This window comes from Xyrauchen texanus, chromosome 15 (assembly GCF_025860055.1).
Source record: "Xyrauchen texanus isolate HMW12.3.18 chromosome 15, RBS_HiC_50CHRs, whole genome shotgun sequence".
NCBI classification, from domain to species: Eukaryota; Metazoa; Chordata; class Actinopteri; order Cypriniformes; family Catostomidae; genus Xyrauchen; species Xyrauchen texanus.
The window spans coordinates 24,822,227-24,965,430 of NC_068290.1; the positions used below are offsets into that span (position 1 = coordinate 24,822,227).

Below are 143,204 nucleotides of genomic sequence, written 5' to 3' on the forward strand. Positions count from 1 at the left end.
TGCCCCTGGATCTTCACCTGCAGTGAGAACACATAGACAGCAGCCCATAGACTCTACAACTGATCTGTGTACAATAGATGACTGTAAAGTGTGTGTGTGCATGTCTCTCTAACCTGGGCAATGCCTGTGACAGAGATAGGTACTCCATGTCTGGTGTAAACCTTTTCACTCTTTACATTTAGAGTCAGAGTACTGAGAGATATTCTGAAACAAAAAGAAAAGAATGAAAAATAAATAGTATGTGAGTGTGTGTGTGTGTGTGTGTGAGAGAGAGAGAGAGAGAGAGAGAGAGACTTCCCATCTCTGCCATTGTCTTAATAATAGTTGTATTTGCACATTAAGCTGGGATAGGAGAATGTATAAAAGCTGAGGGTGAAATTTTATTCGATAGGGATGCACCAATGTAAAGGCTGTTGATATTAACCGGACAATTATTGACCAAATTAAAACAATCAACATATCAGTTATAAGCAAATAAAAGATTATATGAAAAACCAATGGATGATTTATAATTAATTAATCATACACTTTGCAAAAACTCTTTGAATTTAAATGAACAAGCCATAAATATTAATTGCCACAATAATTACAAGGGTTGACACTCCTAAGAACATATCATATTTAATTTCTATTCTTTCTCGTTCTTATGTTAATACAGAAAAAATACCATAAACGGACATGACAGCTGTGAAAACGTACCTATAGTACATACATGAGGGAAACAATCCAAAATGCTTTGAAACCAGCAGACTTTGACTTATTAAACATTGGTTTGATGTCCATTAATGCTGCATGATTGATTAAATTAAGATTGATATCTCAATTTGGCCTTGTGCGATTAACTATTCCTTAAAAGGCTGGGTTTCAGAATTCAGTGCTTCAGTCAGCACTGTGTGAGCAAGTGGCGTCCTCTAGCGGTGTGTGTGGCATTATCCATTGTCCATTATACCACTATAATACAGAATACAGAAGGGGTTTTTGTCCTTTTGGTTTAAACTTTTTATGTTTTCATAATGTGGTTGACATTTCCATGGAATTGCCCAACATATGTATATACGCTGGCGGCAAACAATTTGGAATCATGTACAGATTTTGCTCTAATGGAAAGAAATTGGTACTTTTATTCACCAAAGTGGCATTCAACTGATCACAATGTATAGTCAGGACATTAATAACATGAAAAATTACTATTAAAATTTGAAAAAACAGAACTTCAGAACAACTACTTCAAAGAGTTCTCATCAAAAAATCCTCCACATGCAGCAATGACAGCTTTGCAGATCCTTGGCATTCTAGCTGACAGTTTGTCAGGTGACATTTCACCCCACACTTCCTGTAGCACTTGCCATAGATGTGGCTGACTTGTTGCACTTCTCACACACCCTATAGTCTAGCTGATCCCACAAAAGCTCAATGGGGTGAAGACCCAAAACACCACTTTCCAATCATCTGTTGTTCAATTTCTGAGTTTCTTTGCCTACTCTTACCTTTTCTTTTTGATTTTCTGTTTCAAAAGGAATTTCTTTGAAATTCTTCCCATAAGGCCTGCACCCCTGAGTCTTCTCTTTACTGTTGTACATTAAACTGGTGTTGAGTGTGTAGAATTAAATGAAGCTGTCAGCTGAGGACATGTGAGGCATCTATTTCTCAAAATAGAAAATCTAAATGTTTTCCAAACTTTTGGCCACAAAACTTTTTTGGCATAATGCTTTATCATGTTGCACTTGGTTAGGCTGAGCATGAGAGCATTAACAGTCTATACACATAACGTCATGGTTACTGTTGTAACCTCCGTTCCCCGATGGAAGGAACGAGACGTTGTGCCGTTGCTGAGAGCCTCGCATACCTCTGAACTTGAACTTGAGAAAAGGCCAATGTCAAGTTGCCAGACAGAATTTGAATGCCCCGCCCCCGGACATATGGGTATAAAGGGGAGCGAATATCAGACAGGTTTTCACTGAGGAGCTGAGAATATGGTTATGGCGCATTACAGTGGTAGGGATAGTGACGTGGCAAGGGGAAAACAACGTCTCATTCCTTCCATCGGGGAACAGAGGTTACAACAGTAACCATGACGTTCCCCTTCTGTCACTCACTCAATGTTGTGTCCCACTTCAAAACGCCATGCACTACCCTTGTTACGTGACTGCCGAGCCAGGTGCAAGCAGGCTGCTGCGTGCTAGAAGCATCTGGTTCGGCTACACGTAGCCCTCCCCAATGCCCCCAATGCAGGTGTCATATACCACTCCAAGGTTCTCAGTACCCGTACGGGAACAGGCGACATGAATTTTATGGGAGCCAGCCACAGCCTTTTCTCTCTCTATGTTCCTCGTCATAGAGTTAAACAGCGACTGGGGCTATCTTAACGCTATAGATGCATCAGGGAAGGCATCCTTTTCCGTTCCTATTCTTTCAGGGGAAACAGGCCCTGCGGAGACCATGACCTGCCCAGACTGGGGGGAGGTAACTTGTGGCGAATATGCATGGGGGTTGTCAAGCCACCCGTGGACATGGTGTGGGGGTAGATCCTGCCTGACAAGGGAGGAGTTGCTACAGACATGGCAAATGGGGGGCAGCGAGGACTGACCAAGGGAGATGCGGGTCCTGCCAGCGGGGGGACCGTACCGCAGAAAATACGTCACAGGGAGTTGCCTGAAGCGGGAACTATGTCTGTGTAGCCCAAGCCCAGCACGGAGCACTCGACTCATGGTGGGTCTGGCGGCGAATTCCTCTGCTGAATCTGCGGCCAGAGGGCTAGGGAGGAAGAGCATCCAGGAAGCGAGAGCTTACTGGCTAACCTGGGAGAGAAGGTGCACTGGATCAGCTTGGTGAAGGGCGCACCCGTTCGGCTGTTCCATATTACAGAGTTCTACCGGCTCAGACCTGATAAAACATGGGACAAGACTGACTCAACCCTGAGGTGGTAGAATCTAGCAAAGGTGTTGGGTGTCGCTGACTGAAAACACTTGCAGGTCCCCAACCCTCTGGTTGGAAGCGAGCACGATCAGGAAGGCCGTCTTCAAGGAGATGGCTTTGAGCTCGACTGACTCAAGCGGCTCGAAGGGGGGGTCTCTGAAGGACTGAGAGGACAACTGAGAGATCCCATGATGTGTGAGATGGCCTCTGTCGGTTTCCTCACCAGCGAAAACTGCTGGGCAAAGTCGTCGACGGTGTCACCGAACTGGGAGACGGGCGGGATTGAGAAAGCGGCTTTGTCAACGTCAAGCATCTCGACCAAGTTCAGCCACAAGTGCTGTTCCTGGACCACGAGGGTGGCCATCGCCTGCCCGAGTGATTGCGCTGTGACCTTCACATCTCTGAGAGCGAGGTCGGTAGCAGAGCACAGTTCTTGTAGCATGTCGGGATCGGGACTACCCAGGTGCAGATCTTTGAGTGCCTTGGCTTGGTGTACCTGCAGGAGAGCCAAGGCATGCAAGGCAGAGGCGGCCTGTCCAGTGGCACTGTAGGCTTTTGCAGTCTGCGACGACGTTGTCCTACAGGCCATGGAGGGGAGTACAGGGCGGTCCCACCAGGTGGCGGCGTTCTCGGGACACAGGTGGATCGCGACCACCCTGTCCACCTGAGGGACCTCCGTTTACCTGTGGACCGCCCCGCCATCCAAGGTAGCGAGAGCGGATGAGCGAGGAGGTCGGTTTCGGGCAGTAAAAGGTGCCCTCCACGAACTCGTCAGCTCGTCATGCACTTCCGGGAAAAAAGGTGCGTGGCGGAGAGCGGCGCCCGGAGCTGAGGTACCAATCATCAAGCCGCGAGGGTTGGGGGAGGACAAAGGGTTCCAGTCCAACCCCACGCTCACAACGGCCCGGAAAAGCATGTCGGCCAACTGCGCATCAGACTCTGACTGGGCGGGCTGGCCCGAGGACGGGAGTCCGGTCAGGTCTTCAGTGTCAGATGCCTGAACACTCTCCGATGCAGCGCAATGTCATCATCCAGACCTGGCTCCAGGGATGAGGCAAACTGGCTGTGAAGCAAGCCGCCGTCGTCCGAGCGCAGATGGAAGCAAACGAGCATGTCGGGGGGCGGGTGGTTCATGGGGCTGTGCACTGCGAAAACGAGCCCGCTGCCATCCCCAAATCGCCTCAATTGCCAGCTGGGTTGTCCTCAATGCTGTGGGAAGAAGGAGTGACACGGGGGGCGGCTGGAATGGCATTCGTTTTGAGAAACGAAAGAACACGAACCATCCACAAATGCTGCCTCGATGTGATCACTACCCAGACACACGAGGCAGCCTCTATGACCGTCAGATCTGGAGAGATACCGGCCACATCCAGGAACTACACAGTGGCGGAAGGGCATCTTTACAAAGACTTTCAATGCCCTCTTGTGTATGTTGCTCTTTTACCAGAAAACAAACTCTTTTAGAGGAAAATAAAACTCTTTCAGAGAAGTCAACGTGCTATCGAAGCGTCCAGGGGGAAGAGTCTGCACAGTGTGCAGAGATGAGAAAGCTGCTGGAATGCACCGTAAGATCCAACAGATGCTCTATTGCAGAGGTGGGTGAAGCAGCCGTGACACACAGCTCGCTGATCTCACAACCGCTAGCCTCCGAAGAAAAAATCTGTCTGACATTCGCTCCCCTGCTCCCCTTTATACCCGTATGTCCGTGGGCGGGGCATGCTAATTCTATCTGCCAACTTGACATTGGCCTTTTCTCAAGTTTAAGTTCAGAGGTATGCAAGGCTCTCAGAAGAGACCCCTTGTGTCACTACAATCGACACAACGTCGAGTGAGTGACAGAAGGGGAAATAACACTCAACACACACACCTAAATTACTGACCCCAAAATTCTGGTGTGTTCCCAGGCCCAGAACCTGAAGTGTACAGCATTGTAACGAACAGGTCTTGACCTCTCAGATTTTCATGTTGACATAATGTAAGCAGATTGTGGGTGTAGTGCTGTATATAGGGAATGTCACAGCTGTTGCTCATTACAGACAGAATTAGTAAAGCACATATAAATTCATTTGTGCCTCCACAACAACCAACAAATGGGACAAAGGTATTCTTCAAGGACTTATTGATTTATTTATCTTTACCATGCATACATAGAGAGAGATGTAAACAAAACTGGAGTCTCCACTGCCAGCCGTCTTCTGTTCTTCTTATAATTTACATGGCCTGTGACTCCCAGTTAATTATTGAGTTACAATAGAAAGCCACACTGCTACACCTGGGTAAACAAAATGTTCCCTTTGCATGTGTGCTCTAGCACTAACATGTTCTAATAATCCATCTTCCATTGTAGTTCAATACATACCGCTGGATTTTCTGAATGCAGGGAAGAACAAACACTCTTCCTCCAGGAATTAATAGTGGAGGGGATCGGCCACAACCTGAAAGAGACACAAAAGTCATTTTTTATTATTTTTATTTTAAAGTGGCAATTCATTACTAAATATTTACCTATTATGAATTAATCTATCTTTCAAAGGTAATTCACACAAAAGTGTATAAGTTGAAAGCTGTACTATTCTTATACCATACAATATTTGTAGGAAGGAAAAGTATGTGCTCACAGACTAATTAAGACAATAATCAACAAGAAAGAAAGAAATACCTAAAGTCCGCTCACTAAAAAAGCATTATAGTGCTTTTAATATTGCTGCTTTCAACACAATAATAGAACTAAATGTAAATAATTGTAGTCAAAAAATTGTTTTGTGGTGAGAGCGCAACCCTAACCACAGTGTGAGACAACTGACCTGGTTACTTATTTTCTTCCCCTCTGCACAAATTTGACTACATTAACCTTGTTGTAGTAAACGTGAACCCGTCTGAGTTTTTCCCTGAACATTCACATAATCTTAACATGTAACCACTAACATTAATAAGCACAAAACATCACAGCCATTACAGTGAACTTTGTGTCTTTTATGACATGTGAATAGAAGTTACATGACTGGCTCAAACATGCTCTGCACTTCAATACAGCTGCATTGTTAAAAGCAGCAACTAAACAAACATGCAGAAGTATTGCTTAAGAGAGAAAGAATGCAGTTTTATACATTATTAGTGATCCATACAAACATTGCAGATCACTTGCTTCTCACTACTGGTCTGATGGATGTCAAATCCCATGTCACAATACACAAGTCATGTGGTTCAATGAAAAGCTCCAGTGTACTACAGTGTTGGTGGTTTGAAAATACAGTACAGTAAAAATTAGAAATCAAATTATCTGTAATGGAATAATGTTTTATTCTTAAAATATTCTTATTTTATATATATTTTTTTATTTTCAAGTACGATTATCAATTAAAATACATTTATTTATGTATGGCGTAACTATGTAATAAATCAGAACAGCTGCAGCATACCGGAGACCACCATTGCCTCATTGGGACCACAGGTGTAGAACATCTTAAATTAGATCTGGGGAAAGAAAGCAGCAGTATTTAAATGGCATCAGTCACTAGATCAACACATGTTGAGCATATATAGCATCAGGCATCTAAATAAATAATTTAATCTTACGAGTTCAGTGGATTCTGATGTGCTAGTTAAAAGGGATAGTTCACCCAAAAATTCAAATGATCTCATCTTTTACTCACCCTCATGCAATTTCTAAATGTGTGACATTGTTTCTTCTGCAGAACACAAAGATTAAGAAGAATATCTCATCTCTGTACATTATACAATGTAAGTGAATGGTGACCAGAACTCCAATACCTCCAAAAAGGAGATAAAGTCATCATAAAAGTAATATTACAGTGGATAAATCAATGTCTTCTGAAGCGTTCCAGTGTGTTTTGAGTGAGAACAGACCAAATTGATTGAAAAAGGAGTCACATTTTGGTCTGCTCTCACACAAAACCAACTGGATTGCTTCAGAAGACATTGATGTAACCACTGCAATCTTATGGATTACTTTTATGCTGATTGTATCTCCTTTTTGGAGGTACTGGAGATCTGGTCACCATTCACTTGCATTGTATGGACATACAGAGCTGAGATATTCTTCTAAAATCTTAATTTGTGTTCAGCAGAAGAAAGAAAGTCATTCACATCTGGGATGTCATGAGAGTGTGTAAATGATGAGAGCATTTTCAATTTTGGGTGAACGTTTTCTTTAATCTGATTTTAGTAAGTCTATTCTTCTCACTCTGTAGAAAGCACTATAATATAAGCCATTAAACATTAACTTTATTCAAATCAAGTGCAGGAACTGGTTTGAGTGGCTACACAAAAAGTTGAAGTAAAGCAGTTTCAGTGTAGCAGATCTGCATAATAATACTATGCAACAGGTTAGTTTACAGCCCACACAAAACATAGCCAACATTAAAACTGAGAAATGCAATGAACCATTAGGCTGTTGTGAACCATTTAACTGAAAACAGATCAAACCTTACTATCCAGATTTTCTTATATAGTACATTCACCTATAAATACCAGTATCTAGAGTAAATAAAAATCCAACAAGGTAAAAGGCGAAAGTACTTCAGTCTAAAATTAGATACCATCTCGTGCCATCATAAGCACCGGGTTTAACTGAAAATTAAACATTGATAAGTCAGCTAAACTTTCTCACCTCATAATAAAACCTAAAACATATGTGAATTTTTAAAATATAACTTAAACAACTTATGTACATGTTTAGAAAATCAAACTAATGCATTTAGCAACCGAACAGGAAATCCTTGTCTATTCACTAACAGCGATCCACAAAAAAGTACAGATTCACAACGAAAGTTGACCTCGGTGTTGATACTCACAAGTTCAGATACTCCGCAATAATTGTATAAAACTCAAATACTCTTACCGATTGCTGATGTTTTGTTAAAAATAAAGTAAATGTGGATCGAAAACTCTCACTCCCAACCGTGTAAATGGCAGGAAGAGCTCTAGTAATCACACAACCTCGGCCACTCCCATTCAAAACACAGGCAATGTCTCAAAACTTAGTCGGCTTCCTACCTTCAGGGTCGTAACTAGAGTTGGGAAGACAAACCAATAACCGATTAATCAGCCGATAGTTTTTACAATTGATACTGAATGAAAAAAAAAAACAACAACAACAACAACATTTAAATTAGGGATGCACAGAAACCTCTTTTTCTCTTCCGATTCCGATACTGGAAATCTCAGTATCTGCCAATACTGATTCCAATCTGATACCAATGTTGTATTTTGCATAATCAGTTTAGAATATCTTTACATTATTGTGTGGAACTAATTGGGAGTACTCTTTAGTATGTAAAGAAACACAAACCTCTTAACTACACATTATTTAAATGCATAGCTTATTAAGAAACACTTTATTGTTAACTAGTATACTGGATAATGTAGCAGCAAAATTAACAGTAATTCCAGTCTTCAAGTCTTCAGTAGAAAATAAACCAGTGTTTTATTTTAGATTTTTCTTTCTTTCTTTTTTCCCCCCAAAAATGTTTCAACTTACATCTGGACTTGAGATTTAGATCTCTTTTTTGTTCAATTTAGTTGTAAGACATCAGTCCACTTTTCATTCACACAGTTAATTTTTGGAACCCATTCAACGTAAATATTATTATAAATTGTAAACAAATACTGATGATGGCAATAATAATAATAAATTGTTATTAATATTATTATTATTGACTTCTAATTTTAAATACAACAGTAATATATTTATGTCGTGCCCTTTTTAAATCCTCACGCTTTTATTTTGACATTCTGAACTCTCCAGAAAGTCCTGTATGTGTCTGTTTGTAGGCAAGTTCACAGAAGTTTAATTCGCTTCTTATTCAAATTCTGGTCAAATGCTTATCTGGTGCTGTTCTAAATGCATATTATAATATATATATATAAATATAGTATATATCATGTACTGTATACATACCTTTTAGTTGTTGTTGTTTTAAATCTGCATTGTTCAGCTCCCTGCAGGGTTCCGCTGCATTCAACGCGCAGTCTCACGTGTATAAACAACCACATGCATCATCAGTGATAGTTTTTATTTCGCTTCTAGAAGCAGCTCTTATAATGTATAACGACAGTGCTCCCTTCCCAGCCACTCCAGCACAGGACACAAAGGGGGAAAATTATCGGTGTGGATTTTTGCCGATAACCGATAATTTCAGAAATCGTTATCATGCCAATTAATCGAATGACAGAGTGAGCCCTGCATCCATTTGCTCTTAAAGAAATGTACGAATTTCAGGTATGGGGCAGTTCACTGGGTCTTTGCCATTTGAAAAGCACCAATTTGTGAACACATTCCATTGCAGTGCGTAAAGGATCGTGGATGGTGCTCTGGCCTGTAAAATGGTGTTCATAAACTAACTGAGCTAATTCTGTCTCGATTCACGATGTCGGAATGAAAAGCTCTCAAAGCTAGAAAGAAAGACAGTAGTTCTATATGCCAGGCACCTGTCCAGCTGTCAAAAGTCAGGCGTCCATCACACGTCGTGCCCAAATCTGTGTTGGATGCATCTGTGGTCAGCACTTTCCTTCTGAATTTTTGACCCAGCATAACACCCTGTTGGTAGAAGGCCGGCACTGTCCATGGTGCTTGAACAGACAGTCAGTGGCGAGTCACTGAGATGCATATATGCATGAGGCACCAGGCAAAATGTGGAACATCGCTTGAGTCAGTACTGGAGAGGTCTCTTGTGTAACAGACTTAACGGTATGATGGCGGATGCTGTCGCCATAAAACCCAGCATTCTCTAAAATAACTTTTTCTAGTTTGAACTGAGACAGACACTGAAGAATGGTCTGTATGTGCTCATTCGTGAGGTGAGCATGCATGCTCGAGACAAACTCCTAAAAAGGAGATTTACTGGCTGGGGAAAGTGTGCTTTTCGCCCAGCTGACATTTGACCAGATTTTCCATATGGCAAAGCAGCGAATCTCTGTGTTTGCTTAGTAGTGCCTCTGATTGGCTAGTAACCAATATCCAATCGCTGAGGTAATTCAAAACACGCACACATTCATTCACATATTCACACATTTACATATATTTCATTAAAATGTGGGGAGCCAGAGACAGACTGAAATTAAGGACTTTATATTGATCCGCAGTTCCCTCAAACACCAATCTAAAAAGCCACCTGTAACCTGGTGCAATTGGTACATGAAGTCCTCGTCCTTAAGATCTATTGACGCAAACCAGTCCTGTGGACAGATGTGTGATAAGATCTGTTTCTGAGTTCATATTGAATGGGCGAGACGCGAGTGCGCGATTCAAGTGTCTCAGAACTAGAATGGGCTGAAATCCTGCTGTGTGTATTGCTGTCTGGGTCAGTCTCTATCACGTTTTTTGCGAGGAGACTCTTTATCTGTCAATTACAATAAATAAATCAGCCACAATGCAGAAAAAAAACAGACAGCAATTACAGTACAGTGTGAGACTCTAAAACATCCTCAGTGCAAAAAATACACACACACACACATGTTGGACTATGAGGACTCTCCATAGACATAATGATTTTTATACTGTACTAACAATCTATTCTATCCTCTAAACCTAACCCTCACAGAAAACTTGTTGCATTTTTAAATAAATAAAAAACATTGTTTAGTATGTTTTTTAAAGCCGTTTGTATTAAGGGGACGCCTCATAAACCACTTTATAACATAATACCCCCATAACTACTAGTGTATAACCTAAATAACCTAAATTTCCTCTTAAACCACCAAAACCTAAACACACACTTATACACACAAGAATGAACTGTTGAAACTTTAACACAAACCTTTTTTATTTACATTTGTCAAATAAAGAGGAAGGAATGATGAATTCACACTCAAAAATGGGCTAAATCTCACATCAATTTATGTATAATTATAAAATATAATTTTTTTTGTAGATTGTAATGTTTTTTTAGATTGAAATGTTATGAAGTTCATAAATTAAAGTTTTCTTGATATACAGAACTGTTTAAACCAGTTACATGCTTAAATATTAGAATGTTTACAGTAAAGGATTGTACTGCTTATCAGACAAACAGGTCTGTGGATGATGCAGTCAACATGGGATTGCATCATATCCTGCAACATCTGCAGACTAGGGACATATGCAAGGATCCTTTTTGTGGACTTCAGTTTGGCTTTCAACACCATCATCCCAGCTATTCTCCAGACTAAATTAAACCAACTCCCTGTTCCCACCTCTATCTGTCAGTGGATCACCAGCTTTCACCAGAAATTCACTTCCAGCACATTCACCCATTTAGCACTGGGTGTTAATTTTTTACTTTACTTTAAAGTAAAAAAAGCTACTTTATTTTCTATTCACTTTTTATTTGTATTCAATTTTTATATTATTGTTATCTCTGTCTTGTTGTTGTATTGTTTGTGCCCATAGGCGATGTTGTTGCCGTTGATATCTGATAAGGACCTGCTTTACAGCATGCTTACAAGCCCTCAATCCAGCCTCTCTCAGACTATTTCGGACAGTCTGAGCGCTGATGGAGGGATTGTGTGTTCCTGGTGTTACTTGGGCAGTTGTTGTTGCCATCCTGTACCTGTCCCGCAGTTGTGATTTTTGGATGTACCGATCCTGTGCATGTGTTGTTACATGTGGTCTGCCACTGCGAGGATGATCAGCTGTACTTCCTGTCTCCCTGTAGCGCTGTCTTAGGCGTCTCACAGTACAGACATTGCAATTTATTGCCCTGGCCACATCTGCAGTCCTGATGCCTCCATGCAGCATGCCAAAGGCACATTCACGCAGATGAGCAGGGACCCTGGGCATCTTTCTTTAGGTTTTTAGTAGAGTCAGTAGAAAGGTTTCTTTAGTGTCCTAAGTTTTTATAACTTTGACCTTAATTGCCTATCTTCTGTAAGCAGTTAGTGTCTTAACGACTGTTCCACAGGTGCATGTTCGTTAATTGTTTATGGTTAAAGATCTGAAAGTTATTTGGATTATTACAAAATTATCTTTAAAATATAGTGTTCTGAAAAAGGGACGTTTCTTTTATTTCTTTGGGTATTACAAGATAAATTACTACTATGTTCATACAAATAAATACTATCATGTTGATTTTCTGTGCAACAATGTTGAATTATCTGTTTCCCATAAGCATGTACACATACTGTACATAATAAACATGATTTTTCTTACTCAAAATGGTGTTGTTCCAGTGACTGACTTAATTTACATTTCGGCTATTTAATGAAGAAACATTGGGCGTGTCACAATCAACTCCCTAGTTCAGTAGTCAGGGCACTGATCAGGGAATCTGCCATTTTAACGGCTGTATATATCGTAAAATCATTCTAGTACAATGAAATGTTCCCTCCCTAAAAATCACAATGTTGCTCACAATGTTCCTTTACCGGAAACATCTTCATGTCTTCTGAAGTCTTTCAAGTCATCGCCCATGATAACCATGAAAGGGAAACAATCTTTTAAATACAGTTGTTAAAAGTAGGTTTAAAATACACTCCTTAATATTTGTATTTCTTTATTTGTATTTCTATATGAAATTATTGAAATTTTATATATATATTCCCAGCTTTAAAAGCGTCACCTCTCTTAGGAATTGTTTTTAAACTGTTAAGTAAATTATTCAAGCATAGATTTAACTATCAAATTTACCAATGTCGTTTTATTCAGTTCTAAAAGTGTTTTTAACAAAATATACATCCAATAATTCGTTTACTCAATGAATGTTTGTACTATTAATATTGTAAATTTAGCTCGTCTGCTAAAAACAACCAATAATAGACCAATAAATCACAAGACCGAAAGACTTGCAGTCGTTAAATATATGGAATGCAAAATGAGACCAATTGTGGGGAACAAAAATCCTGACAAGACAATATTTATATACATTTCCCAAGCTCAACACAACAAGAACAAGTTGGATCAAATGGTCCAATTGCAGATTTAGAAATGACAATAAATAAATAAACAACAAACACCTTAACACATTTCTCTTATTATCATTGCCATATAAAATATGACTCCATTTTTTACACTTAAGAGTGAACACACAACAAAGTCACAGAATAGGCCAAATTTAAGCTAGCAAATAGATGAAGACACATCACAGCACACACATAAATTGTTTTATATGTGACGTAACTGGAATTTAAATGACAATAAATAAATAAACAACAAACACCTTTACACATTTCTCTTATTAACATTAAATCCCCTTTTTTTCATAAAAAAAAAATTAAAAACTATCGGCAACAGATTTTTCCCGCTAACCGATAGTTCCAAAAAGCAACTAAATCCGATATATCGGTCTACCTCTACACTGGATAGTATTTTTGAATAAAAAATGATAACTGCAAGGATTCTGTGAATGGAAATCTGCCTCAGCATTATCTATAAAACCGTTTTCAAAAATCCATTTCAAAAGTCATTGGCCCATCCGATTATGACAGACTCATAAAGACAGGAAGAGGTTAATATTGTAGCTTGATCTATAGGGTTATAATTAAATTAAATAACATTTATAATCAGTAACTACAAATAGAATTTATTCTATTATAATATAATTTATTCTATCACCCTCTAACCCTATTAAAATAACTTAAATGGCTACAACTCCTTTCAAACTGGGACAGCGTCAAGGTCGCATATAAACATTAAAAGATGATGAGTTTAAAATTGTTTATGAAAACTCTGATTCACAATATTATTTTGATCAAAATATATCACAATCACAAACTGCCCATCTTTATAATCTTAACTTAAAATGGCTCGGAAGACTTTGTTAATTTTACTTAACACAGTTTTTCCCAACATTGTTATAATGAAAGTGAATGGGGCCAATCTCTAAATGTTAAAATACACACAGTGTCAAAACTCAAAAGTATCACCACAAGATGTAAACAAAATCGTGTTAAGTAACATGATTGTAGTGTGATATAATTCCTTACTAACATTTTCTGTGTAAAATTACAACAATTAAACAACTTTACACTTCAAATAATACACAAGTTTTAACAGAAGAATTAATGTAAGTGCTTTTATAAAATTATAGGCTTCCCATTTCTGCCTATAATTCCTTAAAATTGTCCCCATGCACTTACATTTTAAGTGCCTCACTATAACCTCGATTTTTGCTTTTTGCTTTTCCAAGAAATGGAGGGAAGAGTTTATTATGAATAGATGAATTAGAATATTTTTGTGGTAATCAACAAAATTGAGCTTAACTTCTGTTGAACCTGGAGATTTCACTTTACCTGTATTAAGGCTATATAAATAGGCTAAATAAATTTGTTACTATACACATTTTATTATAGGCCAGGCCTAAAATAGAAAATGTAAATGAGGAGGATGATTTGTTGTTAACAGATCAGCTTAAAAGCACCATAAAGTAGCTAGTATGATAGCATGAATGATCGTCAGTATTGCATTGAAAAGCAGTGCAAAAGAATCAAATGTGTGTTGTAAAATGATGATGCACAGTTTATGATCAAAACTACTGGGTGACCAAATCCTTGACAAACATTTATAAATGACCAGCTTTCACAACCTCTGATACAAAGATACAAAGTAAAAAACAGATTTTACAATCATGTTTGGAGGGACCTGAATGATTCTGGAGATGACCCCATTATTCGTTGCAGAGGAGTTTGGTTCAACAACACTATCAAGAGGGTGGATGACCATGTCTACATACTTACCAGCGAGGACAAACTGGGTCTCAGTGACAGAGTGTGTCCTTCCCCAGAGACAGAGCACAATGAATGTTTCCACATTAAGTTTTTGTTTTAGTGGAAAGATGTTCCTATACTGAATGATGTTTTTTCAAAGATAGACAAACTGTTTAAATGGTGTGATGCATATGACCGATAAAATAAAATTAAGGTCAGGCTGTTTGAACCCGTAAAGTGTGGGAGAGTTCGCAGGAGTGACCGTGTAACACCGCCCACCTTCTATAGACCTTAAAAGCTTGTGGTGACTGACCGCATTTCAAACCAACATTCAAACCATCATGTCTCAAGACTTTACTACAGACCTTCCTGGGCCCGTCGCATCACCCGATGACACGGCTACTTCAGCAAGGGGTGACCCACCTGTAGGGACTCCTGACATCGGCCATTGGCTCGATAAGTTTTGCATGGAGCTTGGCTACAGCAATCTAACGTTCATTTCATCCCGCAGATCAGGATAACCCGCTTCCGGATATATCGACTCTTAAGGGAGATGACGACACAGATGGCATTATTGGTGTGAAGGGGTTCAATTTCATAAAAGCAGTCATAGTGGTCATTCTGGATTATCTCCTCGACATAAAGTTAAAAGAGTTGTGCTACGGTTGTGAAGTGGATCACCCCAGTCAGATCCAGCACACGTGTTTGTTTGATCCTAACAAGTATTTCTTTTACACACATTTTGAAGAAATTTCCTGTAAACTGTTTAAACCTATGTTCATTGTCATTGGCCAGGCTTTAAAACCATTTGGGTTGACACCGCATCCTTAGAGAATCCATGACGTTTTCGAAGGCGTGTTGTGTGAACTAACAGAGGAGCCGTACATTCTACAGAGACTGCGTGAAATCCGTGAGAAGCAGGTGAATGATAGCTGTGAACAGGCTGTATATGATGCTGTGGACGGGTGGAAAGTCTGTTCGACTGGTTCCAAATTTTGACGCTAACAATGGGTAACTACTGAGGAGCTACTGGCCTGATTAAAGTTATTCTGTGACATCGACTTCAATGTTAAATAACCAACATGCTGTATAAGATCATTAATGATGAGCGTTTTGGACAAAACAAGATTGTAAATGAACCCTACCAAGTGAAAACCTCCTTTTTTTGTGAACTAGGAGGGTAGGATAAGAGTCCGGGGGGCTGGTGGCCCAAGAACGTGGACTCAAAGCCCCCTGAGGCCGTGCATCAGGCCGGCCGCTTACGTTTAGAATCGGAGGGGGGTTTCTTGACTGCAGCAGAGGATGGGTTACTCTGCTGAGGAGGTGGCTTATTGCGTGGCTTTGCCTTACCAGGGTGCTGGAAAGGACGCCCCGAGGCAGGGGGGTTGGGTGGTCGTGCGGGGGGCGCCTGCCGCGGTGCCGCTTTCCTAGGAAGGCATAATTTGAGCGCTTCGTCCTCCTTTTTCTTATCGTCGCAACGCTGTTGCATTAAAGCAACGGCAGGGCCAAAGAGAGCCTGGCCAGGCTCTACAGGGGCACCCGCAATGCGCCGCTTCTCACTATCAGGGAGGCCCGACAGATTAAGCCAAAGCGCACGTTCTCCGGCCACTGAGAAAGCCAGAGCGCCCGCAGGCTTGGACGGCCTGATGGACATTATGGAGAACAAGGTCATTGACTGTGACAATCTCCTGCCACAGAGAGGGTGTGGGGGTTCCTTTCTCTAGTTGCTGCCTCATGTCAACCAGGAGTTCAGCCTGGTATGCAGAGAGAAGGGAGGAGACGTTGAGGGCCCTGACAGCCAAGGCCGAGGCTTTGAAAGAGGCCTGGTGTATGGAGGCAGAAAATCGGTCCATTTTGTTGGGGAGAACAGGCTTGGGGCGGGGGGGGGCAAGTAGGCCACCTACAGAGGGATTAAGGTGTCTGGCGATAGAGGGCTCGATGCCGGGGGGGGGGGAGTCACCCATGCCAATGGCTGTCATATCCTTCACTTCGAGGCCTGCTAGACCGCGTTTGTGGTTGAGCGGGTCCCCCCAAAAATACCTCATATGCTTAGCGCATGCAGGGAGGACGGGGAGAAGTTGTTTTCTCAGGCCGGGAGGGGTCTCAGGAGTTTTCCGTCGTACACGTCCCTCTCTTGGTCAATGGCACTTTTTAGGGCTGGCCATTTGATATTGAGGCGAGTGACCGCTCGCTCACAAACCTCGATGAGGACGGACTGGGGGATGGCCGCGGGGGCATTAGCCTGGGGAGTCATGGAAGATGGGATGGCCTCCTCCTCCGAACCCTTGAGAAGGCCAGAACCAGCCGGCTCATTGGCGAACGAGGGGCCAGGCAGGCACTTATCCCGGAGGAAGCCGTAGGTTTGGAAAATGCCATATTAGGGAGAAACTCTGTAAAATCCTTTGCAGGGGAAGTGGTGAGAGAGAAAGGCGGGCAGCCTTGTGTTAGTTTAAGTGAGCGTGGGCGGCTTGCAATAAACAAGAAACAGCTAACCTGGCTGAAACAAGACAGTCACGTCTGGCGGAGTGTCCTCCTGTAGACAAATAAGTGAAAGTCAAAATCCAACCGAGCTGAGAGAAAAAACAGAGGTCATGAGAAGCGAATGTCAACTGAGGAGCAGCAGCGTGTGCAGGTCGTTATTTGCTCTTAGGTAAGGGGGTGGGTCCTTACCGAGCATAGGTCACGTGATTCTGTCTGTCTAGCCAGACTTGGTGCAATTGGATGCTTCTGCAGAGGTCAGGTATGGATGCCCTTCCCATAGGTGGATCTCGAACACGAGATGATGAAAGAGAACACAGTTTCCACAAATCCTTTCACTCGATTGGAATGTTCTCTGCTATTCTGGACAGCAAGGGAAGTGACTGTAATATTTTGACGCTCCTGTTCTACCCTCTCCGTACGGGACTCGAACCGACGTCTTTAGCACGGGAGGCTGGTGCTAACAAGGAGGCTAAAACAACATAGTGTTCAACACACCACCCTTTCCGTTTTAATAAACGCTGTCGGGGCTGAATGTACCCCTTTTCTAGATTTGTTGCATTACCTATCTGATATATGAAAAAATAAAACACCAAAATACATTTTTATTTTATTACTTTCTAATTGTCTTGAACATATTTAGAAATGTTTACACTGTCTGGGCATTTTGTCGATCATTTGTTATAGATATTTGTGTGTTCATTCTGATGGGTAAGTCAAGCTGACAGGATGTGCTACCCCTGTTTTTACATAATTTATTAAGGCGGTAGTTCATTCTGATGGGTATGTCAAGCTGTCAGGATCTGCTACACCTGTTTTTACATAATTTATTAAGGCGGTAGTTCATTCTGATGGGTATGTCAAGCTGTCAGGATCTGCTACACCTGTTTTTACAACATTTATTTTTTTCCTTCTCTTTTATTCATGCCAAACGTCTTACATGAAATTGTACCAACAAATACAGAACAAGAACAGTAAAAAAAAAGTTTTTACATAATTTATTAAGGCGGTGGTTCATTCTGATTGGTATGTCAAGCTATAAGGATCTGCTACCCCAGTTTTTACATAATTTATTAACGTGGTTTTTAATAGTAGCTCATTCTGAGAAAGAAGCACATTTTGTCAGACAATATGACAGCTTGAACTACCGGTAGCACATCCTGAGCAGGTTGGACAGATTGTCAGAACACAGACACTGACGTGCACATTACGGAAGCAGCAGGGACCCTGTAGCATTCGCGATCGCCTCGCGCTCGTACTTTCTCATTGCGCCTTCGCACCATGTAGGCTACCACGTTAACACGGTAATGCCATAGTACTGAATGATTGATCTTGTTCATATTTCATGATACTGTCATGGTACTCAAATGTACTTTAAAAACACCATGCTTTTACTATGACACATGTCATAAACATGGGGTTGTCACAGACAATAAAATAAACAAGTGTATTACCATGGTGCTTTTTGTGAGAAATATAACAGAATAGGTTATTATTTGTGATAAAGGAAAAACTGAAAAAATTGTGCGCTGTATATATATATATATATATATATATATATATATATATATATATACACACACACACACACACACACACACACACACACAAGAAAATGGTTAAATACTCAAAAAGCAAAGAAATTTGTTAAGTATTTATAATTACTACTCATTAAAAACAAAAACAAAATCAGTGCCCGTTTCTAACCATCCACTCCTGTCCCTGCTAAGGTCTGTGCACGTCACAGTATGTCGGGTCTCTAAAGACCCGCGCATATGTACAATTGTTTGGTGAAATTCCCATGCATTTAAGGGTTACATAAGTTTATATTGTCCAGTCTGTCTATAAATGCATTTTTAAATGCAAAATAATTTGATTTCGCGAATAACACGTGGAATGTGTATCACAACTTCATACATCTAGCAGACTTCTCTCTACACACAATCCATGTTTGCACTTATACTGCATATGTCATGTCCCCGCTCCAGTCTCCACCAGTGAAATGTGAGAACCAATCAGGTTTCTCAACATGCAGCAGCGCGTGCAAACCACGCCCATTACAATTCCATTCTCTTTCTGGAGACAGCCCAGGAATATAAAGCCTTTGTCCGGCTTTTCCAAATAATTGCTGAAGCCACGCCGTCACTTTGCACATTTATTTGAGAACTTCTCGCACGATTTTTAACAATGAGGGAGATTGTTCATATCCAGGCCGGTCAGTGCGGAAACCAAATTGGTGCCAAGGTAAGTTTTTCAGAGTATGAAGTGAGTCATTTGTATTTGGCATCTAATGCAACAATGGAGCTATTGTATGTTGAGGATGCCAGTGCATTGACAAGACTAAAGCTCGGCTTTTACTTTTACAAAAATATAAAAATTAGGTGTTCATTTTGTGCCGAATTTCTCAAATAATTAGTAATTTATTTAAACATGCACAATTAATAATGCATTACATGATTACATGACTGTGCAACATGTTGTACAGTTTTATAATCCCCTTTCCATTAATTCTCTATTTACTGGAATCTTTTTTATTAGTCTGTTGTAACACTGTTCCCATTTTGCCTCATCTGTTCGCCTTTATTTACGTCCCAAATTCGGGGAGTCTCTTTTTCTGTTTCTTAATAGAAAATTGCTATTTGTTTTAGAATGAATGAGCTAAAATTCCGCATAGTCAAAAATCTCTTTGTGTAGATATCAGAGTACGGTGGGTGTAGTGATTGAATGAACAGAGGGGGGTTTGTCTTCTTTCTTTCTCCCATTCTTTGCAATGCACCGGGTGTGGTGGGTCTGATCTGAGCAGCCGCGAGCTCAGTAATTATTACCCTTCCCACCCGTTATCACTGTCACGAGCCCTTTAAAACAGCTGTCAGGACGATCAGTGACATCATTGACGTGAACTATGATACGTGGCACTAATATAACTTCGTGAACAGCCATATAATACGTGAACAGCCACATTATTGGTTGGATTTATTTATTTATTTATTTATTTTCAAAGTATTTGTACCTTTTTAATTATTTTAAACGCTTGGCGATGTGCAGATATGGAGCCCTGTGATGGACTGGCCAAGCTGAGGATGGGAAGGGTGGGGTGATGGAGAACGACAAAGAAAAATAGTTTTTCGGGAAAAGTATCAGAAAATATTTATTAAAGTATGTTATCATGTCTTTGTGAAGCCTTCTTTTAATCAGTTAAATTACCTTGTGTTAGTTCAAACCAATGACCCAAATAAAGAAACACATTTTTAAATATTGCTCATGTTGCATGTCTTCTGTGCCATCAGTAATTGTTAAATCGTGCTTTATAAGACTTTGACATGGCTTTAAAATTATAGATCTTTTGTGACTTCTACACAGCTGAGGCGGTGATGTGGAGGCTCTGACAAAATGAACTTAATGGATCTAACAGCTGTTGTCCATCACCTGCTTATTATTCATATTTAATTTATACTTTTATATAAATTAAATATGAATAATTGATGAGTAAATTACAAATTCATAATATAAAATTGATTCGGAAGATTAATTAATTGGTGGAATTAAACTCATTCAGGAGTGATGGGATAGTCATCTTATTGTTTAAAAGGTCAAAAGGGCGAAACCGAATGATTTTATGTGTCAACATGGTAATTTATACCGATATTGTGTGATGACACAGCAGAAATGTAGGTTGGCATGAGTTACAATTTTGATTGGCAGCATGAGTGTCAGAACAGGGTCACAGCAAGGCTTTGTCAGTCAGCGCCTTCTAGTAAATTGGTTTCATTCTTTCAAAACAATTATTTTTAATATATACCAAGAACAATCTTTTATTTCTTCGTTCACTTTTGCTTCTTCCCTTGTTATGTCCCTCCCCCCCTTCTCTCTCAGATTAAGGTCACAAGGACAGTAACATTGAATTTATGATTTAAACATCCACATAAGGGGAGGCTTTTTGCTTCAGATTAAAGCCTCCCTCTGAGCTAAAACTCAGTCTAAACTCATGCTGATCATCCAGATTACAGACTAGTCATAAATTATTTTACAACTCTTTTTAAAATGTTTTACAAAAAGCATTTACTGAATAGGATTTAAGTGTTATATCTGCATGTACTGGCTAAATGTCTTAATTGCTTTGTGTTGTTTGCAGTTCTGGGAGGTGATTAGTGATGAGCATGGGATAGACCCAACAGGAACCTACCATGGAGACAGTGACCTACAGCTGGACAGAATCAGCGTCTACTACAATGAAGCAACAGGTACTTGATTTATCAAAGCCCTAAACCTGCATGCACCTAGTGAAGATGTTCACTTGTATTTTAACTCATATGTCTAATTTCTTATGCTTGAGCTAATTTGCTTCTTTCTTTCTTTCTCCCTCTCTCTCTCTCTCTCTCTCTCTCTCACACACACATGGAGGAGGTAAATATGTGCCAAGAGCTATTCTAGTGGATCTAGAGCCTGGCACCATGGACTCTGTGCGGTCAGGACCCTTTGGACAGATCTTCAGACCAGACAACTTTGTGTTTGGTGAGTGACTGTTGAAAGGAAATTTAGAGTTGGAATATGGCTTTATGGAGTCAGAAGTTTAAGGGTTAGTTCACCCAAAAAATAAAAAGATGTTGTAATATAGTCACCCTCATGTATTTCCAAGCCCATTTTTTCTTCCATGGAGCACCAAAGGAGGTTTTTAGCAAAATAGCCGCATTTAAACTGTCGGGCCAAATGAGGACGTGCCAATTACCCTTGAGCTAAAGAAGGCCAACTGGGGATTGAGGCGGGGTCAATGTCAAAGGCAGAGTTTAGCTGAGTCAGATAAAAGGTTTCAGCACCAGGTACTGTCAGTAGATGAAATCAGGTCTCTTCTGAATATCTGGGCTAATGAAAATGTGCAAAGTCAGATTGATGGCGTCTACCAAAACAAAGATGTGATTAAGTATATTGTCACCAAACTTGCCAAGTTGTGTATCCAGCGCACAATATTACAGGTTCGTGGGGGGGTTGGGGTTTGTGGGGACAGTACAAATCCTTGTTCATTTTGAAGGCTTGCTAGTCTCCAGAGTCTGATACCTCAGTTTGAGTTTCCCTCTTGCTTGTGAAATGGGTGTGGTGCGTCATCTTGGCACCTTGATGGCGTATTAAGGATGGGTTTTAGGGCAATACAGCAGGGCTATTGGCCCGATGGTGGGAATGCAGATCGATTTTGGTTTCGTGGCTCGAGGTCTGAGAACATTGGCTGACCAGTTGATAGCCCTGGCTCGCACTGGCCCGATGGTAGAAAAATGGCTAATGTTAGCATCAGTCACCATTCACTTTCATTATATGAAAAAAATATGCAATGAAAGTAAATGGTGACTGAGGCTAACACTCTGCCTAACAACTCTATTTATGTTCCATGGAAAAAAGAAAATCCTACTGGTATCCTTTTAAGAAAATATTGAATAAAATCAAATAAAATAGAATAAACATAAGCAAATGCATATAGATAACAAATGTGAAATCACTAATCTTCCACTGTACAGTCCAAGTTCTGTGCTTCCTTCCTGTCACCCTACAGGACAGAGTGGAGCTGGTAATAACTGGGCCAAGGGCCACTACACAGAGGGCGCGGAGCTTGTGGATTCAGTTCTGGATGTGGTTCGTAAGGAGTCTGAGAGCTGTGACTGCCTGCAGGGCTTCCAGCTCACTCACTCCCTAGGTGGGGGCACCGGGTCAGGTATGGGCACCCTCCTCATCAGCAAAATCCGTGAAGAGTACCCAGACCGCATCATGAACACTTTCAGCGTGGTGCCTTCGCCAAAAGTCTCTGACACTGTTGTGGAACCTTACAATGCCACACTGTCAGTCCATCAGCTGGTTGAGAACACAGATGAGACCTACTGCATAGACAATGAAGCCTTATATGATATCTGCTTCCGCACCCTCAAACTTACCACACCCACATATGGCGACCTTAACCATTTGGTCTCTGCCACCATGAGTGGTGTTACCACCTGCTTGCGCTTCCCCGGCCAGCTAAATGCTGACTTGCGCAAATTAGCTGTTAACATGGTGCCCTTCCCCCGTCTGCACTTTTTCATGCCCGGCTTTGCCCCTCTAACCAGCAGAGGCAGCCAGCAGTACCGCGCCCTCACCGTGCCTGAGCTCACACAGCAAGTGTTCGATGCCAAGAACATGATGGCTGCCTGCGATCCAAGACATGGTCGCTACCTGACTGTTGCCGCTGTTTTCCGTGGCCGCATGTCCATGAAGGAGGTAGACGAGCAGATGCTGAATGTCCAGAACAAGAACAGCAGCTACTTTGTGGAATGGATCCCCAACAACGTCAAAACCGCTGTCTGCGACATTCCACCTAGGGGTCTGAAAATGGCCGTCACCTTTATTGGGAACAGCACGGCCATCCAGGAGCTGTTCAAGCGCATCTCTGAGCAGTTCACAGCTATGTTCAGGCGTAAGGCTTTCCTGCATTGGTACACAGGAGAGGGCATGGATGAGATGGAGTTCACTGAGGCAGAGAGCAACATGAATGACCTGGTGTCTGAGTACCAGCAGTACCAGGACGCCACCGCTGAGGAAGAGGGGGAGTTTGAGGAAGATGCAGAGGATGATCCTTAAGAAGGAAATGAGGGTGGTTGAGAGAGTGGTGTTTGGGGCAGAGGTAGTGTTTTCAAGTTTGGATAAATGTAGCAAAACATATATAGAAGCAGCAGTTAGTGGCTCAGTCAGATGGGATAAAAAATAGTACTAGACATATGAGGCCCAAAAGAACCAGAGGAATGCAGAAAGAATGTTTTTAACATTGAATGTGTGGATAACGCACAAGTGTTTATGATTACAATTCATTTTACAACACAATTTATTAGAATTTTATACCATTCTAATGACCTCAGTTCCTCTCTGTACACAATAGGGAAGAATAAAGTGTCAACATCCAGTTATTGAAAAAGGCAGAATGATATCTGCAGTTTTGTGTTTGAACGGGTCAGGCAGAATTCAGATAAGGACACCAAAGGTAATTTAGAGGAAAACTGTCATTTGAGTGAGATTCATTGATGTAAACCAGAAAGGTTGTGGGGTCAGGGAGGAAGACTACATCTAATTTTTCTTTCATTTTAATATTTACTTCTTCATGTCTGCAATGAACTCAAGTCCAAATTATTATTATTATAGTGTTTGTGTTTTGTTTTTTCTACTATTGCACTAAAACAGATGGCACTTCTTCTTGGTTGTGATTGGAATATTTTGAGAAAACTTTCAAAGAGAAATGTATGATTTGTGGAAGATGAAAGAAAGAAAAAGAAAAGGACTAAAAGAAAGACAAGGTTCAGACAAACAGTGTTATTGAATCTTAACCTCCCCTGGGCGCCAGCCAACGTCTATGGAGGTAATAAATTGATGAATGACAAGGACAACATGGTAAAGTATTTTTTCTTATGAAGATGGACAGACAAGTAATTGTTGGATTTAGCATGTTGAAATGATTGTTAGAGCAAAAATTATATTCATGGACATACTTTCAAGTGTTACTGCAATTATATATATATATATATATATATATATATATATATATATATATATATATATATATATATATATATATATATATATTTTTTTTTAATGTTTTGATGTCCCATGCATATTCTTTGATTTCCTGTTGGAAAAAACTGAGCCTCTGGAGTAAACCAAAATAAAACATTTGGTTAAAAATCAAGCCTTTTACTTAGTTTTTTGGTGTGTTTAAAATGAAACTGTTTATCAACTAAGTTATATAGCACATATGAAAAATTTGCCCTAGTAAATTAAATACATTTAACATGCTTTATAGAACAATGCATTACAGCACAATATGTAATGGTGCACTAGCACAATATACATGCAAAGTGGACCATAGCAAGAAAGAAAGATTAAATGAAAAATATAGACTATTGTGTAAATACACATAAAATCTACAGTGGGGTTCAAAAGTCTTAATTCATATTGAACATCTGGGATTCAAAATGTAATTTAAACCTTTGAATTTTGAAAAAAATCTACACAAAAGAAATAACATTGAACGAATACGACATTTCAAGTTTCTGCAATATTTCTAGCTAATCTAACTAATCAAATATGGTCCTGCTCAGACGAGCATGTTAGCATGCCAGCTCTAATACATGCTATCATACAAAATACTAATACATTTTTACTCAAATAGTCACGCTGATTATATAATTTGCAATGACATTTAAAAAAAAAAAAAAAAAACAAACTTTTTTAGCATGTAAAAAAGACCCGAAACATTTTCTCAAGTGGACTTTTGAACCTTACTGTGTAATACAGCATGGAGAGTAGTAAATAATTACTAGACTTAAACGTAAAGCAACGTATTAAATGCATGAATAATCTATATTATTGCGTGACAAACATTTCTAATGGAGGACCAGGACCACAAATCTTGCTAAAAGAAAAGCAGCGAGATAGACGCCATACGATCCCTAGAGCGGCGGAAACCTTTGAAAGATGACCAATTAGATCGCAATGACGAATTTGTAGCCAATCAATGTGGGTTTAGCCTCTAACAGACAGCTTGACTAGCAAATAGGTAGTGTTTGTAAAGGCGGGCTTAAGTTTTCAGGAAATTGTTTCCAAGTGTTCTGCATGGTAAGGCAGCGAATATTTTTCATTAAATGCAATGATCATGAACTGTATACCTATACAGATGTAAATACTGCTCATAACTTGCTTTTTGTACGTCTTTGCGTGATGAAGGGAAACATTACTAATTTCTAAATGTTCCTGATAACGTATATTGCAATACATTCACCTCTTAAGCACTTCTGAAAACGTAATCGATAAAAAATGTTTTGAGAAGTTACTGTAACGTCCTGTGACCTTTCAGCCAAGGTGCGTTTGTCACTTATATGCATCAATACTGATCAGATCAATGAAAATACTATTTATTTATGTTATGTGTATATGCTACACACGTTAACTGTTTTATGAACCATAGCTAAGATATTGTTATTTACCTTGCAAACGGATTGTCATATGTGTCCATGGTAACGATCATCTCGCCTGAACTTTTAGCCAGAGTGGAGGATGGATGCGACTCAGCAGATTGAGGATTCATACTCTGAAGAAGAAGAGGAGGAGTTGAAGAAAGGGGGAACAAAAAGACAACAGGTGGCAACATTGAATGTTTTTAAAAACGACCACATCCCAGAGACAGGTGAGACCAAAACCCTCAGTTTGTTATGGTAAATGGTCTGCACTTATATAGCACCTTTTTTAACCTTAGAGGTTCCAAAGCGCTTTACACTGTTTCTCATTCACCCATACACACACACACACACACACACACACACCAATGATGGCAGAGCTGCCATGCAAGGCACTAGCCTGCCATTGGGAGCAACTTGGGGTTCAACGTCTTGCCCAAGGACACTCCGAGTCATGTGGGCCAGGAATCAAACCCTGCGATTAGTGGCCAACCTGCTCTACCACCTGAGCCTCAGCCTCCCCGTTACATACCAGGGTCACACATTAAAAAGGAGTTTGAGGCAAAAATGTTCTGAAATGATTTCATTAGTGTTTTGTATTGCCTGGCCAAAAAAAAAAAAATTCATACTCAAATATTGGACTGCCTTTTGCTTTGAATACAGTGCATATTCGTTGTGGCATTGTTTCGACAACTTTATGCAACGTCACAACATTTATTTTCGTCCAGAGTTGCATTAATTTTTGACCGAGATCTTGTATTGATGACGGGAGAGTCGAACCACTCTGTATTGTCTTCTCCAGCACATCCCAAAGACTTTCAATGGGGTTAGGGTCAGGAATCTGTTGTGGCAAATTCATGTGTGAAAATTATTCCTCATGCTTGCTGAAACACTCTTTCACAATTTTCACCCGATGAATCTTGGCATTGTCGTCCTGGAATATTAGAAAAGATAAAATCCATTGATGGGATAACCTGGTCATTCAGTACATTCAGGTAGTCAGCTGACTTCATTTTATTGGCGCATAACATTGCTGAGCCTAGACCTGACCAATTGAAGCAACCCCAGATCATAACACTATCTCCAGAGGTTTGTACAGTGGGCACTATTCATGACGGGTGCATCGCTTATGTGCTTCCCTTCTTACCCTGACACGTTCATTGCTTTTGGGATAGGGTAAATCTGGACTCATCAGAACATATGACCTTTTCATTGCTCCACAGTCCAATCTTTATGCTTCCTAGTTGTTTTTTCAGATTAGCCTCACTAACAAGTGGCTTTCTTGTGGCCACACAGCTGTTTAGTCCAATCCTGTAAGTTCTCTTTGCATTGTGTGAGTGGAAATGCTCTAAATTTCTCTATTAAACATAGCCATGAGTTCTACTGATTCTAGCGTTTTAGTGATCTCTGAACACGATCATTCCAGATTTTTTTCTGACCACATTTCTTCAGCGACGCTGACGGTTCACCACTGTCCTTCCAGGTTTTAATAATGCGACAGATCTTAACCCAGTTCCAGTGATTTCAGCAATCTCTTCTTAATGCAATAGTAGTGGACAGTGCCTCACCTTAAAGCTCATAAAAGTAGTCCATGAGACTCATGGACTATTTTTAATCCAAGTCTTAATCCAAGTATTCTGAAGACATACAATAGGTTTTGGTGAGAAACAAGCTGAAATTTAAGTCTTTTTTTTTTTAGGGAAAATCTTGACACCAGTTGTGCATTTATGAGAGCTGTGAGAGAACCTCGTTCACATGCTTTTCTCATGTACTTCTGAACACTTCATGGATGTAAAGGTTTTTACTGAATAATTTCTTAAATTTTGGTTGGTTTTCACCAAAACCTATTGTATGGCTCCAGATGAAGCATAATTCACATGGACTACCTTAATGACACTTTAGGATCCTTTTTTAAGTTTAAAAGTGAGGTGCTGTCCACAACCATTTTATGAAGATGATGGAGCATGAAATTCATTAAAACATCTCCTTTTGTGTTCTACAAAAGAAAGAAATTCATGGGTATTTGGAAATTTTGGAGGGCTCTCGGGTGGGGCGTAGAGTGAGTAGTGTATTATAGTTTTAAGTTAGTATGATTTTATATATATATATTTACTTATTTGTGACCACATGGTTGTTTTTTGGGGATTGTGGGGTTTAAATGTTGATTTGTGTGTGTGTGTGTGTGTGTGTGTGTGTGTGTGTGTGTGTGTGTGTGTATATATATATATATATATATATATATTTATTTATTGTTTTGCTTTTCTCTGTAAGATTTTATAAAAAATAAGATTTAATAAAAATAAAAAAATACTTTATTGAATAAAATATATATTTTTTATTTCTTAAACCTTTTTTCCTTGTATGCATTTTATTTATTATCCCCCACCCTTTATTTCCTAATAATTGTTGGCCTGTGGTCATGTTTGTTTTGTTAAGGTTAAAAAAATGTAATAAAAAAATTAATCAAACACACATACACACTAAAGTGGAAATGTTTTGTATAAATATTAGCATTAAATTATTTTCTAATAAAAAAAAAAGAAAGAAATCCATGTGGGTTTGAAACAATATGAGGGTCAATTAAAAGAGTCAAGTATGACAGGATTTGAATTTTTTGGTGAACTATTACTATTACTAATAATATCTAAACATCACTGAAATTAAAACATTCTTTTCCTTTCTCTTTTTCTTTCTTGACAAACAAAAAGAATTCCCTCTCTACCTCGGAGAGAATGTCTTGGGTCGGGATCCTGCTGCCTGTTCTGTTTTGCTTCCGGCCCGATCTGTGTCCAGTCGACATGCTGTCATCTCCATCGCTGCATTCCGCTCTAGTAACAGTCTTTCCGATGACACTGATGCCATAGAGGCACTGTTGTGGGACATGGGCAGTTTGAATGGAACCAGAAAATGCAGATTCAAGCTGACGCCTCATGTACGATACGCTTTGGCTGAGGGAGACAGTGTAGTACTTGCTGACATACCATGCCAATATATCAGCTTAAACACTTCAAAGAGAGATTCACACATAGTTCCAGAGGGTGTAGGAGCATCCAAGCAAGAAAAAAAGGGAAGCCCAGAACTGCCCAGCAGTGACTCAATGTCAAATTTGAGTGAAGGAGTGCGGAATAGGTTGAATGAGAAAGGGACGAATGTCTTGCCTCCTGTGCCTTTATGGAGTGTTGATGATAAACAACTCAAGACTGCAGCCAGTATGCATTCACCGGAGCCAACTCTGAAACAGCCTGAGATTACCCTGGTACCTGAATCTGACTCCGGCTCAGATGGAGAAAGTGAAACAGATGTGAAAAAGGATTTGGGTGTGTGAAGCAAGACATAAAATTAATTACTGTAAGATATAAAATACTATATTCATGAGTTCTTTCTTTCTGTTGTTTCAGATTCCACATCCTCCTCTCATCTGTGTAGTCCCACAAATTCAACATTCCTGACTCCTGCAAGAAGTGTAATTCCAGAGAGGTATGGAGGGTTTTACTTTAATTAAGGCATAATTCACCAAAAAAAAAGAAGAAAATTGTCATAATTTACAAACCCTCATGATTTTCCAAACACGTGCAACTTTATTTAATCTGTGAATGAACCTTAGGGGACAAGTCTTGTGGACAATAGTCTTAGTCACCGTTTACCTTCATTGCATCTTTTTCCATACAGTGAAAGTGAATGGTGTCATTAGTTCATACATCTCCTGTTGTGTTTGGAATGACATAATGGTGACAAGAGAATCATATTTTAAATGTAAACTTCCCTGAACTATTTTAAAATTATAAAAAAGAAAAAAAATATTTAATCCACAAATTGACTCTCCCTCATGTCATTCAAACCCTTATGACTTTCTTTTCAATATAATAGCAGTTGAGAGCGACTTATTTAAAGATTAAAAAAGGCCTAAATGTATCATAAAAGTAGTCCACATGACTCCTGTGCCATATTCCATGTATATGGTCATAAGGTAGACGGTCATTTTCCAGTGAAAATCTTGAAGTGTGTTGCACATTCATGACAGAATGAGTGCATGAGAGAAGCTCGTTGACAGTGGCACATGAGAACTTAGGTTGTTTTATGCGCAAGTTCTTCCATGAACATGCGAGCCACTGTGAACAAGCTTCTCTCGTAGCGCTCACGAACATGCAACAAACGTCAATATTTTGACTGATTTTTTTCAATTCTGAGTTGGTTCTCACTCAAACCTATCGTATGCCTTCAGAAGATTTGGAATATGACGCACAAGTCACATTAACTACTTTTATGATAATTTTAGGTCCCTATGTAAACTGTAATGTGTGTAAATATCAACAGCCACTGTATTTAAAAAATGAGGGGGATTCTCATAAAAACATTTCCTTTAGTTTCAGTTGAAGAACGTCACACAGGTTTGGAACAAATTGAGGGTGAATAATTTATGACAGAATTAAAATTTTTGGGTGAACTATTCCTTTAAAATGTTACCATGTAAGGAGTATACACTGCTGTTCAAATGTTTGGGGTCACTTGACTGAAATGTTTCTCGTGATCTTAAAAATCTTTTGATCTGAAGGTGTATGCTTAAATTATGCCACCATATTAATTTATTTCATTACAAAACTAAAATTGTATTTAAAAAAAAAAAAATTAAAAAATAAGGTTTTTTGAAATGTATGACTTGGACCAAATAATAAAGAAAAGAATCCAATTAGTGCCCAACATATATGGGAACTCCTTCAATACTGTTTAAAAAGCATCCCAGGGTGATACCTCAAGAAGTTGGTTAAGAAAACGTCGAGTACATTTCTGCAAAAGGTGACTACTTTGAAGATGCTAAAATACAACACAGTTTTGATTTATTTTGGACTTTTATAGTCGCAACATAATTTCCATTTCTGTTATCACATAGTTTCGATGACTTTTAATATTATTCTAAAATGTGAAAAATAAATAAATAAAGAATAATTAAGTGACCCTAAACATTTGTCCGGTAGTGTAACTGTATCAAAATAATTATTTTTTTCATGCTATTAGCCTAATACTATAAGTGCAAATCTGTGTTGTAAACCATCATCCCATCCCCTTGCCAATATATTGTACAAATACCATTAGTTTTGTCATATATATACTCTACTTACAATAAGTTTTTTTTACAATAAATGCTGTTCCTTGTTTTTCCTCTCAGTGAGGATGAAAGTTCCATTACGCCATCTTCGGCTGCAATGGACCGATTCAGAATGATAGAAAGATCCAGTGAACCCTGTTCAAGCTCATCTATGCCTGGCCTAATAGCCTTAAACTTGAACAGTGATACTGATGTTGAGGAAAAAAGAGAAACTAAACCAGAGGCTCAGATTGAAGTTGTTCCAAAAGTGAAACCAGTATCTTCAGCTGACCTTCATATGGACCTTGATACTGGTGTTGAGGAAGAGGAGAAAGAGAAAAGCACAACAAATGTGGAACCAGTATCATCAGCTGGTCTTCATATGGACAGTGATACTGATGTTGAGGAAGAAGAGAAAGAAAAAAGCAAGACTGAATCTGAAGCTAAGAATGATGTAGCTTTAAATGTGGAATCAGTAACTTCAACTGATCTTCACATGGACAGTGATACTGATGTTGAGGAAGAGGAGACAGAGAAAAATAAGGCTGAACCAAATCTTCAAATGGAAGTATCTTCAAAGGTGGAACCTTTAACTGATCTTCACATGGACAGTGATACTGATGTTGAGGAAGAAGAGAAAGAGAAAAGCAAGACTGAACATGAAGATCAGAATGATGGAACGTCAAAGGTTGAATCTGTAACTTCAACTGATCTTCACATGGACAGTGATACTGATGTTGAGGAAGAGGAGACAGAGAAAAATAAGGCTGAACCAAATCTTCAAATGGAAGTATCTTCAAAGGTGGAACCTTCAACTGATCTTCACATGGACAGTGATACTGATGTTGAGGAAGAAGAGAAAGAGAAAAGCAAGACTGAACATGAAGATCAGAATGATGGAACGTCAAAGGTTGAATCTGTAACTTCAACTGATCTTCACATGGACAGTGATACTGATGTTGAGGAAGAGGAGACAGAGAAAAGTAAGGCTGAACATGAAGATCAGAATGATGGAACGTCAAAGGTTGAATCTGTAACTTCAACTGATCTTCATTTGGACAGTGATACTGATGTTGAGGATGATGTGACTCCCATAGCTAAAAATGTTCATGAAAAGAAGTCAGAAACTCCCAGAGATTTAGCAGTTCCAGAAAGTCCTCCATCAGCCCCCACTCATGCAGAAATCCACTTGGACAGTGACACTGATGTAGAAGATGACAATCTCATGGACGTTCCCATAGTAACAAAGGGTTCACATCTGGTCAGTGAGGAAAGTGACATTAGACCTTCAACAGCTCCAGGAACAAAGTTCATGGACAGTGACACAGGCATAGAGGAAGAAGCTGAGGACAATGAAAAGAGAGAGGCCAGACACCTTCTGTCAAACAGAGAAACAGATGATGAGGATCCTTTTAAACCTTTACCAGTCAAAACTCTGGAGGTTACAGAGAGTCAGAATGCTTCTATGTGTAAGAAAGTGGAGCAATCAGAAGAGAGCACCCATAAAAAACAAAACCTTCCTTCCCAAGCACAGAGTAGATTTGAGGAACCCACCCAATCCTTTGAGCACTCCGAAGAAGACTGGGATCTACAGCCCACACAGGCATACGGTAACATCCTACTCACTTCCTGCCTAATAATCTTATAGGTTTTTTCATTGTAGATTTCATATTCAGTTCTGAGCAAAAGTGAATAGTAGAGGTGCACCAATACCAATTTTTATAGGGCGATTCAAGTACCAAATACCTAGTCTAAGAGTACTGGCCAATACCACGTGCCTATACAAAAAGTACCGACATTAAACGCTAAAGTAATTCGAGGAGGAAATCCTGAACCAGCAGTGAGGACATGCATTTTATTTGTATCAAATGTCTTTAAAAACGTAATCTTTTATGGGTTCTCTTAACACGTAAATGATATTGCTGCATCTTTACCTTGTATTCCGTTTAAAAAAACTTTAAGATCTAACATGGATTGTCTTCATAATGTATTCCATATTGCTGCATTTTTGGCTTTGCATTTAATCTTACGTGAGTTCTCTTCCCAATAAAATATACTGTATATTGGGGCATCTTTGTCTTCAATTTTTTTTAAAGTGGATCTTAAAGGAATAGTGAAAATGATCTCATAATTTACTCTCATGCCATCCCAGATGTGTATGACTTACTTTCTTGTGCTGAAAACAAATGAAGATTTTAAAATAATGTCTCAGCTCTGTTGGTCCATACAATGCAAGTGAATGGCTACCAAAACTTTGAAGCTCCAAAAGCAACAAAATAAACAACACACACTTCATCACTGCTGCAGCTTGTAGAGGAATGTGTTTTAGTAGTTTGATCGGCTCGCTGTGTTTTGGGCAGTAAACATTTTATTTATCAAATACTTAATAAAAAGTGAAGTTAAAAAAACAAAAAAACAAAAAAAAAAAACAATATATGGTGTGATCATACTTTGCCTTTAAACAGCACCAATCTTCCTAGATACACTTGCACACAGTTTTTCAAGGTTTTTGGCAGGTAGGTTGTATCCAAGCAACTTGGATAACTTGCCACGGTTCTTTTATGGATTTAGGCTGTCTCAAATGTATTCCCAGACTTACTCGTTGATGTTAAGATCAGGGTTCTGTGGGGGCAATGCCATCTGTTGCAGGACTCCTTGTTCTTCTTCTATTTTGTTTTGTTTGCTAAAGGAATGTTTGGATATCTAAACTGATATTATCTTCAACAATTATTACAGTATATAAGACATATATGATATATATTAAGACAGATGTTTTTGTGAAACTAATGCACCTAATATTTTGCACAGTACAATTCTAAAGATTTTATATTTGCAATCCCTTTTGAAACATGCCTAAAAGTTAATATTACCTATTAATTCTGAAGGTGTGCATATAGGTTTTGGCTTAATATCTTGGAGACTGTCATTATTTAAATTTAAAATTGAAAGATTATTGTATTTGATGTCTTTAATGTCATATTCAGGAGTTACTGGAGCCTGTGCTGGGGTCAGGCCAAAACAACTTGATCTTGAGGCCACACAGGCATACGAAACGGAAATAGACAGAGAAAAAGAGGAGGAGGATCCTCTGAGTCATACCCAACCCTACTCCAACCTTTCCACCGCCGAAACACAGCTCATCTCTATAGCAAAGGGTGAGAATGATGATGAAGATGAAGAGATGTTTGATGACTCTCACCTATCCAGAGCAGATACTCTGATCATCGCCAGCACCCCTAGACGAGAGGAGCAGACGCAGCCTTTTGCAATTTTCAGTGCCCCAACACAACTCATCTGGGAGGGAGAGGAGAAAGAGGCAGATCAGAGTGAGCCCACCCAGCTTGTGGAGTCCAATACTTCCAATGAAACGCAGTCTGCACAAGACTGTGAGGAGGAGGGGAACAAGAAATGGGGTAGAAGGAAACCCCATATTAGAGGAAAAAAGCAGAAAGAAAAAAATGACTCCAGCTCCCATCTTTTCATTGCAGAAACCCAGCCTATGTGTGAGGAAGAAGAGGCACCTTCTGAAAATGAATCTATACACCTTATGGAAAAACCCTCCAGCTCCCATGTCACTATTGCTGAAACCCAGCCTATGAGTAAGGAAGAAGAGGTACCTTATGAAAATGAATCTATACACCTTATGGAAAAACCCTCCATCTCCCATGTCACTATAGCTGAAACACAGCCTATCAGTAAGGAAGAAGAGGTACCTTATGAAAATGAATCTATACACCTTATGGAAAAACCCTCCAGCTCCCATGTCACTATTGCTGAAACACAGCCTATGAGTAAGGAAGAAGAGGTACCTTATGAAAATGAATCTATACACCTTATGGAAAAACCCTCCAGCTCCCATGTCACTATTGCTGAAACACAGCCTGTGTTTGAGGAAGAAGAGTTTCTAGATGAAGGTCTAGACAATGTGGTCAGCAAAATTAAACATATAGGTGAAAATGAATGCATAAAGCATACTGAAAATCCCACCAGCTCCAGTTTTACTATCGCTGAAACACAACCTATGTGTGAGGAACAAGAAGAACTTGGTGGCAGAGCACAACAGGCGGAGGAATATAAATCCACAGAGGTTGCTGATAAAGACTCGCAGAACGCAGAACGCAAAGAAATGCAGCCAAAATATGAATATGAAGAGGCACCAACAGAAGATCTGAACAATGATATCAGCAGTAGGCAGATAGATGAAGACAAATCCAAACAACTCCAAAAAACCTCCAGCTCTCATGTCATCATAGCGGAAACACAGCCAATGCATGACGAAGATGAGAGACAGGAGAAAGGGCTCAGTAACAAGATGTTGTCTATAAGATCATGCAGAGGAAGACCAAAAAAGGAGGATGGCATCCCTCATCATATAACAGAAACCCAGGCAGTTTGTGAGGAAGAAAAAGGAAGGGATGAAGATCTCAACATTGGATTCAAAACCAGGAGATCATGTAGGGGAAGACCAATAAAAGAGGACGAGTTCACACAGCCTGCTGAATCTGCAGTCAAATCCCTTCCCACTATCACAGAAACACAACCTCTATGTGAGGGAGAAAATTTTCTGAACAGTGGAGCCAAGAGATCCCGCAGGGGAAGACAAAAAAATGAAGGTGAACCTGCACAGTCTGTCGGACCAAACTCTGATCACAACATTACTGAAACACAGCCCATGTGTGAGGAAAATGCCCAAGAAGAACCTGCAAACACTGACAGCTCATATCAGAGAAGACAGACTAGTGGTCGAAGACAGAGGAAAGAAAAGGCAGAGGAGGATTGTGAGACTGTAGCATCTAGTAAAGGCAGAGGAAAAGGTAGAAAAGGCCAGGAAGGAAAAAGGAAGAGAGAAAAATTATTGTCTGAGGAAGATGAAGTGAGTGAGGAGGAAAAAGCAACAACGAGGAGGGCAGCAAGAAGGACTGGTTTGAAAAACAAATGTAGTGAAAAGGAAGAAGGGGAAGGATTTGAGGAAAATGTAGAGCAGAATGCCCAAAAAGAGAGAGAGTTGCAAGAACAGGAGAGAGCAAGGTTAGAAAGAGAAGAAAAGGAGAGACTGGAGTGTGAGAGAAAGGAAAAAGAAGAACGGGAAGACCAAGAAAGAGCTGAAAAAGAAATGAGACAAAAGGAAGTAGAGGAGCTGGAGTGGTTAAAACGGGAAGGAGAGAAAAAAATCAGAGAGGAAATCGAGAGAAAAGAGGGGGTAAAGAGGGAAAAAGAGGATAAAGAACTGTTCGAAAGAGAGTTGAAGGAAAAATTGGAGAGGGACAGGAGAGAATCAGAAGGGGAAGAAAGACAAAAGCTTAAAAAGGAAGAGGAGGAAAAACTTGAGAGGAGTGAGAAGGAACAAAATGATAAGATGGAAAAGGAGTGTTTACGAAGTTTAGAGGTGGAGAGAGAACAATTGGAAAAAGAGAGACAAGAAAATGAGAAGCTTAAGATGGAAACAAAAACACAGCAGAAGAGAAAACAAAATAAGACAGATAAGAACCATTCAGAGATTGAACAATTGGACGAAAATACAGAACTAGAGGTACCCAGTGTTGAAGCTCAAAGTAGATGGACACGTAGCCATTCAAGCTCCTCGATGAACTCAGAGCAGTCTGTATCCTCGCAACAGGAGCAGTCCAGTCAGAGGGGCAGAGGGAGGGGCAGGGGGGCGGGGCAGAGGAAGACAGATAGATAAAGAGCAGCCAATCAGCGGCAGACAGTCTGGCAGGAGAAAAACCATCGCAGGTGCTGCAAGTGAAGATAAGGTCTCCAATTCCGTATCTCAGTCCCGATCTCGTTCCAGTTCAGGAAATTCAGAAAGATCCTCTAATAGCTTGGGAACTCAAAACCAAGGAATGAGGGGAAGAGGAAGAGGTAGGAAAAGTGTGAAATTACCAGAACCAGTGGAGGAAGCTTCCCTAGCCAAAACTTCAGGAAAAGTAAGGGGGAAAGGAAACAGGCCTTCTGGTGCAGAGAATATCACTATAGGCCTTAGCAAAGAGTGTTTACAAGATGCAGAGGCAGTAGAGGAAGAGCCTGCTGTACAAAAAACCAACAGCAGAGGTCGTAAGAGAGCAGCCAACACCAGCACATCCACAGAAGAGACGCCTCCACCTACACCCAAGACACCACGACGCTCTGTAGCCAGTCAGATGCACAAGGTCACACACACTTAGACACAAACATTCAAAAGCCCAGCTTATCAGTGTTGAATACACCAATGACACACTTTTTCCTTTTAGGTGTCATTTACTGGATTGACTGATGAGGAAGGAGAAAAAGTAGTAGCCCGGTTGGGGGGGAGTCTGGCGAAGGGGGTGAACGATATGACTCACCTGGTGACTGATAAGGCAAGGCGCACTGTTAAGTTTTTGTGTGCTGTTGCCAGAGGAGTGCCTATTGTGACTCCTGAGTGGCTAAAGAAGGTGAGTGAGTGTTTATTAAAGGCCGCTGATTGGTGCTATAGAGCGCAACAATCTGGTTCCAGAAGTAAAAACCTATGAATTTTTTCCATAGGTGAACTGATTATTAACGATATCTTACATTCCTATATGGACAGACCTACCGTGAGCTCCGAGGCTGTTAATCGTTGGTATATGCTTCTCCTGAAGTCAACTGTCCATAATATTTCAAACCTTCATTTGAAAACAATTGCATTTAATAGTGACACTTGTGGAGAATAACTAGGTTACCGATGATCCAGAGGGGGAAAGATCCACCAATCAGAGAATCACGGCAAACAAGCCGTGGCTCTGCGATTGACGCAACTTTACAGATGGTTTCCCTACACTCTCAAACTACAGTACTTGTATATTTGTATTAGAGCTGTCAGAATTAATGCGTTACTATGTGCGATTTAATTTATAAGTTTAACACGTTCATTTTTCTCAATCGCGATTAATGCATTACCGTTAATACCGCATAAACCAGCATAAACACTTGTTGGAAATACAGAACCTTTGTAATGTGTCCGTCCAGAGTCATTATACTGACGGACACAACACCCACAACAGTGCTTCCGTGTCAGTGATAAAATGATGGTGAAAGGACCACTTTACTAGAACTAGGGACTTTTAATAGAAATCAAGTATATCTCAACCTATGTATGGCGCATTTGAAGCAAGTCAAGTCTTAACTATCATCAAAACACAGAATAAGATATTTTGTCTGCAAGCGCTTTTCATGTGGAGTTCAAAGTGGAGCTTGGCTCTGACTCCCTGACGTGACTCATGAACGTGGATGGTTTAATTCCCATTGCGATGAAAGTGCAACCTATTGGTAGACTAGTTCTTTCAATTAGTCTGTCTCCCACTTAGACTTTCGGAAATGTTTAATGTTACTTGAATTGGTACTATTTTAGTGCATTTCTATCTTTGTTCTGTGAAAGGCTTTGTTTGTAAAATGTTAAAACATTATATTGTTACATATTGCTTTTTTTTCTTTCCTAAGATGGAAATAAATTAATTTTGACAGAAAAAGAAGTGTGTATATATAGTGTAAAATTTCAGCACTTCAAAATCTGTGATTAGTCGCGAAAATATCCTGATTAAAAAATGTCATCGACTGACAGCGCTAATTTGTATACAGTATATCTGAATATTGTGCAGTATACTTTAAACATATTGATTCTATACTTACAACTTTAAATTTGATTATATAATTTAGATTTCTTCATGGGATTGTAGTTCATTCCCTTGTTTAAAACATTAAAAAGTATTTTACATTGTAATTTTGTCAGATTTTCAAATACTTTTTTGCTTCAAATCAAGGTTTGTAATGTTGTAATTTACCTTAGAGCTGGTTTGTTCATAGCTTATAACTATTTTATGAAGGATTTTATGAAACACCTATGGAACAAAGTTTATGGGAAAAATGGACGGGAACTGTTGCGCTCTATAGCCATGGATTGCCCAGTAGGGATTTTTATTTCCTTTTACGTTTATTCATTTGGTAGATGCTTATTTATCCAAAGCAAATTATGGTGCATTAAAGGTGTATATTTGTCAATATGTATGTTCCCTGGAAATCTATGACCTTGGCATTACTAGTGGCATGTTCTACCAGTTGAGCTACAGAAACCATGATAAGATCATACTTTAAAATAACTTGAATTGAAATTGTTTGGAAGCCATTTAGGGAGATCTAACAAAGATATAAACTGATGACTGTGTAATTATGATCTCTAACTAGTACATTATAGAGACTCCCTCTCTTTATTCTTCAGTGTGGCAAAGCCGGCCAATTCATCTCCGCTAATGAATATTTATTGAAGGATGTCGAGCAGGAGAAGAAGTTTAGTTTTAGCCTACAGAAGGCACTCAAAACAGCTCAATGCCAGCCTCTTTTAAAGGTATGGCTCTTTGTGCTATGCTCTATCAAATGTTGGTTCTTGAGTATTTAAATAAGTCCATTAAAATCATGTATATTCTCCTCTAACCTTGCTTTTATAGGGTTATGAGATTCATGTGACACCATCTGTAATGCCAGAACCATCACAAATGAAAGAAATTATCACCTGTTGTGGAGCACGTTTCCTTCCCAAAATGCCCTCTGGTCATAAGGTAACCAAAAACATATGCACACTTTTCTCCTGCACTACTTTTAATTCACATATACACTACTCAATGTCCAAAAGTATGTGGACACCCTCTGAAATTCTAGAGAATGTAGCCTTTACACACTTCTGCATTAGTGAAGCGGAAGTCATCATAGTAGTGTAAACTATGGTAGCAATTGGGAAGAGCAGTAATAGCCAGTGCCACCACAGTGTTCCTATTTGCACAAATTCTAAAAGAAAACATCTGGATTTGTGTTTTCATGAATTTCCAAAAGATGCTGAACTTTGTACAAGCTCGGTGGGTTCAGGCAATTAAATTTGAAGAAGATAAGTTCATTAATAAACAAGGAAACACTTTCGTCTGTGGATGGTATTTTCAAGATGAGAACTTAAAGCAGTTGCTCACTGGTGGAACTGTGAAATGCTTTGAAATCTGAACTGTACATCATGGTTTCATTGGAATGATTAAACATCATAACTGACGAGAGTGTGTGTTTGATAGGGTGAGTCGGATGGAGCTGGACATGGGTCTATCCACTCCTTCCCATCCTGCGTCGCCCCCATCAGGTTTTACTTTCACCAAGTACAACTCACAGATTTGTTAACTGAGCCCAGTTTAGTGAGGACTGTTTTTTGTTCCAGCGTGACAATGGCCCTGTGCACAAAGCGGGGTCCATAAAGAAATGGTTTACAAATTCTGGTGTGGAAGAACTTGACTGGCCTGCAAAAAAAGCCCTGACCTGATCCCCTTTGAGCACCTTTGGTATAAATTGTAATGCTGACTCCAAGCCAGACCCCATCGCCAAAGCTTTCCTAAAAGAGTGTAAGCTGTTAGAGAGGACCAATCCCCGGTTATTGCCCTTGGGTTGGAAATGAATGGCCTAAGGAGCACATAAGGGTGTGGTGTTTGGGTGTCCACACACCTTTGGCAATATCTTTCTGTCAACCTTTAATGCTAATTAACATCCTTCTCTTTCTATTTCCCTCTGTTTTTTCAGGAACACACTGTGGTGGTGTCATGCGAGCAGGATATGGTGCTTTGTGAAAAGGCAGTGAGTGTGTCATTGCCCGTGGTCAGCACAGAGTTTCTGTTGACTGGCATTCTGCAGCAGAGAGTTGACCTGCAGGTCTATTCTCTCACTTCCTCTCTCAGGACCCCCAATCAGCCTACAGCCCCCAAAGCTCCTGCCAGGGGTCGGAGGAAGTAGTGACAATGACAAGACTTTCCATGTATTAAATTTGTGCTAGTCTTGTACAGTATCTGATTCATTAGACTGCTTAAGAAGATGAATAAAATGCCAGTTTTAAAAGGACAGTAATTAATTTGATTAGATGTGAAATGCTGCTACAGTTGTAACCATACACCCACTGATTCCTGTGAATGTGAGAGCTCAAGAAAAGAGTGTGAGAGGTGGTCATCAAGGAATATGTGTGTGTCAGTAAAGGAAGAATGAGATATCCTGATTTTATTATATTACATCAATAAACTCTTTCTGAGACAGAATAAAGAGCAGTGCGTCTTTGACCTTTTCATTTGAATGCACAAAATATATTTGAGTGTATATGTGACTTAAAAGACTAGACAGTTGAAGATAACAAATTGCCCATGTGCAATTTATTTGCACCTACAAATTGATCTAGTGCCAATTTTATTCATAAGGGCGTTGGTCTAGGTGATGGATCGATCTGAAGAACATATTAAAAGACCTTCACATCGGTTGTGTGATGGTTGGCTGAGTGTTCGAAAACCCTGACACGCCCATAAGAGGCTGAAGCGCCGGCATTTACCGACTGCACTCGAGACGCTGCGAGATTCCGGACAGATTCTTACGGTGCATCTTGGTGCTCAAGTGATTCTCTCCAGAGTGGAAAAGTAGAAGAAAGGGGGGAAAGAAGAGCTTGGTGGAGCAAAATAACGGAATTTCCTCTTATTACCCGGTCTTGCAGTACACCAGTTTGGAAGATATTGGAAGTGAACGGTGAGCACGGTAAGAGGAGAATGTCAATTTTGCGGCAGAGCTGTCATAAACGGGCTGCTGGGTTTGGGTTGCAGTAACTGAAGGGTTAAATTCTGCAGTTTCGGGCTCGTCTGGTACTTTTCCGGCTAGTTGAAGTTGCTTATTGTTGTTGGAAAATAAAGTATATGATGTAGCTGTTAGTATTTAGGGTTTAGAAGAGAAGTATTTATGTTTGATGAAGACATTTGCGCCCAGAATGCATAGCATTACGTAACATGCTCCGTGAACGCGCGACACCGGTCAGAATTTTGTTCTATAAAATATGCATAAGGATTAAATGATGGGGAAATTAAAGGCGAGATGAGCGTCCATAAATTAATAAAAAATATTTATCACGAAGAATATGAGAACACGAAAAATGTCCGCTTTATAAAGATATGAGTGATTTAGATTATTTGTGTTATTCTTATCCTTTAATGTATTGTTGCTGGTCTACAGCACTGCGGCTCCATGAGCCTCTTTCGTTTCGATGTCCATGCACCATAATAACCCGAACATGTGTAGGCGATCTTTGTCGTCGTGTGACTGAGAGAAAATGTGTTTGACTAGCAAATAGTTTTATGATTGGGAGGTAAAAGTACCCGTATCAGAAGATTTTCGTAAGCAATAGAGAGATTGCGGGCTTGCGCGCGCTCCTGAGTAAGTCAAAGATGCCGCCGCCCCCGCCGCTCATATCACATATGGGCCATGTCTCAAAACCTACTGAGATGTGCATTACAGGGGCCGTCCACTCCGAACGCGTCCTTGCGTTAAAAAGCTAAACGCAGTGCCACGAGTAGAACAGAACGCAAGTGTCTCGAGACGCGTTTTTAACTGGACACGGCGCAACGGCAAAAGACGTCCGTCTGCCGCATGCTTACGTCGAAAAACGCAAAACAGCGCATTTCTAGCCTGCTGACCTAAGAAATAGTGTCTATAGTGAGCTGCCTGCATAGCGTTTAAGACACAGCCGTGATCTCATCGCCTTTAATGTCATATAGGCTAACAGACCGGTCGATTTACCCTTTTAAACTACAATCCCCGCCCCCTTTTTTTTTTTTTTTTTTTTGCAGATCGTCTGGTTCAAGACTATAAAATAGATTATGATTAGACGGTAAAGGCAGTGAAGAAGAAAAAAACTAAACAAGAAATGCCCAGTCCTGTTCTCTTTGGAAATGACCTGCTTCTGACAAATATAGCAACTTATGATTTTGTTATCAGTTAGTAAGTATGCAGCACCTTTCAAAAGTTTTAGGTTGATTTCCCCAAGCTTCTATTAATCTTTTTCTATGTTGCTGGTTTACATGGAATGGCCTGCTTCTGACATAAATTATTAAATATAAAATTATTACCTGTTAATACCTGCTGTAGGTCGAAGTTGATATTCCAGAGCTCATCTTTTGTATTGCTGTCAGGAGGAAACTACATGATTGTGCACCTTGTTGCCCAGTCTGTGGTCCTGCACTCCAAACATTTATTTTAAGATTTCCAAATGTTTATTTCATAACAAAAAAATAATAGAGTCTTAAAAAAAATATATATATATATATATAGGGTTGGGAGGGTTACTTTCGAAATATATTCCACTACAGATTACTGTTTATATGCTGTAAAATGTAATTTTTAATGTATTCTGTTAGATTACTCAATGTCAGTAACGTATTCTAAATACTTTGGATTACTTCTTCACCACTGGTAGATTTTTTCACTACTAAAAAATATTTTTTTACTACTTCAGAGACTGCCAGTACAGAAAGACAAAATACACATGTTAAAAATACATTCTATGCAAAACCTAAATATCATATGCAGTGTTGTTTCTAAAACAAGATAAACGATCTTGTTTTATTTTATACAGGAAAACAATATAAAAATTATTATCAAGAATATGATTTTTGCCCTAATATCAAAAGTCTTACTAGAAAAAAGAAATAGAGGTAGTGAAATGTGTGCATGAGGGGGGGTGTTTTTTCCCCATCTTTGCAACTTACCATAACATTTTCATAAGAAATTGCTGAGAGTCAGGAAATAATCCTGTTATAACTCACTGATGCTGTGAGAGACAATGGCCCAAATGCATGTCTGCTGTCCTTGATGCCTGCCTTTCTGCCTAATGTTGGTCCAGGCAAATGTTTTCACAGTTTTTTCTGGGAATACTTCTATGTCATTATGAAGGCTTGGCCTCTTAGGTTGTGAATGTGTTTGTCCTGATATTGCCTCACTGCAGATCATTATAAATCATACCTATATCATTTCACATTTGTTTACAGTGCTGGGCAAATTACTTCTGCATTGTAATCAGGAACAAATTACAAATTACATGACAAAAATTGCAATCAGTAACTTAATCAAATATTTTTACTTTTGGATTACTTTCAACCTAACTCTTTTATTTTGCTTAAACATCATTATTGTGTGGTAAGAGATCAGATCAGTTATATTTGGGAATCAACATCACAAAACAGCCTCAAAGTTATTGCTAAATAAAAGTGCATTTTGAAGCCATGCACAAAAGCAATTCACGAAACTAAAACTATTTTTATGCCACTAATGCAATTGGATTAAATTGTGAATATGAACTGATGTGTGATTTTTATGCATTTGATAGAAAAAACCCTTCCAAACACAAAGACGCATGGGTATATTACACAGAGAGTGTTAATTCAAATAATTATTCAAATGTGTTTGTCAGGAGTTAAGAAAACATCCAAACATATTGCATAAACATGCAAAGAAATGCTTCTTCAAATTTGACGTTGAATCCCTTGCGGTTGAAATGATATTAACCAGAAGGCAGAGTTTACATTGCACAGCGATGTTTTTCCCCGTGTTGCCATAAAATTTAATTATCTGTACATCCGGTCAAACGCTGATTTAGACCGCTCCATCTTCACCTTGCTAATGACAAGTATCAGATCTGTGTGCAATTTGACAACCCTCACCCTTTCTTCTGAGAACACTCAAATATTTACTAAACATATTTCGTAGTTAGACAGAGTGAAAAATGTTAAAGATTTAAAAAAGAGAAAAAAATCAGTGTTTTGTGCATTTTTTAAATGAGAAATCATTAAAGAGTTTTGAAAGATTCTGTTAATTAAAATTTTTAGATATTGAAGTGCAATAAACAAAGCAAGATGCTGTTCAGGGAATATACAGACTTAATGTGGGTGCATCCAAGACAGATGAGCATTCATGCCAGTGAATTATAACAGCTAAAACAGTAAATAACAAATGATAAATAATAATAACAAATAAATAGGAAGATATTATTACATTTAATATTTAATATAAGACAATAAGTATTTACATGGCAGTGAAGAGAACTAATTTCAAGCTCAGATCATTCTGACATCCATGTTTATGAATGGGAATATGGATGGCCTTTACCTACTGGGTCGTATACGCAGAAGTTTTGCGTTCTTTTATTATCAGACAAATGTGAAGGCTATGTGTAAATGCTGATTTTAAATTCACTGGTCGAGCTTCTGAGAGATGTGTTTTTATGAACCTCCTTTAGCATAATTTCCATGATGAGCAAGTCACTCACACCTAAGCTCCCAGAGCAGTGTAAAGTTAGTTTTAGGTTCAATATTTTTTGGATATTCAGTTTCTCATGTCCGCGCTTTCTGCCAGCGGCAATTTTGCCCACTTGGCTTTATGTTATGGTATATAAATGGTATATAACTATAATATACAGACATAAAACACTACACTCAGAACTGTCAGTTGGTGTGGCTGCAGAATTATGACTAAAATTGCACTTTCATTACTGAGAGTACTTAAGGCACCAGCTGAAAATTCCACTCACTATTAAACACAGGTGGTGTCCAATCACTCATGTTGACATGTAAGTTAAACATAAAACATGACAAGTATACTTTCACATTCCAAAGGTTGTATAAAGTTCCCAGTGGATAGACTGACATACTACAGATGAGATGTTTACAGTTAGTCCAATAATGAGTACAGTATTAGATAATTTTTTAGATAAAAAAATCTCAAATTCTCCAAAATGTTATTTCACATTCCAAAGTTTGCAGTAAATTCCCAGTAGATAGACGGACTAACTGTAAAACTCTCATCTTTATTAAGACAGTCTAACTACTGGGAACGTACTACAACCTTTGGAATGTGAAAATAAAATTTTGGAGAATTTTAGTTAATTCATTTTTAAAATAATCTAATGCTACTCATATTATTGGACATACTGTAAAAACTGGGAACTTACTACAACCTTTGGAATGTGAAAAATATGTTTTTGTTCATTTTAGTGATCCCCGTCCTTTTCTGTATATCGGCGCAGTTTTGCGACCCGTTTGGCATAACACGGTGGCACGTTTCAGCTTATCGCCACCTGTTCGGCCCAGTTTCTTGGCTGGCCCACCAGGGATGGAGCAGCGGGAGGCAGGAGCACAACTGATGGCACTGGCAAGACATCCACCAATCAGAACGCTCATTTCAGACATGACGTATTTGCTAACCAATCATATTTTCCATTTCAGTAAGGGACGGGACATTTCCAGCATCTAATGCTGATGCACAAGCAACCCTGGTTAAGTAACCATAATTTGTGCTGTAAATGTATTTCCCTGCTAAACGTAAATATACACACTGGGGGCCATCAGTTGGAATAATGTACAGATTTTGCGGTTTCAGAAGGAAATTGGTACTTTAATAAGTGGCCTTCAACTGATCACAAAAAACAGCATCATCACTATTTGAAAAAAGTCATTTTTGATAAATAGACTGGCCGATTTTCAGCAGCCATCACTCCAACACCTTCTCCTTGAGTAATCATGCTAAATTGCTAATTTGATACTAGAAAATCCATCCATCCATCCATCCATCCATCCATCCATCCATCCATCGATCCATCGTCAACCGCTTATCCTGTGTACAGGGTCGCGGGTACTAGAAAATCAAAAAATTTAATTAAATGAAGCTTAACATTTTCTTAGTGTTTGTTTTTGAGTTGCCACAGTATGCAATAGACTGGCATGTCTTAAGGTCAATATTAGGTCAAAAATGTAAAAAAAAAAACTGCCAAAAAACTGAAGATTTCATACAAAGCTGTACACTAAAGTCTTCAAAGACAATGGACTAGGTTCTAACAAGGACAGAAAGAGATGTGGACAGCCCAGATGTACAACTAAACAAGAGGACAAGTACATCAGAGTCTCTAGTTTGAGAAATAAACACCTCACATGTCCTCAGCTGACAGCTTCATTGAATTCTACACACTCAACACCAGTTTCATGTACAACAGTAAAGAGGAGACTCAGGGGTGCAGGACTTATGGGAAGAATTGCAAAGAATAAGCCACTTTTGAAACAGAAAAACAAAAAGAAAAGGTTAGAGTGGGCAAAGAAACACAGACATTGGACAACAGATACTGTATACGTATATATCAGGGGTACACAAATACAATTCCAAGAGGTCTGGTCTCTACATTTGCTTCCCAGCAAAGGTCCAGGTTGTATGTAGCTTACATGATGTCAGTAGCTATATGGCTAGGAAATTATGTATCTTTTTTAAATAGTTTTTATAACTTGCCATGTTGACAGCAATAGTACTGTATAAAAAAGGAAAAGAAAAATCCTGATGAGGACAATAGGGCTTCAGAGACAGCTTCCAGAGACAATGGGGTTCCAGAGGTCTTTTCTACCAAAAGATTAAAATATTTCATCAAGACTTCATCCGTTGAAGGCACTTGGATGTGAATATTAAAAGATAAGGTCAACAGTTTGTTTTGAAGTTGAATGACAGCGGTCCAATTTTGTTTAAATAATTTTACAAATATTGAACGCGTTAATTCAGTGCATTAATCTGACAAAAAACAACACGTTAAAAATATTTACACAATTAATCGCACCATAATAAGGAAGATTCCTGAGAAATGCAAGCTTGTAATACCACCTGTTTACTCCAGAGGGCAGTAAGTGAATTTCAGCTGTATGAGCAACACACAGTTTATACAGTGAAGAAAACAACCCACAACACAGGTATATATATATATATATATATATATACCTATGTATTGTACATAGGAGGCCTTTTGACAGATAAAATACTCTGGGTTCATGGGTGTCCCCTGAGTGAAAATTTATAAAAATTTAAAAGCCTGAATGGACCATATTTACATTTTCCTTAAAGTGAGAATCTACTAACAACAAACAAACAATTGACATAACAGTGAAGCATTAAATATATGTTTGATTAATTTAAGGATAAATAGGCTTTCCATGCCATGATGACATCTCTGCTTAATTTTCACAAAATTAGAACAAAAATATATTTATTATGAAAGGCACATAACATGCCGATTAATGAAGCTAAATTTATATGGAAAAAAACTTTATAGTCTTAAGGCGGCACGTGTCCTGACAAACACCTGGCTTAACTGAACCGGCTGAATTGTAGACAGATGAAGAAAGTTTCACTTAATTTTTGTTTTCTGCAGTGTGTTTAAGTGAAAGATGCCATTATCTGTAGCGGTGTCTCCACTACTGTTGTTAAAATAACCGCACCTGCAACTCGTACGTACAGTAAATTAGGCTTTATATGGCGCCTCATGTCTATAGCGGGGAGAGACGCAACATGCCCGGAGCAGGAATAAAGCTGCGTTCACACTGCCAGCAACATGCAGTGACAAAGCAACCTCATCTCATTCATTTTCAATGAGAGCTGGCAACGTCTGGCAACATCTGGCAACACGAGCGACAGCGACCGTTGGCGACTGGATCTGGGCGTGTCCAGTGGAGCAACAAAGTTGAGAAATGTTTAGAAGAGCGACTTTCGGGAGCGACAGCCAAAACGAGAGAATATGGTAGAGCTCACATGATCCTAATATTTTAATAATAATATTAATTGTAAAGAAACAGTGCTGTTTAGACTCTCCATACACACCACTAGCAACCTAACTGCCACCCACTGGCGACATGCAGCAACAAAGTAGCTGGCAGTGCGAACGCAGCTCAAAGTGAATAGCGCTGAACGTGCTTTATTGCCGCTCTAGAGTGAAATATTTCTCGCTAGCGCTGAACACTATTTATTTCTGATCCGCGGCCGAATACATGTATGTTACATAATCACATAGCCAGGTGTCATATAGCTAGCACAAAGCTTCATATCTCGGTCCGGATTTAATTGTCCTTCGGTCCGGACCCGGACCGGAGTCGGCCTATTGAGTACCCCAATACAAGATAACGTGTTAACTTGAACATTACTAGACTCATAGTAGCTATACAATGCTTTACAGTTTGTTGCATATTATGTATGTATTAGTTTATTCATTACAGTAATTTTCAAAGTAGCCTAATGAAAAGAACATTAATAAGACCTATAAATGTAAGTACATGTTTAACATCAAGTTACCATACCATGGTTCTTAGTTGTTCTGTACACCAGTGTTTCACAACCTTTTTTCTATCATGGCACACTTTTTACGACTAAAAATGTTTACGGCACACCACTATCCCACATAGGCTAACCATCATCAATATTTTTCCTTTCAAGAACTTGTTCATGTTTTCTGTCCATGTTAGCGTGTTTATTTGTAATGTTTGAAATTCGGCAATGCAAAAAAACAAAAAAACAAGTCACATATTTAGGCTACGCTGTGAGGTCACAGGTGGCAAGAGTGCTAAATGAGTACTTAAAAAAACAACAAATTTGCTTATTTTCTAATTTGTAGATTTGTTCTTGCAATGCCACAACAAATTACAGGGATGCATGAGGGCGAAACAGTTAAGACAATCACTGGTCCACGAACATTTTTTCTGGGGATATTCTTTTTAAAGAATAAGCGAAAAGCACCAATTCCAGCTATTTTAGTGATTCCAGTTTATTCATGTATACAATTGTACAGAATTATCTGCAAAATAAAGAGTATTTTGGTGAGGCTTGCTTCTGTTTCACAAATTTGTTAAATTGTATTAACTGATTAATTCAGTGACCCCTTCCGGAAATGGCGATATATGAGCATCTTATGTGCTATGAGTGAGTCAGTGAATCATTTTGAGACATTCATGACTGAAATCTACCAAGAGACTTGATAGTGTTAAAGCATTAAAAGAACAAAGCAGATCTATAGTCTTCCTTCAGTCTGATCATTATTTTTCATCCCAAAAGACAACAATAATAGTCTAATAATAGTGAGTTTCAATTACGTCCTTACCTTCGCCTTTATTAAAACTTGTATGGCTACAAATCTATTGACTTCAGTATAAGAATTATAAACACAAGCAGATCTACAGTATAATTTTCCTAAAGTAGCCTATTTAAACTGCTGAGCATGACTACTATCTGAAAAGACCACAATAATTGACAAATAATAATAATTTTGTGTTTCAATAATGTTCGTTCGTCATTGTAAAGCACATTTCACATGAGTTGAGTTGAGGCATCACGCTCCGTTCAATGCCAGCGGCAAGCGCCGCATTGCCCTCCACATGACAAGAGTTGCAGGAAGTGACACAGGTGCAATTTTACGAGTTTGGCAAAAAAAAAACAAATGGGGGTGGGGGTGGATCTCCATAAATTTACAGTATGCCCACCTCTTCAGACACTAGGAAACATGTAAATATAAAAAACAAATTCAAACTTTCCTGCACTTACAGAGAGACTTTTTGTAGAAAACAGATTTTATCAGCTTGGTTTGTTCTACTGACACATTTTTTATGTCTTCAGTCATTAAATATCTTTCCTTATAGATATTTTGTTAATCATGCAGATTAGGATCCACCCAGATGTCATATGCTTCTCATTCCATGTGCATTTATACAAACACAAATTCACAGACATCGCTGTATCAAAAACCGCAGCTCAGTTTTCATTAAATATATTGAAAACAATGCAATGCAATTTATTGCTGAGATTCAGATTGACAGAAATTACATCATTTGTTATTATTCATTATAAAGTCCCTCTGAGACACCAGATCAATGTCGGTCTCAGAAAAGCAAAACACAAGTCAAGCCAACAAGACCACAATTACATGTACTTACACATCCAAATAGCTCTTTAAAGAGGCTAATTTGTCTTTTAGGTCCATGGCCTGTTGATCTAAATCATTGCTCACTGTGTCAGCTGGCACATTTCCCATCAAAGCTGACTAACAGCTGAAGAGTCATACACTTCTAGTAATTGTTTTACAGTCACACCCTATTTGCAGCTTAACATCCAAGCACTGAATCGATTTGTGTCTATTTGTCAATAACAGTGTAAATTTGATCATTGATGTCTTGTTCTCCAGCTAGAATGTGAGAGCAATTCAATGATGTACCATACTTATGTGACTACAATGTCAGTATGAATTTAAATCCTCACAGCCACTGAATGTAGATGACATAAATTAGTTTTAACTGAATAGTTCATCCAATAATTTAATTTAGTCAAAATTATATCACTGGCCTCATGTTGTTCCAAACCAGTATGATTGAGGTTTTTAAGGTTGGTTTGTAAAAGGGCAATGAGGATTATGTCTCCCCACTGAAGTGCACAGAATGGGGGCAGCAGCAGGGGTGCTTTTCATTCACATATCTAAAGGTGCCCTTTTGGTCATCCAGAAAAAGGGGGGAAATTGAAATATTTAATTAAAATAGTTAAATAAAACAAAATTTAAATCTCCGCACAATCTCACAATAACAGTAATAATGTGTTCTTATGATATTTCTTTGTAAATCGTGGGCATATTAAAGAAAATTAAGTGGAGGAGCCTTTAAGAGCACATGCTACATCAAATCGGGTGCGGATTCCAATCGCAAGTGATCCTCCCTATACTCTATACTCATTCTGAACCGCAGCGCCCTTGAAGTGGGTGCTCTGAAGGAAACATGGCATTACTGTATGAATGTACCCTTCACCAACAGTCTTGTGGAAGGGCCCTCCGAGAAAACATAAATTTTCTCACTTTTGTTTTGAACGTTACTTCAGACAAGTAACAGGTCAGATAAAAAATCCACTCCATGTATTGTGCTCTAAGTTCATAAAAAGAATAATACTCTATTGCTACCGCATTTCCAACATCGCAGCTCCACTAGTGTAGACAGATTTATTAATTATAATGGGAGCAGTCGCGTTGCTTTCATTGATATACATTAAATTAGTCTTTTAAAGAATATTGGCTTAAACTGAAGGAGCTGTTAGGTCCAGCCAAACCACTATGGTTTTGTTGAAACTAATAAGCCATTAGACTAATTGCATTCAGAAAAATACCATTAGGCTACCACAAAGCCGCAGCTCCCTATACATATATTACACAGTCTGCGTAGGGCACCAACTCCCTAGGGGGGTACCATCATACCCTAGGGGTGCTCCAGAAACTCCACCTGCTGCCCTTATTCGCATATTATACGTTATTCAAGGACCCTGTAACATTCGTGGAATACAGTCGATCACCTTGCTCTTGAACTTTCACATTGCACCTTTGCACCGTGCACCACGTTACCAAGGTAATGCCATGGTACTGAATGAATGATCATCTTCATATTTCATGATACTGTCATGGTACTCTAAAAAATAACATTGTTTTACCATGACACGTCTTAAACATGGGGTTATCACAGACCATGTCTGAAAATAAATAAATAAACAAGTGTATTATCGTGGTGCTTTTTGGGAGAAATATAACAGAATAGGCTATTATTTGTGATAAATGAACATTTAAAAAAAATTATATTACTGTATATAGTGTATATACAAGAAAATTGTTAAGGACTCAAAAAGCAAATAAAATAGTTAAGTATTTATAATTACTACTCATTTAAAAAAAAAAAAAAATCACTGCCCTTTTTAATCCTTCACCCCTGTCCCTGCTAAGACCTGTGCACGTCACTGTGTCTCCCCATGTGTGTAGTGAGACTAACGTGTGTTTGAATATTTTCAGAGCCAATATGCAGAACCTAAGACCGCTCATCTTAAGCATGCTGTTGTGCTCAGGTAAGAGAATGATTCCTTTTAAAGGTTTATCTGTCTGTCATTATTACCACTACAGAAGTGTTGTTTCTTTGTTAAGGACAGTGGCTCTGACATGCTAATAGCTGATGTAGTTCTTTAAATACAGCTCAGATGTACAATGCATCTTTTCGAAACAGGGGAGTTTTAGATCTGTGCTTCCAGTGACCATATACTGTACATAGAGGTGCATCTCAAAAAATTGACATATTGTGGAAAAGTTGAACTTTCATATATTCTAGATTCATTACACATAAAGTGAAATATTTCATTTTTTGTTGCAATCTTGATGATTACAGCTTACAGCTCATGGAAATAAAAAATACAGAACCTCAAAATATTAGAATAAGGAATTTATAATACAGAAATGTTGACCTTCTGAAAAGTATGTTAATTTATGCACTCGATAATTGCTCGGGGCTCCTTTTGCACAAATTACTGCAAATATTTATTGCTCAGTGGTCCAAAGTCCTCTTTTCAGATGAAAGTAAATTTTCATTTCATTTGGAAATCAAGGTCCCAGAGTCTGGAGGAAGAGTGGAGAGGCACAGAATCTAAGTTGCTTGAAGTCAAGTGTGACGTTTCCACAATCAGTGATGATTTGGGGTGCCAAATTATCTGCTGGTGTTGGTCCACTGTGTTTTCTCAAGTCGAGAGTCAATGCAGCCGTCTACCAGGAGATTTTAGAACATTTCATGCTTCCATCTACTGACAAGCTTTATGGAGATGCTGATTTCCTTTTCCAGCAGGACTGCCCACAGTGCCAAAACTACTAGTAACTGGTTTGCTGACCATGGTATTACTTTGCTTGATTGGCCAGCCAACTCGCCTGACCTGAACCCCATAGAGAATCAATGGGGTATTGTCAAGAGGAAAATGAGAGACACCAGACCCAGCAATACAGACGAGCTGAAAGCCGCTATCAAAGCAACCTGGGCTTCCATAACACCTCAGCGGTGCTACAGGCTGATTGCCTCCATGCCACTCCGCATTGATGCAGTAATTCGTGCAAAAGGAGCCCCGACCAAGTATCGAGTGCATAAATTAACATACTTTTCAGAAGGTCGACATTTCTGTTTTATAAATTCTTTATTTGAATATTTTGAGATGCTGGATTTTTGGATTTCCATGAGCTGTAAGCTATAATCATCAAGATTACAACAAAAAAAAGGCTTGAAATGTTTCACTTTATGTGTAATGAATCTATATATGAATGAATATATGAAAGTTATACTTTTTGAAACAAAATATGGAAAACTGTTCCACAATATTAAAATGTTTTGAGATGCGCCTGTATATAGCTTTTAGATGTATTATGAATATGTCCTCACAGAGTTGTGACAGGTTAACAGTCAGTTTTAAATGTGCCATCTGTAATTGGCAAAACATAATTACTTGAACCAGGGAGTAATATGTCACATAGTCTGTTAGCGTTATCTAGATTTTTATAACAAAGCTTGATGCAGTCATACAAATTAACATGTACAAAGTACAGAACATGGTGACTTAATTAATATACACATCATTCATTACACTCCATAATACAGGCACAGATTTAAAAAAACAGGGTTATGTTTGAGAAAACTAAATACCAAGGAAATTGTTTCATGTGGTTAGAAATACAATGAAGTAGAGCATCGTCTGCACCTTAATAGAAACATGGTTGCATTTGGATGAACTGAAAACGTCTAGGTTACGTATGTAACCTCCGTTCCCCGATGGAGGGAACGAGACGTTGTGTCAGAGAAGCGACACTAGGGGTCTCTCTTGAGCGCCGATATTCACCTCTGGACTATGAAAAAAGGCCAATGAGAGTTGGCAACCAGTATTTGCATGTCCCGCCCCCGGACATACGGCTATTTAAGCGGCGCAAATACGGGAGTTCATTCAGGATTTTTCTGAGGAGCCGGAAATGGTCCGGCCACAACAGTGGCTCGGCTCAGCGACGTGGCAGGGGAGACACAACGTCACTCTCTCCACATTGTGTCAGAGAAGCGACACTAGGGGTCCACTTATAAAAGCACCACGCGCTGAGCCGTGTACGTGAACTGCTGATACAGGAGCGAGCAGGTATTCTTACGTGCAGGACGACCAACTGTATCAGGCTGCACGTACCCTTCCCCAATGCCCCATTTAAGCCATCAGGATTCCTTATTGTTACCCCGGAAGGGGGAACAAGGTGCTGGCTGCCAACCTGGGAATGGGCCAAGCCTGGCCAGGCCTCTTTTCTCTCTATGTTTCTCGCATAGAGCAACTTAGGCCGGGGCCCTTACACGCATTGAGGGAAGGGGGTCTTAGCCCTTATTCAGGGCGGAGAAGACCCTGCGGAGGCCACGCCTACCCGAGAGGGGAGGCAAGTTTAAGTGGCAAAACCATCAGAGGCCTGACTTAGGGCCTATGTGGAAAAGTCGGTGCGGTGGTGGATCCAGCCTATAGAGGGGGGAACATACAGCACGGCAACCGAGGCAGCCGTGACTGCCTAAGGGAAGCACGGGAGTCCGCTCGCCAGAGGGGACAGAACCGTGGCGTTACACACAAGGGGAGTCCGAAGGAGGCCTTACCTGTGGAGCACCTACACCAGTGCAGGGTAGCTTGCGGTACCCGCAGTGGCTTGGGTCAGCGAGTTCCTCTGCTGAACTGCGACCCACTAGGGCTAGGGAGGAATCAACCAGTGCTCCTAGGAATGAAGGCACACTGTTTCCCCTGGATAGGGGGAAGGGCGCTAGGTGCAAGCGATTCACCCGGTCAGATCGTGAGCGTGCCACCGAGTTCTACGGGCTCGGTACCTGAGAGAACACGGGACGATACTGACCCAACTCGGAGATTGTAGAATCTCGCGAAAGTGTTAGGTGTTGCCCAGCCCGCTGCTCTACAAATGTGTGCTAGAGCAGTGCCCCTAGCCAGTGCCCATGAGGACGCAACACTCCTGGTGGAGTGGGCTCAGACCCGCAAAAGGGGGGGGCACGGCCTGGGTGTGATAAGCCAGGGAAATGGCGTCGACAACCCAGTGGGCGAGTCTCTTCTTGGAGACAGCATTCCCTTTCTGCTGTCCCCCAAAGCAGACGAAGAGCTGCTCAGAGCATCTAGTGCTCTGTGTGCGGTCCAGGTAGATACGTAAAGCACGTACTGGACACAGCAGTGAAAGGGCTGGATCTGCCTCCTCCCGGGGCAGCGCTTGCAGGTTCACTACCTGATCCCTGAAGGGTGTGGTAGGAACCTTGGGCACATAGCCCGGTCGCGGTCTTAGGACCACGAAAGTGTCTGCCGGACTGAACTCCAGGCAAGCGTCGCTAACAGAGAACGCATGCAGGTCCCCGACCCTCTTGATGGAAGCGAGCGCGATCAGCAGGGCGGTCTTGAGAGAGAGGGCCCTGAGTCCAACTGAGTCAAGCGGCTCGAAGGGGGGTCTCTGGAGTCCCGTAAGGACGACCGAGAGATCCCAGGATGGGAACAGGTTAGCCCGGGAGGGAGCTATCCTCCGGGCACCTTTTAGGAACCTGACGATTAAGTCGTGCTTACCAAGAGACTTTCCGTCTACCGTGTCATGGTGGGCCGCGATAGCGGTGACATACACCTTGAGGGTGGAGGGGGACAGCCTCCTCTCCAGCCTCTCCTGAAGAAACACGAGCACTGACCTAACTGCGCACTTCTGCGGGTCTTCGGCTCGGGAAGAACACCAGTCCATGAACAGACGCCACTTTAGGGCGTAAAGATGCCTGGTAGAGGGGGCTCTGGCTTGGCTGATTGTATCTACGACGGTAGATGGTAGACCGGCTAGATCTTCCGCATCCCGTCCAGGGGCCAGACGTGGCGGTTCCAGAGGTCTGGGTGCGGGTGCTAGAGCGTGCCCCGTCCCTGAGAAAGAAGGTCCTTCCTCAGGGGAATTCGCCAGGGAAGGGCTGTCGTGAGGAGCGTGAGGTCCGAAAACCAAGTCCGGGTAGGCCAATAGGGGGCTACCAGAATGACTTGCTCCTCGTCCTCCCTGACCTTGCATAGCACCTGTGCAAGAAGGCTCACTGGGGGAAATGCGTATCTGCCCCGAGGGGAGCCTCTGTCCGGGCATACCAGAGCGGGCAGTGGGAGGTTTCTTGGGAGGCAAACAGGTCTACCTGAGCCTTGCCGAACCGGTCCCAAATCAGCTGGACCGACTGGGGGTGGAGCCTCCACTCCCCGCCAGGCAAGCTTTGTCTTGACAGCGCGTCCGCTATCACATTGAGGTTGCCGGGGATGTGAGTGGCGCGCAGTGACTCCAGTCACTGCTGACTCCAAAGGAGGAGACGACGGGCAAGCTGTGACATGTGGGGGAGCGTACTCCGCCTTGGCGGTTTATGTAGGCTACGACCGTGGTGCTGTCTGTCCTGACTAGGACGTGTTTGTTCCGAGTTAACGGGAGAAACTTCTGCAGGGCCAGAAAAACAGCCAGCAGCTCTAGGCAGTTGATGTGCCAGTGCAGCGGGCCTCGGTTCCACCGGCCTGCGGCTGCGCGCCCGTTGCACACGGCGCCCCAACCCAATTTGGAAGCGTCGGTTGTGACCAGAATGCGTCGGGACACCTGCTGCAAGGGTACACCTGCCCTTAGAAAGCAGAGGTCTGTCCAGGGTTTGAAGGTTTAGCGGCAGGCAGAAGTAACTTTTACGTTGTATATGGCAGGATACCATATGCCCCAGGAGCTGTAGGAAATGTTTTAGCGGGACCACGGCGCCTGGCTTGAAGAAAGCGAGGCATTTCAGCACTGACTGAGCACGCTCGTTGGAGAGACGTGCTGTCATTGAGAATGAGTCGAGGGCAAATTGAGACGTGGAAGTACGCGTCCTTCAGGTCTACCGCTGCGAACCAATCTAGATGCCGGATGCCAGATAGAATTTGTTTCTGGTTGAGCATTTTGAACGGGAGTTTGGACAATGTCCGATTGAAAACTCGCAGGTCCAAGATCGGTCGTAAGCCGCCGCCTTTCTTGGGTACAACAAAGTAAGGGCTGTAGGGCAAAGTAAAGACACCCTTCTTCGTTTCGGTTGGAGGGACAGGCTCTATCGCGTCCTTTAATAGAAGGGAGGTGATTTCTTCGCGCAGGGAATGGGCATGTTGGCCTTGTACTGCGGAAAAATGTACGCCCACGAAGGGGGGCGGAGGCCTGGCAAACTGAATTGCGTAACCGAGTCGAATGGTCCGGTGCAGCCAGCGTGACGGGTTGGGCAGTGAAAGCCACGCCTCTAAGCTCCGTGCTAGGGGCACCAAGGGGATGAGTTTTTTGGACGTACCCGGCGGGGCTTCGCAGCGATGCGGAACAGGTAACGCGGCGTCGGGAGGCAACGTGGCGTCCCGAGGCTCCGGTGCTGAGAATAAACTCAAAGCACTTACCTTGCTCCGCGCACCCGGCAGGGGGCGGGTTCGTGACTGAGGAGGAGGTCTGATGCTGGCGTCCTCTGGACTCGTCTGAACCGGCCGGCCGGGAACAGTCATGAGGCTGAAGGCGGGGACACCGCGTCCATGGAGCCGGGACTGTTGAGGCCTGAAAGCAGAGTGCGGTGAGAACGGCATTTGCGGGCCAGGTGACCCCAGAGACAACAAGGAAATAGCTCTATAGAGTGTAACGAATTTAACAAAAATTCTCCTCCCGGCCCTCCACCGGGAACGGAGTGGTCTTACCAGCTCCGGAGCTAATGTCTCGGTCTCTGGGTCTGTCATCTCAGGAGTGCCTGGGAGCCTTCTGGGTCCTCAAGGGGGTCCGTGAGACGATGGGCATCCAACTTCTGCGGGGGCTCAACGCTGGGGCTGAGAGCTGGGCCCACTCACTTGTTAGTTGAGGCGGAGCACCACTTTCTTTCTTTCTTGAAAGCCGCAGGAGGACGCCCTCGGCGAGCAGACAGGGCATGGCCCCTGGCGGCAGGTTTGCGGCAGGGCAGGATGCTTTTTTTGCTTGAAAATAGCCTTCGTCTGTTTCTTCACCACTGAGGACTGCTGGGCGAAGTCGTCAAGTGGTGTCACCGAATGGACGGAGCTGGGAGACGGGGGCGTTTGAGAAAGCGTGATTTGTCTGCCTCCCGTACTGCCTCTCCATCGTTGCGTTTCTGGACCACGGAGTGGCCATCGCCTGTTCGTGTGCAGTTCCTGCAGCACGTCAAGAACAGGACTACCCAAGTGCAGATTTTGAAGTGCCCTGGCCCGGTGGACTTGCAGGAGGGGGCCATGGCATGCAGGGGGAGCGGTCTGGGACCGTTCTACCACCGAGGGTAGCGAGAGCGGAGGAGCGAGGAAGCTGGGCTTGCTCAGCTCGTCATGCGCGTCCGGGAAGGAATCCAGACCTTCTTGCGTCAGGCTCAGACTGGGCGGAGACCCGAAGGTGGCGGCCCAGGCGAGTTATCCGCATCCGACGCCGCTGTTACGCTCTCCGATGCAGCGGTGATGTCATCATCCAATGCTGGGGAGCTCGAGGGACCGGACGGTAGGCCGTTATGCGGACCGCACTAATCCCGAGCTCGAGGGAAGCAGGCAAGCGTGCCGGGGAGGCAGGAGGTTTTCGGGGGGATTTACCCAGCGAAAGCGTCCCGTTATTCTCCCCAGATCGTTCTCCATCGCCCGCGGCGCCAGCCTCAATCCCGTAGGAAGGAGGCGAGGCGCGGGGGGTGGCTGAGATGGCTCTCTCTCACTACAAGAGAAAGCAGAGATCGCAACGCTGCCGCGGCTATGTTCTCACACTGAAAACATAACCCATTGGAGAGAATGCTCATCCCGAGCTCGGACAGAAACAAGCAAGCGTGCCGGGAGGCGGGGGTTTCGAGGGGGTTCACCCGGCGAAACGGAGCCCGTCATTGTCCCCAGATCGTTTTCATCGCCCGCGGCGCCTGCCTCAATCCCGTGGGAAGGAGGTGAGGCACGGGGGGGGGGGGGGCGGCTGAAGCGGCTTTCTCTCACTACAAGAGAAAGCCTACGACCGCAATGCTGTCATGGCTATGTTCTCGTACTGAAAACATAGAACATTCATAAAAACGCTGCCTGCGTGTGATCGCAACCCAGGAATGCAAGGCAGTTTTTATGACCGTCAGAGGTGGGGAGACATCAACCACATCCAGAAACTACACAGGGGCGGAAATATTGTCTTTAAAAAGACGCGTCCTGAGAAGGACGTTCAACGCTGTGTTTTGCTCTTTAGAGCGAAATTACTCTTTTAGAATAACTCTTTCGTGTTGTCTGCGCTGTCGAAGCGCCCAGGGGCAAGAATGCACAGCCGTGCACGAAGGAGAAAGCCGCTGTTATGCGCCGTCAGATCCAACAGCATGCAGAGCGTCAGAGGATTAACCAGGAACTTGGTGTGTTACTCGCAGCAGAGTTCATGCACGACCATCGGCTCCGAAGAAATTTTCTGAATGAACTCCCGTATTTGCGCCGCTTAAATACCCGTATGTCCGGGGGCGGGACATGCAAATACTGGTTGCCAACTCTCATTGGCCTTTTTTCATAGTCCAGAGGTGAATATCGGCACTCAAGAGAGACCCCTAGTGTCGCTTCTCTGACACAACGTGGAGAGAGCAACAGAAGGGGAACTGTACTTTGACACCAACATTTAAAAAAAAAATGAATACATGTTAATGCAATCTAAATAAACATCCAAATATTACACAAAGTTTAAGTCTTCTATCAATTTCTGTATGGTTTGAGTGTTTGAAGCATGATGTTATGTTATGTTGGTAATTAATGTGTTTGTTCATCTAAACATTGGTGCTTCTGTTTTTGGCTTTTTAGCTTTCTCCTCAACTCTGAAAGGTAAACCATATAACACATGACACACCTTTTTTTTTTCTTCTTTTTTTTTTAAGATGTATTAATAAACAGAACTAGTTTAATGTGTTAAAGGAATAGCTCACCCAAACATGAAAATTCTGTCTGACTCAATGATATGATGCCGTGATCGCTGCCATTGTTTGAAGAAAAAAATGTTTGTTCTACAGATGTCATATCATATGGAAATATGTGAGGGTGAATATTCAAACAAAATATATCTCCCTCTGCCTTTCTTTAAGCCCAAGAAGATTCCCAGATTCTATTTTTTGGGGAAGACTTTCACATCAAAATCCCTGCAGGTGGAGCTGACGTGTCGTTCAGTTCTTCCATTGTTCCTGGACATGTGAAGCCGCTGATGAGTTCAGGGAAGGTGGTGGATATTCGTGCCAAACTCAATGTTGCTTTGAGCCACCTGATCTTGGAGAATGTTGGAGAGAGCGATGAAGGAGTCTACACTGTCACATCCAACCAAAACCCTGAGGATGTTACACACATCACACTCATTGTTAGAGGTACCGTCTACTAAGGTTCATTATTTTCAACACACAACAAGAACAACAACAACAAAAAAGCCTGGATTACATCTTGTATTACTATAGACATCTGCTCTCATACTTCCTACAAGCAGCATGTACACTAAATTGGATCTGTACAGCACATACACACAAGAATAGCCCTGAGTGACTTCCATTATTATAGGAAGTCATGTAGTGAACTATAAGGGAGGCTTAATGACCCACCGCAATACAGTAATTGTAGCTGTCAAGCCACACTGCTTGCCTTCCATTCTACTCTACCGAAATATCTTCCATTTGCAAAGGCAAGCATCACTATTGTTATTGCTCATATGTATTCTTCTTTCAGACAACATTTTGGAGAATAGCTTCCCACACTATTTGTGCAATAAACACCTCAACCATGTGACTTATTGAGGAGAGATGTATCAACACTTTTCCAGGCAATCAGACTTGGTTTTGGTTTGGTGCACAATAAAATGGGCGAATAAATCCAATCCAAGGGACACAGTGTAGGGACCAGAATGTCATAGGGCTCTTTTCACTTGGTCCAGTAAGCAACTGCCCACAGCAACCTAGCAATCACATAGCAACAGGCTAAAAAAGCACTAAAATCACCTTAGCAACTACAGAGCAATGCCCTGGCAACGATGGAGGTGATTTTTGCATGGGAAAGCACAACTCACATTTTCTAAATAAAATGTGAAAGACTAGTTTATATTTCTCCTTCTCTCTTTTCACTCTCACTTTTCCAGATTGCTCTAGTGAGGTCATCGTGAAGTATGGTTCCGATTTTGACGTGTCGCTGAATGATATCTCACAGCCAGTGCAAGTAGACTTTCGTAACAGCACAGTGGAGGCCAATCAGACGTCCCTGCAGGCTGTGAAAGTACTCAGAGAGAATTACCTGGATCGCATCAGTTTCACTGATCAGAAGTTCACTCTCCAAGCTGTCACAGAGGCTGATGAAGGCAGTTACACCTTCAGCGATTCCAATGGGAAAATCAAAAAGAAGATCTGCCTAAATGTGAAAGGTGAGTGTGTGTTTCTTAAGTTCATCACCGGTGTACTTAACCAAGTGTTAAAACTTTGTTCAAACTACATTATTTTCAAACAATAAAAAAGCAGTACAGACAGACGAAAAAACACGTTCAGTGTGAATGGCCCCTACTACTGACTTTCTGCATAAGCAACATTCTGACCAAAGTTAGTACAAGAAGGGATAGGGTGATTGTGAAAAAAATTACAAAAAGAAAAGTATGTGAGATGAGTACCTATACCTTTTGAAGAAGTGAAGTGTACAAATAGGAAAAAAAACAGAGGTGTGAAACAAAAGATTGAAGGTTATTGTAAATAAAGTTACGCAAGGACGCACGCTGTCAGGTACTTTCTAACGCAAAGAAAAGTAAGGATAATAGGGACAGTAGAAAGAGGGAAAGATGGTTCAGATTATTGAGTCTGTCATTCTCTGCCTGCAGCATTTATTCTATAAATCTTTTTTATTCTTTTCCTCACTCCCAACTCTGTTTCTTCTTTTTTCTCTGAGACATTGTAACAAGTTCAAAGGAACGAGGAAGCACGACACAGCCAACTCAGGAATGTCACTTTTATTTACTAAATATTGTGTTCTCTTCAATGCGCAATGCTAAAGCTTTATAAACATAAATTCACAAAACAGCATTGGCCAACACACACACACACACACACACACACACACACACACACACACACACACACACACACACGTTGTGTTTCCATGTTTTATGGGGACTTTCCATAGACATAATGGTTTTTATACTGTACAAACTTTATATTCTATCCCCTAAACCTAACCCTACCCCTAAACCTAACCCTCACAGAAAACTTTCTGCATTTTTACATTTTCAAAAAACATAATTTAGGATGATTTATAAGCTGTTTTCCTCATGGGGACCGACAAAATGTCCCCACAAGGTGAAACATTTCGGGTTTTACTATCCTTATGGGGACATTTGGTCCCCACAAAGTGATAAATACACGCTCACACATCACACACACACACACACACACACACACACACACACACACACTTGTCAGCTGGGCTTTCACACTCTCTGAGGACTGGCCCTTTTATTTCCCATCTCTCACTGTGAACACAGAAACAAGCAATTACCAACAATTCAATAACCCTTACGGCTTATTCTCTTTCCAGAAGAGGCTGGACCATGCCCTCACCTCCACAAACATCTTCTTGAAAAAAAAGTTCTTAAACTCTTTTGGCATCTTGGTGTTTAGTAACAGTTTCTTTCATTCTTTCTTTTTGTCTGTCTGTCTTTCTTTACCTTCTTTCTTTCTTTCTATCTTTCTTTCTTTCTATTCCTTCCTTTCTTTCTTTCCTTTCTTCATTTCATTCTTTCTTTTCTATTTTTTTCATTTCTTTCTTTCCTTCCTTTCTTCATTTCATTCTTTCTTTTCCATTCTTTTCATTTCTTTCTTTCCTTCCTTTCTTCATTTCATTCTTTCTTTTACATTCTTTTCATTTCTTTCTTTCTTTCTTTCTTTATTACTTCCTACCTACCTTCCTTCTATTCTTTCTTCCTTTCTTTTCCTTCATTCATTCTTTCCTTCTTTCTTTCTTTCCTTCCTTTCTTTTCCTTCATTCTTTCCTTGCTTTCTTCCCTTCTTCCAAACTTTCTTTATTTTCCTTCCTTCCTACCTTCATTTCTTTCTTTCTTTCTTTTCCTTCCTTCCTTTTTTCATTTCTTTTTTTTCTTTCTTTCTTTTCTTTCCTTCCATCCTTCCTAATATCCTTTCTTTCTTTCTTTCTGTCTGTCTTTTTGCTTCCTTTGTTCCTTTCTTTCTTTTCCTTCCTTCCATCCTTCTTTTCTTTTCTTTCCTTCTTTCTTTTATTTCCTTCCATCCTTCCTTCCTAATATCCTTTCTTTCTTTTCTTTCCTTCCAACCTTCCTTCCTAATATCCTTTCTTTCTTTTCTTTTCTTTCCTTCCATACATCCTTCCTAATATCCTTTCTTTCTTTTCTTATTTCTTTTTCTTTTCTTTCCTTCCATCCTTCCTTCCTAATATCCTTTCTTTCTTTTCTTATTTCTTTCTTTTCTATTCTTTCCTTTCATACTTCCTTCCTAATATCCTTTCTTTCTTTTCTTATTTCTTTCTTTTCTTTTCTTTCCTTCCATCCTTCCTTTCTAATATCCTTTCTTTCTTTTCTTATTTCTTTCTCTTCTTTCCTTCCATCCTTTCTTCCTAATATTCTTTCTTTCTTTCTTTCTCTATGTCTTTTTGCTTCCTTTGTTCCTTTCTTTCTTTTCTTTCCTTCCATCCTGCCTACCTTTCATTTCATTCCATCTTTCCTTCCTTTCATCATCCTTCTTTTCTTTTCTTTCCTTCTTTCTTTCTTTTCTTTCCTTCCATCCTTCCTTCCTAATATCCTTTCTTTCTTTTCTTATTTCTTTCTTTTCTTTTCTTTCCTTCCACACTTCCTTCCTAATATCCTTTCTTTCTTTTCTTATTTCTTTCTTTTCTTTTCTTTTCTTTCCTTCTTTCTTTCTTTTCTTTCCTTCCATCCTTCCTTCCTAATATCCTTTCTTTCTTTTCTTATTTCTTTATTTTCTTTTCTTTCCTTCCATACTTCCTTCCTAATATCCTTTCTTTCTTTTCTTATTTCTTTCTTTTCTTTTCTTTCCTTCCATACTTCCTAATATCCTTTCTTTCTTTTCATATTTCTTTATTTTCTTTTCTTTCCTTCCATCCTTCCTTCCTAATATCCTTTCTTTCTTTTCTTATTTCTTTCTCTTCTTTCCTTCCATCCTTTCTTCCTAATATCCTTTCTTTCTTTCTTTCTTTCTTTCTTTCTTTCTTGTTCCAGCACATCAGATCTTTGTTACCATTTCATATGGTGGCACTCTGAAAATAAATCTGCACTTGAATAGATCCTTGGCTCGCCTGCTCCACACCCCAAAGTCTGATAACCATGAGTATTTGGTTATGGAGAAAGGATATCTCAATGTGCCTCCTAACCTCCCGAATCTCAATGATCGTCTCTCTGTGGAGGATTCTTTGTGTGTTCTGATGGGGGTGAAGCCCAGTGATGCTGGAGTTTTCAGTGTGACTGACCTTCAAGGATTCCGTGTGTCTAATGTCTACCTGGAGGTGGAAGGTGAGGATATTGTATAAAATAAGGGAAAAATAAATTAAAAGTTAATTTAATTTAAATATTTCTGACTTAATGCTGTATCTCTCTTTCTCACTCAGAATACAAGCTTCCTAAACTGTACATTGCCATCATTGCTCTGGTTGCATTAGTGGTGGTGCTGCTGTTGGTGTGTCTGGTATCATGTTTGGTGAAGATACGCAAACGTGCCTCAAAATCCAAAGCCATTGAGGAGAAATCCCAGGAAGCAGGCAAAGCTGAGGGAGATACTTTCAGAAAGGTACCTATTACTTATAATAGGAACTCACAAAAAATACCAACAATCAAACATATATCATGCACCTAAAAGGTAATGATGAATAAGAATATAGATGTGTTTACTTTAATCCTAGATTGTAAATGTAATTATATTATAATATACACTGTTAACCCTAAAGTTGTCATTATTGTAAAAATCAAGTTGTCTTAATTAAGTATTACTTGAAATGTCAAGCTTTGGACTCATAACTCAAATATTTAAGTTCATTATGTTTCCTTGGTCAGAGGGAACAGATTGGGGAATTTAAATAATTGTTATTAAGAATTCATAGATGTTTTCTCTTTTGTTGTATTATTTATGCTTTGTTGCAAATAGTTGTTTGGTGTAATTTCACCAGGGTGATCTGTGTGTCTTTGGTCAAGTTGGACCCTGGTCACACTATCTCTCATTGTGCATATGGAATTGCATGTATTCAGCTGGAAGTGCATGTGTATTTCTGTAAATAATTATTTAATAACTGACCTAGAATCAGTTATCATCTTTATTTGAGCTGTGCTTTTATTTGATCTAAATTTGAATCAATTTAATTCAAATGTACAACAGTAGAAACAACAATATTAAAATTCAAATCTGAGTTAAGTCTACTTGCATGTAGTTAACTTAAATAGTTAAGTTCACTCTACTTGATTGAAGTTAAATACTTGTTTTGGGAGTCCCCATTACTCAATGGAACTTAGTAATTAGGGTTTTCAGTCTACAGTGGCCCCAAACTGTATTTGGAGACTTAAGCCACACTTAATAATGTATGCCTTTATACTGTACAATTTTGCATTATATAACAAAAATCTAAAGTGGCATTTATTTTAAAGCTGAAAACTGTATACTGTGATTCTGTTTTGAGCGACATCTGTGGTTTGATAAAATAGGTAAGAAAGTTAGGTCTGAGAAAAGGTCTAGCATATTTTTTTTGCAGGGGCCACTTGGTTTTATATATTTTTTAATAGATCTATTTTGCAATAAAATTCATACATTTTTAAGAATGACTTAAGTGTCCAAAAGTGTCAATGCTTTTTGGGGTCACTGTATATATTTAAAAATATTTAATATAACACATTTTTGAATGTTAATTGTTGAAGCAGAAATCCAATTATTTCAATGTATAGGCATGTTTCCAGTTTATTTGGAAAACTGAAAATTTTTGGGGCGAGGCAAGAGGGTTAAAGGAAGGTTTTTTGCTTATAATATTGTGTAATACGAATGTCAAATTCTAAGAAAACATTAAATATCCAGTACATTGAGCTTCCATTGAACCATACAAGATGCTTTTTGGAACATTCTCAGATTGTGCATCTATAACATTGATCATCAGATTTTTGCACAAACTTGTGGAGTCCATGCCAGCTCTAGTGCATGCTGGCATTAAAGCAAAAGGGGACATATAAATTCTGAAATTCATTAAATTTAATTGAACTTTTCACTCTAATTGTTATGCTGATATTATAATTTGTAATGTAAAAAAATGCTTGATATATACATTTTCACTAGTGGTCTCAACTGAAAGTAAAACAGACATTTGCAGATAATTAAAGAAACAGTTCATAAAATGAATTAAATATACAAGTAAATCCTTTGTTATACTGTAAAACTGTTACCTTAATTAGCTATTTCAACCTAATCGCACCTTAAAATGAGTTTTGTTGGTGAAACCTAATATATTCAAATGTATTTATTTTCACGTCATGTTAAATAATATTTTTGAATTGAATATAATCAGTTAAAGGGATAGTTCATCCAAAAATTTAAGTTCTCTTATCATTTACACACCCTTATCCATCCAGATGTGTCTGGCTTTCTTTATTTAGCAGAACATAAATGATGATTTTTAGAAGAATTTCTCAGCTCTGTAGGTCCAAACAATGCAAGTGAATGGGTGCCAACATTGTGAAGCTCCAATAATTCACATTAGTCAGCATAAAAGTAGTCAGTATGACTCAGTAGTGAAATCAATGTCTTCTGAATGATATGATACGTGTGGGTGAAAAACAGATACATATTTAAGTACTTTCTAACTATAAATTCTTCTCCCTGCTCAGTCAATCTTCACTTTAACTTTCACTTTCTTCTTGTGTTTTTGGTGATTCACAATCTTCATGCATATCACCCCGTACTGGGAAAAGAGAAGAATTTCTAGCAAAAAAATGAATGAGAAAATGAGAAATCTGTTTCTCACCCACACCCATCATGTTGTTTCTGAAGATATGGATTAATACACTGGAGTACGGATTACTTGTACGATGCCTTTATGTGCTTATTGGAGCATCAACAATTTGGCATCCATTCATTTGCATTGCATGGAACCATAGAGCTGAAATATCCATCATAAATAGCATTTTTTTATGTGAACTATCCCTTTAATTTAATTGTCACCACACAAAGCACATTTCTCAGGCTAACATTATTTCATGAATCGCATACTGTCTCTTCCTAAAAAAATTAAAGGAGACAGAGTGTATGCTTCTCCACTCTTGTATAATGGATGCACAATTAGAAGTCTTTGCCCATATTTCTGCAGGTTGTGAAAGAGGCCTGTGCCCAGCAGAATGATGAAGCTCCACCCCTGTCACAAAAAGAGGATCTCACTGAGAAATCACAGAGCACAGAGGTCAGCATTAAGGTAAGATCCAGGAAGCTGAAAACCAAATATTTTATGACTTCAATGAATAAAATATTTGCTCAATATTAAATACCAGATCATGATTTATGTTTTCACAAAAATGCTCTAAGAACGCAAAATTCTGTGGATGTGGTTTTCAGGGTTTAGAAGTATCCACGAAAGAGCCAAGCCTCCAAGAAAGGAACCTTGAGACCAGTGACTCTGGAGTGGGCTTTAATACCACTGGTCTCCCACTTGACAGTGACACTGATGCACCAACAGCACCTATAGCAGATTCTGATGTATTAAGTTATTCTGATGCTCCTGATGTCAAAGCCACTCCCATCCAAATTCCAGAGCCAAAGACTGCTCCCTCACCTCCAAAACCAGCCGCAATGTCTGACCTGAAGCCTGCACCTACACCTTCGACCAAGTCAATGGCTCCTCCACCACCTTCTCCTGAACCCAAACCTCCAGTAACACCTGAACCCAAGCCTCCTGTCACACCAACGCCTGAATCCAAACCTGCTCTTTCCCCAAAAGCAGAACCTGAAAGCAAACCTGTTCTTACCCCTGAACCTAGATTGACCATCCAACCAACACCTGAAGCAAAACCAACCTTAAGCCCATCTCCAGAACCAAAGCCAGATATGACATCTGATCCAAAACCAACTCTAAGTCTAACACCTGTAACCACATCAACCACTGATGTTAAGCCAACTCCAAGTCCAACCATGGAACCTCCCAAAGCTGTAACACCAACACCTGATGCGAAACCAGCCACTACTCCAGATGTCAAACCAGCAGTCACACCAACCCCTGAACCATCTAAAGATGGCACCCCTGAGCAAAAACCTGCATTGAGCCCAACACCAGATCCCAAAACATTAGTCAATGATCCCAAGCCTGCTTTGACTCCGGATCCTAAACCAGATACAGTCTCTCCAATCCCTGAGCTTAAACCAACTTCACCCACTCCACAGTCTAAACCACCTGTCTCGCCAGTTCTCGACCCCAAACCAACTACAAATGGTACTCCCCAGTCCAAGGGTGACAGTGGGTCCATCATTCCTGGGTTGGATGTGAAGGGCATGGAGGCACCTGCCACTACCCCTCCCAAAACTCCAGATACTGGGAAAAGCTCAATCAAAACACCTGAGCTCATCTCTGCTCCGGAAGGAAAACTAAATTCGACTTCACCCTCAAGCACTGATGGAGCTGCCACCAACTGAGATTACAACCGTAGCCTCTTTCCTGCCTCCTCCTCGTGTATTAACCACCACAGACAATCGAGACACTTGCTTAACAAAACAGAAGAGCTAAGTGTCTTCGTAAAGGAGTGGGGTTCTTCAATCTTTTAAGTCTCACTTTTAATACGATTAATGCGCATCAATAATATGATCCACTGTAAATTCACTCTGTTTACTAATATTTAATCACTCCGTAACAGTAGAGTAACTTACATGAAATACAGAAATTAAGCACTGCAATGTTATACCACTGGCTAATTTAACACAAAAATGAAAATTCTGTCATAATTTACTCACCCTCATATCGTTACAAACCCAGATCACTTTCTTACTTATGCAGAACACATTAGGAAAAAATTTATTGAATATCCCAGTCCATTTTTTCAATATAATGGCAGTTGATAATGCCTCACTTTAAAGCTTTAAGGCCCTGGTATACTTCATACGAAATCGAAGAATGAATGGGTGTGACATCATTTAGAACAAAATCTGGCCAAAAAGGTGTTTTTGAGTTTGTTTCGGTGGTGCGTAAAAGCTTCTCAGAAAATCGTCTTAACAGATGATAAACACCTTCTTACTGCCATTGGTCCACGCCATATATAGATGTGACCTGAAGCACCACCTACATTAAGGTGAGAACAACTTGTAATTCCCATTTAGTCAGTCACTCAAGATCAGTCAACATGAACAAACTGGCATGCAGTTATTAGCGAGCTGGCATAAATTGACCTACACCTGTACGATTGTTTGTGTAGAGACATTTTCCAAGAACTTGCCATGTGATTTTTTTTTTTATTTATTAGTCTTAGTCTTTATTTAGAAGACAATATAATATCTTCTCCGGGAGTATATTGAGGCCTTAAAAAAGGACCCAAATAAAAGTAGTCCATGCAACCATACACTATCCACTGGCAATGTTTTGAGAAGACTGACATATTATGAGATATTTTTAAAACATATTTAAAACATATTTTTTGTGTACCATATAAGAAAGTAAGTCATACGGGTTTGGAACGACATGAGATTGAGCCAATATTGACAGTATTTTCATTTTTGGGTGAACTATTTGTTTAACACAGAATGAGGGAGGCTGTATGTGGTATTCAAAAAAATTGTACAAAGGCAAATCTTCCTTCCCCCAAAATAATACAATGTCTCTGCATGAAGATATTGAGAAAATAAACTGTATTATCTTTTTCATAATTCAAAATTACTGCAGTTAAACTTGGAGAAAGGTGCACAGAAAGCCCAACTTTCTGCTTTTTGAGGACTGAAAAATCGTTTGCCACTTGTCATCATGTTGTTATGACAAAGGACATGTCTCATTGTCGCATTTTTGCAGAAAAGGAAAACTACAGTGAAGTATGAAGCCAAACTAAGATCTTGATATGATGAAGGACACCTATTCCAAAAAATTTAAAATCACGATACTACATAGACTAATCTGTGACTCTGTGCCTGGAGGACATTTTTGAGAATCTTCCACTATTAATCCAACCTTCGACACTGGTCTCACGGGCACCCTTGTCCAGTTCTGTGACACTTCACATTTCAAGTTCATTCAACAACAAAAATGATTGTTGAAATCTCTCATAATATTTCCATTAACAAGAGCTGTTACAAATTTTCACCATTGAAAACACTCAGTGACAACATTATCCATAAGCAGGTGCTTTGCTAGATCCCAGTAGTAAGGCTGTTTGGATAGTTTCTGTTATTCCAACTTGATGATCTATTTGTGATGTATTCAGAATGTTGTTTGTATCCAAATCTGCTGTTGCTTGGAGTTGAAGTGAACAAGCTTTGTAGAAGATCTAGATTGTTGCGTTGCATCTGGTTAAAGGGATATAGTAACCAAATGTAAAAATTCTGTCAAAATATACTCACTCTCAAGTCATTCCAAACCCATATCTTTCTTTCTTATGTAAAACACAAAAGTAAATAATTATTTGAATGAATATCATGGCTTATCTTTCAATACATACAGGTTTGGAATGACATGAGGGCTGTTCATTTTTACAGAATGTACATTTCTGGGTGAATGTTGCCTTTAATCTACTATGTTCCATGAGTCATTTTGGATTTATATTCAGTGTTATTAGATGACTTCAGTCTTGCATATCAGTTTACAAATATTCCAGGTGCCTCCAGTGGAACCTGAACATCACTGCCTGATTGCTTATGTTAGACACATCCAGGAATCTGCTCTTAATACACGACTTGACAGCCATGAAGTCTTAGCAATGACTCATAATGTTAATATCACAAACACTAGATGTTATTCCTAAGGTTTACTGTAGCTTTCAATGGTAATAATTATGGCATACCCCCTGACAAAACAGACTTTGTTACCAGAAGCGCAAATTTAGTCAATAAATGATAACTCAGAATTGCTTACTGAGCACATATGAATCGTGTTTTGTGATCTTAAAATTGAAAACCCTGCTCTGTTTGGAGAGAGCATGTATTGAAGTAAGACAATGCAAGAAAGTCAAAGCAATACAAAAACATGCGCCACACATACAGTATGTGTACACATGCATAATCAGATAATAACTTGTCTTTACATATGTATTGTGAAGTACAGTGGAGTGGATTTCAAGTTCCATATTATTGAATTAATCACAACCATACACTGCTAAAGGTAGCCACGTCAGGGATCTCGTGTACTTTCATACAATAGAAACCTATAAACATAGTGTAGCATAGCCCACGTGCTCCCTTGTGACCATACTCCCCTACCGACTAATCTGATTGGCTGTTCATTTCTTATTTCCTAATTGTCAAGCTCCCATCGTACAAAATGATGACACGTTTAAGTGCACCCTGGTAATGTGCATCACACAGGTTTTCAGGCAAAATCAATATTCCTCTGATTACTACTTATTAAATCATGCTTAAAGGAATAGTTTTCCCTAAATAAAAATGTTGTCATCATTTACTTACTATTATGTTGTTTCAATCCTGCATGACGATCTTCCGTTGAACAGAAAAATAGATATTAGGCAGTATGTTAGTCTCAGTCACCATTTACTTTCAGTGCATCATTTTCAATGAAAGTGAATGGTGACTGACACTAACATACTGGCTAATATCTCCTAAGTGTTCCATGAAAGAAAGTCATACAGGTTTGGAACAACATGAGGGTGGGTAAATGATGACAGAATTTTCATTTTTGAATTAACCTTCTCTTCAATAATTGAATTAACTCAGTAACATGAATCTTCAAGACACTGCCACTGATATATTAGTTTTGTATCATGACATGATTAACTGTCTGTTTTTGTATTTTGTGTGGCACATTGTGCCCTAGACAATTGTGCTTGTGTGTGTGCGGGTGCATTGTGTTATTTACCTTTGAGAGATTATAGATGTTTTTCACCATTGGCAACATCAGAAGGCCTATATATATGTTTGTACATGTGCATGTGAGTATGTTTGTGTGTATGTCAGTGTGTTAATACAGCAACAATTTTCATTGGATAGATGTCAGTTTTATGCAACTACCAGTGTTCCTCCTCTCCAGCCTGCTGGTAATTGCCATTCCTTTTTAAGTGGTACTTAATGCAGGTGCAACGTAAAAGAGTTTTTAGTGCTTTGCTTTCTGCTGATATTTACATTCAGTCAAGTGGTATATTGTCAAACAAAGGTAAAATGCATGAATTCTATCACTGAAACTAAGAAAAAAAATTACTTAATATTTTTGGGATTGTTCAGCCAAATGTGTTGTACAGGGTAATGCACTGCTCATATATGTGCACAGTTGAGCCACACCTAGTCTAAGAGACATGATTTTGGTCATAACTCAATTTTGTCAAAAAGTACAGTATAGTAACTGCATTTTGCCTGTGTACAGCAGTACATCAACCAGCTGACCAAGATAGCCTTGATTTTTAATCCACACTCAAGACTATGCCAATGCATCGTCATTGTAGTCTACGATTGCATGCTATAGAGTTGCATTCCCACAGTGTCCATCTGTGCTAGTGTAGTCATAGGAGGTAGTGTTGAATGTGTCACCCTGTATCTGTTCAGTCACACATCAGATAGACCTGGTTGGTCACTGATATTCTATAGGGCATTATGTCAGTACCTAGAATTGTGTGTGTGCTCTATAGAAGTATCCCTAAAGAGCGAGGAAAATGAGTGGTGAGAATGCATATTAGATGTTAAAGAGATTGTTTATCAAAAAATGGAAATTCAGTCATCATTTACTCACCTTCATGTTGATCAAAACCTGTATGACTTTAATTCTTTGTGGAACACAAAAAAAGATGTTAGGTGAAATGTTATCCTCAGTCACCATTCACTTTCATTGTACAGGAAAAAAAATGCTGCAATGCAAGTTAATGGTGAGTGTGACTGTCATTTAAAATCGAATATTGTGTTCCATGGAAGAAAGATACAGGCTTTTGAAGAACATTAGGGTGAGTAAATGATGACACAATTTTTACGCTGGTGTTGTGCATGCTGAAGTCTGGTTGTGTCCCAAAGGTTTATGAGTGGTCAACATCTTCTGTCGCTTGCTGCCTCTCTTTTCCTCTTGTTATTCCACCTTATAGTGATGCTCTTCAGTTTATCAGTCCCTGATCTTCCATTTTGCACAAACACGTAAACATTTTGTAAGGAAAAGTAATACTTTCTTTATTTCATGGCTAGAAATTACAATAAAAATAAAGATTTTAAAATGTTTCTCAGAGCCAGTCTGTTGTATTTCAGGTGTTACTCTAGTTTTTTCAGAAATGTGTGCCTTCCTTTTAACTCATACTACATGTTTTTCAGCATTATCTTTACAGTTTTTTAAATCACCAAGACACATTTGCAACCTGGGGCTGTATGCATAAAGCAAAATTGTAGTCTTACTGTAAAACAGTTAAAGGATGGGCAAGGAGGAGGCGAGAACCGGCTTGTCAACATAAACCATATTTAATAAAACTCAAAACTCAAAGCACAAACATAAACACACATGACGGACATGCCCGTATTTCTCTCTCCCCCGAACAATCGTCACCGGCCGCCTTTATCCCTCGCGCGCCTCATCAGGCCGATTGGGGACCGGGCGCTCGATATTCCGACCCGGCCCGCCCCCTCCGCTCCACACTCCTCCCGGCGTTATCTCAGGCCGGGTGCCACCGGCATGACGTACACCCCCTATCCCTGGGGCGGGGTGTATTTCGCGTCCCGCGTGGTCATCCCCGCCTTCCTCGCCCTGGGAGGAGACAGGAGGGAAAAACAACAACAAAATAGGCGAGGAAAAGGCCAACACGGTGCGAAAGGGAGAGAGAGAGAGAGAGAGAAAAGCTCACTCACCGGTTCTCTGATGTACCGTTGCGTGGTCCTCGAACACTCCTCCACACTCAGGCGGACGACAGCCGCTCCAACCCCGGGCAAACCGGAGTGAAACCTTCGACCCCCAGCGGGCAGAACGCGCCTCCGCTTTCCTGGCAGCAAATGGGGACACTCCTCCGCCCCTGGCAGCGGCCCTACCGCTCCAGGCGGTCGGAGAGTTTCTTCCCTCCTCCCCTCGCGGACGGCGGTCTCCCTCGACCCCTCCGCATCTCTGGGGACGGCCCCCCATTTGCAGCGAATTATTGAGATGTACTGCCATTTATAAGGCATGTTGTTTAGAACAGTTGTTAGTTGAGGGAGCTATATTGCTGCTGTTGTTTCTAACAACTGTTTCTGCACGATGTCGGTCTCAGTAAAAGTTCATTTGGTATCTGTGGAGTTTGGGGTTTTGGAAAGAGGGGGTGGGGCTAATCCAACAGCTCAGTCTCAGTATAAACAGCTAAAATCGCTTACAGCACCATTAAGGCAAATTTATTTGTAGACGAACAATGCATAGGACATTTAACTTGAAGTAATTTGCATTGTTTTATGGTGGAAGTTACAGGGAAAGTTCACCCAAAATGAAAATTCGGTCATCATATACTTAGCCTTATGTCTTCCGAACTTGAATGAATTTCTTTCTTCCTCAGAGCACAAAAGATGATAAACAAAATGTTAGGATCTGACAGCTTCAGTCGCCATTCACTTTCAGAGTACGGAGAAAAAAACAGCAGCATCAACATTTATTAACATTTCAACATTTATTAACTGTAAGCCTTTCTACTCGCCACCGGATTTTTCCTCGTTTATTCTGGTGAGTGTGTATATCGCGCCAAACACATGCGTGAGCGCAGCGCTGCAACAGCTGGCTGATCATATCACAGAACACCAAAACTCAGACTCAATTATTATTATTCTTGGGGATTTTAATAAAGCAAATCTCACACGTGAACTGCCCAAATATAAACAGCACATTACCTGCCCAACCAGAGACAGAAATATACTGGTTCATTGCTACACAACAATAAAGGATGCATATCACTCTGTCACTAGATCAGTTTGGGACTCTCTGATCACTGTCTGGTTCATCTTCTTCCAGCCTACAGGCAGAAATTAAAATCAACCAAGCCAGTAGAGTTGGACCAAGCAGAGCGGGAACTAGAAGCCTGCTTCGATTGCACGGATTGGAGTGTTTTTGAGGCTGCAGCCACAGGACGAGCTCACAGATGCTGTTACATCATACATCAGTTTCTGTGAGGATATTTGCATTCCTATTAGGACTTATTTATCATTCAATAACGATATACCATGGTTTACAGGAAAACACAGACAGCTTTGTCAGGCCAAAGAGGATGCTTACAGGGGTGGGGATAAAGTAGTGTACAGTCAGGCCAGAAATACACTGAATAGGGAAATCAGAGTGGCTAAAAGAAGTTACTCTGAGAAGCTGGAAAACAAGTTTTCAGCTAACGACCCTGCATCAGTGTGGAGTGGCATGACTCACAACTCACAAATTACAGGACTCCTACCCCCAACCCTGTGGTGGACCAACAAATGGCTGATGACCTGGATGTGTTTAACTGTACATTTGAAAGGCCCAATCTCACACCCCACATCCACTCTGACCTTCACTTCAGACAAACATCAACACCTTATGCAACAACCCACCCCCTCCTGCTCAAAAGACGGGGAAGGCTTCAGGCCTAGATGGCGTCTCACCAGCGTGTCTTCGATCCTGTACTAACCAACTGGCCCCCATCTTCACACAGATCTTCAATAGATCACTGGAGCAGTGTGAAGTCCCATGCTGCTTCAAACACTCAATCATTATCCCTGTCCCAAAAAAAATAAGAAATCACAGGAATTAATGACTACAGACCTGTCGCTCTGACATCTGTGGTCATGAAATCATTTGAGAGACTGGTTTTGGCCCACCTGAAGAACATCACTGTACCCTTTCTAGATCCTCTTCAATTTGCTTATCATGCAAACAGGTCTGTGGGTAATGCAGTCAACATGGGATTGCATCATATCCTGCAACATCTGGACAGACCAGGGACATATGCAAGGATCCTTTTTGTGGACTTCAGTTCAGCTTTCAACACCATAATCCCAGCTATTCTCTAAATTACACCAACTCTCTGTTCCCACCTCTATCTGTCAGTGGATGACCAGCTTTCTGACGGACAGGCAGCAGCTAGTGAGACAGGGGAAATTCACTTCCAGCACCTGTACAATCAACACTGGTGCCCCCCAGGGATGTGTGCTCTCCCCACTACTCTTCTTCCTCTACACAAATGACTGCACCACCAAAGACCCCTCTGTCAAGCTCTTGAAGTTTGCAGACAACACTACTGTAATCGGCCTCATCCGAGATGATGATGAGTCTGCATATAGAAGGGAGGTTGAACAGCTGGCTGTCTGGTGCAGTTAAAACAACCTTGAGCTGAACACGCTCAAAACGGTGGAGATGATTGTGGTCTTTAGGAGGAACACCCCAACATTGACCCCCTCACCATTCTAAACAGCACTGTGGCAGCAGTGGAGTCATTCAGGTTCCTGGGAACTACCATCGCACAGGACCTGAAGTGGGAGACACAGACTGACTCCACTGTGAAAAAGGCCCAGCAGGGGTTGTACTTCCTTCACCAGCTGAGGAAGTTCAACCTGCCCCAGGCGCTGCTGATACAGTTACACTCTGCAGTCATTGAGTCTGTCCTCTGCACTGCAATAACTGTCTGGTTTGGTGTAGCTACAAAATCAGACATCAGAAGACTACAAAGGACAGTTCAGTCTGCTGAGAGGATTATTGGTTGCCCCCTGTCCGCCCTTTAAGAACTATACACTATTTCTGCCATTTCATTCCTCTGAAAAAAATAAAAATAAATTGCACTGTACATAACAGATTTGTATTTTGCACTGTACATAACAGATAACAGATTTGTATTATAATTGCACTATGTATGTGTGTATGTAAGTATGTGTATAATAATTTTTATTATTTTGATATGTCTTGCTGCTGTTATTGTATTGTTGTGCACTAGAAGCTCCTGTCACTGAGACAAATTCCTTGTATGTGTAACTCTACTTGGCAATAAAGCTCATTCTGATCATTATTCTACAGAATTTCTTCTCTTGTTTTCCTTGAAATAAAGAAAGTCATATGGGAATGGAATAACATGAGGGTGAGAAAATTATAACAGAATCTTAATTCTTGTGTAAACATAAGTAACATCAAAGATCAATATTTTTGAAATATCACATGAAATGAATTACTCTGATTTGCTAATACGTAGATGTATATGTATTCTTTATAGGTATGCACATATATTCTGCTTTGTGTCACAAATTAAAAACACTTAAACAGACACATTTGATAGGTTAATGTTTTATAGGTTAATAAACAAACCAATAAAAATCGAAATTTCCAATCAAATATATCCCCTGGTACTGGTGTAAGTACCCCCTAGGATATATATGTGCTTCTCTGGTTGGGAATCATTGTGTTACCTCACACCTGTGACCAGCAGAATAAAACCCCTCTGCACAGCATGGCTCTCCTGTGCCTGTAAGACATTTGCGAAGGAGAGTGCTTTCTGTCCTTGTAGTCAATCACACTCAAAGTCACTCATCTGTCTTTCTAGCCTATCTTCCCTTCTGCCTGGCCTTTAGCTATTGAAATGGAGGGCACAAAGCGGGCAGGGTGCTCTATGGGAGCTTTCTCCTTCCCTCCCTATTTTGTTCTTCCTCGCAGCCCCACCAACAGCTCACTATTAGCAGTCATGTCCGTAGTATTTATATAAGCAAAGGTATGTCAATAGGCTTGGCACACAAATTTCATTCCTTTTATATTCTTTCCTCCCCCACTTTCCATTTTATCATGCCAGAACTTTAATTTCTATACAATACGTAACAAAAAGGACATGCAAACCATTGCTTGCATGATAAATCACATATTTGTTTAGTAAATTACATTAAAAAAAAAAAAAAATATTATCATTGAGTACAGGAAAGTGCATTGAGAAATATTTTTAGTTATTAAAGAACTACATAGCAAAAATCCAATCAAATTATCTTTTCATGTATTTACAGCTACATGAATGATGTGTACTGATTTGGGCCCTACAAACTGACCAGAGCAAATCACGCTGCTTATTTCAGTTCCCCAAACAGGGTTTTTTCAAATCCCTAGGGGTTTGTGATGGAACTGCAAGGGGTTCGTGAGATAGTGATGAAGCAACATGATTACACAGGAAATTGACATGCTGCTTCAGAATGTTCATGTACCCTGAAATTGACCCCATTCTGCAAAATTACTGACAAGCGGCATCTCACATCTGCAATTTTTGCATCAATTTAAACATATTCCCCCTTTTGTTGTGACGTTATTGTTAATGTGTTGCATGCACAATCTCCGAGACATCAGCTCTGGGCTGCATTTCACTTAAAATTTTTATGTCCTCCCCTTGCTAACTTTCCTCCATCTCCCGGACTCAGATGTATATCATTGCTTATGATGTGCGAGCGCCCACTACTGCAATGCAATGGAATAGAATGGCCTAAGCCATTGATCACTTAGAACATGTTATCGGTGATGCCATTTTGTGGAACTATTTAGCCATTTTTGCACCTGAGAAAACATCACAGATTGATGCAATCATAGGTTTAAGTAAAGTTTAGTTGTAATTTCAGATGCTTTTGTATAAACTTGTTTTTTAAATAATCCTTTTATCAAAATTAATTGTTAGAAATGATTCATCGACTTTTACACAAGCAAAATGATAACATTGTTATCAAATACATACTGTAGGCTATGACTGTGGCAGTTTGAGGTAGCTACAAGTTTTATGTGGTTAAATCTTAATATAAACATTCTAAACTACTTACCTGACCCAACTTTACTTAAAACTGTATTGTACTGGAAAACTGTATTTCCATTATATCCTTCACTAAGAAGATGTAGGGTGGGGGTTGATGAAGCGTAATCTACTGTGTCATCACATTTGAGTTGCATTGTGTGATTTAGAGCTGCCTGAAGTGTACATATGAGTAGGCTCACTCCCTCTGTCAAAATCAAGGAGTTGAGTGTCTGTCAGCAGAAACTTCAATCACCCACTTAACAAAGTGGAATGGAGTTCCAAAATAGCGTAGGGGATTCCCCCAAAGGAAGTGCTTATAGGGAAGTTAGCGAGTGATGTTTAAAGTGAAGTGAAACGCAGCCCTGGTCCCGTGGAAACCATAGTAATTGCGTTCACTCTGAGACCAGAAAGTAATCACAAAAATGTTGAGCGTGATACTGAGGTTGCATTTTCACTCTAAAATTACATATTTACCCCACTAATAGTTAGGTTTAGGGTTGGGGTTTGGGTTAGGGTGTAAGGATGATAAAATACGCATTACTGTTGGCTATGTTACACCATTTACTGTTACTTGCTTTGGCACCACCCTGTGGACATTTCAACTCAACAACACCTTCAGCTTTGGCCACTGGGGGCAGTGGTTTTGAATTTCAGTAAGCACAGACCGAATTCAACAGCAGAACTTTAGACCTCCTGTCACTGAATTCACAGTGTGACCAGACCGAATGAAAATGCCAAAGCCAAATTAAATTAGTTAAATTCATATTTTTTATATACATAACTTAATACTATACATACAATTCTAACACTTACATGATCTTTTCAAAATAAGTTCAAATAACAACATAATAACACGTAAAGTTGTCGTGAAATTCATAATATTTAAAGGTTAGCATTACTTAAAATCTACTGTAAGGTAGCGCTTCAAGTAAATCATTAAGTCATAAGTGTTCAATTGTCAAAAAAGTTTTGGAAGCCCTTGTTTATTTAAATAGTTGATTCACAGCAAAAACTGCTCACTAGCTTTAAGTGTCTAGGCATACAACGTTTGATACTATGTGGATTATAACATCAGCATTTCAAAGATAAAGCTGTATCAGCAGTTTTGGAGAAATCAAACATCCATCTAATATGTCATTCCCTCAGAGCGATGGATGAAAGATGGATAGAGGGGCACAGTTCTTTCCTTCATCTATGTCACATGGGTTGTAGAATGGATAGAGTGGCACTGGAACAGTTCCCATGTAGAAGGAGAAGAGTGGCATCATGGTGACAGCATTGTAGAAAGACACCTCCTCTTTATCACAGTCCAGGAAGATTCCAATGCGGATGAGATTGGCGGAAGCACGCACCTGTGTAGGCTTTGGGTGGGTGCAGGCTGTGACAGAGCCATTTCTTAGGGACAAAGTCCACAATCCGTTTAACGTGGAGGAGGAGTCCATCTCCCCGCGGTGGACGTCTGCTCTGGCCACGCCCACTCTCCAGGCGGTTTTGTCCTTCACTTTCACCTCCCAGTAATGGCGCCCATAATTGAAACCCTCTGACCCCATCACACAATAGTAGTAGTGGAAGCGCTTTGGGTTCCTCTCTGCTGGGTTCTCATCAGGCACCTCCTTGTCCTCCTCGAAAATCACAGAGGTCCTCTCAGCAGACAGGGTCAGCAGGGGATGTGCCGTTTCAGGGTCAAAAGTCAAAGTAGATATGTCTATGTGTGAAAAGGGGGTAAGGTGTGAAATAAAAATAAAAAATAATAATTGAATCAGATTAATCAGTGATATGTAGTATAATATAAGAAGCATGCATTCATTGTTTTTCCTTATTAAAAAATTATTAACCCCTAAGGAATTTAATAGTACATTGGATAAATATGTTTGAAATCATGTACGCTCACATTAGCTGAAGACTACTCATTTTATCTTGGTAATCCCGCTATTATCTCATCTGAGAGCTCAGCCCTGTAGATCCACACAATGCAAGTAAATGGTGGCCAGAACCAGAAGGTCCAAAAAGTATATAAAGGCAGTATAAGAGTATTTCACATGCTCCAGTGGTTCAATAAATATCTTCAGAACCGATATAATAGGTGAGGGTGAGAAACCCTTTAATTTAAGTCCTTTTTTTACCATAAATTATCCTCCCTGCCCAGTAGGTGTCAATATGCACAAAAAATGCAAATCGACAAAAATAATAGAAGAATGTTAAAGTGAAAGTGGATATTTATACTAAAGATATACTTTAATATTTATCAGTTTCTCACCAACACATAGATATCTGCAACCTGACCTAGGCTGGACAGGACTCAAACACCCATTTCCCGGTTTCAGTCGGGTTCGGGTCAGCTTTTCAAGTTGGACTCGGGTTCGTGTTGGATTCAGGTTTGTAATTGCTGAAAAAATAAACAGGCCTACCAAACTTGTTTTGCCATTCACACCAAAAGTGTTTTTTCATTTGTCTGCTCTTTTTGTTCAATGTTTTACTATGTAAACACTTGCTGGACGAATGTCTTTGACTGTTGTCTCTCTGTTTCCTCAGTGTCTCATGCAGGACCGGCACATTTTAAAAATCAAAGTCAAGTTAAAACACCTGTGTTCTATTGCATTAGTTGTACTGTGTATAGATTGTTTTTAAATTCAATGTTCTAAACAAGTTCAGACTCCAAAGAGGTGACTGTTACATTGTTTAACATTATACCAGATTTTTCTGCACCAAGTAAAGTTTCAGCACTTGATAAATGGTATGGCAATGTTTTTTTCCCTTCTTCTCTAGTGTACCGAGGGGCTGCCATGCTTGTTACTTGTTAAAGATTTTAACAAGGAAAGCATATCACTTCTGAAGATCCATATCTTCAGAACTTAAACACTGCAGTCTCATGGATGATTTTATGCTGCCTTTACATGCTTTTTGGACCTTCAAAATTCTGGCCACCATTCACATTCATTGTATGGACCTACAGAGCTGAGATATTCTTCTAAAAATCTTTGTTTGTGAGAAAATTATGAGAGATTTAACATTTTTGGGTGAACTATCCCTTTAACGCAAATAAAAACAAGGCTGCAAGAGACACACGTCATGCATTCTTGAAGCTGAAGTGTGTAACTTTTTAGGTCTTAAATACTTTCTCCTTTCTCAGCTTAAAATGCAGAGACTATAAGTAAGCCATTCGTAGGTCAATTTTATCGAAAACTGTCTCTGAGGCATTATAAAATTCCTCTGATTAATTTGATTGGCTCATCCAGCCTGACCTCACAACATTGGCTCAACCAATGGCATGAGTTTGGGGCGAGACATGATTGTTTGATCAACATCTGATGGGGGCATACTCGGAAAGCTGTTTGAAGAGAATGTTTATTATTTATATTCCATTCAGTGGCGCCAGTGTCACAGAAATTACACACTTCAGTTAAAGGTCATGGGTCACATTTAACTTTTACAACCAGAGGTTTGGTCAACTGGAATTTTTGTTTTGGTAAGATATATTTATATTGTGTTGTTGGCTGAATGATTGACCCCAATGTATACAACTGTATTAACAGACCCATTGACACTTGCAGTAAATGTGGCATCTACCCTGACTAAAATACAAGACAACTGCCATATTGGCCTGCCTAAAATAAACAAACAATTATTGACTGCACCTTTGGAAAGAGGGTGAGTCTATGAATGGTTGTGACACTTTTTGATAGGTTTTCTATACTTGGGTGGGGGCAATTAAAATATTTAGAATTTCTGTACTTGGGTAGAGGGATGTTTTCATGTGTTTCCAGATCCTGTACTGAATGGGTCCCACAAACTGACCAGAGCAGATCTCACTGTCTACTGGTGCAGGACGCATGAAAGTCACCTCACATCTAATAAAGAGAGACAAGGCAAATTAACATTATGAAAACAGACAAATGGGCGATGAGCAGATTTCAAGACAGAGAAAAGAATGGCAGCGATGATGTTGATTCTCAGTAAATTAGATACCAAGAAAGAAAGAAGGAAATGTAGTTGTAGAGTAGTAACTTGCCTTTTCAGAAGCTCTTTGATTTCCTAAATGGATGAAAATATAGTGTTTAAAACATGATCCCTCACATTCAAAGTCATGTTTTACTGCCTAGAGACAGCAGTCAGCTCTACAGATTCCTCAGACACTCATTCAGTCATGTGATTGTTGAGGCACTTAGTGCATTGAAAAGTGTCAGGTGGCATCTAGCATATTCTGTGGGTGAACTAACCCTGTAATATTAAAGATCCCATCAACATCACACATCAAGCTATAATTTCACATTTAAATGCACAGGATGTGGCAGTTTAGGCAGAATGCAGCAAATGGCTAAATCCTTTACCACTAAAGATTAATTGAATGAACCTTCAATAAATTAGACGATCCATAGAGGATAAAGTCTAAGGCCAGTGCAGGCCAAACCATACGACTCCAGCTCAGATAACAGCTTAAAGATAAAGACTTTCACTACTTAAGCTGTCTCTTTAAATAACCTAAAATTGCAATCCACCTTCAGAAGTTTGGGACTGTCATCTTCCCTCAGTTTGCAGTTCAAAGTCTCGATGGCTCTCTCAAGATCTCTTCCCTGCATGGCAATCTTCTTCTCCCTGTCTTTTAAGATCTTAACTCGTTTGTCCCTTTCTTTCCTCAATCGATCCAGGTCTATCTCCTCCTCCTCATCCAGGAAGCGATGAAGATTCTGGAACTCTGCTCGGACTTCCCGCTCAATCTCTTCACATTTGTTCTGTGATAGAGAGAGGAGGAAGAGAAAGACATTAATGACCTAATCCTCTTAATCAGATGATTGGATTGTTTTTGTGACCAGATCTTGTGAAAAACATCATTACTTGCATTATTTTTTAAATGGAAATGGAACAATCTAATGCCTGTCTCACACTGATCTCTGAAAGACTTGATTCTGATTGATTAATTGCATCATTCAGCAGTCAAATATTTTTGAAATGGGATGATTCTCACAAATTGCAATTCCCTGGTCCAATTTTACTCCATAATCAAGAGAAACAAAAACTAAACTATAGCCTACTGTGTTTTGCATATAGAAAGTAAAGCCATTTTAAGGGCCTTTAAGATTATTCACATTGTGACATTATTTTCATGTCAGTTACGCACATTTTACCCCAATTCTCATTACCGCGATGGAAAAAGATGGTCATTGTGATATTCTCATTACCACAACGTGAAATTAATTATTTATTATTTAAATTGTAAAGAAATAACACAACATAGTAGTATTTTCTTGGTAATTATTTTCTTTTCTCTGATTTTAATTTAAAATCTGTAATAAAAAATAAAATAAAAGGCTATGTTATCCCTTACTTGTATTTTATGACTCATTGTATCTTTTCATGTGAGCCAATAAATGGTTTGTGCATGAAGGAAAGACTATTTATACTCACTCAGTCACTCATATTACACAAGTAAACAACCCAATACCTCAACCTCCAGTGCTTCCATAAAGGTGTTGTTTTCAGCTTCATAACATTCATCAATTTCATGTTTAATCTTTTTAATAGCGTGAATAAGCTTCTCCTGAAACATAAGCACAGACACATACACACAGCCAGTTTGTAGTAATGCAAAAGGTTACTCAGTATGTACATTAATTAGATTTTGATACATTTTGTGCATTAACCCTAACCTTAATCTCTAATTCTTTAACAAATGTAAAGATTTGAAATGTATCGTTTGAAAGAGTCAAAATAACATAAGCGGTTAACCTTATATCAATATTACAATCCATGTGTAATTCACACTGTATATTTTTGTCAAACTTTGTCATGGCTTATTTTTTTGAAGCTGACACTTAATTCTTACCTTTTGGTCACAGAGATGAGATATATTAAAGCTGTTCTTTGTGTCCTTCATGTGATTTGTGTGCATCCCAGTTTTCCTTGTCACAGCAAAGCAGACAGTCAGAAATCTAGGATCTCATAAATGAGTGAGGGGTTAATTTAAATAGATGTGTGTGTGTGTGTGTGTGTGTTAGAGAGAGAGAGAGAGAGCGAGAGAGAGAGAGAGAGAGAGAGAGAGAGAGAGAGAGAGAGAGAGAGAGAGAAGGACAAATGCAATAGGAGAGTAATTTATCAAAAGAGGGTGACAGAGAGATTGGTTAGTGTGAAATAATAACAGAGGCTGGAAGTGACCAGCACATACACCTAATCTACAATAAACAATATTTAAGTTAAAATAATTATCACCAATGGCACGAGTCATAGAGGATTTGCCGTCACATTATAAGATGCTAACACAGTAGAATAGCAGAGGGGGGTATTGTGGGGTTCACAGCTGTCTCCCAGCACTGAATTATGGGAATGAGGCAAAAGCATTCTATTTCTGTCTGTCTATTTCTATCTTCTGACGAGAGTTTACGTCAGGGAACAGAGGCAGACTATTACAGGGAGAAAGACAAATAGAAGGGGCGGTGTGAGGTTTATGTTTCACTGTTAGTACATGACACAAATGTATGTGTATGTGCACAAATGAGAAAGAATATGGAGAGAAACTGAGAGTGTATACCAGTGTTGTATGTGCATACAGAGGGAAGATTATGTTTCATAAAGTGCTGTCTTTGTGGCAAACATTTTTCAAATATTTTTGTGAAGTACTAGAGGGCATTGCTTAAGGACAAGAACAACTCCTTTGTGGATAAAAAGTAATCTCTCTCTCCCTCTCTCTCTCTCTCTTTCAGCCAGGGCACTGTATTATTCATGGATCTATCCTGAGTGTTCGACTGCTGAGACCAAGATGCAAACTCAGTAAAAGAAGAAAGAGGAATGTTTTTAAATCTGTCACACACATCACATACAACACAGCTATACAGAATGCTTCTCATTTTCAGACAATTTCAGTCTCCCATTTAAAGAAAATTACATATTACATTTGGCTTCACAGACTATGATGTCAAATATTTTATTTTCTTTATTTATAAGATCAAATGGTTTGAAAAACAGCTAACTGTTTATTTTTCTTTTTTTCTTTTCTTTCTTTTGATACTCCTGACTATTGTTTTATTTATTATTTGTTAAATTAAAAATATAATTTATTAACATATTGATTTGTAAATTAATTAATACATTAATTGGTTAATTTATTCATCTTTATTTATTTTTTATTTCATTTTGAATGTACTTGTTGTCATTAAAAAAGCTTCAAATTATTCTTCTTATATCTTATTTCTTATTCTTATTTTGCCTGCTTGCCAATGTAATAAATTACTGCAACTAAATCATTTTATAATAATAATTAATAGAAACATAATATTTTTTCAGCTACCAAAAATGATGCCTACATTTTATATTTAAAAAGAACATTTAAAAACGAATTCTGACACACAATTTGTTTATATAATTGTAATTATTATTTTAAAAATGTCTAATATAGGCTCACCACAAGGAATGTGCAGATAGTTCCAACAAAGAACAGGGAGAAGAAACATACTCAGGTAATCACATTATAACGTTAAAATCAGCTATTCGTTTTTGCCTAAAACCCCATTTCCGGTGTATAGAATGCTGAAAGCGGAAGTAAACAAAGAGAACGTTGCGGTTTACTCAACCGTGTAATTGGAATGTGTGTAATAAGTGCTTATTATTAACTCTCCTAGATTTGTAAATGAGGTTCGCATACTGGATTATTGCATAGTCGTTTTCTTGGTCGGTATCTTGATATGACAGGATAAACACATCCTTTATTCATTCTTTAGCTTTAGGGCTACTATCAGGTAGCGTTAGCTTAAATAACAGAGCAGTAGCAGTTTTAACCAGTTCAAGTCTCTGACATCTTTCTGGACAAATATAGACATTGACTGTTAGGGGGTAACAGTACATTTTAAGTCTGGAAGCCGGATAAAGCCTGGATCCCACCTGGAATCGTTTATTTATATATAAATATATTCATATGTCTTATGTATCTTCTATTAAGAATTAAAAATGAATGGTCAAGCTGAGGTAGAAGTGGATTATAAGAGAAAATACAAGAATCTCAAACGCAAGTTGAAGTTTCTGGTATATGTGAGTATTTAATTTTTGTTCTGTGTTGCTTTTTATTAGCATTGTTAGATTTGATGTTAACCCTCTTCTTTCTCTGTTCAGGAGCAAGAGTGTTTTCAGGAGGAGCTTAGAAGAGCTCAGAGGAAACTATTAAAAGTTTCTAGAGACAAAAGGTACAAATTGCTATAAATGAAATGCTTGATCTTATTATCCTTGTTTTGTAATGACCCATGGAATTAGTGGTCCACCGATATGGGGTTTTTAATGGCCGATGCTGTTATCCAGAGAGCAGCATGTCTGATAGGCCGATACAATACTGATATATCACACAATTTAATATAGTAAATAACAAACATAAAATTGCTTATATATAAATAATAAACTCTTATTTAGCACTATATTTACTCAATTTCACACAAAACTAAACCATAATATTTTATTTCAAATGGTAGATAGCAGTTTCTTCAGATTTCTCTTTAGTTCTCAAATTTTAGTAATTTATTTGCACTTGAAGAAATAGTTAATAAATTAGGAAGAAGGAAATAACAGTAATCCAGCAACCATCGATGGCATGTTCACGTTAGCAATCCCGTTAGTGGCCTGGATCGCCGGCTTAGATTGTCACGGAGTGACCATCATGATTTGTGAATCAGAGGAACTTTTGATCCTGATCCTGAAGTTTTTGATTCTGGCTGATAGAATACGCACTTCAGAGGAAGATATTAGATGACCACTCAACGGGAAGAAAACGCTGAATTTTTGTGAGGTTTCATGAATTACATCTGTTTAAACGAGATATCAGCATATTTGCAGATGGTATATAGTAGAAGTTTTATTGATATATTCCTTTTATCATTAAAATGTTTAAGGGAACTGTTGAGGAGATACTGTTAGAATACGTGCTTCAGAGGAAGATATATGAGCGTTCCACAGGATGCTGGATCTGCTCAAGTTCTGTGAGGCCGTTTATTACATCTGTTTAAACGAGATATGCACATATTTGCAGACAGTATATGGTATTAGTTTTATTGATATTTACATTTTTATCATTAGACAAGACAGATAAAAGTTACAGGGAATTGTTGAGGAGAGAGATGGAGAATGAAACAGTTGAGAACTTTTAACATTATGAGCTCAAACGCTTCTGCCACAGCTTTGATATGTGGACCATTTATATGGGACTGTGTTGCACACCATTTTATTATTGTAGTAACACAATGGCACGTAACAACAAAACAAATCGTGGCTGGTCGTTTACATGTCTCAGTCGCTTCACATGCAAGCAGAAAAAAATTGTCCAAACTGGAAAATATGTCAGCCGATGGTGATAATTAAAAAAAAAAGTCAGAATATCGGCCGAGTTATCGGCCTCGCCTATATATCGGTCGACCACTACACAGAATGCACATGATTAAATGTTGTGGTCTGTTTCTCAGTTTTCTGTTGGACAGACTGTTGCAGTATGAAAGGGTGGATGAAGAGTCTTCTGGTAGGTCTCTAATGAAAGTGGGAGTTTTCGTGAATCTGTATGCTGTTCTGTGTTTTAACAGTATTCTATGTTTTCTTCCCTCAGACTCCGACGCCACTGTTTCCTCAGACAGTGAAGGAGAGGGAGCCAGAGAGAGAGACAGAGAAGCAGGAAAGAAGTGAGTCTACAATGAGTAGATTTTTATTTCTTGGATTTGACAGTTGTAAAATGTTAGACATGTTGTCACAAGACTGGTAAAGTTTAATTATTTAATTTGATCTTGAAATTTTTTGCAATCTTCACATTTTGGCATTGTGAGATTTGCACATGCCCACCATTTATTTTCAGATGCTATTAAGATAATGTTTATCATGCATACATGGCTGCTACTGTTGCATTTTTTTTTAATCTATGTATGTTTTAATCATGTTTTAAATGAGTGTGTATTGATCTGCTATTTAGGAGGAGGAGTCCTGGAGTTCCTCCCGTCCCTTCATCTTCATCCCCTCATCTCTCGCTCATGTCTCGCTCTGGTGCGGTTCCTCTCCAGTCATCTGCTCCTGCACAGTATCTTAACACTGTGAGTAAGGCACACCTCCATAATGCCTCCACACATTTCATACATGCTGCACTCATGGTTTTCAGTTACTCATATTGTTTTGCATACTTTTTTTTTTTCTCTTTCTCTTTCTCACCTGTTTATTTGTCTTTCTATTCATTTTTCTCTTTTTTTTTTGTGTTTTTATCACCTCACCTGGTTTACGTGGACTTCAACAAACACACATCACTGGGGGCACTCTGGGTGTGTGTATGGGATTGGTTGTTATTGTTGGGTGTGGTTGATTGTGGGCTGAGCAGTTGCCCTTCCCTCCTGAGTATTTGGCTCCCTCTGCTGAGCGAGTGAAGAAAGAGAGAAAACCAAAACTGGCAAAACACAGGAAAGACGGTTCAGGGAAGGTGAGAGAGTGACAGAGAGGCTGGCAATGGCAAAAGAATGGCCTGTTTTTGGTATCTTTTATGTTCTTTAAAGGAAAAGTTCACATAAAAAGGAAAATTCTGTCATCTATTTACTCTCATTCCAAACCTGTAAAGAGAATTTCAAGCAGCACATTTTCATACAATTACTTGCTCTTTTATGCATCCACATCAGTCAAGCTTAAAAAAGGACAAGCAAATAAAAATACCATAAAAATTGTTAATTCCGCTTGAGCAGTATAAAAGAGCCTTCTAAAGATATACAGTGAAATTTTTGACAAACAGACTGAAAAATCTTGCCCTCCACTTGAGCTCTCAAATTTCACATTTGTCTGCATTCATTCTAATATGCTGCGTTTAGGCAATATGCCTGAAAGGAATAGTTCACCCAAAAATGAAAACTCTATCATCATTTACTCACCCTCATGCCATCCCAGATGTGTGACTTTTTTTTAATCTGCTGATTACAAATTAATATTTTTAGAAGAATATTTCAGCTCTGTAGATCCATACAATACAAGTGAATGGTGTCCACAACTTTTAAGTTCCAATAATCACGTAAAGGAAACATAAAAGTAATTCATATGACTCTAGTGGTTAAATCCATATCTTAAGAAGTGATATGGTCGGTGTGGATGAGAAGCAGATCAATATTTAAGTCCTTTTTTACTCTAAATCTCCACTTTTACATCTGAAAGTCACATATGCTGATTGTTCACATCTGAAAGTGAAAGTAGTAAAATAGTTAAAAAAAAAAAAAAACTGAAATATATTTCTCACCCACAGATATCATATCACTGCTGAAGACGTAGATTTAACCACTGGAGTCAGATGGATTACTTTTATGTTTCCTTTTATGTTATTTTTGGAGCTACAAAGGTCTGGCCACCATTTATTTGCATTGTGAGCTTGAAGAGCTTATATATTCTTCTAAAAATCCTTGTTTGTGTTCTGCTAAAGAAAGAATGTCAAACACATCTGGGATGGTATGAGGGTAAGTAAATGATGAGAGAATTTAAATTTTTGGGTGAATTATCACTTTAAGGCACCTTTTCATCTGACTGTTGTATTTCTCCCCCTAATGGCAGTCGTGATGAACTGTCAATTTGCTCGTTAATACCCAAAGGTTTGCTACCCAACTTCAGAATGATATTACTGCAGTTTGATTTTCTGCAGCAGATGGATGAATTCAGTGAAATGTATTATTAATATTCACCCAGTATTCATTATCATTATTATCTGTTAATACTGTTTTTATCATTATTATGATAATTAACAACAACAATAATTTAGCAAATAGAAAGAAATATTAAGGCTATGCATGTGTAGAAATAAATGACACATTATATCACACATTTACTGTAATTACAAATGCTTTTTGTGATGTATTTGCAAAGCAAATGATTGTTTCTGACTTATACATTTATAATCTTTCAATATACAGAAGTAGCAATCGTGTAGAGTAAAGTTTAGGACAAATTTATTTTAAAATTTCTCACTTCGTGCTCATAGTTTTGAATTAATACATTACATCCAGTCAGGCGGTTGCATATGCTCAATTAATCACACAAGTTGAAATATTTCAACGCATCCAAATCTCAAATTGGATCCGAAGATTCCACATCCGCAGATGGTCGGATCCCAATGCGTCCCCGGTGCAACTCTCCATTGGAAATTAAACGACTTTGGGTCTATTGTCTGTCGTTTGTCGGATGCAGTGAAAATGGCGGCTTAAATGTGGCATCATATTTCAATAGATGGAGATGCATGTCACACATGTAGTATGTACTACTTTTATGGTGGATTTTATCTGACTTTTTTAGAGCTTGACAGATTTGGTCACTTTGAGCTGACATTATATTGTAAATTTGACAGATTTTTCATTTTTAGCTGAACGAATCAATATTCTAACCAATCTTGCAGTCCCCCTAATAACAAAACTCTCTCTCTGATTTTCTCTCTGCTCTTATTTAGGTGGTAGGCCCGCTGACTTCTAATTACCCTGCAGGCAGTGGTGCAGCTGGAGCTACGAGTGGGCCGTTCAGCTGGGTCCCACAGCAGATGCTGAGTGAAGATGCAGCCGATGAGGAGGGAGAGAGCGATGGAGAGAGTGACAGAGGAGAGGATGAGAGAGGAGAAGGGGACGAGGCAGAGCTAGTCATTGACATACCCAATGAGTGAAGGTGAAGGCGTCTATTAACGTTGTCCATTTAAACATCTTTTTCCTGGTTATTTATTGTATATTATTAGCTCCAGCTTTTATAGTCCCTTCAAGATCTCTTTTTCAGGCTATATCAGACTGAATCTGTTATTGCCTGACAAGGAGATCTTGCAAAGAATATTAGATGGCACACACACAGAGGTTGCTGAATCTGTGTGTTGGCAGAGACCTTTGGTTGTGTAACAGATTGAGTTTCCTAAAAACCTCTGACTCATCATGAATACTGGATAGTTGCATTGTTTAAAGACTGCTGAGCTGCAGTTCATCTGTAAATGTGAACGTGTGCAGTAATTTTAGTGTCGTAGAATTCACCTGACTGTATTTATAAAATGAGAAGGGGGGAAAGAGAGAGTGGGCGAGCAGAACAGAGACAAAAACAAGACAGACTGAGAAAGCCACACCCATATTTCCACCAAGCACATAAATGCCTTTGGAGAACTGTTGCTATGTGATCATGGAACATGCACACACACACTCATATTGAACATAAAATATTTAAACATATTTAATATATTTAAAAAAAGTAATATTCCCAAAATCTGTAGAAACCTCAGTAAGCTTTGTAAAAAGAACTGTAAAAAAAGTAAAAAGTCTATATATTTAGAAGCAAAAAAGGTTTATTTTAACAAGCAATTAAAATGTGTTCTGTTTTCTTCACACAGGTGCCAGATGACACTGCAAGCAAAACATTTCAAAACATTTTGTTTAATTACATCTGTTTTTACTGTGTAAAAATGATTTAATTAAAATGTTTAAATCTATACCTCTTCTTTGATGTTATTATGGTCTTCATCATCGTATTCATTTAGTTTGAGTTTTTACAAAATTGTACTGTACATGCATACAGTTGGTTATTGCTCACTGAACATATCCTCTATTTGGCATGCACACAGCATCAGAATGTTATTTTGTGTTTGAAAAATAAAAAAACAGAAACTGTAAAGAATAGCTGTGTGTAGATGTTAGGGAATGCTGACATACAGGTAGTCATTAAGGTGTGTGATAGGTGTGTGTACTGGTTTGCAAACATTATAGCAATACAAAGACGAGATGTAGTCAAAATTGTAATTTAGAAAGGGAGGGCTGGTTAGGAGAGGGAGAGAGAGAGAGAGAGAGGGTGGGGGGGCAGTCTAGCAGGGTCTTGTTTGTGTAACTGCTAGTTCAGTACCGTTAGCTGCTGTCTGCTTTACTGTACTGAGGGCTTTGGCCATGCTGTTAGCTTTGCCTAGACTCGCTGTGTGTGTGTCTGCAGTGCTGTTTCATGCTGTTTTAGAAGGGGCAAGTACAGACACGGTCCTTGATCCAGGGTTCCTCCGTTGTCAAGAGTGCTTTTTCAAAGGCACACCACCACAATCACTGTCTGAACTGGGTTTGGAGCAGAGGTGTCACAGACATCTGACCGGACGACCTTTTGCATCACTCTATAACACTAACTGCCAGACCGCCGTTTATACAGCCCTTCACCTCAGCCTGACTAATGGATGGGGCAGAGGAGAGCTCAGTAAGGTGAGGCAAGTCTTCCTGTTATTCTGTTCTTCAGTCAGTCTTTCTTTTGGAACACAAAAAATAAATGCCTCAGTAACCATTCACTTTTATTGCATCTTTTTTCCATACAATAATAATGAATGGTGACTGAGGTTGTCATTCTGTTTAACATTCTTTTTGTGTTCCATGGAGAATAGAAAGTCTTATTGGTTTGGAACAACGTAAAAGTAAATGATGATTTTTAGGTAAACTACCTCTTAAATGTTATTATTTATTACCCCATGGAGCTCCGGCATGTTTGTAGAATGAGTATATACTCTCACTTAGCACTTTATTAGGAACATTTTGATCCTAATAAAGTGCCAGACGTGGTCTTCTGCTTTTATAGACCATCTGCCTCAAGGTTCAATGTGTTGTGCATTCTGAGATGCTATTCTGCTCACTGCAATTGTACAGAGTTATAATCAGAGTTACCGTAGACTTTCTGTCAGCACGAACCAGTCTGGCCATTCTCCATTGACCTCTCTCATCAAAAATGTACTTCCATCCACAGAACTGCCGCTCACTGGTGTTTTATGTTTTTGGCACTATTCTGAATAAATCTAGAGACTGTTGTACATGAAAATGCCAGGAGATCAACAGTTACAGAAATACTCAAACCAGCCCGTCTGGCACCAACAATTATGCCACAGTCAAAATCACTGCGATCGCATTTTCTTCCCCATTCTGATGGTTGATGTGAACATTAACTGAAACTCCTGACCCCTATCCGCATGATTTTATGCATTGCACTGCTGCCACAAGATTGGCTGATTAGATAATTGCACGAATAAGTAGGTGTACAGGTGCTCTTAATAAAGTGGCCGGTAAGCGTATAGGTTAAATATGTATGAAATTTGATGAGAGAGATTTTGCTGAACAACATCCATTCGAATTTCTGCTGACATGCAAATGGACATCAAGTCAAGCGAAAGAGAAGAATCTCATTAAGCATTTCACGGATCATTGCTAATTGCTGTATCCAAGTACAAAAGATGCAAAAGGATGGAATGGAAATAAAAATGCACTAGAAAATGCAAAATAACCACTAAGACAGTCTGGCTGCATTTAATTAATGTGGTGGCTCACTGAAACTGCTAGAAACAGACTCCGAACAGGTTGTTTCACTGAGTCACACCCCAAGACAAACATCTCATTCTGCTCTGTCAACCACTGTGCTAATATTATATTCTTGGTCTTTAAAAAACTTATGTAAAGAACATTTTACACATATGCATCTAAATAATTAAAGGGATAATTCTCCTATAAATGAAAATTCTGTCAATTTACTCACCCCTGTGTTGTTCCATACTTGAATGACTTTTTTCCCCCTCCTCCTGTGGAACACAAAAGAAAAATGTTAGGCAGAATGTTCAGTCTCAGTCACCATTGATTTTAATTTTTTAGAAAAAGGATGCAATGAAAATGAATGGTGACTATGGCTAACATTCTGATTAACAACTCTCTTCTACAGAGTAAGTCATACAGGTTTGGAATAACATGAGCTTGTTAAATGATGAGTTTTTTATCACTTGTTTTTGTCTCTTTCAAATGCATCAGCAGGATATCGAAGAAGAGATCAATGAAGGTTCCCCAGTGGCCATCCCAGCTCTTTACACAGGAATCACAGATGAAAGATCATACTCCCCTCTCCTGGAGTGGGACGCTCTGACAGCGGGGCTAATACGTAGCTCGGCCATACCGATGTGTTCTAAGACAAGTGGGGAAATTTATGTGCAGAGTGGTGTTGTAGGGTTTAGTGAGTGTGGGGGGAAAGTGTTATGGTCAGCAGTTTGTTGTGCTGGTTCTGATGGGCATGACAGTTTCAGTATTGGGCTAGCGAAGGAGGAGGAGTTGAGGGTGGTGAGTGTTGAAGTGTTAGAGGAGTTGATAGGAGTTAAAGGGCTGTTTTCAGGAGGCTGTGGTGAAATAGGAGGCCAGAGAGAAGAGGAGATTATGTTGCTCTTGAAAAAACACAGCTCAGATGGACAGAGTGAGAAGCACAACAGTCAGGAAGAAGGTACATCAGACTACGGAAATGAGGAAATTACATCACAGCATGTCAACGGTGAAGCCCAAAGCTACACGTCTTCCTTGAAGTCAGAGATGGACCTTCAGGAGAGCACCAATGACACTGAGAATTCAGAGTCTGGAAGTGCCCTGCTCTACATTTTGTCTTCCACCATCTCTCTTCTGTACACCCCTTTCTCTCCCATCGTAATCACGGTCACTAACCTTCCCTCCGACCTCACATATGTTCTACAGGAAGAGCTGGGTGTTCTAGCCTCTGTGCCTGGAGACAGTTTCACTTTGGTCAACAACTTGGGCTCAGGAGTGTCATCTGGGGTTTTGTGTGTTTTAAACTCTCTGTATCTGACTGGGGAACTGAGTGTGTGCACTCTCTACTCCTGTCTCAGTCTGTTAGCCAGCAGTCTGCTCCTGGCATTCCAGGATGGAATTGTAGGCACAGGCACACTGGCATGTGATACCCTTGGTATTTTGATGGGCACAGTGGGCAATGGTTTAGGGTTCGGCAAGATGGTGCTTGGGTCTGTCTGGGATCAGATGGTGGATTACCTGTGTGCATTGAGCTCAGAAATGGGCCAGCAGGTGTCATCAGTGGGTTGTGGGATAGGAACACTTACCTGGAGAAGTGGAAGAGGGGTGGGCCACCTTTTCAACATGGTTATGGCCATCGTTGGGGGGGTGGTGGAGAATACACTAGCAAATGTGCTGGAAGCTTTTGGAGGGAGTTTGGGGGAATCATCTGAATTGCAAACACTTGAAGTGCAGCCATCTGAAGTGGCTGGTGAATAGATGTAAATGTGTGTATGTGCCTGTTACTTTATTAACATATTAGTATACTACAAATAGTGTCTTGCTGACCGTACACCAAATAATAACCATATGGCATGTGGATATGACTCGTGACATCATGAAACTACTGTTTTAACATTATGCCTTAAAACAGACAGGTGGACCTACATCCAACCTTAACATTTTGTTAAAGGGATAGTTTACCCAAAATTTAAATTATTCACTATAATGCCAACCCAGATGTGTAGGACGTTCTTTCTTCTGCTGAACACAATGATTTTTAGAAGAATGTTTCAGTTCTGTAGATCCACACAATGCAAGTGAATTGTGTCCAGACCTTTTAACCTCTAAAAATAACACGAAGGCAGCATAAAAGTAATCCATAAGACTCCAGGGGTTAAATCCATATCTTCAGAAGCAATATGATAGGTGTGGGTGAGAAACAGATCAATATTTAAATCCTTTTTACTATAAATTTCCATTTTCAGAAGGAGATTTATAGTTAAAAAAAGGACTTTATCTGTTTCTTACCCACACCTATCATATCACTTCTGAAGACAGATTTCACTTGCATTGTGTGGCCCTAGAGAACTGAAATATTCTTCTAAAACTCTTTGTTTGTGTTCAGCACAAGAGAGACATTCACATCTAGGATGGCATGAGGGTGAGTAAATGATGAGAGCATTTTCATTTTTGGGTGAACTAACCCTTTAAGGTTATGTTTTTGAGCTGCGATGTACTGAGCAGACTATAGGTCTGATTTGGAGATGGAAGGTGCAAGGCGATTTGTAAGTTTCAAGCTGTTTTAATTTTCATGTCAAGTCTAAAAAAGATGTTGAAATGTGTATGTAATTTAAACAGACATGCAATGGCCTTGCTGTGTCATGGTTTATATGCTGCAATAAAGCTTCCTCTGTGACTGAGTTGTGCTCTGTGTCATGTGTTAAATCAGAGAGACCCCTCTTCAAGGTAATGTACAGTGAATATGAATGGGGAACATAAACAAAAGAAATGTACAAAGTCAAGGTAAATATATACTGTATGTATGCACCATCACCTTTTACACATTTGCAATAAGTCATGCCCAGGTTTCACATCAAAATCCCTTTATTGTCAATCAATCATATACACAAGTGCAACAGTGGGTGAAAGTCTTGGATGCAGTTCCAAGCAACATATATGACTGTTACAATAAACATCTGATTCACATGTCATAGAGGAGACTGGGGTATTTGTTACCATTTTGACCATACAAATGTGCATTTTATCTAGCAGTGGTTATGTAAGTTGGTTTCAAACACCTAGTTAAAAAAACAATTAGAATATATTTTGAAAATTATAGCCCCAAACTACAATTCCAATATCTTCCTATTTTTTTTACTATAGCTGTTGAGTAAATAATATTTGTTCAAGGTATAGTTCAACCATAGTTTGAGAAAGTTCTCTCGTAATTTACTCACCTTCATGCCATCCTAGATGTGTGTGACTTTCTTCTGCAGAACACACATTATGATTTTTAAAAGAATATTTCAGCTCTTTAGGTCTATGCAATGCAAGTGATTTCATATTTATTTTTACTGTTTAAATTAATCTGAAAAGCTTATAATAGACTGTGCAATCACATATTCCATTTTGACAACTTAGTTGGTGTGTTCAAGGAACTGTAGGTGCATCCGAAACTGCCCACTTCTGTACAATTTTACATAATTTTGAAGTGTAAGTAGTGCGAGTAGTATGTTTGCACTGAAAATGCTAAAAAAGAAGTGTAATACGAGTACACGGATGATGTACTTTTTCAACCGTCAAAACAGTATGGAATGTTGGACACTGCACTCCGCACACGCGGCTGAAATATGTGCCACCAGAAACTGAATTTGAACCATTTATATTTGAATTTGAATGGCTAAACTTGAATAATTGCATTGAAAAACTGAATTTGAATCACATAATTTGAAATTGTATTGTTTAATTAAAATTGAATTTATTCAAAAACTGAATCTGAATTGTATCATTTGAAATTGAATTTATTCGTTTGGAACTGAAGTCCAATAAAATGTGATCCTCGCTGAAAATTAAACTCTCTATATATCTTCACATTCACTTCTCACAATTCAGATTCAGTTCTCAAATTCAATTTCAAGTTACTGAGACAGACATCCGGGTAGTTGGAGGATGAAGGAAGAGCAATCGAGCGCAGATCGATAGATAGCGTTCATTGGCGCATAGGACTCCTCTTGGGCCAATCAGCACCAATGTTTTGGAGCACAGTACGTTACCCGCCATGAAACTATGGAATTACGATTGTGTCAATAATAATGAATGTAACTTTATAAAACTGAACATAACTTTTTCAGAAACTATCAAAAATATTCCATTACAAAAGAAGAAAAACACAATTAAAATGAAAAAAATGAACTCAGTCGCACGAATTTAACAGGCTCTTCAAATATGCTTCATTTTTTGTTAATGTTTTTCAAAGATTCGTTTTCGCAAATCATGGATTCTGAATACATTGCCACAGATTTCGCTTAAGCTTCGCAGTTTTTGGTTTGCTGTTTTGAGACAAACCTATCGTGGGGGTGGGCTTAACAGTGATCTACTCTGATTGGATAGTGAGCTTTTGATGGACAGGTGCTCTCTGACCCGGATGTACAGACGTCACTCAGTGGCGCGCATATTGGAAAGCTCTTGCGGTGATTTGTAGTTATGCAATACGTCGTGCTTTGTTGTATTACTTACTAACAATATGTAAATAATATTTGACCTATAATTATATAATTTAATATTATATGAGACCTTCGATCGTCTAATAATCGTCTTCGATCAGTCTGTAAAGATGAGCTCTCAGGAGAGACACGGAGCGGCATCATCTTCCTCCTCCTCTTGTCCTTCAAGGCAGCTTGAAGTAAGTTCGTGTTACTGAAGTAACCAATAACATCGATAAAAGTTTTATTCATGTAACGTTACAGTGTGCAACAGTTCTGGCTTTATTTTGCAAATTTATTGTTGTATTGTAAATGCATGCTAAATAAAATGTTGCTGTTTTGTCATTGTCATGACTGCAAAACTGAAACCTGGCCATATCTTGGTCCACTGTTTGACTCTGCCCCGACTGCTGAACGGACTGCTGCTGACCCTGCCTTGTGCTGGTATTCCCGAGCGACTGGTTAAGAATTTCAAGGTTGTTATGTACCGATGCAGCATCTGCACCAAGATTTCTGCCTTGCTGTAGAATAAAGACCAGTTTGATATCTGCACTGTCTGCATTGACACGTCCTTGAATATAATAACTGTGCAAACAATCAAACTACATAACATCATGACATGACATCAGTGCATTGCAAACTTGTGAATGACAATAATAAAATTATTAAAAAATATATAAAAATATTATATTTTATATGTGTTTATCAAAACATTGTGAATAAATATAATAAAATATATGCAATATTCCACCACTGTGTTGAAATTTAGAGTGTTTTCTGTAAAATTAGACCATTTCTATCCATTTACTCCAATGTATGTGGGCAGGACGCTCTTTTAAATTCAGATATGCCTAATTCTATAAAAAAATCAAAATATCCTGCAGAGCTGAAGTGGTTAAACAATAAATTTGCAAAATAAAGCCAGAACTGTTGCACACTGTAACGTTACATGAATAAATCTTTTATCGATGTTATTGGTTACTTCAGTAACACAAACTTACTTCAAGCTGCCTTGAAGGACAAGAGGAGGAGGAGTGGAGCATTTGTTTAATAAGCAAGGTCTTTTATTCAGATATTCAGAATTTCTTTCTGAATACCAAATACCAGTAACCCCAAAAGAATTTGCTACAGTAATGGGTGCTATTCCCTCTGGTTTATGTATGCTTTTTAAAAACCGTAATTACTTCACCCCAGTATCTACTGCATCCTTTCCTAAACCTTGTGATACTTCTGTTGGTCAAATCTGTTTTTCAGAGTCGAAAGCTAAAAACTACAAGATCTTTATTTCTTAAGGATTTGATATCTGTTGGGATTTGATTTCTTTTGGAATAATTTGTTTGGTAACCTTAATTGGAAAAAAATCTGGTCTTTACAGCAGAAATTCATTCTCACAAATAAAGTTAAAGAAATTTCCTTTAAGTTGATACACAGGTTCTATCCTGTTAAGAAATTTATACAAAGATTTAAATCTGACATTGAGCTAACATGCTCTTTTTGTGTGAATTCTGATGAAACAGTGGTTCATTTATTTTGGTCGTGTCATTACACTCAGAAGCTCTGGAGTGATATTGATGTTTTTATCAAGTGTAAGATTTTGCCAGGCTTCTCAATACATATTAGAAACATTATATTTGGGTATTTTTATTCAGACCCCACAAACGAAAATGTCTGTTTTGTTATTAATTTAATTATTTTCCTAAGCAAATTCTATATTCACAAATGCACATTTTTAAACTGTAAACCTATCTTCTCTGTCTTCTTAAAAGAAATAGAAAATTATCAACATTTGATTTCAGTATCTACTAATAAGAAAGTCATAAGGACTGTTAGAAACTGCACTGCATTTGATCTCTTCATGTGAACATTTTTGTGTGATGTAATGGCCCTACCTCTTCTTTTATTGTTATATACATTATTATTATTATCTTTTGTTTTATTATTATTATTATTATTTTCTATTTATTTTTTGTCTTCTTTATTGTTTTGGTTGATATTATGTGATGTACGTATGCTTTCTCTTTTGTATGTTCCTGTTCTTTGCATTAAAAAAAAAGTAAAAAGATAAATAAAAAACAAGAGGAGGAGGAAGATGATGCCGCTCCGTGTCTCTCCTGAGAGCTCATCTTTACAGACTGATCGAAGACGATTATTAGACGATCGAAGGTCTCATATAATATTAAATTATATAATTATAGGTCAAATATTATTTACATATTGTTAGTAAGTAATATAACAAAGCACGACGTATTGCATAACTACAAATCACCGCAAGAGCTTTCCAATATGCGCGCCACTGAGTGACGTCTGTACATCCGGGTCAGAGAGCACCTGTCCATCAAAAGCTCACTATCCAATCAGAGTAGATCACTGTTAAGCCCACCCCCACGATAGGTTTGTCTCAAAACAGCAAACCAAAAACTGCGAAGCTTAAGCGAAATCTGTGGCAATGTATTCAGATTCCATGATTTGCGAAAACGAATCTTTGAAAAACATTAACAAAAAATGAAGCATATTTGAAGAGCCTGTTAAATTCGTGCGACTGAGTTCATTTTTTTCATTTTAATTGTGTTTTTCTTCTTTTGTAATGGAATATTTTTGATAGTTTCTGAAAAAGTTACGTTCAGTTTTATAAAGTTACATTCATTATTATTGACACAATCGTAATTCCATAGTTTCATGGCGGGTAACGTACTGTGCTCCAAAACATTGGTGCTGATTGGCCCAAGAGGAGTCCTGTGCGCCAATGAACGCTATCTATCGATCTGCGCTCGATTGCTCTTCCTTCATCCTCCAACTACCCGGATGTCTGTCTCAGTAACTTGAAATTGAATTTGAGAACTGAATCTGAATTGTGAGAAGTGAATGTGAAGATATATAGAGAGTTTAATTTTCAGCGAGGATCACATTTTATTGGACTTCAGTTCCAAACGAATAAATTCAATTTCAAATGATACAATTCAGATTCAGTTTTGAATAAATTCAATTTTAATTAAACAATACAATTTCAAATTATGTGATTCAAATTCAGTTTTTCAATGCAATTATTCAAGTTTAGCCATTCAAATTCAAATATAAATGGTTCAAATTCAGTTTCTGGTGGCACATATTTCAGCCCATACATAACGGAAGGGATGGAGTTACCGGCAGCGATAGCTATCTGGCAAAACAATTTAATTTAATGGAAAATATGACAACTAGCTAAACTTCTTTGAAGACAGCACCTTACAAAAGCGAGTTAAACGCTTTACCATCATACCATGCTGTGTGAATATGTATAAGTGTTGAACTGAGGATGGATAGCATGCTAAAACTAGGGGTTTGAAACATCACATCCGTCTGCTGTTAAACAGTGAAGTGTTCCATTTTGGGCAGTACTACACTTTAAAATTTCATACACTAGATAACTGAGTGTATAGTGAATAGTGTGCCGTTTGGGGCACAGTTTGTATCTTTTTCCCTTGCCAATAATGGTGGAAATGTCAAACAAGTGTTTTTATTTTTGTTGTTGAATATAAATGTTGAATATACTTAGCAAATACTCTAAGGTATGTGCCTGTAAAGAGAATGTCTTCAAATAAATCTACAATTAGAAATATTAAATTAAATGACTGGCCGTTTGTGTTCACAAAGTAAAACATCATACCGCTTTCTGGTAACTGTAGCTCACACGCGCCTCTGCTGGATACTTCAGTCTGTTACACATTTTTTGCGTCAGACGGATGCGCTTTACGACCGTTTTTAAGCTTTACGGTATCTCCTGTAAAGCGCAAGAATCCCAGCATGCTGGATTGGACTGACGTCTCCTACTGCTGCCTACAGGTGAGTTAAGAATTATCTGCAATGAGACTTTAATAAATACATATGCTGCCCTATCTATGCGGATCAGGAATATTGAAAGTACCCATGTCGTTTATGTTGTTTGTTAACTTTTGCCTGCAGTCATAGATCTGCTGATATGAACATAGCATTTGTGTTTAGCCAATTAGCCGGGCTATCTTTAGACTTCTGAGGGGCAAGCCACTATTCAAACATCTAATTGTCCTAATTTCTGATTATATATATACGTGACTGAGGTTAATGTCCAAGAGTTTGTATAGTCGAAGTAGTTATGGGATCAGGACTGAGGAAGAATTCTGCATTCAATATAAAAAATATATTTCAAATCTAGAAATGAATGTAGAAGGATTGTATACAGTGTACAGTGGCACTGCATACATAGTAATTTCTGTGTGTTCTATACAGTGTTTTCAGACTTCTGTATTCATATCTCAATGATTTATGTCAAAATGTCGGTTTTGTCACATGGCATGATGAAATGTGGCTCAACTGGATCATCGCCAATACATTTGCTCTCATGTATGCATTCAAGATCTCTTAGACTGAAGACTGCAGTGAATTATTGTATTTTAACAAAAGCGTTCTCTTCCACACCATGTTTTTAAATTTTAAAGTCTATCTATCTATCATCAAATTTTTTATTGAGAACAGTATTTTTAATATTAATATTTATTTCTCAGATGGACACTCTCTACATCTCTGCCCACCCTGATGATTTCAGGAGTTTGTTGCCGTGGATCGCTGCTGAGTACTGCCGATCTCCTCCCCGAATAGTGCAAGAGGACCCTCCGGCTGAGATTGCCCGGTCTCGTCCTGCACTGGTCTTGGCTGGTTCGGGGAATGCAGTGCTCACTGGTGCCAGTGCTGTGAGCTGGTACCTGGCAGCGGTGGGTAAACGGACAGGCAGTGATAAGAAGCAGGAGAGTCAGGTGTGGCAGTGGCTGAGCTTTGCTGAAAATGAGTTGACGCCTGTGGCCTGCGCTGTGGCATTCCCTCTGCTGGGTGTGATGGCAGTTGACAAAAAGGTGAGCTTGTGTACCCCAATAAGATCAGAATACTTTTTCACATGATAATCTTGATTTATTGATGTCCTCGATTTGTCAATGCTCATCAAGAAACAAAAATCCATATGTCTAGCCCTAGTTTAAAGAGTTAAAAATTCTTGCTTCTTTTACAGTGCTTCCCCTGATGCCGTTCAAATTGCATATGATTTTAAGGTTGCAGTACACAAAAGGAGATATTTAGCATGAATGTCTGTGTTCCATACTGAATCCATTGTTACTCATGTCACTGTAAATGACATGAGAGTGAGTAAATGCACTATATTGGATTGTCTATTTATGATCTAACATAATTACCTTAAATTACAGCTTCAGCAGAGTTCCAGAGCAGAGCTGCTGCGTGTTTTGAAAGCTCTAGATGAGGCTCTACAGCCACGGACATTCCTGGTTGGGGAGAGTGTGACGCTGGCAGATATGGCTGTTGCTATGGCAGCTTTGCTGCCATTTAAATATGTGAGTGTAAATCTGTAGCCTGACTTCTACTTTTAATGAGAAAGACCACTTATGTTCGTTTTTAATTATGCAGGGTTTTATTATTAACCTTTAAATGCATGGGAATTTCACCAAACAATCTTACATTTTCGGGTCTTTAGAGACACAGCTCTTATATCTATCACAAATGGATCTACAAAATGCCCAGACAGTATCAAATTCTCTAAATATTTTCAAGACAACAAATAAAATATATTTTTATGTTTTATTTTTATATATCAGAGAGTTAATGCAACAAATCTAGAACAGGATTAATGAATTTCACGCTGTTTCTATCCAAGGATTTTTTGTGACAAAGTTTTAAAATAAAGCTGATGGAAATGCGAATTATCGCAAACATTTTGCAAGTGTCAACATAATATTTTTCCTTTTAACTCTTGCGAATAAACTCTGGTTTGAAACACTTTGTTGAGAAAATTGAAATTAATGCAAAATGTTGTGTCACATGACAGAATTAACCCCAATCGTTAGCCTGTATTAATCATGTTGACAAGATATACATCCTTGAAAGCCAATTTATTGTATGTGATTATGGATTGGTCTTAATGGCATATAGATCTGATGCTGCAAATATGACATTTCCAGGAGTGCCAACACAAATATCTCATATCATACACATTGACAAGCGCACCGAGAACAAATTAATGGACACTCTTTGCGATTTAATTTTATCGCGGTAGCCATCCGTTTACGTATTTAAGTTGCTTTTCCGGACATTCAAAATAATAGACGGCAGTGGTAAAAAAATAAGAGGTGTTGGTAAAAAAACAGCAAAAAATGGATGAGGTTCAGGGGTGAAATGAGGACCTGGGGCACTTAAGACCTGAGGTATGCGTGCAAAGGTTAAATGGACATTTTCAAATTGTTCCTGTCATCCAGTTGTTGGAGAGGGAGAGCCGGCATTGAACAGCATGAGTCCTGATTATAGCATGTTTTGTTCTCTCTCAGGCCCTGGAGCCTGCAGACAGGAAGTCATTGGTGAATGTGACCAGATGGTTTAATACCTGTGTGAACCAGCCACAGTTCTTGAATGTGTTGGGTAATATCTCACTGTGTGAGAAAATGGTGCCAGTCACACCTAAACCAAGTACTGCCACCAACTCTATGGCAGCTGCTTCCTCCAACACTGTTACACCCAACAGTGCACCTGCAAATGGTAAGGAACTGTGTTTAAAATAAGCTTTTGAGAAACCCTGTATGAAATCAGCCATATATATCTTTGCAATTCTGCTTTGTGACGCAACTGGTGCAGAAGTTACACACTGCAGTTCCTTCTATACCCCCACCAATGATCTCATTCTATCACAATATTTATGCATTGCATTATCATTGTCTCTGAATCATTTGCGTTTGTTTGTTCTCTGCTTGCTTCTCTCAGGTCCTCCCAAGACGGAGGCTCAGCTGAAGAAAGAAGCCAAGAAGCGTGAAAAGATGGAGAAGTTTCAACAGAAGAAGGAGATGGAAGTGAAAAAGAAGATGCAGCCTCAGACAGAGGTAGAGTAGTGATCTCAAGCAGAGACAGACAGCTGATTTGACTGTTTTTCAACTTGACTATACTTTTTCCTTCCCTCCAACAGAAAAAAGTCAAACCCGAGAAGAAGGAACTTGGTGTGATCACTTATGACATCCCCACTTCACCTGGAGAAAAGAAAGGTTTTTGGATTATTGTTTTGGACTTTTCTACTTTGTAATGCACATCTAAGCATTTCGCATACTCTTTATGTGTCACATTTCTTCATCTGTTTCAGATGTCCTGAGTCCTCTGCCTGACTCATATAGTCCTCAGTACGTGGAAGCAGCCTGGTACCCCTGGTGGGAGAAACAGGGATTTTTTAAGCCTGAATATGGGGTATGACATGACAATTTTTTGAAGTTTCCAGTTTCTCCCAATACAATAAATACTACATTTATTAATTTAACAGTAATTCTGTGGTTTCTCTGCACTGATTAACTAGAGGAAGAATGTAAGTGAGCCAAACCAGCGTGGAGTGTTCATGATGTGTATCCCACCGCCAAATGTGACCGGATCCCTTCATCTTGGCCACGCCTTAACCAATGCTATTCAGGACTCCCTGACCAGATGGTATCCAGCCATATTTGTTATAAATTATTAATATAATGGTTATAAATGTTAGTTGTTGTCAGGTTTATCCCAGTAATAAATATTATGCTTGCTGTAATTCAAGACCAGATATTTTGTGACTGATTATTAACTGATGTTAACGTATATCATAAATTACAGTGTATATTACATCAGAAATAAGGCATCATAAAACATGTGTAATCATTAGTTTGCCTTTATTTGATGATGCAGGCACAGAATGAGAGGTGAGACAACACTGTGGAATCCTGGCTGTGATCACGCTGGTATTGCCACACAGGTGGTGGTGGAGAAGAAACTGATGAGGGAGAGAAAGATGACCAGACATGACCTTGGTAGAGAGAACTTCATCGAGGAGGTCTGGAGGTGGAAGAATGAGTGAGTAGAGAGAGGATGAGGAGAATCCTCTTGAATGGAGAGTGATGATTCATATTGACAAGAATCATCTGAATGCAAGTTAATGGAGAAATATCCAGGAATTTTATAATAGTTTTCTAGGACAGAAAAGGTCTAAGAAATGAAAAAAAAAATATTACAAATATTTCATAGGTTGAATCTTGTGGTTGCGTAGAATAATTCATGAAGCCATATGTCTAATTTGTCATTAAATTGTTCTAATGAATCAGTTCAAACTTTTCACAAATCAGTACGAATGATTCATTAGCGAATCAATCAAAAAAGTATTTTAGTTCAATGTTCAGTGTAGTTCAAATGAAATTAATATATTTCTGTCACTTTCGGTGTTGAACAGAAAGGGAGATCGCATCTACCATCAGCTGAGAAAGCTAGGCTCCACTCTTGACTGGGACCGAGCTTGTTTTACCATGGATACTGTAAGTGCAATGAACAAAATCCTAACAGATGTCATTGAGCTCATATACTTCAGTATAGACTAATATATAAACCACTCAAGTATTAAATGACAACCAGTAGTTCTAGTTATCATCAACAAGCTTCACTTTTCTAAACTTTTACAGCACCATTATTAAATGCGGAGTACTGTCTTTAATTTTGTATAATACGGTCTGCCTGCAGAAACTGTCATTTGCGGTCCAGGAGGCATTTATACAAATGCATGAGGAGGGTGTGATTTACAGGAGCAAGAGGCTGGTCAACTGGTCCTGCACACTCAACTCTGCTATCTCTGACATAGAGGTACATCATATCTGAAAACATTCATGCAAACTTGCTGTGAGCAGTCTGTGCCATCTCAACTTCATTTATACACTTTGCCATAAATTATACATATGTGAACTGGACCTGTTGTCAAATTGCAGACAGATTAGTGCTGGAAATGTTCCCACTTAGAGTTATAACATTTTCAGAAATGTGCCATGTTCATGCTTCGTAACATAGGCTACGTTCACACTGGAGCTGAATGTGGCCAAAATATGATTTCGTTTTTTCACTCACATGTGACACGGAGCTATTAATTGGATGACAGTGTGAACTGCCACATGCACTTAGAACATTTTCTGACATTTTCAAATCCAGTCTGGGCCTCTTTCATATGTGGAAATAAATAGGATACATACCCTGAACCAGATTTAATGTGATTTTTATTTAATTATTTTTTTTATACATCAATCTAACTCAACATTCATCCTTTGCATGCTTGATTTACTGTATAATATGCCTATTATGGTTTAAAGCCTTTCATTTCAAATAATCTTTTCTAGTTAATGCATACAGTTCCTTTTTAAGAAATGGAAAGAAAATTATAGACTTCATCAGTTGGGATCAGAGGTTTGTTTGAGTTTCACATAGTAAAATATGCACATAAAAAGATGTAGAGGTAGATTAAGCCTATGTAACATGGCTCTTTTCTTATGTCACTCATACAGAAAACAGTTTGTACTGTATATTTCTTAAACTGTAACAAAATGCAAGCAAGTCAATCGATATCTGAAATAATTACAGATAACTTTCAACCTTACATATCTATATGATGTCATGCTCATAATATTATATTCTTCAGCTTCAATGGTAACTAAATTCCACCATATGACTGCAAATTACTTTAAAATTACTTTATCCATCTTGTCTTCCATCACTTGCAAATATTTTATTAGCTAGTCATTAAGTGTCTTATTCTGGTATCAAATAATAATATATATTTTTTAATTCATTATAAAATAACAAATATGTCTGTTTGTTATACGCGTGCGGGTCAGTTAAAGATTATCGGCTGCTCAGACTACTGTCTGATATGGGATACATTTAAAATGTTATGTGAACAACCTTACAAAAATAAATCAGATTTGGAACGCATTCAGCCTCTGTGTGAATGTAGCTATAGGATCTTTTGTCAGAGTTAAGGTAGTCACAAATGTATTCTAATGTGTTTACTTGTATGTCTATATGAAGCAATATTAAAAATATATTTTTCTTAATTGATTTAGCTAACAAACTTACACAACTTTGCAGAAATTGTGCATTTAGTTTCATATAAAATGTACTTTGCCATTTTGTCAAACTGGTTGGTAGTCTACTGTATTTTCAGTGCAGATTTAATAAAATTTTTGTAGTGACAAATCAATTGTATCAATACACTGATGACCCAAAACATTATGACCACATGCCTAATATGCTGTTGGTCCTCCGCATACCAGCAAAACAGCACTGGCATGCCAAGTCATGGACTCTACAAGTCCCCTAAAGTTGTCCTGTGGTATCTGGCACCAAGACATTAGCAGCAGATCATTCAAGTCCTTTAAGTTGCGAGGTGGAGCTCCGTGGATCAGACTTGTTGTTAGCACTTCCCACAGATGATCAATCGGATTTAGATCTGAGAAATTTGGAGGCCAGGGCAGCACCTTGGACTCATCGTCATATTCCTCAAACCATTCCCCTTGAATCTGACCATTTCACATTTTAGTGGGTTTCAGGTGTGTTTGTGGCCTCACTAATGGCCTTCTCAAAGTTAGAATGGTTTTGAGATTTGATCTCTATTTAACTGTTTTGTGTTGCAGGTGGATAAAAAAGAGCTGACAGGTCGTACTCTTCTACCTGTGCCGGGTTACAAAGAGAAGATTGAGTTTGGAGTACTTGTGTCCTTCTCATATAAGATTGAAGGATCAGGTGAGAGAAGAGAGACTGGAGGAATTGAGTTGGTTTAAATTGATAGTTCACCCAAAAATGAAAATTCTCTCATCATTTACTCATTAATGAAATCCCAGATGTTTGTGACTTACTTTCATCTGCTGAACACAAAGATTTTTAGAAGAATATGTATTAATCAGGTTTGAGTGAGAAACAGATAAATTTGGGTGAGAAACACATCTGGGATGGCATTAAGGTGAATAAACAAACTATCCCTTCACCAGAAGAGATGTACATTCTTCAGTGCAGAAAGATATGAAGGTTTTGAAAATAAAATGTTGTACTCTCTCAGATGAGGAGGTCGTGGTGGCAACCACACGTATTGAGACCATGCTTGGAGACACAGCTGTGGCTGTCCACCCTAATGACACCAGATATCAGGTAAAGCAAAAGTTTCCTTCTAGTCGTATTCTGAATGTACAAAACTTTTTTACATTTATGCATTTGGCATATGCTTTTTATCACTTTTATCCTATACATTTACAGTATGCATTTTTCCTGGGAAGTTAATCCATGACCTTGGTGTTTCTAGCACCAGTTTAGCTACAGGAGCACAATACAGTTAAATTAAATGGAACATCTCCCTTTCTGTGCAGCACCTTAAAGGCAAGATGGTCGTTCACCCATTCTGTGACAGAAAGATGCCCATCGTGTTTGATGACTTCGTGGACATGAACTTTGGAACAGGTAACAATCAGACGACAGGCCAATTCGTCCTCTTTGAGTCTAATAAAATAAAGACTAGCACAGCTTCCGGGATGTGAATCGCAATTTTCTTTTAAATCATTGATCTTCAGCTGTAAGCTTTTAGCAGGTCATAGACCAAGCAGCATAGTGCCAGAACTATTTCTGTATCCATCTTTTACCCTTTCCTCTAAAGTTTTTTTTTTGTGTGCAATATGGGTTCATGTCCTGGCTACCATTCAGAGAATGTGTGTTTCTGACCAATGTACACACAACAATGTTTTGGGAATGACAGCGGAATTTAAATACAGGAGTGAATCGATCCATGTCTGTACTAATACAGAAATCACTCCAGAAACTGCGATGATTGGGTTAATAAGAACATTTTACATGCACACTGATATGCTGATTACTCCCAAAAATCTTCTTATTTTAAAAATAAGACCAAGCAAGAAAAACACATTTACATGACATTTGAAATAATGGCGAAGAGGCAAAACGTGCGCATGCCTATAAGCCAGTAAGAATGGTGATTACGAACGCTGGGTCAAAAAGTGTAACTTTTTCTCTGTTATTGCCTGCACATCACTGAGTGTTAAATTACAGTGTTGTTTTACAGGTGCGGTGAAAATTACTCCTGCTCATGATCATAATGATTATGAGGTGGGAGAGAGACACAAGCTGCCCTTCATCAACATCCTGGATGACAACGGCCTCCTCGTCAATGTCCCTTCTCCATTTCTGGTACACACACTCAGATATCTTTGAAAAGCCTATCACAGATCAATATGTTAACTCTTTGAGTTTTTTTTACATGTTGCTGGACCGTGAGCCAACTGATTGCAGTCCACTACAATGATTGATTGTTTTATGATCAATCTTGTTGCTCATGTATTTCAGGGCATGAAGCGTTTTGAGGCAAGGAAAGCTGTGCTTCAGGCTCTCAAAGACAGAGGCCAGTTTAAAGAGATCAAAGACAATCCTATGGTGGTGCCAGTCTGCAGGTTAGACATCCACTTCCACACAGTACCCTCGTTTTACAAATGTTAATCCACATAGTGCTGCCATCTGATCCTGGAATCAACGTTTAATCCCATTACAACTCCTATATTAACATGCTCAAAGGATTTGACGTGTATGTGTATGTGTTTTTCAGCCGTTCTAAGGACATAGTGGAGCCTCTGCTGAAGCCCCAGTGGTACGTGGACTGCAGAGAAATGGGAAAGCAGGCTGCAGACGTTGTCCGAAACGGAGAACTCAAGATTATCCCTGACCACCACCTCAAAACCTGGTTCAACTGGATGGACAACATCAGGTGATCTCTATACTTGACTCCAGCAGAGAATAGCTGAGCTTTCATCTCTTTTGGTTATGGTAACGCATTCTTTATTTATGGTTTCAGGGACTGGTGCATCTCTCGACAGTTGTGGTGGGGTCACAGGATACCAGCGTACTTTGTAACTGTGAACGATTCTTCTGTCAAACCAGGCGAGGTGAGCAGAGACACGCTGTTGCCAGCAAGCTATTTGTGCTCTGGATGCAAAAACAGGTAATAATGGAGATGCTGCTGTGTTTATTTAGGATGTGGATGGACATTATTGGGTCAGCGGCAGATCAGAGGAAGAGGCCAGAGAAAATGCTGCCAAACGTTTCAAAGTGACTGTAGACAAAATCTCTCTTCGGCAGGGTAGGAATCTCACAAATACTTTTACAATGATTTTTTAAACCATCCTATACTGTTTGTCATTTTTGTGAAGTAAAAAAATTGGTTTTATTTATCTGAAAAATTAAGTGGCCCTTCTTGATCAGAATGGGACAGTTAAGGCAACAAACATGCCAGAAATCACTCAACGCACATTTTAAACAAACATGCAAAACATTCCATGATTACAAGCATTCATCTACACTCATTCACTTCATAGACACATCTCCTTCAGCCGAAAAACAAAACTGTCCAATTTATTTTTAAGTTTGAGTAGGGATGTGAGACTGTCCAATCCTTTTAATTTCTGCTAATGTTTGAAACAACTGCTCTTTTGTAAGTTTATAACCTTTGTACCATTTACGAGTTTCTCAACAAATCACTTTCTCCATTTTTGTATTTGTGTGTATTTATCTTTTGGCAGCAATAAAGCACATCTTTCTATCGATCTGTCTGTTTGTTCTAGATGAAGATGTGTTGGACACTTGGTTTTCCTCAGGGATCTTCCCCTTCTCAATCTTTGGCTGGCCAAACAAGGTCAGATATTCATAACACACACACACTAATTCTGCAGAAGGGCATGTAAGGCAAAAAGGATAGGGTTGGTGTAAGCTCTTAGTATAAATGTTTAACAACATCCACTGTGAAGGTTGATCTTGATATGTCCCAAGCTATACAGTATATACATGTTAAAGTTGCATGGTGTTGCCATATTGTCATGTACCTATAGTGTAATGTTTTTGTAATTTTGCTATATATTGTCTGTTTTATGTTAGTCAGAGGACCTGCAAGTGTTCTACCCAGGCACGCTGCTAGAGACGGGGCATGATATCCTGTTCTTCTGGGTGGCTCGTATGGTCATGATGGGTCTCAAACTCACTGGAAAACTCCCTTTCAAAGAGGTATGGTGTGCATCATTTCTGGGAGTTAGGCCATTAAACTTTTTCTCTTAAATACTGAATTACCACATATTCCATGATATTTAGTGTCATTTTGCTTTGAAAGTAGGTGTAACTTAGTAAATCAGTTGTAATCAGATGTGTTCTTTCAGGTGTACCTGCATGCAGTGGTGCGAGATGCCCATGGCAGAAAAATGAGTAAGTCTCTTGGTAATGTCATCGACCCTCTGGATGTCATCACTGGCATATCACTGGAGGTAACTACACACTCGACTCACATATCACCATCTTATCATGCAGTATACTGTAGAGCTATTTAATGTAGATTTGTTCTGTACAAATTATGTTAAATCAACAGCATTTGTGGCATTGTTGATTACTACAAAAAATAATTTCAACTTGTTCCTACTTTTCTTTAAAAAAGGAATACGTCTGGGTTGCAGTAAGAGCCACTTGCAATGGAACAATCCAAAAACAAATACTAACTTGACTAAGTGTTGTCACGGTAACAATTTCAGTAGTCGGTACCAATACCAGTGAAATTTCATGGTACTCTATACCATATTCGGTACCAAAGCAAAACACAAAAACAGGTTACTGAACAACAAAAATATACCATTGAGCAACACTTCAAGTTAAATATATTCTTTTTGAATTATAACAACTGTACAATGTATGCTTAAAGTATTTTTGAACACTTATATAAGATTTGCTTCAACTTTTACTTTAAGTTTTTACCAAGTACTAATAAACCCCCGAAATAAACAAGCATACAATAGAATTAATAAAAAACTATTTCCAAAATAATGTGCAAAGTTCTCTCTTATTAATAAAGCTGCATATTACCAATTTTCTTCATGATAAGAAATGCACAGTGACATATATTATGATTAAATAAATCAGGAGCCATCGCATTCTAATCTAGCTGCATTAAGCGTCCGCGCTCGAGGGATGAGCATCTCAGCCTCTCTCAGCCGGGTGCAGTTTCAATCTCTCCCCCTTAGATCGGGACATTCGAGCAACTAATAGAAGAGTCGCTTACTACACAGAGAAATTAGTTTTTTGTTATTAACATGAGCTGCTTCTGTATTATTTGAACTTCAATAAAGCTATAACACATTAAAATAAATGCATTTAAGATGTAACGCATGTTTCCTTTTAAGAGCTCCGGCTCCGCTTATTCAAAACGAGAGTGCTTCTGAATTTATTATAATTTTTTTTTTAATAATTTCCTAATACTTTGGGATGTACATAAGATGAAGCTGTGAAAGTTTAGAGTGCATCTGGACTGATCTGTGTCATTCTTCTCCTCCGTCAGGCGTGAACTGCAGTGCTGCTCTCACGCTTCATCATTACAGTATAATGTAATTTCATGTTCCATTAAATGATATCAAACGACTAATAGACAATGAAACATTTTCTCGACAATTTTTTATTTTCGACGTTGTCGATAATGTCGACTAAACGTTTCAGCCCTAATGCAAATGATAATATGCTTTTAAACTAACCTGCTTTATTAGTTGCTTAGGAGACCTTGCTGGAGGCACTCTGCACACCCTGGGTTCGAACATGTGACTCCAGGGGTGGTAGTCAGTGTCAGTACTCGCTGAGCTACCAGGCCCTGATGTTTGCTTCTTTTTAAAGAAAAGGAGTCAAAAATTTTTTTTTGTGGTAAACAACATTAGGCCACAATTGCTGTCAATTGAGCATAACTTGTAATGAACCTAGAGTATTACTTTAATTCAGTTATGGATTGTGTGTCTGTGTGTATAGGGTCTTCATGATCAGCTAACTGACAGTAATCTTGACCCTCTGGAGATTGAAAAGGCCAAAGAGGGACAGGTATAACCCATCTAATATGATGTTATATACAGGATAAGAGTAGACATCTTAAGTTACTTCATACTTTTAAGTGTATGTGTCTGCTTTGTAGAAATTTGACTATCCTAATGGAATTCCAGAATGTGGCACAGATGCTCTCAGGTTTGCTCTGTGTGCCTACACCAGTCAAGGTAAAAAAAGAAAAATAAATCTACTTGGACCTGTCAAATAAATAGTTGTCCAGCAGCTCTCTTACAATCAGCCTAAAGTGTGACAAAAGTATTGTTTGCTTGCTGCTTTTTTTATTTCACCCAGGCCGAGACATTAATCTGGATGTGAACAGGATTCTAGGATACAGGCATTTCTGTAACAAGCTGTGGAATGCAGTCAAGTTTGCGATGAGGACTCTGGGAGAGGGATTTGTGCCATGGGAGAAAGCTCAGGTGAGAAAGACACTTGAATATGAATGTTTGATTTGATTGTTTGTCAACCACATCACATATTCAGATTCTACTGTGTGCGACATATTGTGTTGTATAGAATTCTCTCTCAAATTTTTTCTGAATGTCTAATTGTTTCTGTGTCTTTTTCAGCTGTGTGGCAGTGAGAGTGTGTCTGATCGCTGGATTCTGTCCCGGCTAAGTGCTGCAGTATCTCAGTGTGATAATAGATTCCAGGCCTACGATTTCCCAGCAATTACCACTGCCATCTACAATTTCTGGCTCTACGAGCTCTGTGATGTCTATCTGGTAATGAATTTAGCACACCACATATACAGATTTGCTTTTGGCCTCTCTCCTTTATTAAAGGGTAACTAAACCCTAAACCAACTTTTTTTAGTTAATGATCTGTAAGCATGGGGCTTTATTAGTACTGGTCATTGATTCAAGTAATTTTTTTGACATTTGTGTATAAAGTGTTTTAATTCTACAATATATGGTGTAAAAACATCTGAGTGCTGCCCTCTTCAGGTTGAACGGTGGCTACTGCAGTTGAATTTTCCTATTGGCTGTTGCGGTACTTCGTGACGTAAGCGGTGACAGCTGACATAAGCAGGTTCCAGCTCACCACGCCAGATTCATGTACATGTCGTCTTGCGACCGTGTGAGGATTGAGGAATAATAATAACATAGAGTCTGACAGCAGCTGTCAATTAATCCGTCACTACGAGTCTCAGGTGCCCCTCCCCCCCCCGCTCAGCCCCGCACTCGGTTCGTTCCCTCTATGCCCGCCGGGGTCTGCCCACTTTTCCTGCATTTTCAAATATTTCTAGTGGGTGGAGTCAGACTCTGAGCAGGTGTTTAGTTACCCTTTAAAGGTGATGTCATTTTTCCCAGTGTTCATTTACTTTCTCCTATCCCATCTTAATATGCACACACAGCCATTAGTAAGCCATTCATAGGTTGAGTTTCCCAAAAAGTGTAAATACTTGGGCTATGTGAAAACATCGATCTGTTAGTTTTGAGCATTCTGACCAGCCCGAAACAGAAACATTGGCTCAACCAGTGGTGTGACTATCTTTTAGGATAACCAGTGAAACATGGGGTAGCGATTGGAAAACCTGTCTGAAAACATTCAGTTCCGTTTAGTGCCACTATAGGCACAGACATTACTCACTCGCCTTTTAAGATGTATATTTATCATTGTTAGCCTCCCTCTTATTCTCTGCACACTTTTCTAAATAAGTTATCTAAGGTTTTTGAGAGCAGTTTGTGGTACATTTTTGAGACTCTTTCTTGATTGTGTAGGAAAGTGTGAAGCCGGTGTTAAGTAAGACTGGATCAGAGGGACAAGAGGCGGCAGACATCTGCAGACAAACACTCTACACCTGTCTGGAGGTGGGACTTCGCCTCCTGTCTCCCTTCATGCCTTTTGTTACCGAGGAGCTCTTCCAGCGGTTGCCGCGAAGACGGCCTCAGGACAGCCCCCCCAGCATCTGTGTCACACCCTATCCAGACACTTCAGAGGTGAGGAATAGCAAGGATCAATAGTCAAGGATTACAGTGTTCTTAGTGGTACAATAAAAAGTTGTAGGTTTTTTTTTTTTTGCTGATTAAGACCTGAATTCTGTAGAAATCAAAATAAGAATTACCATCTCAAAAGGGAAAAATCCTACAGAAAACCACCAGAATCATAAATAATATTTTAGATAACAAAGTGATGTTTGTGGGGTCTCTAGCTCTGTGTTTAATATCATATAATCAGTGGGCCTTGGTAGCTCAGCAAGTAAAGGCACTGACTACCACACCTGGAGTCTCGAGTTTGAATCCCAGGGTGTGCAGAGTGACTCCAGCAAGGTCTCCTAAGCAATTAAATTGGCCCGGTTGCTATGGAGGGTGAGTCACATGGGGTCGTCGCTATAATGCGGTTCGCTCTCGGTGGGGTGAGTGGTGAGTTGTGCGTGGATGCCGCAGAGAATAGCATGACGTCTACGTGGTAACGCGCTCAAGCCACGTGATAAGATGCGTGGATTGATTGTCTCGGACGAGGAGGCAACTGAGATTCGTCCTCCGCCACCGGATTGAGTCACTAAACCACCACGAGGACTTGGAATGCATTGGAAATTCGGCAGGCCAAATTGGGGAGAAAATAAGAAAAATAAATGAATATATAATCTGATAGTCTTTGATGTCCCACAAAAATTTATTTTGTGAGTTTTATTAGAATGTGAAGGTGACTTTTAATATAACTAAATTTATCTTTTAATTTTAATGACATGACTGTTTAAATTAGATGAAAAAATGAATGCATTATCTAGTGATTTCCAGTATAAACAGTGTTTTGTTTGGTTGTAGTTCTGTTGGCACAGTGAGGAGGTCGACCGTCAGATGGAGTTTGTGATGTCTGTGGTCAAAACCATCCGATCACTCAGGGCAGATTACAACCTGACCAAGACCCGTGCTGACTGTAAGACATCATACAGTAGTACACTACACACAACACACACAAAGACTTAAAGGAATAGTTCACCCAAAAATGGGAACTCCATCATAATGTTAGTAACCCTCTCTGTCCAAACCCATTTAACTTTTTCATCTGTGGAACATAAATTGAGATGTTAGGCAGAATGACAACCTCAGTCACCCATACAATGAAAGTGAATGGTGACTGAGGCGGATATTCTGCCTAGCATCTCCTTTTGTGTTCCATGAATGAAATATAGTCATATGGTTTGGAACTATATGAGGGTGAATAAATGACAGAATTTTCATTTCTGGAACTATCCCTTTCCAAACACAACAATTGATAGTAGCTCACTAAAATTTCATTGCTACGGAATAAACACGCATTTTATTAGAGCATAATTAATTGAACACAAATGTAACTTACTATAAAGATATTTTGTTTTATCTCTTTCATAGGTTATCTGCAATGCATAGACTCTGATACTGTTGCTCTTGTCCAGAAATACAGTCTGCAGATCCAGACACTGTCATACTCTCAGGTTATTCACCCGGTCACAGGGGGTGACAGCGCTGTCCCACAGGGCTGTGCGGTGGCCATTGTCTCAGACAAATGCTCTGTCCACCTCATGCTGAAGGTGAAAACCTTACAGAATGCATCAGCACGACAAACATTGTCACCGTGAATAGTGATTGACTTTAATACACATGAAGTTAGTTTTGAGCTCTGGCTGTTATAATCCCAACCACAGCTGCCAAATACTTGAATAACATTAATTTAATCAGCAGAAAATGATAGTCATTTTAAATATGCTTCTCCAAAAATAACTTTCTATGCTTTCAACAGCTAATAATTTGGTTTGGCTTTGTGTCAAGAAATGTATTTCCCCATCACATCTTAATGAGCTTTATGTATGTAAACACGGCTGTTTCTAAATCCATTATTCTGTTTCGCTGGATCAGGGTTTGATTGACTTAGAAAAAGAGGTCACCAAACTATTGGCAAAGAAAGGAGAGCTGGAAAAACAGATGGAGAAACTGAAAGAGAAGATGGCCAAAAATGACTACAAGGAGAAAGTTCCTGGTAAAGTGCAAGAGGCAGATGTTGAGAAGGTAAGTAGGATGGAGGGAACCAATTGGTCTGAGAGAAGATGGTCTTAAATTTCAATTGTTTGCAGTTTCCTGACTTTATTTGTGCCATTTATCAGAAGTGCAACAGAATTTTCTTTCTAAAACAGATATTTATTTTCCTTTCCAGATGAGGCAGAATGAGACCGAACTGCAGAAAGTGAAGGAAGCCATAGAGAACTTCAGCAAGATGATGTAACAACTCCCCCTTTCATCATGTCCCTTTTCTTTAAATTACAAACTTTTACATTCAGGTCCTTTAGTTCCCTTTATATGTTTTTCATGTGTCAGTCCTGCCTTCTTAATAACAATGTGGGGAATCTTGAATTAAATATAAACCTCTGATTTAATGGCATTGACTTTTTTCATTTTTGTAATTTAATATAAAATTGCATTGATATTGAAGAAAATATTGGCTGCTTAAAGGGTTATTCACCCACAAATTAAAATTCTCTCATCATTTATGTCATCCCAGACATGTATTACTTTCTTTCTTTAGCAGAACACAAAGATTTTTAAAAGAATATCTTAGCTCTGTTTGTCCATAAAATCCAAGTGAATGGAAGCCAAAACATTTGTAGCTCCAAAAATCACCAAAAGATATACAAGTAATCTGTAAGACTCCAGAGGTTGAATCCATATGATAGGTGTTGGTGAGAAACAGATCAATAATTATGTTCTTTTTAACTAAATATTAACTTTCGCTTTCAGATGGGACAGTGAAACTAAACAGGCACCACATGTGACTTCAGATGTAAAAGTTAAAGTGGAGATTTAGAGTGAAAAAAGGACTTACATTTTTATCTATTTCTCACCCGCACCTTAGAATCATATTGCTTCTAAATATATATACATTTAACCAAATGTTTTACTTCCTAAGAAATTAATAGGAATTTTAATACATAAAAAACTGTTTCATTCTATATGAAGAGGGTCCCCTTATGTTAGAATCACATGACCAGCCACTGCTGACTTGATCTCAGTAATCACCCAGTTACTGGACACTCACTTGTGGAATAAATGAATCATTGCTGACTGGGAATAATCCATTTCTGCAATGGCATCAGTAACTAAAAACTATTATTTTTGAATGATGCTACATCTAGGTCCCTAGGTGTCAGTGAAAGTACAAGACAACATATTCAAAATATTGAGTGCACCATCAAGTCATGGAACGTTTTCACAATAAATAAATTATTCTAAACTCAGAATATTTAATTTCTAGATATTACTTCTACAGTAAAACTTGCTAGCCACAGTGCTGTTTGATTTGCAAGTAAATCATCATTTTGATTAGGTTAATTTCAATGAAAAGGTCAAACTTAAGGTTAATGATTCACGTAATTGAATCAGTTGGAAACAAAATGACTTTTAAAATGTATTTTATAATCACAAATGACTGGAAAGGTAACGGAACCTTATTGGTTTGGTGTGGGAATCCTGAAAGTGTGTGACAAAAAAAACAAAAAAAAGACATTTGAAGACTGAGGAACCCCAATCACTAAAAGAGCATCCCCAGTTTTATTTAATATTCAAGACATTTTACGATACAATTTTCATTTATAATTACAGTGCTCACAAAATAGGTTACAAATGGATAGAGAAAGGGGCAAGAAATTGTTTTTTTTGAGTCCCATCCCTGGAGATTCTCTCAAAGGAAACAAACAGATGTCACAAAAGTGACAAACCTGAGCATCAACAAATTTCCAACCTTCATTTTCATCAACCTTTAAATAGGCAGGCAGCCAGCCAATGCCAATAATTTAAAAAGAATCTCTTTATCAAACTATTCATACAAACAAGTAATCCCATCACAATTAGACAAACAGCTAACTCTATAAACACCTCCCTGCAGAACTCTGACTTAAATGTACCGGCTTGTAACTCCTTTTGACCTCTGTCCTCCAGTGCTCTTCCTGTCTTTCTCACTGTCTGTCGCTCTCTACAGTCTCCAGGGAGATCGGAACTCAGAAATGGGGAGTGGAGTGCAGTGTGTTGTCTCAAAGTTTCGCATGTACTTTCGTGCCTGTGAGATAGACAAGGAATGTCTGGTCAGGTCAATGATGTCTAAAAGTGTCAGCATTAAGGGATACATTTTTTTTTGTATTCTGATAGTAAAAAAAATGTGTACTAAAGAGTACTGCCACATTGCATTGTGATTATTTGAAGGCCCTTTAAGCAATAGTTAACACAAAAATAAAAATTCTGTCACCATTTACTCACCAAACCCATACAACTTCTCTGGTGCACGAAAGGAGATATTAGTCATAATGAGATCATCAGTAACCATTCACTTTCATTGTATAGAATTAAATATGCTATGAAAGTGAATGGTGACTAAGGCGGTCAGTCCCTAACATTCTGCCAAGCATCTTTTTTTATTCCAGGGAAGAAATTCATAACTGGTTTGGTGAGTAAATTATCTTGAATTTTAATTTTTTGGGTGAACTATAACTGAGCTATCGATGAACTATGGTTTGACCAATCAAAAGTGCTTAATGGTATTTTACATTTATGCATTTGGAAGACGCTTTTATCCAAAGCGACTTACAGTGCACTTATTACAGGGACAATTCCCCCGGAGCAACCTGAAGTTAAGTGCCTTGCTCAAGGACACAATGGTGGTGACTGTGGGGATCGAACCAGCGACCTTCTGATTACCAGTTATGTGCTTTAGCCCACTACGCCACCACCACCACTCCGTATGTGCAGGAATGTGGTTAAGTACACTAGAGTGCTTGGTAGTATACTACTAAATATTTAGATCCATAGTTATGAAGCATAGTTGACTACTTAGAACATTAGTATTTTAATCACTAGGTATATTCAGCTTTATTGTAACATACCAAGAATAGAGCAAGCTGCCTTCTACCTTCGGGTGCCATGTCCTCACCTAAAACATAAGAGTCAAGTTTAGATATCTGACAGTGAAATCTTTGTCTTTGCGTTTTATCAACAAAGACTGTAGCATGGCCAGTCATAGCAGGGACAATCACTGTCAAAATCATTTGTTTCTAACACAAACCAACCCACTTGAGTTCTTGGAATGAGTTGTATTACAGTACAAGTTGGTTATGTTAACACTAGAGATCAGTTATATGAAGGGCTTACCAACACTCCAGGGGAACAGTGTCTCTCTATCGGTCTGATAGGACTGCAGCACAGACAAGCACCAATCATCGTCTACCTCATAACCAGAGTTAACAGATTCTGAGAAACAAAGGGAATATATTACTCCATTGTAAACACTAATAAAAGCACAAACAAATGGAGGTAACAGAAATTACATAGGTTGAACCCTTATAGATATTCTGGATGATATTAAAGGGATAGTTCACCAAAATTCAAATAAATGTAGCATAAAAGTAATCCATATGACTCCAGTGGTTAAAATTGTCAGCAGAAGTGATATGATAGGTGTGGGAAAGAAACATACATATTTAAGTCCTTTTTTAATATTGATCTCCACTTCAAAAAAGGATTGAAGTTTAGATCTGTTTCTCACCCAAAGTGACTACATCACTTCTGAAGACATATTAAACCACTGGAGTCATATAGATTACTTTTATGCTGAATTTATGTGATTTTTTTAGAGCTTTACAGGTCTAGTCACCATTCAATTGAATCGAGAAAATCTTTGTGTTCAGCAGAAGAAAGTCATACACATCTAGAATAGCATGAGGGTGAGTAAATAATGATGAATAATAATGAGCTATCCCTTTAACAACCTGTACATCATAATTATATTCACCTTTAGTTTCATGGTTCAACGAGTATTATGGGCAATATTTTAAATAATATTGATATTCATCATTAGAAATTGATCAACTATGTAAACTTACCTTCTTCTATTTGTGTCCCTGCTGCAAGCCACTGCCTGACTGCCCTGATAGCATCATCTGTCATTACCTTAGGATACCTGAGCGATACAGAGATGAAACAAAATAAAGGAGGAACTGAAATATCTGTAAACCCAGTAAAATCTGCGGTAGACGTAAAATTATTAGCCAGTTTGTGTGATATCAAATCAGACCTGTACTGGAGTAGTTTGAGTAGCAAGTCATTCCCTCTGTTGGACATGATGTCTTCTGGACCCCTGTGTCAAAATGCAATGCAGCAAAATCATATCAGTTCATGTTTTTGACACTAGCATGAATGTGCTTATTTCATCTTGGATAACTCACGTGGTTGTGATGATTTCATCTTTGGTTCTTCTGATCAATAACACTGGTCCCTGGTACCTGAAATGAGAACCAATGTCTTTAGATGGGGCTGGTGCCGACGTTTACAAAGGCAATGCTTTCTGCTTTTTCCCATTTTTAATGACAGACAGTTTTGAAGTAGATGATGAGGAGAAAAAGAAATGTCAGACCCAAACTAGGGTCACCCTCACATAAGCATTATCAACATATGTATATGACGTTCAATGTTGTGTGTATATTAAAGAACAACAGTTATTCACTTTTGTTCTACTTGGTAATTGGTTATCTGTTCTTTAATATCAGATCTACCGATACAGACCCATCAAATGGTGCCATTTAAGAAATGGGACCCAACAAACAGGACAAAAACAGTGTTCACAAGTAAATTATTTTGCTTGTTTATGTATTGTTTGCACAAATTACTCCAGAATCAAATTGTTTAAACTTAAGTCATTGCACAAAGATGAAAATAACTATTTAGATCACAAAACAATTTTCCATAAAATAATAATAATCACCATTATCATTTTTTAAAATTAATAAAATATTCATCGTGCATACAATTTTATTTTTGTAGTGTGATTTTTAAGTTACTGTATAAAAAAATGTATCCATGTATTGATTATCAGACATTTAAATACATTTGCATCGATATTAGTACATACGTGTACTATTTATGAGAGGATGACTAACTTGCAAAGCTGTTCTGCATTGTTCAGGTTCATGTACTGCCTAATTGTGTGGGTCACCAAGGGTCCTGTGGGAATGGAAAGAGAAGAACGTGCATCAGTGACTTTGGGTCTCATTACACTACTGTCTGAAACAGTGTCTGGAATCTGGAGAGGAGATCAAGATAACAACACTTACTCCAACTGTTTGGCATGACCTTCAGAGCAAGGGGTAAAAGGTCATCAAATGAGGCATCTAGAACCAGAGCTTGGATCTCTGGGTATGACATCACGGCCCAACTGGCTAAAATAGAGAGAGACATTAATATGGGGGCTATTTAAAGAGATAAGAAGATACAGCTGCCTATGGGAACACAATGAAACCAATTGACTCATTGTATGTTGTGGTGGTGGTTAATTCCAAGTTTTTAGTTTGCAGATGTGAGTGCTTGATTGCATTTGTGTGGTGTTTGTGATTGTTTACCTGTAAAGCCCCCTATTGACCAGGCATACACGATAATATCACTCAACTGGAAACCCAGTTTGTGCACTGCAAATTGAATGACAATGTCCATCGCATTGGCCTCGTTTTGAGGAAATGGAACTCCCTGAAAGTATATAAAAGAAAGTACACTCTTATTAATACAGTTCTACAGTTCCAGAGTCAGACTCTCCTCAAAGTACATAAAAAAACCTTGTGCACCACAGACTGTCACCTATTTTACATTTCAGCTAAAACACAACTATTAACAGACAGACAAAACCAGAGTCTCCAGTTGACAGTCCATTAGCTGTGTGGGGTCATAACAAGATCAGAGTGTGATTCACTTACTGTACTGCCGCCAAACCCTGGGTGATTCCAGCCCAACACTGAGTATCCACCTGTAAGAAGAAGACAGTGAATGCTCAATCAAACTGAGTTTCAAATGCATAAAATATAACACAAATTGAGACAAACATTTACCCAGTTTTTATAAAGTCATTAACCTAAGATAATAAAGATGTGATAAAATAGAATATACAAGTTATAAATTAAGAATTCCATGCTAAGATGATCATGACATGTTAGTCTAGTAGTATTATTTTTGCAAATACTAATATACAAATAAACTAAGCAAAATTGCGACAGAGTTTGACAGCTTGTGATCACATGTGCTTTCACTGAATTAAAAAGAACAGCCTGGAATTTCTAAAATATATTTACTAAATGACACATGAATCCCAAGCACCATGATGGTGAGTTTTGAGTGGAATACCACTTTAAAGAAAATGATCCTCACAACCTGCAACTTAATTAGACTGATCAAATTTAGACATGTGAAAGGGTGATTTTTTTTGGACCTACAAGTTAATTATTAAAGATACAAATTATTACTATTAATTACTATATTATTTTTGGAAGAACTCATCCACTTTGAAAAGACATGTTGGTTCTTCATGTACCTTCCAATGGTGTGTTCATGCAGCCAACCTCATAGAATCCAGCATTTCCCTCACAGCAGATCACCTGTGATAAAGAAACATTCAATATTACAACAGCATTGAACTTTTTAAAACCTCTTTGAATTCAAATGCACAATCCAGAAAAAATATTATTATTAAAATTATTATTAATATGTCGAAGGGTTGGCACTCTCAGGAATATGTAATAATTAATTTTTATTCTTTATCTTTATGTTAATGCGAAAAACCACCATAAACGGATGTGACAGTTTCCATGTGATAAGGGAAACGATTCAAAACTAGGGCTGTCGATTTAACACATTAATTCAGTGCGATTCATTTTATTAGAAATAACGCTTTAAAAAAAATAACGCAATTAATCGCAATGACCGTAATAAGGAAGATTCCTGTGAAATGTAAGCTTGTAGTACCACCTGTTTACTCCAGAGGGCAGTAAGTGAAACTTCAGCTGTATGGCAATGCGCAGTTTATACAGTGAATAAAACAATCCTTCAGCAGGAAGCACAACACAAACATGCGTTACGTTCTTTTGTTCAAAACACTTGATGGAGCACAAATTTGAACTAAAGGAGCGTACACACTGCCAGTGACTCCATCCCATTCATTTTCAATGAGAGCACAGCGACTTCCGGCGACACAAGCTGTCGCGACCGTTGGCGACTAGATGTGGGCGTGTCCAGGGACGCGACAAATTTGAGACAAGTTCATCTTTATTCAAATGAAGAGCGACTAACGGAAGCGACAGCCAATAGGAGAGAAGACGGGAGAGCTCACGTGATCCTTCTCTCTCTCTCAGCTCCTGCAGTAACGGAAAGATGGATGAAAGGATAATTCTTGCTGTTAGCAATTTTCCAGTGCTCTATGATATGGATATGGTATATCCTGCCGCAGCTCTTGCACCAGCCGGTGGTACTCACCGTGCTGACTCCGAGATTTAATGGTTTTGTGTAGCCGGTATGGCAAATTGCACGCCTTGTTTCTCATTCATCTTTGATATAAAGCATTTTATGTAATGATTCCATTTATATTTAGTCTTTTCCCTCCAAAATGTTTGCTTTTAGCACCAAGAAAAGCAATTTGCTGTCAAGAGCAATGGAATGACATCCGTGACAAAGTCTCTGGCAGTGTGAACGCAGCTTAAGGGATCTCAAGATATGTTCTAAGTATTAAACTGTATTTAACTTGACACAGTGACCTAAAAATGTTATGTTTATGACGCAACGCACCAGAGATGCTACACAAGCAAGTCTGACGCAGGTGGTCATTGACGGGTCCTTAAACAAGCCCTCATAATAAATCTCCAACTGATTGACAAATTCACTTGTGAAATGGATTGCTGTGAACTGTATGCCAATGATTGACTTATGATCAATAATATGGTAGTAAACAATACATTGTATTCTAAAGCCGCTTTTTATATTGTCTTATCAATGATGAACTCTTCTGCTACAAGAATGTAATGCATTTTAATTATCTGAATATTTAATTATTTTTTTTTAGATATATTTAAAGATAACTATGTATAATTATTTCATCATTATATATTGAATTATAATTATGGGCTTTCGCAGCAAATATTTGTATGTGTGATTAATTAATAGGGACACCATGTAATTAATTTGATTAAAAATTTTTATCGATTGAAAGTCCTATTCAAAACGCTTTGAAACAAGCAAACTTTGACTTCTGAGACATCGGTATAACATCCATTAATGCTGGATGATTGACTGAATTAAGATTGAAATCGCAATATGGCCTTCTGTGATTACTAATCCTTAAAATGCTGCGTTTCTGCCTTCAGCACTTCTGTAAACATTGTGCAAGGGCGCCCTCTAGTGGTCTGGATGGTATTATCTATTTTAGCACTTTAGTATAGGATTTAGAAGGGGGTTTTGTTCCTTTGGTTAAAACGTTTTATATTTCCACATTTCTGTGGAATTGCCCAACATATGCATAGTATGAATTTGTAATGTTATATCATACACAGTACATATACAGACCGACACAACAACATTGGCTCAACCAAAAGCATGAGTTTGTGGTGGGATTATCTGTTAGTTTGACCAATGGCAAAAGAAGGGTGTATTGAGAAGGCTTTTTGAACTAGTTTATGTGAAAGGTTTCATTTGCTCTTAGAGTGAGTAGTAAACATCCCCTTCTTCCCTCCATTGAACTCCAGCTCTTACCAAAGTTTTGCCAGTTGTTCCTCCCACTCTCCTCCGGTCAACAAACATGGTGTCAATCTCATTCCCATCACAAGCCACCAGTTTGTTCCGCTGACCTTCATACTGAGCACAACAGCACAGAGTTAACAGGGGTGATAGTGTTATGTAGATTATATGACACATTGTGTTGTAAAACTCAAAATTGAAATGCTGTGAAACTGTTCCACTTGGAAAGAGCCTGGCTTGACACTGGTGTGTAACTTTCCTCATCCAAGAAAGGACTTTTGCACTGGCTTTCTTGCAGCCTGGGTCTGTAGTCATCTAAGTAGTTAGTAGTTACACATTTTCAGCTAACGGCCAATGAGGAAGGGTGTATATTATTAAACATCTAAATGAAAATGCTAGTTAATAAAAGTTTGTGTGAGGTTAGCTTAAGGGGTTAGGTGATATAAATTATTATTAGCTCAGTATAAAAACAATAAAAGTCAATGAAAAGTCTCCACAATAATAAGAAAGAAAAAAAAACTTGTGTGCACGTTACCTCTTCTACAAGTCTGGCTTGGCCTTGCTGTAACATGGGTCTCATTGCCTTCTGCAGCAGACCGACCGAGCCCGGGTAGAGCATTCTCCGGCCGAATGAGTGGACTATTAGATAACTACACAAAACAAACACATATGTGAGGCATGATATGGTGTTAAGGTTTGTTTGTGAACCTATGATGTGGTATAATACTGAGGTATATGTATATCTATGTATAACGTGGTATTTATGGCAGTGTTGAATAGCCTTATTATCTAAACCTTAATGTGTGTTACCTTAAGATGTAGCATGGTGTTTTATATGTGTGCAAACACATGGAATGGTTTGTATGTGTTTGTAAGTATAACCTTAATAGCAATTTTTTCCATTGTAGATGCACTATGAGCTATGTGTGTTACCTTAAGATGTGACATGGCACTGTGCGAACTGAACTCAGTACACTGTCTGCTGCTCCTCTGTGTTTTGGTTCTGGCCTTAGCAAGGACACACCATCTTTAGACAGCTTACTGGAGACACAGGTGTGTAGAATAATATTAGGAGCATGCAATGACCTCCAAGTTACAATGACATCCCATGAAATCAAAATGAGAGTATTGTGGCTTTAGTTCATGTCTGTTAGCTTTGAGGCCATCTATACACTAGTGCAGTGGTTCTACCTTTCTGACTCCAAGAAAATATTGGAAGGCCCCCACATGTAGTCTATTAGATTTTTATATAATAAAATATTTCCTTAAAACTTGTGATTCCAGAAATGTCTAGAACTGTATATTGTTCATAAAAAGCAAGCTGTTGAAGGGAGTAATTACATTTTTAGCATTTTCAGTTAAGTTGACTTATAATAATTATATAAACATTATAATAATCTATCATATTTGAAGAGATCTTGAGGCCCCCCTGGAAGTGTGCAGGGGCCCACTAGTGGGTCCCGAACCCCAGGTTGAGAACCACTGCACTAGTGTTCTCCTAAACACTGGCAAAAACTAATAGCCGATATAAACACTAATATTTACAGCCTTACATAAAATAGATATGTTTTGTCTTAAAAAAAATATTTTATTTTTTTTATCCCCCTTTCACGCCAATTTGGAATGCCCAACTCCCATTACTTAGTAGGTCCTTGTGGTGGCACGGTTACTCATCTCAATCCGGGAGGTGGTGGACTCAGTTGCCTCCGCTTCTGAGACAGTCAATCTGCGCAATTTATCACGTGGCTTGTTGTGCATGACACCACAGAGACTCCCAGCATGTACCACACTTACCACATGCCCCATTGAGAGAGCGAACCACTAGTCGTGACCACGAGAGGTAACCCCATGTCACTCTACCCTCCCTAGGAACCGGGCCAATTTGGTTGCTTAGGAGACCTGGAGTAAATTTTTATTTTTTGTCCAATCTAATGTTCTCTAGAATGAGAATGGCAAGCTGCAAATCATAGTTCATGACTGTGATGTACACTAATGTCTACTGGTTGATAGAAATTCAACAACAAAAAAATGGAATGAGCCTTTTAATATGTCCACCCTAACTTCCTGTTTCAAAAGGAAATACTTTACATAAACACAGGAAAGATACTGTGCTCGTCAAGCCATTTCACAGGGTCTTTAAAGCAAATTGAAACAGGGAGAGAAAGAGAGACCGGTTTCACTTACGGCCTACTAATTTCTTTCCAGCTGAAATCTGCAGGCCAATGTTTGAAGTCAAAGTCAAAGCATGCCAGTTTCTTCTGCAGGGGACATATCAGGAAAACATCAATTGAATGTGCCCAAAATGTTATAAACAAGGCTCTGTGGAAATGTTTCTATGGCACTGCTACTGTCTTACCTTGTTGCTAGGTGTGTGGTTCTTCCTGGTCTCCTCCAGTATGATGGTAAACTGAAGGTACTCTGGGTTTCTACAGCGCCCCCATCCTAAAATCATTACAAACAAACACATATCATGTTGAATATATCAAGTATTAAATATTATTGTACAATGTAGTGAACACTAAACTACAAACATTTAAAATTATATTAATCAAACAAATATTGATGAGTTTTTATAGTACATTAACAACCAAAGTCAAATGGAACATTGTGTCACCTCTCAAACAGGCCATTCCCAGCAGACAAATAAGCGCTGTGCCAACATACTGACTGAGAGGAATCAGCTTACTGGTGCAGATGTACCCTATAGCAAAAAAAAACTTATTCATTTTAATGAGCTCAGTTCAATAGTCTACAATAGCCTGCTGCATTATTAATGCTTCATTTGAAATTTAACAAAGCACACACAAGTTTATAACAATGCATTATTACTCTGCAGATATAATCTGTAATATAACTTATATAAAGCTTACTTTATAATTTAAACAGTAATGTATTAATATTATGTAAAGTTGCCTAGTTATTGCAGGTCAAGTAATTACATGATCATTATAAATGTATAAGGCCATCATCAACATGTTTATGGCACACACTCTCTTGTGCAAGGTAAAAACAATATCTAACACAAGAACAGAACAACACAGACCACAAAATACTCCATTAACTCTATTAATAAGATCATTAAAATATAATAACCCACCCATGGAATTGATGTAAACAAAGTAAAGTGGAATATACCACATTAAGCACAGCACATCTCATGAAGAAACAGAACATCGGTATTCCTTAGGAAAATTAGACCATCTGAACATTGCTGATACTTCTTATGAGACAATCTAAAAATACCTATAGCACTGCTGTGAGAGAATTAGCCCATGACTCATTGGATAAGATTATACCCGTTTACCATAATAATAACACTGAACCAATCACTACATAAAAAAAGCTGCATATGGAAATGTGTGATTGTATGCATATTATTTCCCTATTAATCCGGTCAGTTTAATGTTATTATACAATATGCTTGTTCAAGGCAAGAGAAGTCCTTCCCTCTCTCTGATGATCACATGTAAACATACAGTACAATTTTAACAAAATGTCATATTTTGATTACAGAGATGTAGATAAACCATGTATAAGGAATGTCATAAAATATCGATATAACGATTATTGATCGCTATATTATTTATTGATATATTTTGAGGCATCGATATATTAAAATTAGCCAACATTTAAATTAGAAGCACAATTTGCATGCTTTCCAATTCACTCAGTTAGCCTCTGTTTAACACTCTGGTGTAATAGCATTGGGAGACCACAAGAGAGCGATATACCATTTACTGAAGAGCACACACACACACACACACACACACACACACACACACAGGGACGAGCTGAAGCAGCACAGGAGATGGTTTTGGTACTACAATGAGTTTGCAGGTTAGTTAAATTGTTGCAACTGCACAAACTGAACGATTAGAAATGGCAACTTTTATTATGCAATTTATCATCATTGTAACCTTTCTGTCAAACCACAAAACTACATACTTGTAAAAAAAACATTGTGTAGGCTATATGAAAGATGCATGCTCACAATAAATCATGCAGTGATGGCTAGAGTAAATAATCTTAGTCCTTTGATAATGATTTGGGTCAAAATACATGGAAAACTATGCGTGTTGCACTCCGTGGCACTGCACAATGTTGACGCTGAGTGTTGGTGTTGTGTACATTTTGTACAAAATAAATAATTATTTCTAATTTTAGAGCTCGCCCAGTCGTCCACCAGACACATCCAGTATGTGACCCCCTTTAACTTACCCTGCCGCTCACACTTTATTAAAGTTGCATTGAGAAATGTGTCTGAAGAGACAAAAACTATTTTGCAACAAGCAGCCCTATTTATATCTGAAAGAAATCCCTATATATATATCAATAATCATCGGGAAGATCTTCCGATTATCAATGCATGAAAAAAGCATCGATCCAAAGCCTACCACATATTCATCTTACTGGAAGTGTACTGCATTTTCACACATAAAAATAGCTATACAATATACGACACCATGTGTTTGTGTATTTTACCTTTCCTGTAGAGATAGCAGAGGAGCAGTGGGGAACTGTAGTATGACAGAGACCACAGCATAGAGGCCTGAAGGACAACATAAGGGCCTGTGATTACACTGACTGTACATTATAAAACAACCCTGTAAACATTGTGAAAACTAGTCAACATTAAAGGGATAGTTCACCTAAAAAATTATAATCATGTCTCACTATATGACTTTCTTTCTTCTGTGGAACACAAAGTAGGTGTTAGGCAGACAACATAAGTCTCCATTCACTTTCATAGCATCTTTTCTATGTAATAAAAGTGAATGAAAGTGTCAATGAAACATCATCACAGTAATAATTACATACCCATCCAATGATGCTGTCTGTGTGCCTCTCCAAACCTCTGGGCTGATAATTCCAACCCTGCACAAAAGAAAGACAAATGAATTATTATATTAATTATTCAGTAAGTCGTTATTGAAACATGTGGCATAATACCTCTATCATAGCATCAATGTGCTACTTCCTCTCTTGTCCACAATGGCAGTTAACTCACCTGTCATTTCACCATTACTGTAGCTTGCAACTTACTGTCAATGAATGAGTCTGACAACACAGTGAGCTGCCTATCTAGACAGTGGGTCCATTAAAGGCGCATTCTGAACGTCAGAATCAAATCGAATTTTAAGCTTGACAAAAATGTTGTCTATGCAGACAGCTCGCTCTGTTTTGAGACAATACTACACTTCCACACGTTCGTGCAAGAATTATCTTGCCGTCATTTTAAAGGCTACGGGTCTGTTGGAAGGGAAGGGAAGGGAAGGGAAGGGAAGAGGTCATACCCTCCGCTCCGCTCTACCGTCGGCTCGGGTTTGGTCCGGTGAACGGTGGATCCGCTGCAGATTGGGCCCAAAAAGGCACCGGAGCCATGTCCAGACAGCCATTGTCACCACGGTAAGCATCTACGGCGGCCTACCAGGCTCATAAGTGTCACAATCGCGAATGCGAAAAATAAAACGCGCCTATTTACGTCACAGATCTGAGGCCCCTGATGCTCAATGAGGTCAACGCTGAAGCTTTATTGCCTTTATTTCTTTTCAGTAAAACCAAGTTGTGCCTCCTGTTCGGATCACAGCCTATAATATGGATGTGGGGGTCTTTTACCTAAATAACCTCTTACTTATTGTACAGTAATTATAAATCTTTTTATTTAATCACCTTGAACAAAACTGTACATAAGAAATATATACCTTCTCTCAAAATAAGTGTGATAATGTCACGTATTTTCATTAGCTACTGTACATACATTTGCCAAATTTTTATAGATCAAATTGCCTCAAAATCAATAGACATTACATGAGATCTCAGGGACCAATTTATTATTATTATTATTATTTATTTATTTATTTTGTAGTGCATAGTGACAAACAGCTGTTTATGAAAGTGCTGTTGCAGTTTTTTTTTTCATCTTTAGTTTTTTGAGGGAGAAAATAAAATCAAAAAGGCCTTTAGCCCTGCTGTACCCTACTACAGAAAACCTCTGGTCTCTTGATATTAGAGTCACAAATAGAGCATCTTAGACTAATTGAAGGAGACCTCATTTTTAGTTTATTTATTATTAAGTAACAATTAGAGGAATTATCATGCCATTATCAAAGGATAGAATCATGTTTAATAGGGAGACGGTTTATATTACTGCCTTTTTGTACATTTTCATACAATCTAAAAAAAAATATTAACAGATTGTGATTAGTGAATATGTAAGTAGAAAACAGCAATAACTGTTTGTGATTCACCACGTTACAAGCTACAGTCTCTTATGACATTTTTATATTTACACACTCACCATCTCACACATTTTGAATATGCCTATACAGTTGTTTTATTTCATACACAGTTGTTTATTTTAGCATCCATTAAATATGTTGAATAAACTTAGCCACAGCACTGGTTGTATCTGAAATGAGAAAGCACACACACACATAGTGGAGGAAAATATTAGCCACAAAGAGAGCATATGAACAATAACAAGCTTGCATCATGTCCCCTGCATAGGTGTAACAAAGCACAAATACTTTGTTACTGTCCTTAAGTAAAATAGTTTCATATTTGTACTTTACTTGAGTATAGCTATTTCTTTGGACTTTTACTTTCATTTCACTACATTTTGAAGAGAAAATGTATACCTTTACTCTGATAAATTTCTCCAGACCTTTTCATTACTTTTGCGACATAACACCAATAAATAAATTAATAAATAAGAGCTGTACATGCAAAAATGCCTGCATATCGGGGATAGTGATGTGTGATTCATTGAAAGAATAATTTAGTTGAATCTTTTACATTTTATTCCTTAAACTGAACAAAAAGATTAAAAAGCGATCTGAATGATTCGTTTTGCGAATCATGAATCTGAATCAAAATCAAAAGTGAAGCGCAGGCCAGATTATGTGTTCCGTCATCTGTCTCTTCTGGTGGAGACAAGAAACTTCTCATGTAAGTTTAAATTTGTTTTTTGAATAATTAATTTGATAAGTTTAGGCTTAAACATTCTGAAAGCTGTGAAATAATGTGAAATAATAAAGTTATGTACAATCAGTCTTCTGCCTTTCCAGGTGACCTGTTTGAATAAAAGTAAATTGCATGCGTTTACATTTTACATTTAACCAAGGTGTGATGTGTATGAATAATTACTCTAACAGTGCTCAGGAAAATGTCCAACAATATTTAGTTTTATGAAGTTGGATGATTGGTCTTTGCCTAAGCAAAACGACTCGGTTACTAACATAACCTCGGTTCCCTGAGAGGAGGGAACGAGTATTGCGTAAGTAGCTTACGCTATGGGAAAACTCCGTTTCTCGAGAAATATTGAAGTCTTTATGTAAAACGCATTGCAGCTGCACAGCATACAGCAATGAGCGAGGCAGCTCGGTCATTGGCTGTGCTGCGGCAACTTGCTCGAACCAATGACGGGGCGACTCTGAACGCGCGCATGCTTTTTCTATGTATTGATATGCATAAAAAATCCTCTAAGTCAGTCAGAGACGGACCTATAAAGGAGGAGATAATGCTCAGCATATACATACTCCGGTCCATTCTACAGTCAGGCTGATAGAATGTTGGAATGCAATGAGGGGACCTGTAGGTTCTAAAACCTGATAAATGTCGAAGGCGAGGCCCAGCCTGCCGCCGCACAAATATCTTCAATGGGTATCCCACTCGACCACGCTCACGAGGAGGCCATGCTCCTCGTAGAGTGAGCTCTGACGCCTAAGGGGCATTGAAGGCCCTTGGCTTCATAAGCCAGCGCTATAGCATCCACTATCCAGCCGATATTCTTTGCTTTGAAACTGCGAGACCTTTAGTGCAGCCGCCAAAGCATACTGAATAATTGTTCCATCTGTCTGAACGGGCAGAACGCTCCAAATATACTCTGAGCGCCCTGACCGGGCAGAGTAAATTTACGCCGCTCAGTCCGGCTGGGGACGATAGCGCTGCCAGAGATATCACCTGTACTCTGAAGGGTTTGGAGAGCACTTTAGGAATATACCCGTGCTTTGGCCTAAGGACAACTCTGCAGTCGTTAGGTCCAAATTCCAGGCAAGCAGCTTGATGACAGCGCTGCAGGTCGCCCACTCTCTTGACTGAGGCGAAGCCAGCAAGAGCGCAGTTTTGAGCGAGAGCTGTTTAAGGTGCACGGTTCAGAGAGGTTCGAGCGGGGCACTCTTGAGTGCGTCCAGGACCGTGGGCCAGATCCCAGATCGGCACGAAGGGGGCGAGGGGGTTCATCCTCCTAGCCTCTTAGGAAACTAATGATTAGGTCGCTTTTCCCTAATGAACGCCCTTATCAGGATTGTGTGACGCCGCTATGGCAGCCATATAGACTTTGAGCGTGGAGGGTGTGCGCCCGCCTACAGCAGCTCTTGCAAAAAGGCGAGTACACTTGGTATCTCGCGACGATTTGGGGTTCAAGCTCTTGGTATCACACCAGTCACTGAAAACGCTCCACTTTTGGGCATATAAGTGTCTCGAGAGGGCGCCAGGCCTCGCGGATGGTTCTCAAATCTCCACTGGGGAGGTTCTCGGAACCCGCTGAGGGGCCATGCATGGAGGGCCCACAGATCGGGCGGGATGAAGAATCATCCCGCTGGCCTGCCTGAGGAGGTCTAGCCTCAGCGGAATCGGCCATGGGGCAGATTGCATCATCTGCATCAGTTCTGGAAACCACGTCTGGTTTTTACAGAGAGGGGCTACCAGGAGCACTGCACATTTCACTTCCCTGATCCGACTGATGACCTGAGGTAGCATCGCGATCGGGGGAAAAGCATACAAGGGGCGGCTCGGCCAGACAGTGCGCATTTTCCCTGGAGGCGAAGAGGTCGACCTCCGCCTTGCCAAAGGTTTGCCATAACCACTGAACCGTCAGGGGGTGGAGAGACCATTCTCCTGGGAGAACCTTGTCTCTGGACAGCATGTCCGCTCCCTGGTTCAGGACGCCTGGCACATGCGCTGCTCTCAGCGAGCGCAAGTGGTGCTGTGACCATGAGATGAGCTCCCTGGCCATAGAGTGCAGGGAGCTCGACCTGAGTCCACCCTGGCGATTTATATACGATACTACCGGTCATGTTGTCCGCTCGACCAGGACGTGTTCGCTTTTCAGGTACGGAAGCAGGGCTCTGAGAGCCAAGGCGACCGCTTCATTTCCAGACAGTTTATATGTAGGCGCTTTTCCGGTTTGACCAAAAGGCGGAGACAGGCCTGCCCTCGTAAAGGGCCCCCATCCTATTTTGGAGGCATCTGTCGTGATCATTTTTCTCCGTGTGTTCACGCCCAGACTCATGCCGGTTCGATACCAGTCGACGGCTTTCCAGGGCATCAGGGCTTTTATACAGCCGTGATTTGCTCTGATTAAAAAGTGGCCCGAGCGCCACGCTGCGGAGTGGGGGACACGGCTCTTGAGCCAGCGTTGGAGAGGACGCATGTGCAACAATCCTAGCTGGAGTACAGCTGATGCCGAGGCTATGAGACCGAGCATCCTTTGAAATCGTTTGACGGGGCGCGCGCGCCCGGTCTGAATGATGTTGCAAGGCGTAGAATAGAGAGTGCGCGCTCTGATGAGAGGCGCGCCGTCATCTGCACTGAGTCTAGCACTATTCCCAGAAAGGAGATATTCAGGAGATATAGCACGCTCTTTGCAAAATTGATTCTCAGACCCAGGCATTCTAGATGGCTGATAATCCAAGATCTGTGCGTCGTTAACTGACTCTCTGATTGTGCTATGATTAGCCAATCGTCGAGGTAATTCAGTATTCGCGACTCCCGCTGTCTCAGGGGGAAAGTGCTGCGCCCATACATTTCGTGAATGTACAGGGGCCAATGATAGGTCGAATGGTAGTACTGTGTACTGGTATGACTGTCCCTCAAAGCTTAATCTCAGAAAAGGCCTGTGATGAGGCGCTATCGAATGTGAAAGTGTCTTTCAAATCCACTGATAGAAACCAATCCCCGGGCTAAATTGCGCGAGGATATGTTTGGTCGCTAACATTCTGAACGAGCTGAATCATTAAAGCTTTGTTCAGATGTCTGAGATCTAGGATGGGGCGGAGGCCACCGCCCTTTTCGACGAGAAAATAGCGGCTGTAAAAACCTGCCTCAGCTCATAGAGGAACAGTTTCTATAGCTCTTCTCTATTAGTTTGAGCACCTCGCGCGTGAGAACATGTGACACATCTCTCCTCACTTTCGCTCGACCACCGCTGAAAAGCCGGATGGTCTCCGAGCTGAATTGAAGTGAGTAACCGTGGTTTTATTATGTTCAAAACCCACTTCGCATGTCGGGGATTTTTTCCCAGGCTTTTGCTCGCACAGATATGGGCTGAATGCTGGCTGGGGGCGTGTCGCAGTGACGTATGGGCCCCACCGGCAAATTGCCTTGTGCTAACACTGAGCTTACAGCTGTCAGAGGTGCGGGCGCGAGCTGAGCAGCCTTGTTGAGTGCCGAGTGCAGGGGTGCGTGTGAGATTACAGGCACGCGCGCTATCTCCGAAATGCTCGCAGCATGAGCTGGAGAAATGTTTGAAACTGTATGGACAGTGTTTTCGGGTGGGGGTGCATACATCGTAATAGGCACACGCGCCACTGTCATAAAGCTTCCCGCTCTTAGCGGGAGTTTTAGCTCGCTGCGTCGCATCCGTGATGCTTGCGCATGAGACAGAGAAATGTTTGAAACTGTATGGGCAGTGCTTATGGGTGGGGTGCATATACCATAGTAGGCACGCCGCCACTTTCATAAAGCCTCCGCCATGGGCGGGGGTTTTTGGCTATGCATACAGTGTTTGTGTGTAGGGGTGCATGCAGGACAGCAGGCACGCCGCTACCTTTATAGTATTTCACGCTTTTACTGGGGAAGTGTTTATAACTGTGGGAACAGTGCTTGCGTGTAGTGGTGCATACATGACAATAGGCACACGATCTACATATATGGTGCGTCCAGCTGGAGCTGGGGAAGTATTTGGCACTGTTTGGACAGTATTGATACGTGGGAATGCGACTTTAGTGTGGACACGTGACCCCTTAGTGACACACGCAGAAAATGACTCTTTTTGTGATTTTTGTGTGTCGCCGTTAAAACGGCGTTTGATTGCAGGTGAGCGAGTTCTGTGACTGGCCCATTGACTGCTGTACAGACATTTCCAGCCGCCTGTAAGGGGACTGGGTAAAGTTTCACATGTTTTAGAGAGAGTGGTCCGGCTTTTGCGAGACACGCACTCTCTCTTTTTCTTGCTATTGCTAGGAAGACTTACGAGGCTCCGGGTTCAGCATGATCTTGGGCCGAGGACCCCGTTGCTCAGGTGGCTTCCTTCGGTTAGCGGAATGCGAGCGGCGTCGAGCGTCCGTTTCAGGTCTGCTCTTTGGCTGGGAGACGGGAGGCGCCGCCCTGGCTCGCTGCTGCTGCTGAGGTGGTCTCTGGCGGCTCTGAGACGAGCTTGAGCGCTTGGGCAGGAAGTGACGCATAGCCTGCGAATCCTTCCGAGCTTCAGTGAAGCGTTCAGCAAACTCTTTTACCGCCGGTCCGAACAGGCCGCTTGGAGCGATAGGTGCGTCAAGAAATGCCGCCTTATCCGCGTCCTTCATCTCTGTTAGCGTCAGCCACAGATGGCGCTCAAGGACAGTCAGGTTAGCCATGGCCCGGCCGATGGATTGGGCGGTGGCCTTTGTGGCTCGCAGGGCTATGTCAGTGGCGCTGCGCAGGTCCTTGAAAGCCTCAGGTTCAGGTCCGACTCGTCCATGGTGCGGAGAAGTTTGGCCTGATAAACTTGTAGAACAACCATGGAATGAAGCGCTGACGCAGCTTGGCCGGCGGCAGCGTATGCGCGGCCGGCGAGAGCTGAGGTAGATCGGCAGGGCTTCGAGGGATGAGAAGCTTTGGCTTTCCATCCAGCGGTGGAGGGTGGGCACAGATGGTTGGCCACAGCCTCCTCGAGGGGCGGGTTCCTCAGTAGCCTCTTTCTATCACGCCGCCCACTGAGGAGAGCGAGGAAGAGAAAGAAGGCTTCAGGCGAAGCAGAGTGCGGGGCTTTCCACGACTTTGTGAGTTCGTCGTGAACTTCGGGTAAGAAAGGGAGGGTCTCTGTCGAGGGCCTGCCGGCGCTCTGCAGGAACCACTCGCCCAGCCGGCTGCGGGCGGGTTCTTCCGGAGAAGACCAGTCGAGCCCGAGGTCTTCCATGGCTTTGGACAGGATGCGGACGATCACAGAGTCCATGCTGGTGCCCGTGCTCGTGTCCGCTAATGTCGACGGCGCGGGGTCGAAGGCCGAGCCCGGCCAGTCGTCGGATGCAGCGTCAATATAAAGGCTGTCATCCTTTTCACCGTCTTCCCCTGATGCGCCGAATGAGACGAGACCCACCGCTCTGATGGAGGGGTGCTGGTCCGTCTGCGTGAAATGGACTGGCGGCGGGGAGATCTTGGGTAGTGGTGAAGCACGCGGGGACTGGCCCGGCGTGATGTCACTGAATTCCGCGTGCTCTGGCAGCCTCTGTGAACGGCGCTTTTTCTTGCGTGGCTCGAACGGAGGGGACGGCAGCATGGTGGAAGCAGGCTCGTTTGCGGCGAAGGCGGCAAAGCGAAGCGCGCTACCGGCGAGGCCCAGGGAGACACATTCGGGCATCCGCCCTGAATGAGAGCAGCTTCTGCGTGGTCAGGTCCCAGGCAGCGAAGTGCAGATAACGTGATGGTCCCCGCCAGGAAGAGGGCCTCTGCACGAGGCGCAGGTTAAAGGCATTTGGAACAACGCTCGAAAATTGCTCTTTTACTTAAATCAAAAGCGCCGCAGAGGCTAACACTTGTAAGTAAAAAAGGATATCAGTGATGCGCGCCGGATGGCGTAGCAGAAGGCTTCAAGGCGGCTGAAGGCGCCGGCGTCCTCTTAGCAGTCCTGCTGTAGGCTTGTCAACGGCGGGCGAAAAGACTCCAACAATCCGGAGGATCCAGCGAAGAGAAGGTCTTCGCTGAAGGAGATTAAATCTAAAGAACTCTCATGACGGGGCGCCTTATATATGGCCCTAGCCACGCCCATCTTGGCGGGCTCTGAGCGCACGAGCGCGAAGCGCGCGCCCATTGGTCACGCGGTCAGAGTCGCCCCGTCATTGGTTTGAGCAAGTTGCCGCAGCACAGCCAATGACCGAGCTGCCTCGCTCATTGCTGTATGCTGTGAAGCTGCAATGCGTTTTACATAAAGACTTCAATATTTCTCGAGAAATGGAGTTTTCCCATAGCGTAAGCTACTTACGCAATAGGAGAGACCTCTCGAGAAGGAACTAGTTTTCTTGTGGTTGCTAAAGTGTTATATTTGCTTTGTAGCATATTTATGCTACAGTATGTGCTTACTAGGGTTTTTTGGATGGTTGCTAGGGCATGTTATACTGTTGTCAAGGTGATCTGCAGTGTGTTTTAGCGCATTGTTACAGTATGTGGTTGCCAGGTTTTTACTATGCTGTTGTTAAGTTGTTTTAACTCTGTTTTTAGCACATTGCTCTTGCAGTTGCCAGGGTGTTCTGGATGGTTGTCAGGTTGTTGCTATGCTGTTGTTAAGTTGTTATAACTCTGTTTTTAGCACATTGCTATACAGTTGCCAGGGTGTTCTTGGTGGTTGTCAGGTTGTTGCTATACTGTTGTTAATTTCTTTTAACTCTGTTTTAAGCACATTGCTCTACAGTTGCCAGGGTGTTCTGGATGGTTGTCAGGTTGTTGCTATGCTGTTGTTAAGTTGTTTTAACTCTGTTTTTAGCACATTGCTCTGCAGTTGCCAGGGTGTTCTAGCTGGTTGTCAGGTTGTTGCTATGCTGTTGTTAAGTTATTTTAACACAGTTTTGAACACATTGCTCTGCAGTTGCCAGTGTGTTCTAGCTGGTTGTCAGGTTGTTGCTATGCTGTTGTTAAGTTCTTTTATCTCTGTTTTTAGCACATTGCTCTGCAGTTGCCAGGGTATTCTGGGTGGTTGTCAGGTTGTTGCTATGCTGTTGTTAAGTTGTTATAACTCTGTTTTTAGCACATTGTTATACAGTTGCCAGGGTGTTCTTGGTGGTTGTCAGGTTGTTGCTATGCTGTTGTTAATTTCTTTTAACTCTGTTTTAAGCACATTGCTCTGCAATTGCCAGGGTCTTCTGGGTGGTTGTCAGGTTGTTGCTATGCTGTTGTTAAGTTGTTTTAACTCTGTTTTTAGCACATTGCTCTGCAATTGCCAGGGTCTTCTGGGTGGTTGTCAGGTTGTTGCTATGCTGTTGTTAAGTTGTTTTAACTCTGTTTTTAGCACATTGCTCTGCAGTTGCCAGGGTCTTCTGGGTGGTTGTCAGGTTGTTGCTATGCTGTTGTTAAGTTCTTTTAACACAGTTTTGACCACATTGCTCTGAAGTTGCCAGGGTGTTCTAGCTGGTTGTCAGGTTGTTAGTATGCTGTTGTTAATTTCTTTTAACTCAGTTTTAAGCACATTGCTCTGCAGTTGCCAGGGTGTTCTGGATGGTTGTCAGGTTGTTGCTATGCTGTTGCTGAGTTGTTTTCTGTGTTTTTAGCACATTGCTCTGCAGTTGCCAGGGTGTTCTGGATGGTTGTCAGGTTGTTGCTATGCTGTTGTTAAGTTGTTTTAACTCTGTTTTTAGTACATTGCTCTGCAGTTGCCAGGGTGTTCTGGGTGGTTGTCAGGTTGTTGCTATACTGTTGTTAAGTTGTTATAACTCTGTTTTTAGCACATTGCTATACAGTTACCAGGGTGTTCTTGGTGGTTGTCAGGTTGTTGCTATGCTGTTGTTAATTTCTTTTAACTCCGTTTTAAGCACATTGCTCTGCAGTTGCCAGGGTGTCCTGGATGGTTGTCAGGTTGTTGCTATGCTGTTGTTAAGTTGTTTTAACTCTGTTTTTAGCACATTGCTCTGCAGTTGCCAGGGTGTTCTGGGCGGTTGTCAGGTTGTTGCTATGCTGTTGTTAAGTTCTTTTAACACAGTTTTGAGCACATTGCTCTGCAGTTGCCAGGGTGTTCTAGCTGATTGTCAGGTTGTTGCTATGCTATTGTTAATTTCTTTTAACTCTGTTTTTAGCACATTGCTCTGCAGTTGCCAGGGTGTTTTGGGTGGTTGTCAGGTTGTTGCTTTGCTGTTGTTAAGTTGTTATAACTCTGTTTTTAGCACACTGCTATGCAGTTGCCAGGGTGTTCTGGATGGTTGTCAGGTTGTTGCTATGCTGTTGCTGAGTTGTTTTCTGTGTTTTTAGCACATTGCTCTGCAGTTGCCAGGGTGTTCTGGATGGTTGTCAGGTTGTTGCTATGCTGTTGTTATGTTGTTTTAACTCTGTTTTTAGCACATTGCTCTGCAGTTGCCAGGGTGTTCTAGCTGGTTGTCAGGTTGTTGCTATGCTGTTGTTAAGTTATTTTAACACAGTTTTGAACACATTGCTCTGCAGTTGCCAGGGTGTTCTAGCTGGTTGTCAGGTTGTTGCTATGCTGTTGTTAAGTTCTTTTATCTCTGTTTTTAGCACATTGCTCTGCAGTTGTCAGGGTGTTCTTGGTGGTTGTCAGGTTGTTGCTATGCTGTTGTTAAGTTGTTATAACTCTGTTTTTAGCACATTGCTATACAGTTGCCAGGGTGTTCTTGGTGGTTGTCAGGTTGTTGCTATGCTGTTGTTAATTTCTTTTAACTCTGTTTTAAGCATATTGCTCTGCAGTTGCCAGGGTGTTCTGGATGGTTGTCAGGTTGTTGCTATGCTGTTGTTAAGTTGTTTTAACTCTGTTTTTAGCACATTGCTCTGCAGTTGCCAGGGTCTTCTGGGTGGTTGTCAGGTTGTTGCTATGCTGTTGTTAAGTTCTTTTAACACAGTTTTGACCACATTGCTCTGCAGTTGCCAGGGTGTTCTAGCTGGTTGTCAGGTTGTTAGTATGCTGTTGTTAATTTCTTTTAACTCT

General features: G+C 39.7%; 9 protein-coding genes across 12 annotated transcripts in view; 6 read left to right on the forward strand and 3 right to left on the reverse strand.

Moving 5' to 3' along the window:
- LOC127656421 (flotillin-1-like) overlaps nucleotides 1-7,889 on the reverse strand; it is a 23,587-nt gene extending 15,698 nt beyond the window's left edge. Inside the window, exons 1-5 of the mRNA XM_052144746.1 lie at nucleotides 7,778-7,889; nucleotides 6,336-6,390; nucleotides 5,276-5,351; nucleotides 114-204; nucleotides 1-17 (exon numbers count right to left, since the gene is read on the reverse strand). The exon at nucleotides 1-17 is cut by the window's left edge and continues 127 nt beyond it. Coding sequence (XP_052000706.1) covers nucleotides 1-17; nucleotides 114-204; nucleotides 5,276-5,351; nucleotides 6,336-6,378 — 227 coding nt within the window. The 5' untranslated portion in view covers nucleotides 6,379-6,390; nucleotides 7,778-7,889. The remainder of the gene's footprint in view (nucleotides 18-113; nucleotides 205-5,275; nucleotides 5,352-6,335; nucleotides 6,391-7,777) is intronic.
- An 11,188-nt stretch (nucleotides 7,890-19,077) lies between these two features.
- On the forward strand, nucleotides 19,078-24,543 carry LOC127655908 (tubulin beta chain-like). Its single transcript, XM_052143964.1, has 4 exons — nucleotides 19,078-19,278; nucleotides 21,167-21,275; nucleotides 21,436-21,546; nucleotides 22,574-24,543. Exons 1-4 carry the CDS (start codon nucleotides 19,222-19,224, stop codon nucleotides 23,629-23,631), a joined length of 1,335 nt encoding a protein of 444 aa, XP_051999924.1. The 5' UTR covers nucleotides 19,078-19,221; the 3' UTR covers nucleotides 23,632-24,543.
- Nucleotides 24,544-25,781: 1,238 nt separating this feature from the next.
- mdc1 (mediator of DNA damage checkpoint 1) lies at nucleotides 25,782-41,125 on the forward strand. The gene is given in 11 exon segments (XM_052144776.1): nucleotides 25,782-25,899; nucleotides 26,083-26,224; nucleotides 28,703-29,311; nucleotides 29,393-29,471; nucleotides 31,159-32,687; nucleotides 34,062-36,730; nucleotides 36,732-37,226; nucleotides 37,308-37,490; nucleotides 39,290-39,415; nucleotides 39,516-39,626; nucleotides 40,621-41,125. Coding segments are annotated over 10 exon segments (6,141 nt in total). The 5' UTR covers nucleotides 25,782-25,899; nucleotides 26,083-26,094; the 3' UTR covers nucleotides 40,831-41,125.
- A 292-nt stretch (nucleotides 41,126-41,417) lies between these two features.
- LOC127655497 (uncharacterized) lies at nucleotides 41,418-73,868 on the forward strand. 2 transcript variants are annotated; one of them, XM_052143352.1, is made up of 9 exons: nucleotides 41,418-41,610; nucleotides 52,505-52,557; nucleotides 60,313-60,333; nucleotides 60,591-60,863; nucleotides 61,622-61,900; nucleotides 64,730-65,020; nucleotides 65,116-65,294; nucleotides 67,846-67,947; nucleotides 68,088-73,868. In XM_052143352.1, exons 2-9 carry the CDS (start codon nucleotides 52,512-52,514, stop codon nucleotides 69,156-69,158), a joined length of 2,262 nt encoding a protein of 753 aa, XP_051999312.1. In that variant the 5' UTR covers nucleotides 41,418-41,610; nucleotides 52,505-52,511; the 3' UTR covers nucleotides 69,159-73,868. The 2 variants fall into 2 exon arrangements, with proteins under 2 accessions (XP_051999312.1, XP_051999313.1); XM_052143353.1 differs by having other exon boundaries at nucleotides 41,418-41,601.
- A 6,311-nt stretch (nucleotides 73,869-80,179) lies between these two features.
- Nucleotides 80,180-85,337, reverse strand: LOC127656315 (zinc-binding protein A33-like). The gene is made up of 6 exons (XM_052144585.1): nucleotides 85,185-85,337; nucleotides 84,804-84,899; nucleotides 83,860-84,093; nucleotides 83,373-83,395; nucleotides 83,096-83,211; nucleotides 80,180-81,068 (listed from the first exon to the last, which is right to left on the reverse strand). Exons 1-6 carry the CDS (start codon nucleotides 85,248-85,250, stop codon nucleotides 80,506-80,508), a joined length of 1,098 nt encoding a protein of 365 aa, XP_052000545.1. The 5' UTR covers nucleotides 85,251-85,337; the 3' UTR covers nucleotides 80,180-80,505.
- A 1,545-nt stretch (nucleotides 85,338-86,882) lies between these two features.
- On the forward strand, nucleotides 86,883-92,891 carry ino80e (INO80 complex subunit E). 2 transcript variants are annotated; one of them, XM_052144818.1, is made up of 8 exons: nucleotides 86,883-87,379; nucleotides 87,461-87,531; nucleotides 88,795-88,847; nucleotides 88,932-89,004; nucleotides 89,289-89,406; nucleotides 89,685-89,783; nucleotides 91,776-91,984; nucleotides 92,685-92,820. In XM_052144818.1, the coding sequence occupies exons 1-7, from the start codon at nucleotides 87,299-87,301 to the stop codon at nucleotides 91,980-91,982; spliced, it is 702 nt and encodes a 233-aa protein (XP_052000778.1). In that variant the 5' UTR covers nucleotides 86,883-87,298; the 3' UTR covers nucleotides 91,983-91,984; nucleotides 92,685-92,820. The 2 variants fall into 2 exon arrangements, with proteins under 2 accessions (XP_052000778.1, XP_052000779.1); XM_052144819.1 differs by lacking the exon at nucleotides 89,685-89,783 and having other exon boundaries at nucleotides 92,685-92,891.
- A 213-nt stretch (nucleotides 92,892-93,104) lies between these two features.
- Nucleotides 93,105-97,276, forward strand: LOC127656473 (uncharacterized). 2 transcript variants are annotated; one of them, XM_052144816.1, is made up of 2 exons: nucleotides 93,105-93,528; nucleotides 95,107-97,276. In XM_052144816.1, the coding sequence occupies exons 1-2, from the start codon at nucleotides 93,232-93,234 to the stop codon at nucleotides 96,361-96,363; spliced, it is 1,554 nt and encodes a 517-aa protein (XP_052000776.1). In that variant the 5' UTR covers nucleotides 93,105-93,231; the 3' UTR covers nucleotides 96,364-97,276. The 2 variants fall into 2 exon arrangements, with proteins under 2 accessions (XP_052000776.1, XP_052000777.1); XM_052144817.1 differs by having other exon boundaries at nucleotides 95,110-97,276.
- A 5,547-nt stretch (nucleotides 97,277-102,823) lies between these two features.
- On the forward strand, nucleotides 102,824-119,266 carry LOC127655859 (valine--tRNA ligase-like). Its single transcript, XM_052143881.1, has 31 exons — nucleotides 102,824-102,887; nucleotides 103,586-103,930; nucleotides 104,276-104,419; nucleotides 105,407-105,614; nucleotides 105,837-105,952; nucleotides 106,036-106,111; nucleotides 106,207-106,307; nucleotides 106,414-106,541; nucleotides 106,773-106,937; nucleotides 107,311-107,392; nucleotides 107,595-107,714; nucleotides 109,532-109,640; nucleotides 109,954-110,042; nucleotides 110,258-110,348; nucleotides 110,965-111,089; nucleotides 111,246-111,349; nucleotides 111,502-111,660; nucleotides 111,748-111,838; nucleotides 111,927-112,032; nucleotides 112,514-112,584; nucleotides 112,824-112,949; nucleotides 113,099-113,203; nucleotides 114,720-114,788; nucleotides 114,880-114,958; nucleotides 115,083-115,210; nucleotides 115,361-115,516; nucleotides 116,516-116,734; nucleotides 117,563-117,674; nucleotides 118,130-118,308; nucleotides 118,634-118,783; nucleotides 118,929-119,266. The coding sequence occupies exons 1-31, from the start codon at nucleotides 102,849-102,851 to the stop codon at nucleotides 118,995-118,997; spliced, it is 3,861 nt and encodes a 1,286-aa protein (XP_051999841.1). The 5' UTR covers nucleotides 102,824-102,848; the 3' UTR covers nucleotides 118,998-119,266.
- Nucleotides 119,267-120,258: 992 nt separating this feature from the next.
- LOC127656014 (phosphatidylserine lipase ABHD16A-like) lies at nucleotides 120,259-132,814 on the reverse strand. Its single transcript, XM_052144133.1, has 20 exons — nucleotides 132,598-132,814; nucleotides 132,122-132,178; nucleotides 131,786-131,852; nucleotides 129,918-130,004; nucleotides 129,660-129,745; nucleotides 129,488-129,561; nucleotides 128,237-128,344; nucleotides 127,839-127,953; nucleotides 127,319-127,420; nucleotides 125,112-125,175; nucleotides 124,501-124,550; nucleotides 124,153-124,276; nucleotides 123,868-123,972; nucleotides 123,694-123,757; nucleotides 122,983-123,039; nucleotides 122,832-122,894; nucleotides 122,641-122,717; nucleotides 121,910-122,008; nucleotides 121,645-121,691; nucleotides 120,259-120,824 (listed from the first exon to the last, which is right to left on the reverse strand). The coding sequence occupies exons 1-20, from the start codon at nucleotides 132,715-132,717 to the stop codon at nucleotides 120,741-120,743; spliced, it is 1,650 nt and encodes a 549-aa protein (XP_052000093.1). The 5' UTR covers nucleotides 132,718-132,814; the 3' UTR covers nucleotides 120,259-120,740.
- Nucleotides 132,815-143,204: the final 10,390 nt, after the last annotated feature.

What these genes read in the sequence shown, in the direction of transcription:
- LOC127655908 (XM_052143964.1), top strand. Translation starts at nt 19,222, where the DNA reads ATGAGGGAGATTGTTCATATCCAGGCCGGTCAGTGCGGAAACCAAATT. An exon ending in GAAACCAAATTGGTGCCAAG is followed by an intron (nt 19,279 to 21,166) that starts GTAAGTTTTTCA and finishes TGTTGTTTGCAG; the next exon opens with TTCTGGGAGGTGATTAGTGA. An exon ending in ACCAGACAACTTTGTGTTTG is followed by an intron (nt 21,547 to 22,573) that starts GTGAGTGACTGT and finishes GTCACCCTACAG; the next exon opens with GACAGAGTGGAGCTGGTAAT.
- LOC127655497 (XM_052143352.1), top strand. Translation starts at nt 52,512, where the DNA reads ATGCAGAACCTAAGACCGCTCATCTTAAGCATGCTGTTGTGCTCAG. An exon ending in AAGCATGCTGTTGTGCTCAG is followed by an intron (nt 52,558 to 60,312) that starts GTAAGAGAATGA and finishes TTGGCTTTTTAG; the next exon opens with CTTTCTCCTCAACTCTGAAA. An exon ending in GATCTGCCTAAATGTGAAAG is followed by an intron (nt 61,901 to 64,729) that starts GTGAGTGTGTGT and finishes TTCTTGTTCCAG; the next exon opens with CACATCAGATCTTTGTTACC.
- LOC127656315 (XM_052144585.1), bottom strand. Translation starts at nt 85,250, where the DNA reads ATGCACACAAATCACATGAAGGACACAAAGAACAGCTTTAATATATCT. An exon ending in TGGAAGCACTGGAGGTTGAG is followed by an intron (nt 84,094 to 84,803) that starts GTATTGGGTTGT and finishes TCTCTATCACAG; the next exon opens with AACAAATGTGAAGAGATTGA. An exon ending in ACAGTCCCAAACTTCTGAAG is followed by an intron (nt 83,396 to 83,859) that starts GTGGATTGCAAT and finishes TCATCCATTTAG; the next exon opens with GAAATCAAAGAGCTTCTGAA.
- ino80e (XM_052144818.1), top strand. Translation starts at nt 87,299, where the DNA reads ATGAATGGTCAAGCTGAGGTAGAAGTGGATTATAAGAGAAAATACAAG. An exon ending in AGTTGAAGTTTCTGGTATAT is followed by an intron (nt 87,380 to 87,460) that starts GTGAGTATTTAA and finishes TTCTCTGTTCAG; the next exon opens with GAGCAAGAGTGTTTTCAGGA. An exon ending in CTGCACAGTATCTTAACACT is followed by an intron (nt 89,407 to 89,684) that starts GTGAGTAAGGCA and finishes TGGGCTGAGCAG; the next exon opens with TTGCCCTTCCCTCCTGAGTA.
- LOC127656473 (XM_052144816.1), top strand. Translation starts at nt 93,232, where the DNA reads ATGCTGTTAGCTTTGCCTAGACTCGCTGTGTGTGTGTCTGCAGTGCTG. An exon ending in GCAGAGGAGAGCTCAGTAAG is followed by an intron (nt 93,529 to 95,106) that starts GTGAGGCAAGTC and finishes CAAATGCATCAG; the next exon opens with CAGGATATCGAAGAAGAGAT.
- LOC127655859 (XM_052143881.1), top strand. Translation starts at nt 102,849, where the DNA reads ATGCTGGATTGGACTGACGTCTCCTACTGCTGCCTACAG. An exon ending in TCTCCTACTGCTGCCTACAG is followed by an intron (nt 102,888 to 103,585) that starts GTGAGTTAAGAA and finishes TTTATTTCTCAG; the next exon opens with ATGGACACTCTCTACATCTC. An exon ending in CAGGACTCCCTGACCAGATG is followed by an intron (nt 106,542 to 106,772) that starts GTATCCAGCCAT and finishes TTGATGATGCAG; the next exon opens with GCACAGAATGAGAGGTGAGA.
- LOC127656014 (XM_052144133.1), bottom strand. Translation starts at nt 132,717, where the DNA reads ATGCTTACCGTGGTGACAATGGCTGTCTGGACATGGCTCCGGTGCCTT. An exon ending in CAGACAGCATCATTGGATGG is followed by an intron (nt 131,853 to 132,121) that starts GTATGTAATTAT and finishes GTTGTCCTTCAG; the next exon opens with GCCTCTATGCTGTGGTCTCT. An exon ending in CTGCTATCTCTACAGGAAAG is followed by an intron (nt 130,005 to 131,785) that starts GTAAAATACACA and finishes TTTTTGCTATAG; the next exon opens with GGTACATCTGCACCAGTAAG.